Source organism: Nothoprocta perdicaria, unplaced genomic scaffold, assembly GCF_003342845.1.
Source record: "Nothoprocta perdicaria isolate Ctin4 unplaced genomic scaffold, notPer1 scaffold_6, whole genome shotgun sequence".
Classification (NCBI taxonomy): domain Eukaryota; kingdom Metazoa; phylum Chordata; class Aves; order Tinamiformes; family Tinamidae; genus Nothoprocta; species Nothoprocta perdicaria.
The window spans coordinates 7,640,189-7,768,810 of record NW_020455865.1 but is presented as its reverse complement, the minus strand read 5'-3'; the positions used below and the strand labels follow the sequence as shown (position 1 = coordinate 7,768,810).

Here is a 128,622-nt window from a genome sequence, read left to right as displayed (position 1 = left end):
TTATCGTGGCATCCTACTGAAGTGTCAGTCAGCCTCCAACCCAGTGCTGTGCTCATCCTCATCCCTGCCCCTTGAGGAGACAGAGCAGAGATCAACTGGAGACATTTGCACAGCCAAAGTGATGGCGATGGAGGTCGAGAGAGAAAGGTGACGCTTGCAACTCTGCTCTATATCCTTGAACTAGACATTTACTGTCTCTGTACTTGGGTTTTGACCCAGATAAAGTGGAAATCCCCAGGGACTTAGGAGGTTTGATATAGGGCTATTTGATGTGTTTTAGAGATCCCTATAGCAAGTGTTTTCCATGCAAATACTGTATGAGAAAAAAAAATTTATACAAGAAAAAAGGCATGGTAGTAAGTAGCCCTTACCTCATACTCATCTCCATGCCACATAAATACAAGCTACTAGATTGCCCCTTAACAACATCAATATCTGTCTTTTTTTTTTTTTTTTTTTTTTTTTTGCAGTTATTGAAGCAAAAATATATGGATAGTCTTCTTCCATAAATGATCCTCTAAGGAGAAAGCAAGAAGTTTGTGAATTAATGATGTTAGATTATTTATGTTCCAAACCATCCCTCTTCTCCTAACTATAGTACTACACAATTGGTTTTCATTTTCTCCAATGGCCTTGAAAATATCAACACGTGAGGAGCACACTTTTGATCTAAGCTTTGTATACTGCAGTCGACAAAGTTAAGATGGGATTCTTACAGAGAAAGGCACTTCCGTGTATTTTTTTTCAGATATATATCTTTTTTGATTCATGGCTAAGTATTAAAACACCATGACATCTTTTACTTCTTAGAACATAWAAAGCAGCTCTTGAAAGGAGAAACATGAAAAATAATTCTGTGACTTTTACCAGGACTATTTATCCTTCAACTTGATAAATTAGAAACAACACTAAGGTTGTTTGTTGCTATAYGCCCAGGTAGAACCACTATAAGCAGTAAAATAAGATTTGTCAGATTATCAGAATTATGAGATCTGGAAAATATCTCTAGGTTTCTTGTTTTTAGAAGTCCGTCTTAATCAGCTTTGCTTTTAGGTACTGAATAATGCCAATGCTACTGGAAGTGGAAAGGCCGAAGCTGCAGCTGTGTGTCTCTAAAGGAAGGAAATCTATGAACCTCTCCCATCGGCCACCCAGCAATGAAGGCCCAAAGGGTGCAGGGAACTTCACACTGTGGTCACATTGGCAAACATATGAGGTTTTTTTTCTGTATAGGCTTAAGTATGTCAACTTTTCCACATCCAGCTTGCTGTAAGCTATGACTCCAACAGGAAAATTTAAGAGGGTGATGCCAAGGCTATGTAGTCATGGATGTCTGCAAAAGCACATAGTTCAAGGGATGTCTGTAGTGACTCCAGAAAAATATGCTGGAGAGTTGTGGTACGTTTTGGCCAGGAATTCTTATTCTTGGGACAATCCACCTGGCAGGTCACACAAAGGGAAGCAGAGAGAGCAAGGTGGCACTTGCGTTAGAGCTGGAGGGAATTAATTTTGAAGTGTGTTTGCTTTCTGTGATGGTTTTTTTTTTCTTTTTTTCTTTTTTTTTTTTTTTTTTTTGATGTTTTTTTTTCCAGGAAGAGATAGCTGAATCTCAGAACTGATGCACTCCAAAATCTTAAATGCTGGCACTGCTTATTAGGTGCTTGCTCAGTGGAGAATATTCTTCCTTATATAGCCCTTTTCAGAAACTAGGTCAGAAGATTTATGTGAGTATGGGTTGCTAAAATCCTCTTTGACAGCCTGCCTGCCTTTATTACTTTCTCGCCTTGCACATTACATGAGCCAAGGTACTAGCTTCTGTGCTGATTTCTCCTGGGCTGAGCTGGAGGACGACAGCAGATACCACCCTCTCCTGCCAGTCCAGCCAGCGCTCATCCTTGTGGCCTGTTCAGCAAATGTGACTTTCAAGAGCAGTTGCCCTCCCAGAAAAGAGACACTGTTTTTCAAAGACATGTGTAGTGCCACAACAACCTAGGTGTTCCGCTGATTTACCAACAGACAAGCATCTAAATGCTAAAGGCTGATGTACTCTGGATACAGTGCTTTTGCAGCAAGTTCTGTGTTGAGAAGAGGGGTAATGTCCAGCCAGGATGTTACGTGCTTGTTCAGTGTACCCTCTTGACTCCATCACCTGAGGGGAGCTCCTAGGAAATAGTGTGTGGCAAATAATAGCAATAATAACAGCAGAATCCTGCTATGAAATGTTTGTACTAAAATATAAAACCACACATGAGCGTCTTGCTTTTAGACACTCCTGTGAACTCAGAATGCACGAAGGATCATTATTGCTGATGGGATATTTCTTGCTGTGTTATTTGCAGGAGATGGTGTCTTTCTGTGATACATCTATATCTCTACATATCTATACACAGATGTGGATCACCAATAAATCTAAGTTTTAAAAAACAAACCCACTTGCCTGAAATAAAGCAGGTTTCCAAGCAGTAATTGCACAGACTATTATCAAATATTCGCTTTATGAACATGTTTAATCTCATTCCACATATGTTTGAGCATACATATTAACCTCAAGATGAAAACTGATATTTAATGAAACTCTCAATGAAGATTTTTAAATTTTTTGATGGTGACTTAAAAAGGTGCTTTTGATTCCAGAAATTTTAAGTGTTCAACAGCTCCCCAAATCATGATATGCCTCCAGCACTTGGGAAATCTCATGATTGAGGTAAGTGTGAAAGTGCTCACAACAGGTTCACACTTCATTGGTGAGCGCATGGATGCCATGGACGGTTTTGCAGCTGCGATTTCTTTGGCSAGCTTGCTATGGTCGAAAAAAGTCTAAATCCCATAGTTTGATAGTAAGAATCAGAGTTACTTCCCTGTTGTGCTTAACCTTTCTGTTGTTTTGCTCCAGCTCCACAAGATGTAAAACCAAATTATCCATTTTGAATTTGATCATCAGAGAACAGCAGGGAGCTGAACATACCTGTGTTTTGATTTCTTGATACATGCTTGTGCCAGACAGGCCATTTGCTGGAGCAGCCTTTGGCTTTGTTGCCTTTGAGCTGCAGCTGTTGAGAGATCCTCAATTTTAAATCCTCTCACCAAAATGAAAATTTCTCTTTCCTCAGATACACCAGGTGTCTCAATTCTTCCAGTACTATGAAAATCCCTGGATATTCATCTATGGAACATTATCAGGTCATGTTTATTCAGTGAACATTATCAGGTCATGTTTATTCAGTGGTTGACTGGCATGGAAAAGAAGAGTCTTTTCTAGAATTGTGTTGCAAAACCTCCCAAATCATTGCTTCAAAGCTGATGAGAATTGTCAAATGATAGCAAAGTCTGATGGAAAGGAAAAGCTTATGAGAATTGTCAAATGATAGGAAGGAGACATCTCTAAAAGTACGGGCTGTGATATCCTTCCCTGGGAGAAGCAAAACTTTCCATCTAGGAATATTTAACAAGTACATCATTACTGGTTCTTTGGCTTGATTCATGTTCCTCACCTGCTCAGACATAAGGCATTTAAAGCAAGCTCTGCTCTCAGACAAATCGGTCAGAGACAGAGRCACCTGTTTGCTTTTCCTCCCCTCCCCTCCCCTTCTTCTGTACTTTAAAGCATATACATTACTGTGAGTGAACAGATTKCTAAAGAAATCAGAGAAGCCATGCTCATAGATGCTATATAATAAAAGCTATGACATGATAACTGTGTGCTCTCACCACMCACTATCAGAGGAGCAGAAGGGGAGATCCATCAAAACATGACTGTTTTAAAACATTGGTGATTTCTTCTTGAAGTTGTGAAGGCTGAGACTCAACAGCCACAAGCAACTGGTGGCAGCTCGCTAGGGCTGGTGCTGAGCTGCAGTATCAGGGCRTTAGAGCTCAGTTGTTTCTGCAAGACAAAAATCCTGAAGTTTTTGCTAATATGGCAGAACTTTGTGGTCTTTCTATCAGCAATGCTCAACTAAATGCCTCCTGGCATTGCAATACTGACAAATACACACAGTCATGTGCATGCTGGCTTGTGGAACAAATACATGCTGATATAGAGGTGCTATTTTGGACAAATACATATACAGTCACAGATAATTTCTATATATGCTCTATCTAGCAGGATGTTCCCTGGCCTGGGAAGCAGGCAAGGTACAACTGTCCCCGGGCAAGGCATCGCCCATAGCTGACAACAGTCCACACGAGTGAGTAAGCATCAGACAGGAAAGAAAACAAGGTTAAGGTGCCCACACTCACCAGCACTGGGACTCTGCAGTGACCAGAGATGTGTTGCCTAAAGTAACTGTCACCATCTCCAGCACCAGGGGTTTTACCGTGGGAGTTTCCCATCTGCATTGCTGCAGTAGTCCGGTGGTGTGACGATATAATACTAAAAGACATGAGTGTATACACACACACAAGGTTCACTCGTATGTGTGCATGTTGCARTCTTCACATGCAGCAACTCTGATATCTCTCACTGTCAGACTCTCCTTAGTCTGGGTGCAGGCCCATATTAAAAAGCCGCTGCTCAGTTGCACAGACTTGGGGATTTTTTTGGAAAGACACAGAGTCTAGAAATAAGATTTTGTTCAGCGGCTCCCACAATCTAGAAGCTCTGACCCTGTTTCAGTGAGATGAGGCCCCAGTGCCAGCTGTTGCTGTGACCTCTTGGAAAGCAAAAGGTTCAAGTTGCCCAGGTGCAATCATAAATGTGAAATCAGGATACTCCCTCAGTATAGCCTTACTTCACATTATATATTATATATATGTACATATACACATGCATAAATCCAAATTTAAAACTTTTATATGCATGYGTGTATATATGCATATATATATACTAATACCTTTAACATGCACCCCATCACACACATATATATCTAGCATCTCCAATGAAATATTCACACACAGGTGTCAGACTACTGGCTTCTGAGCAGCCTGGAGCCTCCCCTTGCCCACACCTGCCTCCTGCATCATTTGTTCTGATCAACTTTCTATTAAAAAAAAAGAAAAGCCTCAGCAACTTAATCTGATGCTGCTGTGCCRACACCGCATACAGGTGCCTGATTGTTAGGCAGTCTGAATGTTTTGAGGCAGAGCAGGTCAAACTTGAAGTATATATTAAAATTGAACACTTAAGAATCTGAGCTCATATTTAAAAAATATTTCCTTGGAAAATTCAAGTGATTTGGTGTGTACATATATCAAAATATGATTATTTTTCCTCTACCCAGGTTTATTTCAGTCAGTCACACTTCTTGGCTCTATGGGGCTAGAAACAACTCAGAGGAAATAACTTTTTTTTTTAGCTAAGTACCTTTTTAAAAATATGCATTACTTTTGTAAGTAGGAAAAAAAAAAAAAAAAAAAAAAAAAAGATTTTATTAATAAAAACATCTCAGCCCCACCTTGCAAGACACGGCCAGGCAGGTGTCTTCATCCTGGGCAAGAACCAGCCCTTTTCACCTCATTCCTGCTCTCCTTGCTGGGTGCTAAAGTGGAGGACCAGGCAGTGGGTAAAGATAAAGGAAAGTGGCAGGGGAAGGGTGGGGAGGAAATCAGCACTTTCAGTCTTGAAAGTAGTTTCGTAGTAAGTAGCCACCAGAGCTTCAGCTTGGTGGCTGTTTTTTAACCCTTTCAAACAGCCGGAAAGGAGGATGATACTTTGAACAGAGTCACAGAAGTGCTGTCAAAGGGAAGCATCAGCTATATTGAAACCATCCTTGTGCTTTTGCTTTCCCTGATCCATCTGTCAATCTTGCTCACTTTGTCAGTCTTGCTCACTTTCTCTCTTTCCTCTTTGCAGCTTATAATTTACAGTAAAAACACAGGAAGCTGAACAATCTCATTCAAGGAAAGTACCTGATGCAGAGGTGAAACAGTGGTACTGGTAAGTAAATTCAGCAGCCCAATTGACTTCATTGCTCCTGCCATATTCGCCTGGTGTCAGGCTAAGATGTGATGTCGTGAGGCCCTTACTGTGGACATGACAGTGAGCAKCAGGGACAGGAGGCGACATTTTTCCCTGTAGCTGCTGTTTTTACCTGGTCCCCACAATTGCCCTCCGAGAAGCTGAGTGAAGGAACCAAAACCTCATCTGCAAACAAAGCAGCCTCAGCAGCCTATGTTACAAGGCCACTTTGAAGCCCTTCACCCCAAGCATTACAATTCTAGAAGTCCTGAAGGGAGACTTCCACCCTGAAAAAAAAAAACAACCAAAAAAAACCTCTATCCAAAGTGCCACCTAACAGAGTGCAAGTGAGTAACTCTTCAGATAGTATCTCAGCAGGACCATGAGTTCCCCACACTTTGATAGTGACTAAAACTGAGGTGGGGTTTTGAGTGTGCATGTATCTAAACGTAGGAGTGGAAGGGATGAAAGATAAAGAAAAACAGAGATTGCAGACTTTGGTAGAATATCAACTTCTTTACTTAACTACAGTGCAATAATTTCCCCTTTCTATCTTTCTTCTCAAACTCCCACTGCCTCCACAAAACCATCCTTTTGCTAGATGTGTTATGATGCTTTCAAGTGATTAGGTTTTCCTACTCCATCCTCCACCAGGGATGCCATTTCCACGGCAAAACTGAATAGGTCTGATTCCGATTGCAAAGGAACATGAGTTGATACAAGTCCAGCTGGAGAATCCTCCTCAACACCAGGGACATTGCCTCCGGGTGCCTTTTCTTTCAATAGTAAGACAGGCAGGGCATCTGCCCGTGGGTCATTACAGGAAGCAATCTCTTTCTCCTGTGCTGCCTTATAGCATCATTTTGTGGGTTAGGTGCAACTATGAGCCCATCTCCAGCACCTGTGTTTGGATCTGCCAAAGCTATACCGCAGCCAGATGCAGACACCTTAGTGATGTTACTATAAACAAGGAAATAATTTTATAAATGTCACTGCTTTCTCTGAATATCTGCAAACCAATGGTAAGGACATTCAAGCACCCTGTTATACAGAATTATTTAGTCTCATTTCCTAATACCCTGAAAAATATCTTAAGAAAGTGTCATGATTCTTCACTGCTCCTGCACTGAAAAGCTTTTCTCTTTTTTATAGTGCCCATCATTTGCTCTGATGAACACCAGAGAAGGACTATTAATCACAGAGCATGAGTTTAAATGCAGTGCTGCAACTCAGACTCCTGCCAGGGCTMAAGAGGGATAAAAGACACTCCTATTCCTGAGCAAACCAAACAATATTCACTGATGTAACTTCCATTTGGGTTAAAAGAAGAAAGAAATTAAAAGGCTGTGAAATAACATTCACAGAGAAAGTAAACAGGAGTTCCTCTTTGTCGAGTATTTTTGGTGTGACGCAGCTTCTGCAAGCCAGGACTCTTACCAKGATGAGGAAAAAGCCTTTTATCACAAGGAGCAAAATTGCTGTCTGTGGTCACAGGGCTTTACTTTACACAATGAGCTCTCCTAACGAAGAACACAGTGCAGAGACAGCAGGGACAGCCACAAACTCTGAGTGCCACCAAATCAGGAGATAGCAAGGAATAGTAGTGCAGGATAGTCCGCAAGGATAGCACTGCAAGGATAGCAGTGCCTGGACCAATGCTTGATAACTTGCACGATTCCCAAGAGTTGCCAAGCAGAGCCTGGGTGCTGCCCAAGGCAAACTCCATGTGCCATCTGCTGGCCATTGGGCCACAGATGTGTCTTTTGAGCTGCAGAAGAGAGAATTCAAAGAGACACGTTACAGGTATCTGCAACAGAATCCCACTTCACATAATCATAGAATCATTATGGCTGGAAAAGACCTTTAAGGTCATCAAGTAAACCCATCACCATACTGAATGTTTCTGAACTGACTTGCTGAAACTGATTTTATTGCCAGTCCGTTGCTGAGACTGACTTTTTTTGGTGCCTTACTGCCACACACCGTAAACCAACAATATCCAACCTTACCTAATAGCTACCACTTATGTCCCACTCACAGAGCTGGTCACATTCTCTCCTAAATCCTCTCCTTGCCCAACCAGAATGTAATGATGGCCAAGGAGGGAGCAGAAACATTTGCTCTTTTTGCAAAGTGCAATCTTGAAGTAGTGTAGAGAGACTAGATTAAAACAAAAGATCTTTTATTATCTTCAGCTGAAATATAACACAGAGGAACTACATATAAATTTCAATTATATATATATATATATATATATATATAAAAAGAAAGCCCTTTATTTACACATATGTTCAGAGCTATCGTTGGTACCCAGCGTCAGCTCTGCATTTTCCTTGTTTTGTTGTGTTAGTTATTCCTGCCTAGAGGGAGCAAATGTTGGACAGTGACACTGTGAAATACAGCTAAGAAGATTTGGGGCAGAAAGTAAAATAAATATGTTCTAAAGGAAATCAAATACTATGGGTCTTTCACTGTAAGAAATTCTCCAGAATACTCACAACTGATTTTTAACAAAAGGAACCATTTTCTGTACGTGCTTAGAAGCCTGATTATTCTCAACCTTTCATTAACTTCCCCTTGTAAGTAAATATACCCTGGATATGCACAAACTTGACATGAAAAAAGGTAAAGTTTATTTAAAATTAATTGTGCTTTTATTTTTTTTTAAAAACCTTACAATCAGACACTGTCCTGCTGTGTTTTAGAAAGCATAATTCTCTTAAAAATGAAAAAAACCCTTAGCTTATTATTATTATTATTACTTTGACATTATATTAATAATATTAATTTTATGCTTAAGTTTAAAAATGTACTGCTTTTCCTTTCCCTCTCTATCTTCTCTGGTACTTGAAATATATATATATATATATACACACACACATATACATATATATATATATATATGACTTTCCAATGACCAAAGGATTTCAATTATAACTAATAATAGTAATGATAATTAATCTACACATTTCTGTGTATAAAGTATGGCTGGTTCTAAAAGACACTACCAATGTACAAGCTGTTCTCCCTCCCATACCCTGGGTCACCCTAGAGATAGTCAGACTGTGCAAGAACTTCATACAAGAGCCTTTTTGAGAAAATAAAAATTAATAAAACAACATACAACCCTTGAGATCATAGTCTTTGGTGTAAAGGACATTAGCTGTGGGCAGCTAGAGCTGCTCTGCCAAAAATGCAGTGGCTTCATAAGGCTCGTTGTTGGGACTGCTGCAGAAGCCTCTGTCAGGTCAAGTCAAGGGTCACTGATGCTTTGGTAAGGTTACCAGCTTCTCACACCCTACCACCCTGTGATGTCAGAGGATTCCCCCTCACCCCCACTCTCTCCCTCCCCCCCATTGCCCTGCCTGTAGCCCCTTTATCACTCTGGGGCTCTACGCTCGCTTTCGTCTTCCTTCCAGATTTCGGAAGCTGGAGGGTCTCAGCTTCATCTCTGCAAACTGGATGGAGTACTCATGGCCCTTCCAGTGGAACCAGTTAACACCCTGCAAAGGCAAAGATGAAGCATGAGAGGTTGCATATTCCCCTGCTCTTTGTTTTCAGCCTTTACTACTCTCATTTCAGGTTGCTGGTTCAGTTTTCTACGGCAGGGAACAGAAGCACAACAAATTTAAAGGCCTTTGGAAAGAACAAATCAGGACTCTAGTTCACACAGCCCATATTGGACAGACCACATTTGTCCCCCAGAGTTGCCACACTTTGCCTGGCCTTCATGGCAGAAAGAATGTTTTGTTTCATGCCTGGAAACCTATGGTTAAATGGTTGGTTGTTCTCTGCACAGTTGGGATATTCCCATGCTATATGCGAAAAAATCATCAATATTTGCTCAGCTGACATGAAATTATTGATTTAGTGAGGAACTGCCCATGTGTTTCCCTACTATCCTTTGGCCTATACAGTGGGTTTTATTAGTGCTCTCATGTCTGGTTACCTGAGCCACCTGAATGAATGAAAAATAGATTCACTATTGCAATTCAGACTCTTATATTGCATTATGGAAGCCTTCAAACACCAAGCTCACCTGACTGTGGCTGTTGTCACCATATCTGCCCATCAAATTGACTCTGTGACAATTCTTGTACCAAAATGCACCCTTGTATGACAAAGCACAGTTGGTGATGGCAGAATCATTGTCTTTGTCAAAGGTGGAGAAGGACCTTCCATTATGGTAGGTCATGGAGTCACCTGGATGAGAGGACAAAAAGGAAGGGCAAAGTCATGGTTTAGATTATATAAAAGGAACCATTCTGCACAAAATATTTGGACTGTGTCACACTCCAGCAGTAAAGTCTGGCTGTGCGCCTAAGATTTTCAAAATGGACTTGTTTTACTTCAGAAAGAAGTGCTTAGTCTTTGTTATTGGAAGACACTCAAAACATTCTTCCAGGTCATTTGTAATCCAAAAGTTATTAAAAGGTCATTCATGCAGCTCTATTTCTGCAATTCTTACTGAAAACTGGACTTTGACCTTCTGTACAGGAGGCAGTATAAACAATGCAGCATCATATAGTGAGTTGAGCCCACAGGAATCTCCATACTTTGCTGGTCCATGCAATTAAGCTACTTGTCTTCATTAGCTAGTAACACAGAGTACAGATATCTGCCTACTGTTGACCTCCCAAGCCCAAAGACTGGGTGCCCATTTATAGTTGCATGTAATGGAGAAGCTAGAGTTGAATTCATRTTTGATACCTTAGGATCTCCTTTAACTTAGCACTAAACACTCAAGTAATAAAGAAGTAATCAAGTGAGATCTTACTGGCAGTAGCAGCCCCCAGATTAATTCCTGTAATAGATATACATCCTGAAACTTTCTAGAAAAAAACTCTGTCTGCACCCCTAGTAGCTGTACAGAAATTTCATGTGATGATCAGAGGGGAGACTCCAGAAATGGCTCTTTCCGGGCTCTGTTTCATACACCTTGCAGTATGAAAGTATTTCCCTTTAAGATGTCCTGCAGAGCTGGATTTATGTCCTACTCCTCTGAAGCCCCAAAGAGAACTCAGTAAGAGCTGCAGGGTCTGCCCTGGGATAATTACAACAGGCAGATGATTTGTTCAGTGAAATCACAATTCTTGTTATAGCAGGAATATAGCATAAMCAACTGACAAAGATGAGACTGTACTGAGCTATATTATTAGCTGCATAAATGACAGCCAAACATTGCTCAAATGAGGTATGTGTCTGTTAATACTCTGGTTTATATTCTGCCATAAGCATGCCCTAAAAAGTGGTACCTGAATGAATGGAGGGTTTAGAATAGGAGTATAAAAGATATTGATATGTTCATATTTTCAAATGCCTAACATACAAGAGGTACCTGCTCTGGGGATGATCTGCCATATTTACACATTGTAACTGTGAGCCGAATTGGAGAAAATTGTAAATCAGAAGAAAAAAAGAATATCAGCTCACCTGCTGTGCCACTGTATCCATCTACTCTCAGCCGGTACCGGCTTTTAGCATCTCCAACACTGAACCTGTCGTAGACGGCGTAGGCTGTCTCATCTGTGTCCCGCAGATCYACACGCAGCTCATACTGGCCCTGAGAAGTGATTTTGTGGAGGTTCTCCAGACCTGTAGAAATATATGAATGATCCATTTATTTCCCCATGTTTATTTTCTATTATGTTATTCCATAAAAGGGCTGTAACTGGCCTGCACAGATACAACARGGCATAAGCCTTGGTGAGGAAAGCGAGCTTTTTGAGCTGTAGGGTAATGTAAATACAAAAATGGGCCAGCAGAGACTTTAAGAGATTCACATGGACTTTCTCAACCTTTCTAATCACAGCAGCATCTAAGTCTTTGGGAAAAACAATCAAATGTGCGATGCATGATCACCAAAGAAATGTTGACCAAGCTTTAACAACTTTCTATTTGCTTCTGTTCATCTTACTTTGTTTTCTAGGGCCATTTTCTTATGTTTGGGGTGTCCTAGCAGTACAGTAGGAAGGTTTGCACTTGCTTCTTAARTAATTATATGTTTTCTTACTGAAAACCAGGGAACACTGACTTAGTACATTCMCTGACCCACAAGATAATATTTATGAACTACAATTTCAGGGGCCTGGATTGGATCCAACAATCAATATATTCCTCAGAGTATACTTTTTCTAGTTTCCTTAGCCCAATCTTTTTGCCACAAGAGGTTTTAAAAATTACTTTTGCCAACTAAATCTAACTGAAGGCTGCTAAATGGTTAAAATTGGGATTTATTTATTTATTTGTTTGTTTTAAGATTAATTCTTGCCACTTACCAATCCAGAATTCATCCTTAGGRTCTCCAAAACCAGCTACATAATTCCTCCAATTCTTGTAGAAATCTTCCTTYCCATTTTGGCGCCTCAGGAACACCTACAAACATGGCATGTTCAGATCACTTCCATCTCACCGAAACTGCTAGAATTTGATAAATGAATTTCCATTCCCTATAGATATCTCCCCCTCCTCTGTCTACCAGGAGAGCTGGCAATCAATTTTCTAGGCATGGAACTGTTCTACAAATCACAAAATTCCCAAAATTTATAGACAAGGCAGCCCTACACTGCCTCTACTTATTACTCACAATCCATCCGCCCCCATCCTCGCCCATGTCACAGAAGACTTGCAGAGGCTGTGCCTTGTCCCCGTTCAAGTAAATTGTGTAGAGCCCAGAGGCAGTTTCTCCATTCAGGAGAGCCTGGGAGCAATCTTTAGGATAAGGATAGAGAAGACCATCTGCAAACAAAAGAAAACAAGGAGAAGTCCTTAAGAAATCAGCAGTTACAATGAACATGTGAAAATCAGGTGACTCACGTAAAAATCTATATTGGGTCAACGGCATAGCCTGGCACAGTGCCTAGAAGTTCAAGCCACAGTTGTTAGCTTTCATACAAAGGATTTACAAGTTTAATACTGAATATGTTATAAAACTAGGCTTTTTAAAAATAATACAAAGCAAAAGACAATTGAAACTATACGGAAATGTTGCTATGCRCTTCTTTCTGACAAGAAGCTAATACCATCGTCACAGTTAGTACAATTTCTAACCATGAAAGAGTTCAAGCATTTGTCCGAATCCCCCATGCACACTGTGTTTGCATAGGGGAAGTTATCAAGTTCAGTTCCTGCTCATGTACAGTTTAATGAATATTGCTTTAATATAGCCRGATTCAACTCTTATCTTATTGTTGGTAGACAATTATCTCCCRTTGGTGGAATTCCCCTTGTTTTCAGAAAAACAAATAAACAAACAAAAACTAACTGTGAGCTTTCTGACTTTGGTTGGCATTTCTGTGAGCTGAAGTTAGTGCAAGTGCTGGGAGGAAGCATGCACAAATGTGACGATCTTACTGGGTCTGAAATGCTGGAAACAGTGAAAAGGGAGACAAACGACAGGCAGCATTTCACAGCTAATGCTAAGCAACATTTTATTTTCCTTTCCTTCATTTCAAAAATGTGTCAGAGAGATTAATGACGGCCAGCTATGTCAACTGTAAGGTGACCTTCAGCAAACTCAAATTATTGTTGCATTCAGCTTGCTGGAGAGTCTTTACTGCTAGAGCTGGAATGAACATGCCAGCGTGGCAATGTGAAAACTGATCTCAAAGAGGAGGGAAAAAAAAAGAGGAATTCTGAATTCTGCTCTGAGGACTGCTGAACTGATTTTTTTTTTTTTTTGTACATGTGATTTTCTTCCTTTTAAATTAAAATGCTGATTTGTTTTAACAGCGTGCTATATGTCAACACATAAATAAATCATAATATCTGTCTAAATTTTAAAAGACAACTTTCCTTTCAACATTTTGCATAGGAAAGGCAGAATGTTTCAGCAGGAGGATGACTATGGTGGTGAACACAGATGGATAGGAAGAAATGAATTTCATTCTGCCGATCTGGGAGAAGTACATGGAACTACAGCTTAGTAGTATGAATGCCCATGAATGAAGTGCTTACTGACAATTGTATTAAAAAACTTCTGTGAAATCTGAATCTGCTTATTACAGAGCTCAGAGATGTCCTGAGGGAAGTAACTTAAATGTTATTCATCTGCTTACACACTTTAAGGTCCTTACTTGTAGTGAAAATAGTGTGGATCACTTTGCTCTTCAGGGATCTGTTCAGTGCCTGAAGTTTCACCATATATTGAGTAGAAGGGTTCAGCTCTGTCAGACTATAGGAAGTTGTCTCAGGACCTAGGATGACTTCCTTTAGGGAGAATAAATAATACAGAGAAATCTCAGCAGGGAAATCATAAAAACTGGAACTGCTACATATTTTTACATTTGYAGATTAATTTTATGTAAATTATTTATGGTATTTTACCATTTAAATTATTAGCAATACATTTTTATTCCCTGAAGATTTTTATAATGTTAAGTTTCATTAGAAGTATGAGGAAAAGCTGCCTGGAAATGAATGTTTAATGTCATAATACTTAAGATATGTGACATAAAGGCAAGTTAGCATAAATGTTTACATGCCTTGAACATACACCTTTTCTGTATTGAGGGAGAGGACTGCCAAAGTTCAGGCTGCAACTAAGCTTCTTCTTCAGAATATCATTTGGGAAAGTATAAAGCAGGTTTTAAATTCTTTCATGTTCAAGTACTTCATATTTTACCATGTTCAGATTCCAGTTCGTGTTTATGTCCTATGGCCAGACACTACTGAGCAACCCGTATGCTCAATTTTAAGGCGCAGCCTCTCTGGTTTGGATACAAGTGCCATACCTTGACTTTGCCATCAATGGACTCATAGATCAGGAGATAGTCAGTGACAGGAGCACGTGGAGGCCCCCACGTTATCACAGCTGTTTCTGACTGAACCTCAGTGGCACTTAAATCTCTCGGAGCATCCAGTTCTGAAGGAGAAAATAACCAGTTACAATCACTTCAAGACGGAACTAAGTATAGAGATTTTTTTATCGGCAAAATACCAAAACAGTCCAGGAAAGCAAACTTTTGCTCTACAGAGAAATGAGACTAAAAACAAAACAATTAATTTACCCATTATATTAATTTTGTGTTTTAAAAATAGAATCATAGAATGCTTAAGGTTGGAAGGGACCTCAGAGGTCATCGAGTCCAACCCCCCTGCACATGCAGGGTCACCTAGAGCACGTGGCACAGGGCTGCATCCAAGCGGGTTTTAAAGATCTCCAGAGAAGGAGACTCCACAACCTCTCTGGGCAGCCTGTTCCAGGGCTCTGTCACCCTCACTGCCAAGAAATGTTTCTTTAAGTTCCTGTGGAACTTAATTTTATTACTAGTAATTTTAAACTGCATGTATTTATCTAACTTAAAATATCAGCCTGTTTTAGGTGCTTCAGTTTATAAGCAGTTGCATTGAAATGTCGTTTGAAGCAAAGCTATGGCTTTTACTATTTCACACAAAAAGATAGATCATATTTTCAGGAAACTGAGATTTTTTGTTTYTTAAGAATTCTGTTCTGTATAGAAAACCTGTTCATATAATACAGTTTTTCCAGTTACAGTGTCTATTCATCATCATACTTATAGCAATAAATTTACCTGGTTCTGTTCCTTACTCTTTAGTAAACATTCTTGAATGAGGCAAGTACTATTCATAAATGAGCAGTGTATGCTCAGTAAAATGAGAATGGACCATCATTTCACTGATATTCAGAGGAAGCTGTCAGGATGGAAATAGCTCCCAAACAAGTGCTCCTGCTCTTACCTCACATGAGAAATGCTGTAGAACTGGTGACAAAACACTGCCTTCTGGGCCAGACATATGGCCTTCTATCAGGGAAAATATGATGCAAAGACTATCAAAATTCAAATTTCTGGGCCAAAAATGTACAATATTTTGGATAGCTGCATGGTACTGGAAAAATATAAACCTGGTGGGATTACAAAAGATGACACTTCACCACCCAGTGAGGTGTGAAACAGCACCTGTAGTGAACTTGGTGGAAAGGGTTTCACTCCTCTGCATGTCCTTCAGTGCGTGGACCTTCAGTGTATACTCAGTTGCAGGTTGAAGGCCATTCAGGTCATATTCCACAGTGTTTCCTGACACCACCTGATTAACTTCTGGCTCTAAGAAGCAAACATACAAGAAAAAGACAAATGCTGTCTGCTCTTCAGCAGGACAGACATGTCACAATGTGCTCAGCTCCATTCTTTGTGATCATTTTTATACCAGGTGGGAGCAAGCATGAAATAGCAGTGAAATCACAGGCCTCATTTCTCTGTTGACACCTACACTGAATGTAGATTAACAGCAGTCTTTTATCTAAACGTACTAGCACTCCTAGCATTCATATGAATTATAACACTGCTTTCTTTTCTCAAATATCAGGTATGAATTATGAACTGAATTATGAATATCATAAAAACAGTGACAACATTAAAACAACTAAAACAATGATATTTCAAAATGCTTTCAACAAGAAATCTCATTCAAATAACATCTGTCCCCCCACACCCTATCCTCCTGGAATCACCCTGCTATACTCATTCCTGAGGATCCTTCTTAAAAGCTGCAATGTTGACAACTCACTGACCCATCACTAACTGTCCTTACCAGTCTCAGAAACATAGGAGACAACATAATTATCCACAGCGGCGATTGCTGGCTGCCAGGTTGCCAATGCCTCAGAGTCTGTGATATTCATCACTACCAGACCTGACGGACTGTCCAGAACTGAAAGAGAATAACAGATTGAAGGAGTTAGACAGTCTCAGCTGCTTTGCTTTAATGATATGATACAAAATCTGCATACTTTTTTGCTTGATGCAGCTTTTATGATGCTCCTTTGGAATGGTGGAGTTCTCTGGAAAAGATGTCAGCGCCTATAAAACCTCAACTGACTTGGCTGAAAAGGGAGGTCAATGCATGAAAAGATTAAATGCTGGGAACAGACATAACTAGCTCTGTTCTCAGATCTATTCTTGATACATTTCCCCTTAATGGCTCTGCCAGAGCTGACACATTTCTCTCAAAACTCTAAAGTCATGACTACTTTTTGGAGTGAACTCAGGAGATAGAGCTTGAGAAAAAGAACTAATGTGACTGCAACCAATAGCCCCTTTGACCTTCAGTTTGCCCAGTAAGTTTAAAAATAAACTAACTGAACATCCAGCTAATCATCCAAAATTTGACATGTTCTCATGGTACTCTATCTTACACTTCATTTGATGTTTTCCCTAAACCGGGACAGATATATGCCTCCTCTACAGCTAGAATGAGCTATAAACTTGACCTCTTCTTCTTCCTTCCCTCTCTGAACACTTGCTGGTCCCCAAGAAAGAATGGTTATATTAGAAGGTAAGATTAACAGTTGTAGATTGGAACTCATTTTCTTTTAGGATATTGAAAGCTACGTTAAAGAAAGTATGAGAGAGGATGTTTTTGTGTTAAGGATATTGGTCTGGCATTTGAGAGATCTGGGGTTTGAGTTCACACCAGAAAGTGAGAAGAACTAAACTGAGCTGGTTCTCAAAAGGGGACAGAATGGGAGAGTAAGGGCAAACACAGAAAGGAAAAGTGGGCAAAAAAAGTCTTACAGTTTGTGGTGACAGGCAAAGCGATATCTCACTGGGTCTTCAGCTTCAGTTCCTGAGTCATTTATATGGCATGAACAGTACATTTGAAAGTAGTTATTTCTTCTGTATGTATTACCTGTTTTCAGTGTTCCAGAGATGGGTTCACTTTCTTCCAAGCCTTTCACAGAGATGATACTAACAGTGTAGTCTACACCTGGGATTAATTTCACCAGCTTGGTCCTTGTCTTGCTTCCATCAACTGTAACAATACTGGGAGTACCTAAGATGAAGCCAAATGCCAAGGGATTAATAATGTAATGTTCCAGTAAATGCTTTAAGGACGTGTTTCATCTGAAAGCTATTGTGACCACAACRGATGAACTTGTGCAAAAGTGGCTGAATTTTTCCCAACTACAATCACTAATGTTGAGGGCCAACCGCTGCCATGAAACCTAAATCCAAGATACTGATTTCCATATTTTTCCTAGTGATATCAATGTCCAAAGTAAGAAATAAATGMGCATTTCTGTTCACAAACATTCCCGAAGCTCACAAATGAGATAGCTGAAAACACGGGTCTCTCAATATGCAACCTCATAAACATAAAAAGACAAGCTAGTTCACTAGATTCTTTGTTCCTTACAGAGGTTGGAGAAAGATAAGCTAAATATGAGGAGTTTCTCCCTTATCCATCTCATCTTAAATAYAGATGGAGTTTTCCAAGAGGTCCCTGCATATGTAGATGAGAGCATGTATTCATTTTGAATTCTAGGTTTATTCTAGAAAAGATTTAAACAAATTCTTTTCTTTGTGATTTTGGCTTTCTCCTTTTCTTCTGTGTGACTACTAATGTGCTTAAAGTCGCTTGTGCGCTTACATTCTGTGTTGTCTGGAGGCCTTTATCTTGACAGTTTTTCTTAAAAAAACACTTCTGTGCTCCTGATGTTTTTAGTATCTGTTGTTTATGTGATTTTAGCTGTTTACATTCAGAGATGTTTCTAAATTATGTCAAAAAMCGGCTATCGGAAGATTTTTTAAGTTGAACACTAAAGCGAGATATAATGCATGGAATGAAACAACATTGGGGAGTACAAACTGAAATCACTGCCTTGGAAAACTTTTATAGCCAYAGATCATGATTACTGTTTCTGAGGGCTATCTTTTCAAATATGCTTAGCTCATAAAATGCATGTAAAAGAACGAGGCAGTTTGAAAATGTACCCTTACTGAGGAGACTCGGTGGAAACTGACCTTTCTGTGAATGCAGCCCRATTGAGCATACAGTGATACAAGCATTTATCTCTGAGCTCCCTTGCAAATGTTGTCCATGGGATATGGGACATTATATTTATACAGAGGTTGGCCATGGGGACCATGTACGCTCACCAATATTCCTGGCTAACAGTTGGAAGACACAAGAGATGATCTACATAAGACTGCTACACACTGACATGAGCACAGCTCACATTTTCTGCTGGTCCCCTCTACCCATCTCCCTCCCTCTCCTTTGCTTTGCTTACTCACCTCCTGTGACAGGGATGTAGGAAATCCGGAAATTTTCCACACGGGAACGTGGCGGTGTCCAACTGACTGTAGCTGAGTTTTCCGTAATGTCCGTGAATGAAATTCCCTTGGGAGATCCGACAACTGCCAGTGAAGAACAGAGGACAAAGACAACACGTAGAAAGAAAAAGGTAAATCATTTATCAATTCTTCTTGCTGGAAGAGTGATTTCTCTTAGTCTTCTGTACCAAGAGWTGATGCTGTCAATATTTTGTCCAATGCAACGATGCAGGGAAAAACRCACAGGTATGATCCTGTTTTGCCTTGCTGTCTAAGCCCAGGTTAGCTGGATTTCCTGCTGATTTCAGAGCAACATGATGCTGTTAGAATGGGCAGAGAATGCAGTTCTTTCTACACTACTGGTATGATTTGGATGATTTATAAAGGAGTTTAGGTTACTGGATTTTTTGAAAAAGCGAATGCATACAGCCTTAAACACTTCAACTCTTCCAAGAAAGGCAGGGTGCCGCAGCTGCACTGGTTTGAACYAGATGTTGCTCCCTTTCAACAACTGCCTTGGACACCTGGATAGAAAACAGAGAGCCTGCTTCTCAAAACAACCTAAACTGAAGACGCAAACCAACATTTCCTACAGTCAGAATAATTTTCAGTCAAAGGTTTAATTAAGATACATAAAAATGTGCATGGAAATGGCTTCTGGAAGGACATGGTAAAGAGACTTGCCACTTGCAAGTTTATATTTAGCATCTCACTTCCAATTTGCCTTTTTGACTGTAAGCAAAACAACCCTGACATGCATTAAAAGCAAAATAAGCAGCTCAAACATAGAAGGCCATTAGCACAAAGGTGACACATCCCAAACACTAGCCACATTAAGAGAGGTGAAACAGGAGGTGGACAGGAAAAGGGAAAGAGAAGAAAAGAAGTGTCTGCACTTGAAATACCTTGGAAAGAATGTGTCTGCAGGAAAGGGGTCTAAGAGGGCTGTTTGTTCCATGTGCCTCTCAAAGCTCTAGCAGCAATGCAGTAAATTGGCTGGAAAACAGGGAAAGAAAAATAGCCAAGCTCTCAAGAGAAATATAAATTATTTCTCTGGWGCTCACCAGACATATTGGCTCTGTGGGATTTGCTTATAAAGAAAAGTCAAAGAAAGAAAGAAATTTAAAAAAGAGAAGGAAGAAAGCAAGGTGATCTTAGTGAAACTAGACAGTACCCAGAGCTGCTACTGATTCAGTTACCGTCTGGGGGAAGTAGGGGAGAATACAAAATATCAAGTRAAAAAGCGGAATGAAAAGGGCACTGATTTCGTATTACCACACAGATGTCCTTAGCCAAAAAAGGCTGGTGGTAGCTCCCTCAGGGATTTCCCAGACTTGCACAGAAACTAAAGTCCCCAGTTCTCCCTGCTCAGACACTGTGATATCCAGGTCCGTGGGCACATGCTTTCAGCTCGTGTTCTGCTGCAGGGGAACTGCTGAGAAGCAGACTMTGGCTGCAGGAGCCTCGATGTGTGCTGGCAAATAGAGTCACCCTCCTGTACTCAGAGGCAGGAAAAAGCAAGCTCCACATTCCCAACTGTCTCAACCATGGCTACRTTTCTAAGAGCAAACAGCACAAAGGACCATCACAGCAAGTATCAGGCATCAAAAAAATGATGGAGATGTAACACAGCTATTCCCTTTAGCACAGGAAAACAAAAAGGAGCAACTGGAACATTCTTCTTTAAAAAAAAAAAAAAAAAAAGGAGAAATTACATGCAGCAGATAAAGACGATTTATGTTATTTTCTGGCATTATCCCCAAGAAGTTGTGGGAGCAATGGAAGATATTCCTAGACTGTGAGATTGTTAAAACCTGATCCATTGTACCTGAGGAGCTGCTATTCCTCTTTTGGGCTAAAACATTATTCTTTCATCACAAATAAACTACAAGACTATATACATTGGCTCTTTTTCCCTGAGTAATTTGAAGCAGCAGGCTTCATTTATCATATATGAATAGCATGCAAAGTGTTTTGGGATCCTCTCAGATGAAAAATACCAGCACAGTACAGCACAGTAAAACACATTCAGAAGAAAACAGTAGAAGCATGTTTATTCCCTAGGATATAAAGCAGCACACAGCGGTGTTGTGGTCCTCCGCTCAGGGCTGAATTGCACCCTGGCAAACATCACAGACACAGATTTCCAGGAGATGTCAAATGTTCCCATGAGAGTAGCAGGTTCCTTGCTAGAACACTGCAGCTCTAACCATTGTGATTTTACAGCTGATGTTTTCTCTCGCAGCAGATTTTTGAGGGGCAAAAGGCCAAACTACAGAGAGCAGGGAGTCAAACACTTCAGTCGATGTTTCTTTGCAATCAAAATGGAAAAGCTATAGGTATATATAKAGAGAGAAAAAGTACATAAATGGATATGTTTGTCTAATAACTCCTAAATCAGGGTCCAGTTAGATGTCTTAGTGGCCTCAGCAATACGTAGCAACCTGTGGTTTGAGTGATTTAGCTGAGGTTTGTGAATGCACCTATCACTTATCCATAGCTTGCTTACAGCTGACCACCTTTTAGGCTACAGGCTTCAGTACGGCATGCTCCTAAATCTCTCTGAAAGAGCTAAACAAAAATGTAGTCATGAGGAAAATGCTTACCATAAATAATTTGGGAGTAGATAAAATGGAGACACACTACTAACAAGTGCAGCTGACTTCAAGCTTCCCTCTCCATTATGAACCAACCCTCACGAGCGTGGAGAAAGGTGGCTTGTGACAGATATATGTTCTGGTTCATGTAAAAGTCTTGTTGAGTGTATATATTCCCTCCCTGTTTATTCAAGGGAGGTAATGGCAGTCAGAAATGTGCCTTTCCATGCTAACAACTGGCACAACAAACTCTGAGACCACTAATGAGGCTCTTACACACTGAACTTAKGCTGCTTCTGCTCTTTTCCCTCCTCCCTAACTTAGGTTGATTTCAAATTGTTAGGCTTTGATAAAAGCAAACTTGAAATTTTGATAAGTTGGGTCAAAGCACATGGGTTCATTTCCTTTATATAAAAATATTTAGTTTCACAGATGCTTTAAAAATAATATCTTTAGAGATTTTAAATAAGTTTCAAAAGGCAACTATGAAAAAGTAGAAAGGCTTCACTCAAAAGTGACAAACTGAAATACTTCAAATTATGAATCTTTTTTTTTCTTTTGATTAATCTAAGGAAATCAACTTGAGTCTCAAGAGTTGTTTTACTTGATTAGTTCATAGGAAAACAATAGAAGAAAGAGCATACATCCAGCTACAACCAGCAAACCAATTTCTCCTTCTCACTGAGACTGTGCAAATGAGGCTTTGTTGTGGTGGAGATTTTTCAGAAACATATGAAATTTTAGGCTAAGTTTAGACCCCAGACATTTGCATTTCCATTTAGAAGTTTTCTTTGCCAGTGTGAGACAAAAGGCAAGAGCTTCAGCTTAGTAGAATCAGTATACTGTAACTGAGGATCAAGACTTTGGTGTCTTTAAACAAAACAGCAGTAATTGGTACTTGCACCTACTTCTTTTCTTCTAGAGATTTTATATGGATAATTCACTAAGCTAATTCACTTCAGGATACTTGACATAAATGAATGTATAAATATAGTGACTTGTGGAAGATTCCAAAGCCCTTTGCAGGCACCAGGGCTTTAATTTTGCAAGAAATTAAAGTTCACTTGAATTGCTGAAGAGCTGTTACTCCTAGAAAAACTAATCTGAGTTAAAGATGCTCAGTCCTACCGCTGATCAAACCATAAACAAACTTGTGAATACCTTTTGTAAATTCATTTCATTATCCTGCTTTTCCAGGGAAGTAAATTGATGTGAAGTGGGGATATGCAATTAGTCCCAGGAAATCGCTGATAAAATCTAATATGGACACAAGATATTTCTTGGCTCCCAAACCAAATGCTTTAGTTTCTAGATTATGCTGCCTACTTGCATATGATGGGAGTAAAGAAATAAACCATATTAAATAGATAATGATGAAGCTAAGAAAAGAGAGATTGTTGATTATAAAGCTGGACACTGCACAGAATAGAAACTTGGATGAAGGCCATGGAGAAGACAATCTGAACACGTCAGTAACAACTCAAACCATCTACAAAAAGCAAAACTGTTAAAAGAAACATGGATGAACAGTTCTGCTTTTGTTACTGTGAAGACAATACCTGTGGTTGCTATTGCATTTATGGGTTGGGAACGTCGTCCACTGCTAACTCCATGTAGCTCAATTTCATACTCAGTACCCTCTTTCAGMCCCGATATATCGTGGGTACGCTCATGGCCTGGTACTATTACTTCCAGTGGTTCAGATCTCCTTTTGGTATCCCTGATTTTTAGAACAAAACTGTTGAAAACCCCATCATCTGCAGTCCACGACAGACGGAAGCTCTCTGGGGTAGCATCTGAAACCAGAAGGTTGTCGACCTCTGGTTCTGCTTCTAAAAAAGAAGAAAGCAATAGGGGAAAAAAAAAAAAAGAAAAAAGAAGACTTTTTTAACCTTTATTGGCCATCCTGAGGTCTGGATAGAGTACCCTGCTAGAATCCAAGCACAGTTCAAAGGAAGGGAAAGAATCTGCCTGTTATTAAAAAAATAAATAAATAAATTAAAAATGTATATTAGCATTACAAACATTCTGAAGACGAAATATGTGAGTGTGTGTGGGCCCACTCAAATTTTTCATTACTTCATAGCAAACATCATTTGCCCCTGCCATGCAAAATTAAACATGCTCATAGTAAGTTTGATGTGCATTTGTCGCTTGCTTTCACTGAGTTACCCAACATACGTGAAACTTCCACATGTAATAAGAACAAGCTCTTGTTATGAATCTGCAGCCATGCCTTTAATTTTGTCACATTTCCCTCTGTTAGGAGTACAACACACAAGCCACTGGAAGGAGTCTTTTCTTTCATGCGAAACCCATTTTCCATGCAGTTCTGGACTCTATAATGTTTCTGATCAGATAAATCCTTCACTTCTATAATAAATAAGTGCTGAAGCAACAACAGGGTGTCATGAAAATCCATATCCCTTAAACTGCACAATTAAATACAAAATGAAAGTCCTACTGTTGCTAGTGAAAGAAGCCACTTGAGGATCCCAAGAGTTCTAGGATATTAAGCAACTCTGAAATTTAAGTTAGTATGGTCAAGCATCATACCGACAGACGTGTTACTGGAGTGGGGTTTTTTTGTTTGTTTGTTTGTTTGTTTTCTTTTTTCTTTTTTTTTTCTCATTTACTTTTACTTTCTCATTTACATTTACTACCCTTATCTTTACTGGTGCATAGACTGGTGCATATGCAGATGAGCCTGGATGGGTACAGGGCTATGGAATCCGTCTGCAAAGATTTTCCAAGAAAGCTCAAATGCAGCTGGAAAATGACAGCTAAGATGAGTTTGAGAACATGTGTCAACCTTATGGGTGGCAATGATCACACTTGATGGTCTGCAGGTGGAACCCACACAGAGAATGAAAGAGAGTAGACCATTAGCAGGAAAGCCAGTATGACTTTTCTCTTGAATGACCCAGATGCATGGCAAGTTGGAGACTACTGAGGTGCTCAACAGCTTTTAATAAGGKAAGCTCTTGCTTGCAGCCATTTTTTTTTTTTTTGTTAAAGATTCCAGTTAGAATTACCTGCATGACCAAAGCAAAAACTTTCATCACTCAACCTACCTCTGTCATGCTTCTCTACCAGCTTCTTCTCAGAGTCAAAAGTGAAATGCCAAGTAAAAAGGAATGGAATTTCATTGGTGAACCTATCAATCATGAGGAGTTATGTGTAGCCACAATGCAAAAAAGGATGCAAAAGTCAAGGTTTGTTTTGCAAATGGATTTCAGGAAACATATTCCAAGAGGTGAGAGGAAAAGCAAGAGAGAAAGGGTGGAAGAAAACAATTTGTTTGCATTAAAATACCTGTAACAGCGATAGTGCTTAGGGGCCTTGTTTGRTGCCCCTTGACAAAACCATAAAGCATAACCTCATAGCCAATGCCAGTAATAAGGCCTTTGAGCTTCAGTTGCCGCTGGGCTCCTGTAAGGAGGAACTCCTGTGGGTCCAGCAGCTTGCCAGAATCCACCACGACTACTAGAAAGTTGTCAAAGGCATTCTCCGATGCCATCCACGACACTGTGAACCCATAAGGGTTAATATCAGAGACAGACAGGTTTTCCAATGGGGGCATGGCCTCTAAAAGAAGGGAAGGTGCAAAAACACACAAAAAACAGATGTGAAAAACATTGCAAATTAGAAAGTATCACAAATTCCAACAAACATCAATCACATTTTTTCCCTGAAAATATGGATTTAATAGAAATGCATAGCTAGGACTAGAAGATACAATTTTCAATAGGGCCTGCAGAAGTTGGCTGCTTATTTCTTCATATTCATCAAGGGTATCTCAGCACCTCATTTCACAGGCTCCTTTGAAATTCCTTCAAAGATCACCATGTAAGCACACTTCTTCTGTTACACATGCACTATAAAAAAGCACTATATATACACACATATAAAGCCAGTTGTAATTGAAACTGTTTTAGAGATGTTATGCTCTATGCAGTCATTTCCTTCCACTTGTCTCCACCGTTGGTGCTTAAGGGACAGGCTTCAACTTTATCATTCACAATTCTTGTATTTTGCCTTCTTTACTTCACATGAGTATCTCCAGCTTTTCCTTTCAGTGGTGGAGGGTCACTGATGCCAGTAGGAGAGCCAGAAGCAGAGTACTAATCATGCAGGCTCATAGCCAGTGCAAGTGCTAAATATTTTCAGCATTGATTTAAGGAGATTGGAGAGAAGCAAGAGTTTACACTGGCTAATGACAGGGGCTAATGACTGAAGAAAAGATAAATCATCTGCCCCAAAAGCTTCACAGACAGCTGCTGATGTGACATGTTGACAACTTAAAGAAATTGCAGGAAAGTTTTTCCTTTTTTTTTTTTTTAAAAAAAACCCTGATATGTGTCAAGGCTGAGGGGCTAAGCACTAGACTCTCAAAACTTTCTCACTATGGCCCTGAAAATGAGGCCATTTTTCTCAGTATTTTATGTTCTTTCAAATTTGGACAGAACAAATATGGAGATCAGCTGGCTCTGTTAAACCCCAAGTCCCGGACACTGCCAGTACTTCTCTCTTTTTGACAAGTCTGGCCTTCTAGTCCCACATCTGGCAATTACTCAAATTCCACTCACTTAAGAAAGTACCACTTGGCTAATTCCAGTACTTCAGCTGGGGGAAAGTTTTGAGTTTGGTTTCGACGATTCATAATTGCTGAAATTAATGTTTTATTACAATTTGGCATAAAAAAATGCCTCCTGAAGTTTATAAGTCTTTACATTTTGTGAATTTTTGCATTGGGAATGCTGTTAGAATTTTATTAATTTGGAGTCACTTACACAACTCRCTTACTTGCTTCTAATGAAGCATTTCCAAACATCCATGTTTCAGTCTGGTATCTATGGGGGTGGATAAACAAATAATGAGTCCCAAATTCTGAAACTACTTTGTAGGATAGGTGCTGAGTGACACCAACACTCTAAACCATTGAGTTTATACAAACTATTTCATATCTTATTTCTGTGTAGYGAGTACTACATTTTTCCCTAACAGTGAGAAGTTTTCTTTTAAAATACCTATTTCCATGTTGCAGTTTTCAAAAGAAAGCATCAATGCTCTGATAGGGAAAAAGAACAGCAGTTGAGAGAAAACACTGTGTCACTTGTAACTACAAGTGATGAGGGAGGCAAATGCAAAATGCAACCAGCTTCTTTAAGGGAAACAGGAGTTTTWAAAAAAATTATTACATGTAGGAAAAAGACTCAGGAGGGCTCTTGAGTCACCTGAAACTAGTGCTCATCCTGGACAATTCTTTAAGGGTCAACATGACTGTGTAAACCATCCTTACAGGAAAGTAGTAAATGAAATCACTGTTGCTGAAAGATACTCAGTGCTGTAGACGGACTTTCATCCATTCTGGAATATATATTTTTGTAAACCAATAAACAGAATGAACACTTTTAAGTAGGCACCTGTCATGACAAAAGCAATTTGGGGCTCTGTGTSAACACCTGCATTGGTGGTGCCCTTAATGTTAATGTCATAGCCAGTGTAATCTAGCAGACCTGAGATGTGAGTGCTGTGAGCACCTCCCGACACYGTAAGCTCCTGAGGCTCACGTGCTGCATAAGAATCTCTAATATGTGCAACAAACTTGGCAAAAGGCCCATCTCTTGTGGTCTACGAGAAGTTGAGGTTGTTGGGAGTAACCTRTAACCTGGCCAAAACCTCCCTGGGCTCTGTAAATAAGATGTTCCTCATCCTCTGATTAGACACCAATAGACATTATCTAGAGGACAGAGTGAAAAACCCAACACAGCAGTTTTCCTTTCCATGCAAAAAGAAATTGCTGCTGGTCTCCTTCTGTCTGACAGTTCAATGGCCAGGGCCCTCCTTCAGGAAGCAAAGACTTTCCTATTCTGCTGGAGAATATTTAAAACCATATCTCTCCACTGTCAGGAGGGAATCCTGKCTTTCCAGATATAGCAGGTAGAGAGCTCTTCATCCTTCCTGGTTGAAAGACATTCCATTTAGCATTAGAAATTCACTAGAGCAGAAAGACAGCCTGAATGTGACCTTGCCATCAGGTGGTCACAGAACCCTGTGTCTGCCTCCAAGACTGATGCTCTATTTTTCCTCTTGGCAGTTGGATATAAACCAGAACATCTGTGGAAATGCAGCCAGCAAGATACAGGAAAGTAATTACATATGCAATTCATGCTGGGAGAAAAGATACATCTCATTGACCAAGACAGAAATGAAAGATTGAAAACTTCTTCATAACTGCTGCAAAATATTCTATTTTTTGCTCCCCATCCCTCATTACAAGATCTTTAAGAAATATTTCACCTCTTTCTCCAGAAAAATCTAGGAACAAGCGCTTCCAAGTGGCCCCAGTTAAGGACACRTGCTAGATCTGTTGTCCTGCTGTGAACATTGCTGTCAACCAGCAATGCCACCATGGCAGACAGGGAAGATAACATCATTTAGACATGATACTTCTGAAGAGAGGGTAGGAGGTCAGAAAATACTCATAATGCAAACAAGCACAGGTGAAGAACCCAGTGAAACTCAGCATGGAGCCATCAGCCYGGCATGCAGGTCAAAGACAACTGGAATTTTCCAATCTGATCCTGATGTCCACATCAGCAATGGCCACTTTCCTTTACATGCCACTTGCATCCACTCAAGCAGGTTCACATCATGGTATCCTAATTGTAGAGAATTCCACATGCAACAGAAGTTGAAATCATGTCTTCAGGCAAGTCAAAGTGAGCTCCTGTTATCCCAGAATCATTATCACAATGGGAAAAGCTCCAGCATCCAACAAAACCAGACAAGCCATTCTCCTTTTGTACTCAAAAGTCTCAATGCAAGTGACAGAGCAGTGGGCCAGACATGAAGAAAAGGTGGACTTCTTTTTCTGAGCCCAGTTCTTTCATGGAAATGAAAAAAAAAAAAAAAAAAAAATGCCAGCCAGGGAAGGATGTTGGAACAATACCAGGTAGCTGGACCACTCCATGCAATTTTGGTTGGATATGTAACATGCTGCCTGAAACTCCCATGAGGGAGTCAAATGTTTTGGAAGCTATTTTACCTTTTCAAACAAAGAAACAAAATGGCATGCAAGTGCCAGTCTGATCAGACAAAGACATGAAAGCCCTCCCACCAAGAACAAAGCAAGTGAGGATGGGATGAACAAGAAGATTATTCTAGATCAAATACAAAGATAATCTCCAACAAAACAACAACCAACGGAGCAAGCCAATTATATATACACAGAACTTGCAGATGAGTGTATATATAAAGGAAACCAATCATGGTTTACCACTGGCTCCCTTAAYGCTGGGGTCACTTTTTCAGCTTTTTCCACTGTCTCACATTTTTCTTTTTCCATTTCTTCTAAGACTCAGTTTATTTCAGTCTTCCCTCATAGCAACCTTCCTACTATTTACCAAATGAATGACGAGTTGGGGACACATTTTAGAGCAGTTCGGTGGACATCAAAGGAAATAAGTGGAAAAAAAAAATAAAATCTTGAAGGTGAAACAGTGAAATACCTGTAGTTGCCAGTGCTGTCAAAGTCTGACCACCTTGCCCGTCAATTACACCATGGAGATGAACAGTATAATTAGTGGCACCTCTGAGGTTGGTGATTACATAGCTCCGGAAGGCCCCTGGCACTGTATGAAGCAGGGGGTCCAAAGAGAAGTCAGAGTTTCTAACTTCTAGAATAAAATGATCAAAGGCATTGTCCTGTGCTTCCCATGTGAGCGATATGCTCTCTGAAGTAGCATTTGATACTGTGAGTTTGCTAAGAAGAGGTTCCTCTACTATGGGAAGAAAAACAAATGGAAATGTGCTGCAATTATTAAAGCCCAAAGCAATAAAATAAAAGTTTGAATTTTACATGAGGCATAGGTCACAAAGAATATCTAGCCTTGAATTTCTCAATGTTTTTTATGCCAGGACCCCTATAGTCACCCTGCCCGTGTTACCTGTAATTCAGTGAGGATATTCCCAACCTGCTGACACTAGAAATGTAACTGGGTATTACTGATCTGATCAGTGCTATATGATATTATGCTTAATATCACTGACCTTAGAAAGTTCAAGAGCAATTTGTGGGTCACAGTTCTTCCCTTTTTAAGCTTACATTAATAAAACTAGGTATATTCCTTGTTGTCCTTAAAAAGACAGAATTTGTATTAATTRTGCAGTCTATTGCCAGACTAATCTATTACAATGATAAATTGCTACRGCAGCTTTTCCTAAGATCATGTCAATAGGCAAAATTCGATAGAGATACTAAATTATCACAACATGAGCTAGTGTCTAGCAGCTGCTTCTGTAAACTAGTCCTCTCATACACTGTATTTCATTACACTGTAATTAGCTGGCATACATCAGACATGTGACTTCTCTTTCTTCAAGAAAAAACTGCCAGTCATAAAACCTCAGGATGTKCAATGTGCCAGCAATTAAATGCCTACTTATTTCATTTACCTTCTTCAAATCAAATGCACTCTTTCAATCTCTCATCCACTGTAAACTGAATTCTGCAGTCAAATTAAAGCAGTGCATTGGCCTTATCGGCATCTACTGTCACAGACTAAAATGTGCCTGAAAGCTATAAGACAAAATTAAAATGGTATCTAGAAATCTGCTTATTTGAGAGATATGGTGCTTCCTTTATACAGAGTAACAGATGGAAACATATGCGGCAAGGCTAATGGAATACATGATCTCCTGCGTGATTCTTGGGATATTTACTGTGTTTCTCATTTGTGTCACAGGTTGCCCCCTATCCTGATGTTTTTGAGTAAAGAGTATTGCTATGTAAATGAAGTTGCATCATACTGTGACTGACTGATTACTGGATAGGATGGTGGGTTAACATTCACAGGTCCAAATGTCTCCAGCARGTCTTCCTTGGGAGTTGTCAAGAAATAAGGTAGAGGATTTGGGAATGGGTAGATTGATGGGGTAGCAGAGGGCAGGGAAAGGGGCACAACCTGTAAGGAAGAGTTAGAAGAAAGGAGAGTTAGCACTGAGGTAGGTTTATATACCTGTGGTAGCTGCAGCACTTATAGCCTGAGTGCGGAAATCACGAGTGATCCCATAGAGGTAGATAATAAAATCAGTGCTGGGAGAGAGCCCTGAGATATGAGCAGTTCTTGAGTTGCCCGAAATGTTGAATTCCATGGGCTCCAGCAACCTGTTGGAATCAATAATTTCAATAGTAAAGATGTCGAAGTCCCCACTGGTGGTTGTCCAGGAAAGGTTGAAGCTTTCAGGAGTAATGTTGGAAACGGTTAGCTCACCAACTTCCGGGTGCTCTCCTGAAGAGGAAAATAACATTGGTCAGAATGAGACAGCCCTGTACTTTCTTCTGCTCAGAAATGCTGAGCTTTACTCATGCTGACAGTTCTCTAAGCTGCCCTTGGAGAAAACGGTCTGAGTAAAAGCTCTCTACAGCCACACAGGCACTAAGTGAAAGAAATGAAATGAAGACACCTCAGAATTATATATAAGGGTGAAATAAAAAGAAGAAGAAGAAAAAAAGCTCTAAAGTTATGGCTTTTCAGAACGGCCATGCATTTTTGAGGTCCGAGTAAGACAGCAGATGCAAGAGACATTTTCAAAACCAACGGTTCAAAAGTCAACTTTTGCTTTGAGTGGAAGCTAAACTAGTGCCACTGCTCTACCCAGAGGGAGAGGTTATGTTTTGCTTTAGCTCTTCTACTTTCCCTTTCAGCTTAAGACTATGAAAGCTGGCATCTAATTTAGGAGCAGGTGCCAAAATTCAAAGCAGTGATAGATGCCTTAGGGTTTCTTTCTCTTTGTAGACATCCCTGACACTCTACAGGAAGACTCAGAAAACTCTGACAATTGGAAGTCCCCCGGAATAAAAAAATTTGAAAAGAGGGGTGCTGAGTGTGACCCACAAAGAGAAGGGAAAACCTCAGCAGGGTATCTTCTGTTGTTTTCATTAAGTTAATAAAAAGAGAGCACATTGTGAATTTAGATAGGACACCCATGAAGGAAGTCTGTTTTCCTCTTTGTGCCCCTACACCCTAGTTTCTCTAGCTGCSTTTGTCTATTTTCAATGGGCAATCTGCTACCAACTCGCATTCAGGACTCTCAAAGTGCAGGACTTCCAGCCTGCAGGAGGAAATAGCCAAAGGCAAGCATCTTGTGTTACACACATTTCTACCCAAGCCAAACTGCTTAAAGCATTATTGCAACCAACAAGCTGAACTGTGCCCACTTTTTCACCTCTGTTTACATCTCATATGTACTTTTATCCCCTTCCATGCTGGGAAACACGTACTCAGAGAAAGCATGGTTCAGCCCCTTCACAGTTGCAGTGGGTTGCAAAAGGCTAAAAGGAAGCCTAGAGCTGGCAGATTTATAAGAAATCACCTCAGGGATGAGCCAGTGCTGCCCCTGTATTGCCAATCAATTCACATCCTGTACATAACCAGTGATCAGAGTACCTGGCAGTGAACCATATAGAAAACATAACTGTATTTTCTACATCTCATAGCAGGAATCATGAAAGGTCTCACTTTTCTAAATTGCAGCTTTTCACAAGGTCAGTCAGAAAACTATTTTCATGACTTTTGGTTAGTGTCATGCAACTTTCTGATGAGTTTAGGCTTAACTGTCTTGTTTCAGGTCAGTTTTAAACAAACACAATTCTGTTGATTTGGATCTTCTTGCATTATATCTTTTCAGGGCAATCAGACTGTTTAACAACTTTATACAGCTCAATGTATGATACTGCTCTTGGTAGACATCCACTGCTTTCCCATAAAAGAACTTATACAAGGTGGCTGTCCTTAAACTTTAGTCAGCTACATATGGTATATTCCTGAGACCACACTTATTCAGAAAGCACTGAATTAATTCAGAAATAACTTCTGAAGGATAAAACCCAGAACACTCTTGGCTTTGATTATCTGGGCTATAAAGAAGAGGTATTCATAATTTTAACAAGACAGTTTGGGCTTTCCTGACTGTGTGGTGTCAGCCAGCAGAGAAGTGAATAAAAGGGAAGAAAATAAACCATTCTGAGAGGGGGGAAATAAAAGAGCATTTCTGAAAGCAAATGGCTCTATGAGGGCACTGAGACTCTTATTGGAAAGTCTGATTATGAGACATTTCCATGCCAAAGATGTTCAGCCAAGCTTTAATGAGCGCAAAGCACCCATCCAAAACAGCCCAAGTGAGCAAGCTTTCACTAGCAGCTGAAATATGTCTGGCTCATATCCCCATCTACAAAGTAAGGGAGGCATGACACTGAGTGAATGACTTGTGAAGATACCTGTTGTGGTTTCAACAGAAAGGGGTTTGGTCCTGTAGTCTTGAATCACACCTTGAACTGTGATGTTATAAGGTGTGTTGGCCTTCAGGCCTGTAACATTTGTAAAATATAGTCCACCTGGGACTGTGATAGTCCTGGGTTCTTCTGGTTTGTCAGACTCCTGCACTTGAATGATAAAGTTCTCATAGGCCCCGTTGGTTGCTGTCCAGGTGATTTGGAGACCATCCCAATTAACCTCTGACACTGATAACTTCCCGAGCTCAGGTTCCTCCTCTGAAGAAGGACAGAGAGTCAATCAGTTACTCAGATTACGAACTAACTGAAATGAGTTGACCTAACGACTTTTCACATTAGTGAATTTCATTTGCAATCAGTGGCATGGAGATGCACACCCTGGCACATTTCCATTCTCAACTGCCTCAGAAAACTCATAAAGTTTCTTCAGAGACTTAGCAATACAAAACAGTAAGAAAAGAACTGTAATAGTAGTCATATCAATGATTAAGCAATGCTCACAGAAGACAGTTTATAGACTGTCTTACAGCTGCAAGTGTTTTGCCAACATTAATTACAACTCCCTATGAGACTAGTAAATATTACTATAACCACTTTACTGCAGCTATTAACAACTCAGTATTTGTCATTATGAAGTGACTGTGAATACTACAAAAATATCGTGTGTAAGAGTAGGAAGGTACCATGAGCTTACAGTACCATAGTGTCTAGATGTTTATGCTTTTATCTATGTCCACATGAAAGATACTACTTATTCTTTTAAGGAAAATCTAATCCAAACCAGTAAGATATGAAAATTTTCCTGTTTGCATGATTTCAGCTTAATAGATTTGTCTCCATTACGCTAAATTATTCCATTCCCAAATCTTCCTGGAGGAGTGTTGTGTGGCACAATATAAATAGGTGGGGGCTGGCACCCATGGATCACAGTCAGTTATCACTGATGTGATTTGCTCATGTGCAGTCACTGCACCTACACATAGTAACTTGCTACCACTCGGGTACATGGTCTTGTCATCCTGTTAGAAAGGAAAAATATGTTTACAGAATAACACAGTGATGCTTAACTAAGAAAATGTATGAATCCTGAGCTGTGTTGTTTTATCATGAGCAGGAATGAGACACTCCTTGAGGTAAAATACAACTCCTGTTAAAATAACATCATTTAGCTGGAAAAGAAAAAGCAAGATAGAAAAGGAACAGGCTGTATCAGAAATGAATGATCTTTCAGCGGCAACAGAAACAAAAGATGACATTTCCTTTAAATGAAAACTCAGCTAAACCAAAAGTAATCTTTCAAAAGCAATTTTTTTCAAGTAAAAGTATGATTATAAATGAGTAATGCAGGAMTCATCACATTTCAAAAGAAAGTTAGATTTTTCTGAAGAGTGCTCAATTTCATTCTCCTTCAAGATGCAGAGCCCTTTTTCCTCCCATTTATTCGTCATGCATGTCTGAAATGGAAGTACATACACCCGATCATGCTCTGTACAAACCAAGAGCTTCTCATACGAAAACATGCACCAACTTGGAATCTGTAGAGCTCAAAAAGCCCCATTCATAAAACATCCAACATATATGATAAAACAATGACAACATATAGTAAACAATACCAAGAGATGATGTTTCTTAACAAAAAAAAAAAAAAAAAAAANAAAAAAAAAAAAAAAAAAAAAAAGACAGAAAAACCATTGAGAGATAAGTCTGCTTCAACTATACGTAGTAAGTGTGCAATAATTTGTATGTTTTTGCAAAAATACTTTATCTCACATACACAATATAGTTTGGGGTGATGGACTGGTATGGTCAGTAGTCTCCAGCTAGGTTCTCCGGTCATGAATTTAAACACTTGTACTTTGGACATTACTGAACTGAGCTCCGTGGCTCTAAGTCTGTTTTCTCATGAAAATCATATATTAAGTGGAAGTTTTCAGAAGAGCATACTCCCAATGTGTTACAATCTTTTTTTTTTCCCCTCAAACATCACCACTTCCATGCCAATGCTGCCAACCAAACCTTTTGCAATCTCTCTTGTGCTTGAGCCATAATCCAGATAAATCCCTGTAACATCTTGCTATTTTCATGTGCCTTGGAAATAGCAGATGCATCACTGCCTCTCTTTGCATGCAGTTTGAAAAGAGAGAATTGATGCTATAACACGTTAAAAACTGCATGGGGCATTGTCCATGCTGTACAACTCAAGACCCTCATTCCATAGCAGTATGCGATTTATTCCATGCATTCCATGCACTAAAAAAAGATATATCACAAGAAAGGCACCGCTCCCAAATCTTTGCATTTCTGCAATGGAACAACAGTATGAAAATGAAGCTCTGCATTTCAAAGCAGGAAAAAAATATATGGCTAATGAATTCAGAGAAAATACCTGTAGTAGCTAGGGCTTCCAGGGACCAAGAGAGCTGACCTTGAATGCTTCCATGAAGGTTAATCTGGTACTGTGTGCCAGCTGTGAGATTGGTAATTTCAGTTTCTCGTTGGTTTCCCGGCAAATAGATTTCCTGTGTTCTGTTTAAACTGGACAGGTCTTTMAGAGTGACAAAGAACTGATCAAATACCTCATCTTGTGCTGCCCAAGACAGGGTGAAACTAGTGAAAGTCCTGTGTATGACATTAAGGTCATGAAGAGCATCAGTGGCTTCTGAGATGGGAAGGTCAGTGGGCACCAAAAGCAGAGAATAAGAATCAGGGCTGAGGTTTGTTAAATAACTTAGCTCAGTAGGTGCAGGACTGGTAAGATTAAATGATGTTTCATTGTTTGATTCTCCAGGTGTTGTGGCTAGGTTTGCTAGACAGAGGTAATTTACAAGTTAAAATTTCCTAATCATAAATTCCAAAAGATACCAAATGATGTCTAACATCTGCTACAAAACAGTTTCTGTGTTTTGCATTAGAGATCGCTAAGAACAAATAAAACATACAGGTAATTCTTATTTTGAAGACTGAATCCAAGTCATAAACGAAGGCAGCATCACCCAGCACAATGTGGTCCTCACACAGAACCAAACTAACTAGCAGATCCATAACAACAACCATTATAGCAGTCCATTGACACTGGCTTTCAATAGAGATATGGGCACATCCTCAGGTGATGTAAATCAGTACACTTTGGCTAGCTCCAAGGAACTTATTTACATCGGCTAGGATTTGAACCCTAAATCTCTTGTTTTTTTTTTTTAAAAAAAACATGATAAAAAACATGCTTTTTATCTTTACTACAGTATGTCAGTTATTGCTATTGATACAAACCAGAAGTGGAATGCATGCCAAATACTGCAAACATAGCCAAATTCAAACTGATAAGTCAGCCATCAAAGAAACATGCTAAATCTTTTCCTATCCAAGAAAAAATGGCTTGGAGTAGTTGTCCATCTGGATACATGCAGCATAAAACAAAACAAAACAAAACAAAATAAAAATGGAAGGGATCCCTAACTAAAAGCCAATGAGAATTTGAGTGGAGGGTCCTTCTTTAAAGATATACAAAAGGACAGAAGGGAAAAAAATCAGTCTTTAACATRCTGAACAAGACTATGCACATGCCCTGTAGCACATTCAGATTGCTGAAAATCTGAGAGCTGTGGAAATGACAGAAAATGTCTATTTTATGATTGCTGCAAAGCAAGAGACAAGTAATTTTTCTGAGACTTTAATTAGCCATGCAGAAATTTCTCCTCATTAGTGGAATAATCATACCATTTCATACCCCAGTGATTGCCTTGCTTTCATGCCCCACTGGCATTCAATTAAGAGAGAGCAAGTCACCTATTATCATCAGTCAGAACAGCACAAATATGTACTCGGGATTCAGCATCTGTCTCCAAACTGACCCACGTAACAGAAAAAATATTTCCAGAGGACAAAGATCAATTTAAAATGTTTAAATGCAGAAATATTATCTCAAAAAATATACTCCCAGGATCAATACACATGTAAAAGCATTCTTTTCAGCTCACCTCCAAGAAGGCGGGTATTTTCATTTATCAACAATATCTTTGATTTAGTTAAGGGTTTTCCTAATTTACAKTCCAGCATGTGGTTCAAACGAGACTCTACACATGATACAATCTGAAGACAACAATGTTGTCATCATACTAGCAAACAAGCATATAGTTGCTAGGTTAATTTCCTGTTTTTTTTTTTTGTAAGTACACTGTTAGAAATATTACCTGACCACTTCTGGCTCACTGAGTTAATTCATTGGCCCCACAAACAAAGCAGAAAGACATGCAGCAAACCATCATTAGCCTTCCGTGACTCCATCAGTCTCAAATGCACAAACAAAAGCCAAACTGCTCTTTCCTGTTCTGAGAACAGGCAAAAACTACAGCATCAAACAAATGAGCTGGTAGTTAGTCTTAACGCTRCCTACTTAGCATGCCTACTAGTAGCTGGGCTTTACCGTGTGGTATTTCTGCAGGAGACAGGCATGAACGCAGTGTTCGGAGCAGTGGAGAGGAAAGAGTTGAGGTATGTCACACAGATAGAACTCCATGCTTCAGATAGGCCTGTCAGGGAACTGTCATGCACTCCTTGTGTTGGAAACCCACAAAGGAAAGTCAAAAAGAACAAGGAAAAAGAAAAGAATCAGACTGGCCTTAAGCTTCYGCTTTATTGGGGTTCCTTGAGTAAATCCTGAGAAGCCAATTTTGAGTAACATTTCATATTTTACCCAAAATATCTCTTTATCATTTTTACTTAAACATTCGTAGTGACATTTACCCCAGGTATTTGGTAGTTACTGTATGAGCACTTTGATTTCTCCAGGCTGAATGGGAAACAGAGCTAAGACTCTATATCATCAACCAAAAATGAAGAGCCAACACCCTAATTGACATTTTAATTCAGTGATTTACCATTACTAGTGGCTTAAACACCCTGTGCCAACTTGGATGACTTAATGAGGGATTGCCATGTACAAACTGTGCTGTGAAGTATGTGTACTTCCATGTAGTTACATTATCTCTGATTTTTTTTCCTCTCTCTTTTAGATCTAACTATGAATATTTCTTTGGAATTTAATACTAACTCAACAAATGAATTTGTGGATATAAAAGAGTGATCTAGCTATCTAGGTCACGCACACACAGCTAAATACAGATACCCTATATTGAGTGAATATATAATAGAGGAATGTGAGGTTTTGTGTACAAACATAGAGCAGACTGAAAAAAAGAAAATGATATGGGTTATGGAAAATGCCCTAATACCATAGGCAGTGTGCGTCATTGTTCAACGTTTATCAGATAGAATATAAGCTAGAGAATGAATAAGTCAAAATTTGAGGAGCAGTCAATTAACTGTTAGGTAACAACACCAAAGACCTGAGTAAGCAGCTAGGGGAATAGATTTGAGAAAGAGAAAGAGATCTAGGAACACTAGGTGGGTGAATGAGAGCAAGATATGATGAGAGCAACATCTCATAGTAGTGAGATAAATGAATAACTGATGCCAAAGAGCTGAAAGACATATAGATGGGAACTGGATAGCCAACAAATGTACACTCTTTTTCAACTGCAATAATTCTGCAATAATTCTTCATAGCATTATCTCAGTAAAATTTTCAGTCTGAATACAGCCTAATTATGTCTCTGTTGCTGGCCTCTAGAGAAATTCCTTTTTAATGCTTCTTTGGCATTTTTTACTAAGAAGAATGTTAATGTCATGCCAGGACATTTCCCCGGTTACTTGGGATGGAGCAATGAGCATTCTGTATTATTTCTTCCTTCCGTCTCTTGGACTTTGCATTATTTTCAAGAAAGGCTACCAGTCAGTTTCACTGTGGAGTCTCTCATCATTTGAAACAAACTGTAGGAAACAAATTGTAAGACTTCATCTCCAGAAAAGAAAGTTGTAGAGCCATGGTCTACTGTAATGTGTGTACTCTTTTCAGATTCCTTCACCTAAATTTCTCCCTCTCTTGACCACGGGATTGAATCAGGCTTATAGTGCCTTTGCAGCTCTGAGCTCCATAAAGCAAAATACTGGAATATATCCCAAGCCTACCACAAGAATATATCCCAAGCTTATATTGGGAAGATACCCCAAACCTACTACAGAACCTACCACTAAAAACTTTCTAACTAATACCTGTTATTCCAGCTACATTTAGCAGAAGAGTTTGCTGAAGAAGCTGTTAAAATCATTTTTGCTGTGGTAAGCTCTGTAGTTTCTCATCAAACTGTCTCACCTAATCACTCTTTCTAATGTTCCTTTGAACTTGTATAAGAAAGGGTGGCACTACCCAAGACTAGCAGAAGCCAGGAGAGGAAGAGAGACTGATGCACAATGCAGACAAGGGTTTTTGATAAATAGCATAAATCTTAACAACATTCAAAAGAGTGGAAAGTTTGCTTCTCCAAGCCATGCTTCTGCTCAGTTCTTTATGCACAACTCATTTACAGAGGCAAGGCAGCATCATATCCATGATTCATCAGCAGTTGCTGCACAATCTGGGTCCCGCAGCTGAGGAATGCTAGGTTGGCACTTGGTTACTCTAAGGTCCACTCATTTATCTCTACAGGCTTCTCATGCCTGATGTATTACCATCCCTCCCTTGAGGGCCACATTGTGCTTTGCAGGCAGTGCTCCAGGAACAGAGCAAGGAGGAACAAAGCTGCAGTCTGACTGTTCAGCCTCCTCAGTCCTGAGTTACGTGCTTGCCCTACAGATTATTGTCAATCTCACATAACATTCTCCAGACATGCCACCAGAAAGGTCCTAACAGCTTACAAAATTTTTTGTTTTCTTCTCATTCTGAAGTTCACCTAAATCAAAAATGCAACATGATGCTGAGCGTGACATGTAACAGGTAATGGTACCTGCTTCATGATACCTTAGTTAATAACAGAAAAAAGGTACCTGTTATAGCCAGAGTTTCCAGAGGAGAGGAGCGCTGTTCTCCAGCCAGTCCATACACCTTGATTTTATAGGAAGTATTAGCTTGGAGGCCTTCAATCACAGCACCTAAGGATTCTCTGGACAGGAAGATTTCTGCAGGGGGCACAGCTGCCAGTGACACTTCCTGGTACTCCACCACAAAACTACTGTAGACTCTTGYGTTCGCATACCATGAGACACTAAAGCTGTGGTCTGTTATTCGGGAGACCACAAGGTCCCTCAGTGCATCCTGCTGCAGCCCTGAGGCCTCTGGAGCAGCAAAGCTCCCAGAGCCAGAAGGCTCCTCTGCGTCAGGAGTCATTGCCTGCATTAGGGTTAGACTATGTGGAACTACAAAGAAATAAACAAGCAAACAGCAGTATGAAATAGTCAATCTTTCCTTTTCARCAACACAAAACAACATTTAGCAAACTGAGCACATTACAGTTGTTACCATCCCCTGAATTCATGGACATTAGAACAAAAAAAGCTTTGTCGCTTGAGCTATACTTCTTCCATATGAAAAGACAGAAGCAATAGAAGGCTGCCATCTTGCAGAAGGGAAGATATCAGCACATGTTCTTTGCTAGAGGTTAATGAGCTCTGAAAGTTTTGACCATCTGCGAGTGGAGAGTTGACTTATCTTTTTCTTAACAAGGAGAATGCGAGGAGAGTGAGAAGGCACCAACAGAACATATTCAGTTCTGAGGCTGGAAGAAACCCTATTCTCAGTGATAGAAAATTCACTGTGCAGACAAATAAAAACAATAATGTATGAGAAACAAAAGTGCTGGCTCTCCTGGATATTTGCAGACAGAGAAGCCTGCCTGAACCATCAAGACAGAGGGAAGAACACAAGACGAAATCCTGGGACTGTGCAGAAGCAAAAGAAACTGTGAAGGAATTACTCTCATCCCTCCTGGAGTACTTAGTTCTTTTGTTCAGCACTCCTCCCTGCACTCACCAAGATCTGCAGTAGTCCTAGCTAAGCTAAAAATCGCCACAGCAGTGAATTGGACCCAGGATCCCCTACAGTTCTGCAAGAGAGGCTAAACAACAAGCTTGCTTGGCTTCACCTGAGCACTTGAGGACCTCCCAAGTACTGGGAACATGCATGAGATGGATTGAGGAAAAGGTAAACTGAAGCAACCTCTTTTCTTACACTTCATGGGTTTACAGGCCACTTCTGCCTCCTGTTGCTCCGGTGTTTCAATATGCCTATTCCTGCCGAGGAGGAAGGTCACAGAGGCAGATTATGTCAGCTCTTGCTGTTGACTCTAAGGAACCTCTGCAGCAAATTTTTTGTTTACTGATTGCTCTGAGTGAAGACTTAAAACAAATACACCGGCCAGAGGAATGTACTTTTTAAAAGAATATTACAATTGGGAAAGAAGGCACCTTGTGAGACTTTGGAAGCTGGTGCTAGAAAGATCAGACTGAAATTCCATGGCATGCTCTTTATGCTGTTTCATCTCTTTTACATGTAGTTCTTTTGAGACTACTTAGTCTTCAAACAAGGGGGAAAGAACACCCTTTGAAAAATTAAAGCCTGCTCACTTCCACCACCATATGGTTTACAGCATACCACATAACTCTCATCTGAACTAAATTACCTGACTATAAAACACATTCTCAGGCACTGACGCCATAAACTCTATTACGGAGTATGAAACTGTCTTTGACCAGTTGTATATAAATATTAATTTGAAAAATCCACAACTTCTGGCATGTGTTTACCTCATAGGTGGTCTCGGAGGGAAAAGGCTATAGAAAGTGTATACTATACAATGCAATAAATCATAAATTCTAACCCCATTGATTCTGAATTCTCTGGCTATGCTGAGTAACAGCAGCTCTGACTTTGCCTCAGTATTTAGCCTAAAGGCATCTGAAGATCCCTAGCTCACTTATACTCTATATGAAGATATTAACTATGTGCAAAAAAAAATTGTGAAAAATAAAATCTTATTCAACAAGTAACTCATTAATTCCACTCATGTAARCAACAGTTTGTGCAAATAGAGATGGCTAATAGAAAAATGGAACAATCATAGAACTGAATCCAAAGGGAACAATGACTGCAACCAGATTTGTGATGCTAGCGTTCATCTGCTTTTGAAAGAAAAAAATGAAAAAAGAAAAAGATCAGAGCCCTCTGGACTCTGCTGAAGCTGATGGATGGAAGCATACTGTGAAGAGAAGTCATAAGGCAGAAATAAACCATATATATAACCAGAATATATTCTGGTTGTTCTTTCTCTTTGTTTTTGGCTGTAGAAAACAAAATAAGTTATAATGCACAAAAAAMCAGTCCCTTTTAAAACAAAGGATGAGAACTCCATTTCTTGCAGACAAACAGCTGTGTTGTTTTCAAGTCTTCTCAGATGACAGCAAAAAATCCCTGACAACATGGAGTTAAATATAGTAGTCAGGGAAATACATAGTTTCCCCTCAATAAGCCTACCACAATGCCTGCTCTGCAGGCAGCTGATGTCTTCGAGCTGTTCCCCAGACTTACAGAATCAGTGAAGTTGTGCTTGAGCTAGTCATTTCCCAATGGTCTAGTGCATGGCACCTACCAAAAGCCCTTACTCACCAGTTGAACCCTTCACAGATGTCGGTTTGCTTTTGTGTCTGCCTTTCTCTGCCACCAGAGTGATGTTGTACTCTGTCCCTGCCTCCAACCCTCGCAGGATAAAAGAGGTGCTGTCCACAGGGACCTCCACTTCATTCTTCCTTCCAGAAGGGCTAACATAAATGAGGCGGTAACGATCAAACTTAGCCACTGGTCTTCTCCAGCGAAGGGATAAGGTTGTTTCAGTGGGGTCACTGACTTCCAAGTCCTTGGGGTTATCAAGATCTACAGATTAAAAATGCAAAGTTATTACGTTAAACAGAGTCTCTGACCTGCTCTGCAACCTGCAGACTGAGAAGCATTTATACTATGTGTCTAGGGACAGCTCAGAGACTCATCTGGCGTTCTGTGCCTCTGAAGACCCATTGCATGACCTAAGCAGAAGTAGTAGTAGTTCCCTTCATTAGGAAAACCACACTCGATTCAAATTTCCCCCATTTACATTCATTTTAACAAATATTGCATGGAGGAGACATAGAATTTAGTTCTTCWGAGCATTCACCTGGGAACAGGGGATGTTGGTAAAGAACTCCTGAATTTGAAGGGCAGTCAGAACTACTGTAAGCATTGAAGCTGAGCTCTTTGTCAGATTAAACATTATGTTTAGTCACCTTCTTGCCCCCAATACTCAGAAATAGAGGACAGCAAGAATTATCATTGGAAGTGTAAATACCGCAAAGSAGCTCAATCGAAGGTGATTCTCAAAATGAGATGCTTGTACCAGAAAAGGTACAAGGTCTTCAGAAGCTAGGATGTTTAGRAAATATTTTCTCTTTTCCTTCAGTGAAGATGTTCTATTTGCATCAAGATGAAATGAAGAATCTCCTAAAATACCTCTTACAGCATTACTTAAAAAGGAAAGAAACACCAGAGTGGTTCAGGCTGACTTGCTGCTTTTTCCAGAGCACAAAACTACTCACCAGTCCCAGCATTAATGGTAGCAGGAGCACTTTCCCTGTCCTGTCTCACTGCTGTTACTCCAATGCCATATTCAGTTCCAGGCCTCAAGCCTAAGGGATAAGGAGAAGTATGAGCCCCTATCTATGGGAGATGTTGAATGGCATTTATTTAAATAAGAAAGCCTGAAAATATTTTGAARTATGAAATCACACATATTATTTCCTATGTAAGTGGAGAATCAAGGTTTCATTTACCCGCCAGCTGATCTGAAGTGAATGCATCTTTTCCTGTGGACATAACCAGATGATAAGGATTATGGCTGACTAAGGCTGCATCAGAGATAGATTCCCCTTGCAAGAGCTTATGTAGTAGGTACTTTAACTCAGGAAAAGAATAAAAAGTAGAAAGCAAAATGGTTAGACACCTTCTGCTGTCTAGTCATCCATCTGCAGGGGTGCAAATATATATTACCTGTATTTTAATTTAACTGTTTTTATTCAAAATATGCAACCTCTGCTTGCAAACTTTTATATATGATGACCAAAGGGGCATTTTTTTTTCCACTATAGCTCTGTATGCTAGGGATAGAACAGGAACAATCAGGACTTAAATATTAATAATCTCTCAATCCTCCTACCTGTGAGGGTAGCTCTGGTTGTTGCCCGATTGCCCTGTGGCACCGTGATCTCAGCATGGTCTCCACCAGAGATGGGAGCAAACTTAATTCTGTAATTATCRATGTTTGCATGACTGTTCTTCCACTCCAAGGTAATGCTATTGTCTGTCTGTGATATCCGCTTCAGGTTCTTTGGAGCATCCAAGTCTGTAAAAGGAAAAAAGAATCATTCTCTTATGTTGGTAGTTTCTACAAAGTGAGAATGATCCAAAAASCTGACATTAAGTTTGCTCAGTATATAATACCTCTGTGTTCCAGACTTTAACTAGATCAAGCAAATTTCTTTTGGCATAATGTGGGGAAAAATTAAGTGAAAGTAGTTCAACTTTTACCTCCTTTAAAAAAAAAAAAAGTAGCATTTTTAACTTCAATATTTTTTCCTTTRTAAATACCTCATTTTTCCAATGTAAAGTGCAAAGAAGAAACAAATAAGCAATCAAAAATCCTCAAAGAAAAAAAGAATTGATCAACTCCAGGATTTGTGTTCAGTAAAGACCTTGCAGTTATACCTGAAGAGATCTCCAAGTTTCAAATWAAAGGTGAATATTACATACAAGTCCCATGGGATTTCACTGTTCACTCCTATAAGAGTCTTAAAYCCTGCTCTGAAGGAACAACTACACTTTGGGTGAAAAGAGAGGCAATTCTCCACGTTCTATTTATGCAGGTACATTAATGCATCCAAACTTTGACAACGTGCTAAAGGACCCACYCCCTCATAAAACTCTTCTAAGACCACCAAGTGGAAAAACAAAATTAAATTTAGAAAAAAAGAGAGCAAAAAATGCCAGAACAGAGGAAGGAGAAAGAATAAAGTTCTCTGCTAATCTGTTTTGGATTTTGGTGGCGGGGGCGGGGGAAAGTTACTGCTCAGAATTTAGATATTAGAGCAGTAGGAATCATGGAAGACATTTAGCTCAGCAAATAGGCAATAACCTGGAAAAACTTTGTTTCCTGGAATAGAGAATTAGCATAAGATGACCAAAAGCTCCCAAGTGACCTAATAGCACAATTTCCATTTTCAAAACATATTTAGAGACTTGAGAGTCTAATTATTTTGGAGCGAGACTCTTAACAAAATGGGGGTCTCACTCTTAAAATCACAAAGACACACAGAAAAGCGACCTCCACTTCCATATATCCCTGTAACAGAGGTGGTTCCGTGTCAATGCTGAAGCTTATGTCATCTGCTGCAAATAGTCAAGGAACACTGGTGGCAATGGCGTTAACCTCGCAGAATTTTGAATTGATATCCAAGCCTCTTACCTGTGACAAAGACCTCTTTCATGGGATCGCTTTCCATGTCCCCTCTCCGAGAGATGAGCATCACTTCATACTCTGTGTGTGGCTTCAGGTTTCCAAGGGAATATTGGTTTTCATCCTCAGAGAGGTCAATGGTTGTCCTGTCCCCTGGAATGTCCTTGGGGCCATAGGTGAGTTCTATGCCTTCGATTTCAGCCAAGGGTTTGGACCACGTGATCAGAGCTGTGGTATCTGTGACATCTTTTGCCTCAATCTGGCTAGGGGCATCAAGCTCTGCCACAAAGAGAGAAAAATGTGATTTTTTTTTTAAAGGGCAAAAGTGAGTGGTTTCTACCAGATGAAGCTTATCTTCAWTTACTTTCTTCCTTTACTTCCTACAACAATATAAGAAAAAGTGCCAAATGGAGCCAATTCATCAGATGTTAATTCATCAAAATTAATTAACATCAGTCTTGCCAAAACAAAGGTGAGTGGAAATCCTAAGAGGTTCTCCACCTATGCAACAAAACCTCTTTCTCCTAAATATTTGTTTATACAGTCACTTCCAGGRTCACTGGAATCCTCATTCCCATTGATACATCTTTAAAATAAGAACGAAATCCATCCTGCTAGCTAACATCTAGATAAAAAACAAATTTCCTCCTTACACCTTTTTATTAGCAGTTTCAGTACTTCCTTTCCCCTCCCCCCTCCTCAGGAGATACAGTATATATCTTGGCTTTTTTTCCTGTTTAAAAATTTCACAGACTACACCAAATAGCAGTGGCTTCATTGGCTGTGCTACATCAAATAWCAGGCTGTGCTTACTTGTGGTTATCACCCTTGATAGTCCTGGTCCTCTGGTATTGTTTTTCACTATATGAAGGGTTACATTGTACTGTTGTCCAGGGGCCAAACCTGGCTGCATGAATGATGTTTCTGGCTTTTTCAAGCTGCTGGTTATATCTCCATTATCCTCCTTTTTCTGTAACATAGAACAATCGGTTAACATAAATGCAAGAAAAACAGGCCCTTTCGCTTGCATATGGCCTCTGGCAAGAAAGACTGCTTCCTTACCATATTACGGAAGATCAGCTCCCATCCATCAAATGAAATGTTTAGAGGATCCCACTCTACCTGGACAGATGTTTCTCTGACTGATTTGAATTTCAGACCTTCTGGAGCAGGCAGGTCTGTGAGAGAGAAAACAAGGAGATAACTACATGAACAATTATTTCTGACTAATGAGGGCACTTGCACTAGGAAATCTTTCCACAACTATAAATATCCACAGTSTAGTGACCTATATCTGAGATGTTCAGACTCTCTTCACAACCAGTTACTTGGCCTTTGAAGTGATGTTTTTCTGACCTATTTTGGATGCCACCTTAGAGTAAAATGAGTTGTGCCCTAGAAATGTCTGTTTTTGCCTCTATCTGTAAAGAAGCTTTGTGCGGACATGCTGAATTAGATGATTCGGCATGTCAATTTAAATTGACTGCAATGACAATTTATATCTTTTCAGGATGAGATGTTTAGATAGAATTATGATGAGCACAGTTTTAAAAGAAGATGAGCAATCAGATAGACAGGCCAGGAAAAGCAAGATGTTGTAAGACACAGTGAAGCAAAACATAAATATAAATGTTTAGTTAGAATATTTTGAGTGTAAAAGTCTTATTTTTTTTTAAGGCTAAGAGAATTAAACCTGTTCAGCCTGAGGAAGAGAAGGCTGAGGGAGGACCTGATCAGTGTGTATAAATACCTAAAGGGAGGCAGTGAAGAGGAGGGAGCCGGCCTCTTTTCAGTGGTGGCCAGCGAYAGGACTGGAGGAAATGGCTATAAAGTGAAGCAYTGGAAGTTCCACAGGAACTTAAGGAAACATTTCTTGACTGTGARGGTGACAAAGCACTGGAACAGGCTGCCCAGAGAGGTTGTGGAGTCTCCTTCTTTGGAGGTCTTTAAAACCCATTTGGATGTAGCCCTTTGCCACATGCTCTAGGTGACCCTGCGTGGGCAGGGGGATTGGACTAGATGACCTCTGAGGTCCCTTCTAACCTTAAGCATTCTATGATTCTAGGAAAAGTTTGTATATTGCTTTCATCACATGTTATCTTTTTATATTATTTTAGGAAGCATTACCAAAGTTTAAAAATACACCTTATTACAAAAAAAATAAAATAAAACCTGAAGGTCTTATTTTACAAGGACYTTATAATATTCATTGGGAGGTACTGCACTGAAGAGCTAGAGAACTGTTGTTTGAAGTGGTCTTTAGTATTAGAATAGTATAGAAAATGAAAATGAAGATGACTGTCTTGTTCCTGAAGAGAAGATAAATTGAAAACAAAAAGTACGATAGAAAGAAAATTCCAAGAAAAGGACACAAATAAATATACACTACAAACACAGATGAATGAATACAGTGAACATTAAACTCACATGTTGCTACCCTGGCACTGACTGGAATACTCTTCTTGTTTTTAAGGATTGCAAATACACGGATGAAGTATTCCACACCCGGCTCCAGTTCATGAATAGTGGCAGATGTCTGGTTTCCTGGCACAGTGAACTGCAGATCTAAGCCACCACTGCCGGTAGGGACGTAGGTAACAAGATACTCATTGACTAGATTCTCATGCTTCCACTCCAGATTTACGGTCTTATCTGTTACATTTGTCACAGTCAGCTCAGTTGGAGGAGACACTGGGAACGGGAAAACAAAACAAACTTTAAAAGAGCTTTTCAATGTTCTGAACGGAATTACTTGCCCACTTTCACATTTTGCAAGGAGAATTTTATCAGCTAACCAATAGGGAATAGAGAAGCTATGTCACACAAATTAGTCTTTGAAGAACGCAACTGAAGAAAGCAATGAAGACTACAGACATTTCCAAAAGCCACTGGCCAATTTCTGCTCTCACACTCACACACAACCTATCGCTCATTGTGTTCTAGCTCCTCCTCTGGTGACTGACACATAGGACTGCTGCTGTAGCAGGATTCTAAAGGATTTGGTTGTTTAAGTCAACTGCCAGCAACATATGATTTTATAGCTGAAAGTCCTGGGCTTTGCRTATACAGAACTGCAAGAATTTTCCAAAGTGGAATAAAACGTGTTTATTTTTCTAAATACTTCCAGTGAATTATTTCATGTTTGCACACACRGAGCACAAAATATAGCTTGGGAATCTTCCAGGAGGAGGAGATAAAATATGGRAATTGCTTTTCAAGGGTATTCATTATCTTCTATAATGTTCCCACCCTCAAAGTACTCCTTGATTACTCTATAAAGACTTTATTTCCCAAATTGCTCCTCAGGGATCTCCTAAAGAAAACTACACAATAAAATGTAATGTCTGTCATTATCTAGCTGCCAAAATTTTGCATCAGCTTCCATAGAGTTAGCAGTCCTGGCAAACTAAGCAAGTGTCTTTATAGCTACATTTCCACTCCAGCTGATTCTGTAATTGTACTCCAAACTGTCAAATCCAACAGCATGAGTAAAAAAAATTTACAAAATACATAATCAAATTTTGCTTTAATTATAAAAATCCATCTAAGCAGCTAAGAGATAGCCAAGACCTCAGTAAACCCGAAAGCTTGCAATAGAATGTTTGAAACRCCTGGCTATCCTGTTGTACAGCAGCCTAGTGCCCATAAGTCAGATAGGACAAGGTTATTTYATGAGTTTGCCTTGCCTCCCTTACAACCTCCTGATTCCACTGGGGTTCTAACTCAGCAAGATCCATCTTAGAAGCCCACTAAGCCCTTTCAACCTGTTAATGAATATTGTCAGTGACATATGTTTCTTTTTCTGGTCTTAGAATAGTGATAGTACCTCAAATGCAAATCCATTTTGTATCAGTCCAGCACTGAGATGGAAACCAGAATCTGGCTGCCAGAAACGTTTGCTACGCAGGCTATTTCATAGAATCACAGAATCCTTAAGGTTGGAAGAGACCTCTAGAGATCTTCTAGTCCAATCTCCTTGCACATGCAGGGTCACCTAGAGCACATGGAACAGGACTGCGTCCAAGAAGGTTTTGAAGAYCTCYAGAAAAACAGACTCCACAATCTTTCTTGGCAACCTGTTCCAGTGCTCTGTCACCCTCACTGTTAAGAAATTTTTCCTTAAGTTCCTGTGGAAGTTTTGGTGCTTCMGTTTGTGGCTGTTTCCTTTRGTCCTAYCAGTGGACTATCAGTGGTCCTATCGGTCACAGAAAAGAGGCCAGCCTCATCCTCTTCACTCCCTCCCTTGAGGTATTGATATACAGTTACCAGATCCCCCYCTCAGCATTCTCTTCTCCAGGYTGAACAGGCCCAGCTCTCTCAGCCTTTCCTCACAGCTCAGATATTCCAGGCCACTGATCATCCTCGTAGCCCTGYGCTGGACTCTCTCCAGTARCTCCACATCCCTCTTGTACTGGGGAGTCCATAACTGGACACAGTCTCCAGATGTGGCCTCAYCAGGGCTGAGTAGAGGGGGGACAATCACTCTCCTGACCTGCTGGAGACACTCTTGTAAATGCACCCCAGGATCCCATTGGCCTTTTTGGCCACCAGGGCACACTGCTACCTCATGGTCAACTTCTTGTCCACCAGGACACCCAGGTCCTCTACAGAGCACAGCCTTCTGGAGTATCAGCTGCTTCTCGCAGTTTGGTATCATCAGCAAACTTGTTGAGGGGGCACTCCATTCCTTCATCCAGGTCATTGAYGAATAAATAAAGAGGAAAGTTGCTGAGGACTGACCTCTGGGGGACACTGCTAACTACAGGTTTCCAACTAGACTAAGTGCCACTGATCACCACCCTCTGAGCTCTGCCATGCAGGCAGCTATTTATTCCCCATAGCTCATTTTTCACATCACTTCATTCCTGCAGAACCTTATTTTTCAATGCAAATTCTCTCTGCATTCTTTTGATTAATACTGCTGAAAACCCAGTAAGAAGACTGCATTCATATCTTCCTTCTCCCTAGTCAAAGCTTTTTGAGAGGGATGAATCTTCCTAGCATAAAGAGGCATTAGGAGAAAATGAAAGGTAACAGCAAAAAATGTCCAGCCAGCGCTAGCTACTGCTCTTATTACATTCTGGTGTGAGCACGTTTGGAGATAACAAACTGATCGATTACAACAGAGCACTGGAACAGGCTGCCCACGGAGATTGTGGAGTCTCCTTCTATGGAGGTSTTCAAAATCYGCCTGGACACCACCCTGTGYCACATGCTCTAGGTGTCCCTGCTTGAGCAGGAAGGTTGGACTAGATGATCTCCAGAGGTCCCTCCCAACCTTGAACATTCTGTGATTCTCTGACTGAACTATCATTATCAGTTTGCTACCCACTAAAACACATCAGCAAGGCCTACCTGATATAGTCCTGACAAGTAAGGGAGGCTAAGGCTAAGGACAAAACCTTTTGTTGAGTACTGTAACTACACTGATTCAGTTATTTGGACTATGATAAAGTAGTCCTAAAGTAGTAGGCCCAGTTACACAGAAAGGTTCATAGAACCTCCTGCACTGTTGGATGAACACAGAAATTACCCAAGGGAAGTGAGTTTAAACAGACATTATAACCTACCATCAGAACAGTCGTTCCCTATGTAACCATCCTCACAGATACACTGTCCCTCGATACAGCGTCCCATGTTGTTGCAGTTGTTGGGGCAGGAGCGTTCACGGCAGTCATCCCCGACAAAGCCTTCCTGACACATGCACCGTCCATCAACACAGAGGCCCCGAGCATGGCAGTCATTGGGGCAACGCTGTTGACCACAGTCTTCTCCTGTGAATTCTTCCTCACACACGCATTGCCCATTGATGCAACGCCCATGTTGGTTGCAGTTGTTGGGGCAGGCCAGGTCCCCACAATCGTCCCCAGTGAAGCCATTGTCGCACACGCACTTCCCTTCTATACACTGGCCTCGGCTGTGGCAGTCTTCAGGGCACCGCAGCTCCCCACAGTCTTCTCCTGTGTATCCCTCATCACATACGCACTGCCCATTGACACAGCGCCCACGGTTCTTGCAATCATTGGGGCACCGCAGCTCACCACATTCTTCCCCAGTGAATCCCTCATCACACACACATTGCCCATTGACACAATGCCCACGGTTGTGGCAGTCATTGGGGCAGGCCTGTTGACCACAGTCTTCCCCGATGAATCCCTCATTGCACACACACTGACCATTGATACAGCGCCCACGGTTGTGGCAGTCGTTGGGACATCGGAGCTCTCCGCAATCTTCTCCCAGGTAGCCCTCGTCGCACACACAGTGCCCATTGACACAGCGCCCACGGTTGTTGCAGTCTTTTGGGCACCTCTTTTCACTGCAGTCGTCCCCCACAAAGCTTTCGTGACACACACACAGCCCATTCTCACAGCGTCCGTTGTTGTTGCAGTTGTTGGGACAAGTCAGCTCTCCACAGTCCTCCCCCGTGTAGCCCTCCTCGCAGAAGCAGGTCCCATTGATGCAGCGCCCACGGTCAAAGCAATCGTTGGGGCAGATGAGCTCACCGCAGTCTTCACCAGTGTAGCCTTCATCACAGACACACTCATTGTCCACGCAGCGCCCGCGGTTGTTGCAGTTGTTGGGGCAGAGAGGCTCGCTGCARTCCTTGCCAACAAAGCCCTCATTGCACATGCACTGCCCGCTCACACACTTACCATGCATGCTGCACCCCTCAGGGCAGAACTCTTCGCTGCAGTCTGTGCCCGTGTACCCCTCAAAGCACACACAAACCCCATTGACGCACTTGCCTTGGTCGTTACAATCCGACGGGCACATGGCCTGGCCACAGTCCTCACCAGTGAAGCCTTCATCACAGATGCACTTGCCATGGACACAGCGGCCCCTGTTCAAGCAATTGTGCGGGCAGTTGGGTTCAGAGCAGTTGGGGCCTTTCCAGCCAGGCTCACAAACGCAGCCACAGATCTCTGTGCTGTAGTTTCCATGTCCACTGCAATAYGGTGTTGTATCCAGACGACCTGTACCAATGAATCAGAAAACCTGTTACTCCCATTGGCTCCGGGTAATGTCCGACCAGCGTAACAGACTGCTCCATCCCCACCATGCCTCATGGCGCAGAGTTACATGGATTCATGCCTTTGTGCTGAACAGCAAGGACACCACAGATTGTGATGCCTGATCTTACATGTTCCGCCTGAAAAATGAAAATGATCATGGTGACAGAAATATGTCCATGACAACAGGATACAATGTCCATTTCAGTCCAGGRGGCTTGGATGTGTATCCAAAAAGTTTTACAAAGATTTACAAATCTGTTGCTGCCCCCGGTGTTCAGAAAATATCTTCTTGCACTTCATCTCCCTGCTCCCACTATCAGAACCAAACAAGTCCAACAATAGTCTGAGAAACTCTACAGTGAGAAACTATATCAAACAGGATAACATCTCTAGASTGACTGGAAGATATTCAGCCTTTGGGTCCCTTATTGGAGTTACCTAAAAGGGGTCTGATTTTCCCAGGTTCCTGCAGGATGCATCTCTTTAGACATTTGCCAAAGCTTTTGAAGCAAAATACCTCCTCCTTTTTCCTATGAGATTTAATTTACCAGGAACACTTTAATTCACCCTACTGACAGGGAAGAGTCCCTGCCAAATACTTCGCAAATTAGCTTGTTGAATTTGTCTGCCTTTCTCAAAAMCCTTTTCTGACAGAACAGATTTGCTGACAGCTTCATGACAGAATGCACCATGAAGCATTATTCACCAATTCACTCCAAAATAAAAAAAGCCAGGCAGTATGTTGGATCATTGGCACTGAGACTGGTTCTGTGCTCAGGACTACTACTCAGATTACTACTGAGAAGATTTCTGTTCTCTCTCTTGCAGGACCAGTCTCTTACCTCAGTTTAAAAAAACAGTAGGGAAGATACTATATTTTTCTCTCTCAAATCATTTGTTCTCATTAGTAAATGACAAATGTAGAGTCAAGAGGTACTGCACTGGGACTGTGTGAGTTTAATCTTAGATGCTGACTATTACCTTGYCCAGCACTATACTTTCTCATAGCTGCAGGCAGAGTGTGGCTAACTGGTGCTCCGGCAGAGCTCTGACCCATAGATACATTAAACTGCAAAATTATGAATGAACACATCTTGCAAGCTGGCTGAACACATTTCCAATTTTGATTATATTTCAAATTTAACAGGTTGACTTTTGCTCATTCTTGAAACAGATTCTATCATATATTGTAAACAAGGGCTGCAGCCAACATGAGAGCTTCTCAGAGAGCAGCTCTCCTGGCTGCCTTACCTTCTGCTGTTTGGGCACTGGGACAGCATCCAGTGCCGCTGGCACACTGCTCTCGTAGGGAAGATACCAGCCCCTCCAGCTCTTCTAGTCTGCTCAGCAGATCCTTAATGTCTGGAGCAGCGGCACAGCCACAAGCCCGGCGGGGAATGTTGATCCGGTGTGTGAAGACAATCTGGTTCTCTTCATTCACTGTGTGCTCCTCRTAGTGCTTGACTGGCTCAATTTCTGCCTTCAGATCTGCATCGCCGCTAGCTGAATCGAGGTCCACAGAGCAAAGGGAGCCAACAGGTAATTTAATGTTGTAGACATGGTTGAAAACCACAGGTTGATTATCTTCTGGCAAGGTCACATTTAGCCCAGTCTCCCGCTTATGACGGATAATTCTCTTGATGAGTCCMCCATTGGCAGGCTGGTGTAACAAAGCTAAGATCACACAAGCCAGCACCTGGGTGGGGAGCCCCATTGTGGCGTTGAGTTCTTTCTGAAAGCTGATGGAGTGTAATTTCTGTTTGGTCTTTGTAGTTTGGGCCGAAACTGGAGAGCCGGTTCAAACCAAATTGGATTTCCTTTCCTTTCCTGGTAYAGTTGTTCCCTAAAACAACAAGGCAACATGTAAGAGTAGAACAGCAGCTGCACCACCCAACAAAATATCCACAATAGCACATGTGCCCATGTCTTGAAACAACTTGGCTGAGATGCTACTCAACATACAAACTCATTTGATCCAAACTTATTAAATTTGCCGTTAAACAACAACACTATAGTACCTTACCTTCCAGGAACTTAGCATGCATTTGAACAAAAGCTCAGAAAAAAACAATTTTGAAAGAAATTATTATTATTTATATTTAGAACAAATACAACAGAGTAAGAAATGTTTAAATGTCTCAAACTGAAGAATAGGGTAGTGGCATATGACAAAAAATACATAAAACCAAAATATATGTTCTTTTATCACATTAATATTGTTAGGAGTCTGCATTCCCATCTCCCATTACTCCACTGCTTGCAGCCAAGTAAAAGTTAGATCATCTGAGAAATCTGAGGCACTATCAAAAGGCATATCAGCACCACAAAACCCACTGCAGCCCTTTCCAAATGCTTTAATTTAATTTGCTTGGAAACCTCAACAACAGAACTTCCAGATAGCAATAGGTTCACAGTAAAGATAATTTGCCCAAAGCAGGAAGATAATGGAGCTTTCTGCAGAACACTACAGGCTCAGTGTTCTGGAGTCAGTGCCCACATCAGATCTAGCAATGCTTTAGCATAAGACACAGGAGATTACCCCGGATGAGGCTCCAACATRGAAGAAAATATAAATCCAAATACAGGAAATTGGTTCAAACATAGTATGCTATAGCAAACCTTCAGGATAAGAGAGCAGGCAGGTGGGCAGGAAGGCAAATATTATCAGAATTAATTATAAAAACAATAATAAGAATAAAGAGGAGAGAGAGGAAAGCAAAAGAAATCCTTTGATCACTTAAGTCCTTCAAGAGGAAGAAAAAGCTTTACATTGATACAGTTGTCAAAAAGTCTTTTTAGCAACCTATTATCACTTTCATTAGGCAACAGTTCCCAGCTTCAGATATTTCATAAGCTATAACACAATAACCCTCTTATGGTCGCAAGCACCTGGCTCGACTGTAATAGTTCTTTCTGAAAGTTGCTCTTGTTTAAYAGCTTCAATATTTCCTCTTCCTCCTCAATCCATACCTCTTCATTTCAAATGATATGACTCAGGGGAGCACAGAATAAGGATGAAAGACATCTATTGACTTCCATGAAGAATCAGTCCTTCAGAATGCAGAATGAGAACCAAAGGCAGCTAAAGGACAGACTAAATAAGGACACTCAATAAATGTCATCTTAATGTTTGTTTTTCTTTCTACTCCCAGAAAAGCTTGGTTAAACAGTTAGGTCAGTGACTGCACTTTCACTGGTTACAAAATCTCTCTCTCCCTTTTAAATTTTTTTTTTCTTTTGTTCCAATAATGAGAAAACAACTTTTTTTTTTTCCTTTAACACCACACTTTTGATGATAACCCATTTGTCAGATGGTAAGCTAGTATCCTGTATCCTCCTGCTGCTCATAAAGAGTAAGGATCATTTTTTTCCATGTTATCTCAGCTGCTTTTGTGGAAGAGTGACAGCGCTACAGGCACTTTACAGAAGTTAATTTTCTGTGTGTAACATAGAGCTCACAAAGATGAACTTCATCTCCTTTYTACAGGGGAATAAATCAGAAGTAAACAAGCAGCAGTAGATGCTTTTCTCCTTGTCAYGGAAAAGCATTCAGCTCTTTGTCATTTCTAGCCCTTATCCTGTTTCTTCAAACACATCTGCAATCCCCGTGTGTACCAAAAGAGATCACAGGGAACCTAATAAAGAGTAACAGAAAAGGACAGCCTGCAGGTCTTGTCTGTGGCTCAGTTCAATTCCCACTTAATTTTAGTTAAATTGAGTACCACTTCCCTTATGACTTTTGTAAATCCCACACTATAAGAATATGGGCTTGATCCACACCAAGAAAGTTTGCTGGTAGTTTTTCCACTGACCACTGTGAGTTTACATATCATTTTATGACTGTACAAATTACAATTCTGGACTATGCACGGAAAATGAAAAGTCTGCTCCTGATAAGAGCCACTGTCACTGCTACCTTCACTACTGATGAAAGCCATATGAACACCATTAGTTTTACTGGATATTTATCATGTTAGCCAAAGCACTCAGCCTTACACTCAACACTCACAGATGATACTAGAAGACTTAATGTATCATGGCTAACATCCTTTTGAAGTGTATGAAGAGTGGTCTGGAAGAAGCATTCCCCAGTGTCTGATTCGTAACCTATGTGTTTGCGTAATGAGTGGGCTAATTCAGATCAAGTGTTTCTTATGAGACCTGCCAAGGACTACACTTGATAAGCTGAGCTCCAGTGCTAGAACTGAGATCTATAGAACAGGACACCTACATACAATTATTTATATATTAACTATATTTTTGGCTGAACTACAAAGATGACATCCTTTTCTTCAACTCCCATCCCTCAGACACATCTATATAACAGCTCAGGACATGGAAGGACCACCCAGGAACAGACCGCTGTAGAGAGAGATGGAAGCCACAGCAATTGTCAAACTTTGTTGTTCCTCCACTTTACCTCATCCTTTTCTCTTCAGAATGCACTCCATTAGATTGCATTCAAAAGCAGTCAACATACTGCTTATTGGAGACATCCTCTCTGTGTTTTCTTTGCAGACATCAGCTGCTGGATTGTTTTTAATTACAGGCGTCTAAAAGCCTGCAGCAAGTGTTGGCCAAAGAAGATGACCTTTCTCATCACGAGCTTGGCCTTGCTGTGGTGTACACAAAAGGACTTGGGTGATGGTTGGGGCATGTCTTTTAGACATGCTGAGGGCTTTATATGCCCAGGAATATGTCCATTTTTAACAAGCAATTTGTYTAATATGAAGTATATCCCTCCTGGCAAATCTTGCCTCTTATATCTTCCTACCATCCTTGCTGCATCAAAATCTGCATCAAAAACCTTGTCAGTAGTTATAGGTCGTCTGCAAAAATCTTCTGCCTATAATACAGAACAAAAAAGTCTGACTGTTTCTGTTCTCCTTTCTGATCATTAGCATCTTCCTATTGTCAGTACCCTCTTGGATGACTGGACAAGGATTATCTCCTAGGTATTCCTCTGCACAACATTTCACAGGGAGCTTATGCTTTTTCCCTTATGCACAAGCATTACACAAATAATAACAAAAGATAATGCATTCTTTCACATCCATCTTMATTTTCCTGGGTCAGGAGCATTCAGCTTTCTGCCAGACTGAATTTTGCAGTAATGTCATTCACTGAGCTGCCTGTTGGTGCTGGTTAAAAAAACAAATTCCTTTGGGTATCTATAAGAGTGCACACCTTTACTTCCAAGAACCGTTTGGAAGTTTTACCCAGCTGAGTAAAGAGTACAGCTTGTGAAGGTACAGGTGGTACAAAGAAGCCCTTATTGCTACGAGACAACACCAGTTATCATCATAAGAGCTTTTTTTATTTATTTTTAATTGTATAAGCTCTCCTCTGAAGCACATAAACTCAAGAATTGGTATGTCTGAAAACTTGCTGTAGATGTCTGGSTTAAAGATGTCAATGTCTGAGAAAAGAGCTCTCATACCTAAAGGAGCTGAGAAGAATGTGTTTGGCAGGACCACAGGCACTGGAGCAGTAGCAGTGTAGAAAGCTTTAAATTCTGCAAGCAGAATAAATTTTTAGTGAAGGCATAAGATACAGGCTCATCTAGATTTTTAGTGAAGACCTGAGATACAGGCTCATCTAGATGTGCAGTGTGTGCCACTGTCTCGCCATCACAATGTTATAACATCAGACAAATGCTTGAGGAATAAAATAAACTACACTCAGGGATATTTTTCTATAGAGCAGAAAATAGGACCTGGGTCTGTTTTTTAATGCAACTCATGTCAGCTGTGAGGCAGCAATGCTGCGAGGACCCAGCATTTTGCTCTGGTGGAGGCTTTAGAAATGCCCATCAGCTCCAGTCACAAGAGATATAATGCACATTTTTTTCATCCCAGCTGTGGCCTAAACTTGCTGTCTCCACTCCTATATCTTGGTTGGCTCTGGACATGTTAATATTGACTTTAGAGTTTCTTTGGCCTTTGTTTAAAAAAAATAAAGAGGATAATCATGGCATCTCCACRGTACTGCTTGAACCAGAAAGATTTTTAGGAGAAAATATGTCCTTATCTTACATAAACAATAGTTGTAAGTGTTATGTTATCCATATGGAAAAAAATAAACCGGTCCCAGAGAAACAGTTCTTAAAACTTGATCATTAGCAAGTGACACTCAAGGCTAGATTCTAACAGTGAGGAAGACTCAGCTAGCACACAGTCAGAAAACACAAAATGGAGCTTTTTAGGTTTGTTAATTGCTAACTCCAAACAGCTTTCTGTGATTGGTTAATGCAAAAACTATGTTGTACATTTTCTACAAGCAATACAAGCAGTGCCGTTACATGGAATTAATCAATGGAAGCTGGCTGCCAGTATGGATTTTTACAAGGAAGGGCTTTAAATATGTAACCTTTTAAAGAAAAAAAAAGTGCTAATAATAAAGCTTTGCCAAGACCATGCAAGGTCTAGAGCCTCAAGGCTCTAGACTTCTTCTCAAGCAGATGGGCTAAGTCTGAAGTATACTGAACTACTTTCAAAGAAAGATTGAGGGGACTGAAGGTTTTGACACAGCAGCACAAAATATGAGGAGTTGTGACTTCATCATGTTTCATTGCTATTTCCATACATTCATACCTATAAAAAATCATTGTCTTTCCATTTTGAAATCCAACAGGCCAGAGGAAGCAGCAGAGAAATTCAGTGTAGGTCAAACTGCATTAAATCATACTGGAGTGCTAAAATTCATAATAGCCCTAAACTGTCCACACTGAATCTTTCCAGCAGCTTAAAGAAAAGATCAAAACCAAATCAGAGCATCTTTTTCTTTATTTACTTTGCAGTCACTCTAAGGGGGATAATTTTTTAGGAGACCATTTCAAAGTAATTCAGAAAATCCATGTTTTGTTCTGCAGCTTACAGATTCAAGAGTAAGSATATGTATGAAAAGAAATTTTGCAATTGGTTCAACACTCATTACACTACACACGTATGAATATAATCTGGGAACATGAATGTCCATGGGGAAAAAAAAACCTCTGAATCCTAGAATTTTTCTTCAAAGTTGTAAATCAACTGCATGAAGAAGAGAAAACAGGATCATAAATATCAGGGAAGGAAAGAAGAAGGCGGTTCCCCAAATCACATAAAATACAGTGCAACAAGCTATAATCCATCCAGTTTCTGAACTACACAGAGAAGACTTCTAATTTTTATCTAAACAATATCACTTTTATCCCCACAGTCAGCTCATGCAGTAAACTGTCCTGCARGGATCCTGGGGAACTCTAAAACATAGAACCAGAGTCATGGAATCCTTAATGTTGGAAGGGACCTCTAGAGATCRTCTAGTCCAATCAATCCCCCTGCACCCGCAGGGRCACCTAGAGCATGTGGCACAGGGTTGTGTCCAAGTGGGTTTTGAAGATCTTCAGAGAAGGAGACTCCACAATCTTTCTTGGCAACCTGTTCCAGTGCTCTGTCACCCTCACTGTTAAGAAATTTTTCCGTAAGATCCTGTGGAAGTTTTTGGTGCTTCAGTTTGTGGCCRTTTCCTCTAGTCCTATCAGTGGACTATCAGTGGTCCTATCGGTCACCACAGAAAAGAGGCCAGCCCCATCCTCTYCACTCCCTCCCTTGGGATATTGATATACACTTATCAGATCCCCGCTCAGCGTTCTCTTCTTCAGGCTGAACAGGCTCAGCTCTCTCAGCCTTTGAAAGCACTGCAACTAGTGTTTTATATTTAGAGTAATCTCTAAATATAATCATACCTAAGCAGAATACCATCTACAAAAGGATTTGAAGTAAATGCTTTTCTAAATTCCGAATCTTTTATGATATTCTTTGTCTATAAATCTGAAAGTAATCAATTCAGGCACACTTGATACACTTCTAAAGAGATGATAATATGTCCTGGATTTTGTAGGTGTCTCTATGCAAAACATCTCTATTATTCTCTAGGGAGGTACTTACCCATTTTTTTTTTTCTGAAATGAAATGAAATCACATATCTGGAAAACTCCAAAACAAGCTAYGAATGCAGAACCACTGACTGCCCTCTTTAATAAACGCCAAATGAAACAGCCCAGATTTGAATGCCTTTTCCACCTACATCCAGAYCTGCACATTGAACTAATTCCTGAAAGTTAAAAAGATAGAAAAGCAGTTTCTGAAAGAATCTTGTYGTCTATGGATGTCCAACAACAGTGAGAGAGAGAAAAACACCCTCTGGAACAATTGCTGGRAGAAACAGGCAGATGGCAAACACCAGGCAAGGAAGCTTTGAAAAGTGCTCATTTAACTACAGAAACAAAGATCTAAAGCTGCAAGGTATAGGTATCAACATCCACTCTCCCTTACAGAAATGATTCAGTTATTTGCAATTCCATAAAGAGGGCCTCGGGACTTCTATGCACTGTCACAGCAAGTAAGTTAGACCTTATTCGTCTATATTAAGTAGAAAAAAGTGAGGCCCAGACGGGCCAAGCTTGAGAGACCTAAGCTCCTTAAAGCCTCTGGATTTGGGACAAGTATTTTACCTAGTGCAAAACTGAAGAAGCTAGAAGTAGGACCCAGGTCACTGGAGTCCCTTCMGTTCTTCAACCACACACCCAGGCTTTTTCTCAGCACCTCCAAGCACCAAGCCTCAGTATCATTTTTTCCTTTCCTTATTTGTGCCTTTACAAATTAAAACTGTTATTATTTAAGGGAAAACTGGCGGTTTGTGTGTGATGTGGGTAAGTTTCCACAATTTAGGGCTCTGGATACATCCTGAAGCCATCTGTGTTTCATCTAGTTCTGGCACTGCATATTTAAAAGGAGCCTCCTTCACAGGACTGAGAGCACTTATAAATATGGCCATTTTGCATGCAGAGACAGTAGCCAACCTGCACAGTTAATTCATGATTGATTTCTGAGTGAAATCACTTATTAGATTTTAATGTGCATAATGCATGCATCGTTGATTTTGATGGTGTAGCTCAAGAACACAGCACTTTCAAAATGGCATTTTGAGGGCCTCATCCATGCCACAGTACTTACTAATRTAAACAGAACAAATTGCAGAGTAGTATAAAAGAATCCTGCAGTTTGTTCTATGATCATGTGAATTGCATTCAGATTTATACTTCAGACTGTAACAAAGAGTAGCAGTAAAAACAGATGCAGACWTTTTTTGCCCCATCCAGCCCCTTAGATCCTGCATTAAATTTCATTCAGCTAATTCTGAACTCTTCACTCCACTTAATTTTTCATCTTTGACTTCAGTTCTTAATGATATTTCTACTTTGGAGAAGCTGTACTCTTTCTGGTTCACAGATCCTACTGTACGTCATCCTTAAATGAAACCATTTGGATTCATTTTAGTCTCCTCCCATTCTACTTTGGCTGAAAAGCAGCATATCGTCAGTATTTCGCCAAGGTTGTTTTGGAAGGAATTTTAATTAATCGCTTCGTGTACGATTTCAAATTTTGCAAAGACTCATAKTTCAAAGGCATCAGCATGACAGTACCACAAAGGGGGAGAAAAATAACCTACTGAAGCCAACATCCATAAAAAATGTGAAAGAGCTACGGTAAATTTTGAATGATAAACAGAAAAGGATTCCCATAAGAGACCAAATCTTTTGTTGTACAGTGACTATTTTGAATTAAATTAGCATGATTATTGCATTATAAACTACTTTGCTTGAAGAGCTGCATATTCTTAGCCATAGAAACTCTCTCTAGACCCTATCCTTGTTCAATATCTCAGAGAAAGGATATATKTTTCCAAATCAAACAACTGGTTTGAATGTTTTTCAAACCAGAGCAGAAGTTCAGAGGTGGTCTCCTTCCAGCATCAGTAACAGCTTTGATCAATAAAATATTAGATATAACAAGCAACAGACATAAGAAGTGAAATATGAAGTCAATTGGCAGAGATAAAGTTGATAGAAAAATGACTGATGAAAACTTGCAATAACTAAACAGAAATGAAAAAAAGAAATTATGTGAGGAGTGGCCTGCAATAATGAAATACTGAACTCAGTGAGCAAGAAGTGCCTTTCACTTTCAGAGTCCTAAAAGCCTTTTTGATTTATTTTTCTTAGAATTCCATGGGTGATGATGACAAATGTAAAGAAATCCTGTCTGAACCTACTGTTGCTGCAACTAAGGAGCAGCAATTCAGAGGAAAGCCAGGAGTGTGGAAATGGCACTGCACTGGCACTTGGGAGACCTGAAATTGCTCCTAATTTCTGGAATAATCTTAGTCAMATCAGTTAAGATCTTAATTGCTTAGACATCTATGGGAAATCTGCATCCTATACAAGCTATAAAAAAACAAAATTGCTTTGAAATTTCCAACCAGACCTCTAGAGAGAGATCCTCAGTTCACTCACTCTGGAAAAGGCCCTCTTCCCTCATATTCTCTGCTTAAATTTTAAGGTCTTTGTGTCAGAGGTTGTCTTTTAACGCCCACACCAGCTCAAACACTGAAGACGTGGCTTCCTACAATACAAACAGGAATTACCAAGTGGCTACATTTTTTACCATGGAGATTAATCATAGCCACCTTCTAAAYAGGCTACAAATAGTGCACAAGATTGATGTTGAAAAGGGCAAGTGTGATGCTTTTGGAAATTGTATATTCTGGTTATAAAAGAGCTGCTCTGAAAAAACTGCAATGCTGTTCAGGGTTGCCAGGTATGAGATGCTCTTGTTAAGATTATGCCTATGTAATTATTTATAGAGTAAACTCAATGCTTCCTTTGGAGCCATTCCAGAGGCCAGCCACTGATGGAGGAAATTGAATAACCAACCTACGTTTAACATTATTAAAAGATTAGCCTCATGGCAACTCTCTGTGTTACTACAAAAAGACTTCTATTCTACACCTTAGCATATCCCAAAAATGAGACTTTAGAGGAGTAAGTTTCCTCCACTGCTGAAGACATTCTTCCTTAGCATCATTAGCCCTACTGGGAGTACTTCACAGCCAGCCKTTCAGAGGACAGCATCCACCACTACTCACCTCCTGGCTGATAGGACTGGGCTTCTGAAGAGTGAGCAGGCCAGGCAGTGACCCATATTGACTGCAGCTGGTCACAAATGGAAGAAGAGCTCAGCCCACTTCATGGCAGGATATCAGCACCACCCCTGCACTACCTACCTGGTTTTCTCCTTCCAGGACCTTGTTTGGGATAAGTTAAACACCACTGGCCTAAACTTGTGCACAAAAAAAGAAAGCTCCTAAGCACAGTCTGAATTGGAAGCAATCTGGGAATGCTCCTTCTGCAGGCAATGGGAGCTGGTGGAGAGAGTGCATGGGGGCTTGGAGGCCCAAGTCCCCATGTGCACAGCCAGCAGCACAGTGCCATGGATGCTGCAGAAGCTGCACGTTCACCACTCTGCTAATTGCCCAAGCATAGCTCTGCAGGATGTGCAGTGGGTCATTACCATTCAACACTGTTCCCTGCAAATGAACATTGAAGTCTTACATTGATGCTGGCATGCTCAGAAGCCTGCTGTCCCTTATAAATATGCAAAGGCACAGCTTGGATTAYAGCCAGCTGCATTCATAATGGCTTGGGTCCAAACTTACACAAAATCATAGAATCATAGAATCCTTAAAGTTGGAAGGGACCTCTAGAGATCATCTACCTGCACATGCAGGGTCACCTAGAGCATGTGGCACAGRGCTGCGTCCAAGCGAGTTTCGAAGATCTCCAGAGAAGGAGACTCCACAACCTCTCTTGGCAACCTGTTCCAGCGCTCTGTCACCCTCACTGTTAAGAAATTTTTTCTTTAAGTTCCTATGGAACTTTTGGTGCTTCAGATCACTATGTTCACAAATACTGGAAAATCTCAAGAATAAGGATACTTAACATCTCTTACCCCACCAACAGGTACGATGAGTGGTATGCAGAATCATCAAAGAAGCCTGTGTACTGGTCATGCCCTCAAGGAGGGAYGTCTGCAGAATGTAAGCTTCTCTTGAACTGTCTGAGCCTTATACGTCTTTAAACACAGTTGCTTTACATTCAATGTTTATATAAGACACTTCCAACGTGGCATTATGTAATAGTTATATATAGCCAGCTAGACTCATACTAAACACAGGAATCAGTAAACTTCTAGGAACTCTTTTTTGATGTCACTGGAATTAAGACAATTATCTGCTTTTGAAATGAATAAAGATAATTGCTGTGYGACTCAGATCCATAAGGCAGAACTATCCACTTCATGCTCATAACTGGGTATTCAATCTCTCAGGTAATGCATCACTATTTGTGCACAATCTGAAACAAATAAATGACACTTTTCAGTTAGAGCTGCAGCCGGGTGTTTTCCAGCAAACACCTGGGCTCCTGGCTATGTATAGTGCGGCTTATACAAAACATGCTTYTAGCATGTGACTTGGCAAGATGTTGCCATTTTAGTTAATTTCTCTTCAACATCTGCAGAAGCCTTTCTTGCCTTTGCTCAGACACCATAAGATCTCTGCTGCTCTTCCCTCGGCCAACACAATCATTTAAGTGTGGGAGGTGGCAGTGCCCTCCACGTCCTATTTATCAGTTATAGGGAAGATGCAAGATATAGCTTTGTACCCAGGAGGACACTGCAAAGTACCCATTTAGGAAACAGGCACAGGCCATCTGGAAAGTGCCTGTAGAAAGCTGAGGATATCAGTAGCGCTGGGAACTCAGAGAGCAGCAGCACAACATAACGGTGCTGCTTCTTACATACCTGAGGTACGCATGTGCTGTCTTCTAGCAAAGGTCCCTCTTGGGACCGCTGTGTGTGACCCTGCAAGCATCTCCAGAATAGCTCCTGGCAGCAGAGGCTCTGAACACCTGACAAAACCAAGACATGCACTGGGAGCTTGACAGAAAACCAGGCTTATTCTGCGTCTGCAAAGCCTTGCGCAAGGTCACAGGTTCCTAGAGGGCAACAGCCCAAAGGCATAGTCTAGAAGAAAGCTTTCAAAGGCAAGGCAGGCTGTTTGTGACCAGGAAAATATGCCTCTTGTATTGAATTTCCATACACGTCTAATCCCAGGGACCGAGAAGGACATTGGCAAGGCATATGCCCTGCCAAAGGGAGACAAATAAAGCATCTTGCTGCAGACGGAGACTAAAATTTATTTTGAGTGTGCAATGGAGTCTGAATTCATGTGATAGAGTAATCCGGTCGATGAGGTCATGTGTCCTGCTGAAGGGTACTCTTTGTGCCTCAGGTTAGTTAGCAGCACTTTTCTGTTACCAAGCATCTGATTAAGCTTACAAAAGCAGGGTCTTTAAAAAACAGTCTCCGGAAGAATAGAAAAGTGAGCATTTTTTTTTTTTTATTTTATCCCAAAGGAAAAGCAGAGAGGTGTAAGTCACTTGGATGAAGCTGTATTGGCCCACAGCTCAGACAATTTTTGTAGTTCCCCTTTTCTGGGTTAGGAACATCAGCTCGGTTCTGATAAATGGGAGCGAGTTACAACTAAATCATCATCAGCTTTTCTTGCAGTCCCTTGATTTCCCTTGCAGACCTCACATCTAGATCTGCTTAGCTCATGAATTCTGAGCTGAGTTGTTTTGCAGTGATTTTCTTGTAAGCACTCAAAGACACCAGTAAACCGCATGATACCTGCTGTTAAATATCCACACTTAACATATGTTAAATATGACATTCCCTGTCAGTTATTTGGTGACATTATTAGTGGCATCTAATGATGATGGCATCATTAGAAACAAGACCACAACTCACTTCCACACACGATGGATTATTTCATTCAGTGTCTCCCTGTTGCCTGTATTGGATATCTGAGCATTCAAGCACACAAACAAAGGCTGGCCAGGTAAAAACAGCTCTGGAAAAAAGCTGGGGCTGAGATATGATGAAAGTAACAGGTACGACTGGTTGAAAAGATTTTCAAACACTTTAGCATTGAAAGCTGCAATTTTCCATTTGGTTCTAAAAGTCAGCAAAAAGAAAATTAAACCATAGTCAGCAGCACTTTAGAGCTTATCCTTCTCAACAAGAAATTCCATCCTAGCTCTGAAAATCTTCCTGAGGAAACCTTGATTGAAACCAGTAATTTCTGCACTTTGATTTGCTTTCATAAAACTGCATATTTTTGAAGAATGACTGCCTCAATCATTTTTTCAAGTTTTCTTTTCTCTTTTTTTCCCTAACAAAGCACAGARCAGCCTGCATTTCAATTACTACAAAAAAAGCCCTAGCAAAGCAAAACTACTCTCTTCATACTCTCCTTTATCCCAAGACAAGAGGAGACAGACCTTATGTCCATTTAAATCCCTAAAAAATACAAATAAAAATCAAAAATGTACCCTTGGCAGGAAAAGGGAGATTGGAATATCATACGTCTGAACTCCAGTAACTAAAAAAAATCAAATGCAAAATCAAAAAAAAAAAAAAAAAAAGAAGATATTTCAGTGCACTTCAAAACACTATTAGACTCTAAGGTAAATTTTCAGGTCCCAAATAATTCCAAAATATTGGTAATTGAGCTATGCAGCTTTCTACTCATATCTACCTCATTGTCTCCTTACCTTCCTGTTTCTTATCAKCTTTGGGGGTCAGTTCTTATGTTTGCAAGGTAAGTTCTGCTTTTTATGCCGTAAACTGTCATAACTATTGATAAATAACASCCACTCCCACCACCAACATTTTGCATGTTTGGCAGGAAACCATCCTCGTTCAAGATATGAAGCAGATCACTTGACGGCACTTTACTGAAAAGGCAAGTAGCAACAGCTGGTGAGTATGAGCTGTGGTGCTCCAGTGATTCACAGCAACTAAAATTATATCTCTGCATTAGTTTTTCTTTAAATACAGTGGTTTTTAAGGTATTTTTGGGGAGGTAAAATTAGGAAAAGTTTTCATATGCATATAYGTATCATAGAATCATAGAATCTTTAAGGCTGGAAGAGACCTTTAGAGATCATCTAGTCCAACCCACCCTGCACACGCAAGGTCACCTAGAGCATGTGGCAGAGGACTGCATCTAAGCAAGTTTTGAATATATAAACATATATAAATATATAAAGGAAAACTTTCCTCCCTCTCTCTCTCTTTATATATACATATATAYGTGTGTGTATATATACACACACACATATATAAATATACATATATATATAGGAAAAGTTTCCTAGATCCTGTAAAAATGATGCTGTAGACTGAATTCAGTGGAATAATGTGAACTGTAATGGGCTGACTGAAGTAATGTCTCACATAGTTTATATTGTTTCCTTTCTGGCTTAGCTGCAAAACCCAGGAAATTAAAGTGCTGCTCTATAAAATGTACAATTTTTTCCCCTTCTTTTTCACAAATTAGGGACTATCCCCTGAATGATGTAGAGAAGTGAAACTCTGTTTGATCTTGGAGCTGAACATACCCCTTTGGAGTAAACTGCGTTTATAYATATATACATATATGTTTATATATATTTATATATTTTTGCTGACATTTRTAACAGTGGTTTGTATGTTAGTGTGATCTGGTTTCCACTACATAGGCAATGTAGGAAAAGCCGAAAGCATTTCCTGCATTTGACCTGCTGGAACACATGAAAGAGGACAGAAGAAAAGGCAATGTGCTGCTCACCTCTGCTCTATGGCAGAGTCCTGGTCTGGGATATTCACATTACAACCTCTTGTCTCTACTCTCAGTTACGGATCCGGAGAATGAAGAGTATCAGATAGACGTATGATGGAGTCTGCTGTGCACTGCTGTGAAAATTAAAATGAAAATGAAACTTGAGAATAGCAAGTGAGCAGGACAGCTAAAGAATATGTTCATTGGAGAATTATAGTTCAATGGCAAGGCACTGCCTTGCAGTGTCACTGCAAAGTGAGAAATGCATGGGTATCACATTGAATGGATTCCCCAGGCCCAGACAAGCTACTTCTCAACAGTAGCTGAGATGTAAGCTTTCCACCCAAGGGTCTGCAATCCAGGAGTCTGCTCAACCGTAACAAGAGAAATGAAGCTAAATAGAGCTGGCTCATTAGGGCTAGATGTTTAGAGCTTCAGACTTTCTGCACTTAAATTATTYCAGAAATCATTTGGTCTGTCTCAGATTATCCGTTTATAAAGGGAACGTATGTCTCAGAGGATCATGTGCACCAAAGACYTCACAGGCATGGCGCTCTTAAATCCTCGTTTCCATAGTTAGAAACTTTCTTGAAGAACACTAAAAAAAAAGTCAGAACAKACATAAGAAAAAAGCACTGCAGTGTGCTCCCCTAAGATATGTAGGGGAGAAAAATAGTCACAGATAGAAAAGYATCTTTTGCACCAGAGAAGAAAGTCTGACCAGAGGCACGCAGAGAATATGCAGATAACTACATGGCTACCTTAAATTCTAGGGTAACAACAGCAAATTGAAGACCAAATCTGAAGCGAAAACATTGTATTTGCCAAAAAAATTACCAGAATAAGATGATGAATCCATGGAAATAAACGGTGACATTAACAAAACCCATGCAGAAATGCAGACGAATTTGAGGGGGGAAAAACCTATAATCAAAACAAAATGCATAGGTCCCACTCATGATCTTAAACCTGCAGAATGCCGTTGCTTCTGTAACAACCTCCAGATGCTTTCGGAACTCAGCACAGGAATCAGTCAGACACACACGTACACCCAGGCGTCCTCTGTGATGAAGTGTATCCAATATTGTGTAGCAACATCTTATGCAGCTACAAAACTGAAGTGATTCATGCTTCCAGACAGGAAGTAAAGAAGAATACTACATCCAGCTGAAACCACAGAAGGAATTTTATACAAGCCACAAGACACAAGCCAGTTATTTTATGGGTAGTTTATCCAAATGTGTTATATATAGATCGAGATAAAAACTCAAAACTAAGAGAAGCAACTATGGGACAACTAACAGCACTTGTCAGACAGAACATTTACTTCCTACCAACAAAGCAGAGGTACARGTTAACAGGAAATTTAGTCTGTGCACAAGGATTTTTTTTTCTTACAAGCTCAGACACTTGAGCATCAGTATCTGGAAATGGGAACTCACAAAAGAAAAACAAAACAAGCAGATCAGCAGGGTGCTTTAGAGCTGCTTTCAGGCTCTCRGCAGGGTGTTCAGCAATCAGCCAAGTAGAGCAATTTGCTACAAACTTGAGAGGGAAAAAATATATATATGACAACGGCATGCATTTATTAAATACCATCTTTTTTTTTTTCTTCCATCTACCAAGCAATCTCTGCTCTTACTGTARCTTTCACAGATGTAAGAAAAGAGCCACTGGCAGATACAGCGTGGACAAAAACTATGGATTAGAAACAGTAGGACACATCATGAGGACACATGTGAATAGCAAGAAAGGCAATGAATTCAGAAAAACTGTCACTGTTCTATAAACAGAAGCAGAATGATAGAAATGGGTCATCTCAGAATGGCTCCACAGAAAGCAGAAGGGATGTGTTCACACCTTCTTTTCCCCTAAAACCTCCTTGTTTGCATTTATAGAACAGAAGTCAGCTTATCTGACACTCTCTGAAGATGCATGTAGTGTTCTGGATTCTTCAGTGTGGAATGGAATCAGATCAATAGCAGAGCTGTCACAGAAAGTGAAGCTTAAATTACTACCTTTTAAAATATAAAAAGCCCTTCACAGTCAAAGCAACTTCTGTGCATAATCATGAAGTAGAAATCACTGTTGCCTCCTAAGTATGTACTGTATCTTTTAATAAAGCTTTTCCTAATYGGAAAAGCATTTGCTTGCTCTCTTGGCTTTTCCCTACTCTTAGCAAAGACATATGCAGAGCTGGAAAAGATCTACAGTTTTCTAAACTTGTCTTTGGAAAGTTTCCTTGCCAAGTTACACTTTTTCAGGAGCTCATTATTTTCTGGGTGGACACCAGAGACTTCACTTTGAATTATTTTGAGGGTTTTGCTGAAGCAGTCTCAAACCATGAGGTTTGTATGCTTTTTTTTTTTTTTTTTGCATGAATCACAGCAAGTTATGTTCATTCCATATACAAAGCTCTGTTTCATTTCTAGACCCTTCTCCAAAGTATCTCTTCCAAAATCACCCAGAGGTTTTCCAGTACCCATTTCATAGAGTTCTAGGTTTTGTTTTGCGACATGACAGGAAGAGCAGCAACTCAGGATTTCTGAATTTTCTTCTATTCTTTTGCTCGCAGACTATGTGATGCTGGTCCACTCTCAGTTCCTCTGCACCAATACCTGAGTTGACTCAAGAATGAGTCTGCACAATTCTGTCCTCATTTACACTTCAGAGCAGCTGCTCCAGATCAACACCAACATGGGCAAGGTCACATTTGCCCCAGCAAGTGGGACCAGAGGACCACTGATCCTCTCCCCATAGAMAGAAAAAAGAGAGACTCGAATTTTGCCAAACTAAGCTTAGCAATGTCTCATTTTTAGGTCTCCTGGCCTTCGTAGAGATGAAGTAAAAAGTCAATGTTCTCTATAGAGCCCAAAGAGAAAGTGAGCGGGGTCCCAGAATGATACTGAGYAAGTTTAAGAGGAAGCCAACAGTCAAATCTGAGGCTAGGAGCCTGTAGAGACTCATTTGTCACCAAAACTCACAACAGAGATCTACATCAATTTTTCTACTAATAAAGATAGGTAGGAGCAAGTCATCTTTATGCTTATGAGTACCAGGAATCATTGACATATTAAACAAATACACACATGATATATAAGACATAGGTTAAGCACAGTGAGACAACATTACCTCGTGGAGTATCTCTGCTCAAGATGTTTTCAAATTGCTCCTGAAGGCCAGAGAGAAGAGATCAGCCAGCTACCCACTCCAAGAAAGAACATCATGTGCTGAAGAAAGTGAAGGGAATTCTTAGCTTTTAATGACTGCACAGTAATGAGGAATACAAATAATTTATGTGTGCATTGGCCTGGAATAACAAAAAKTTCTTAAGAAGTATGAGTTGCTAAGATGACACTGGTCACCAAACAGCAGGAGACTTTCAGAATTCATTGTTATTTGCATGCCATTTACAATTTTAGTTTAGTTTAACCACATACTTATTCAAGCACTGCAACTGGCATCTCTGAACTGTCTCAGAAGGCAGTTATAAGCCTGTACTATTCTTGGGGATGAGAAATGTTATTGATCCTCTTCTGTCATCAGCAGTCTTTAGCTTTCTAGCAAGAACATGGAGGACCACATAGGCAGCCCTCCCCGAAACAAATCTCTGCTCTTCAACAAATTACTAGTTTACTTTTCCCCTCGGTCAGAGGTCCTCTGTCCTTGGTACTAGCATTTTAAATGTGCAGGAAGGTGCACATTTTTCTAACTTGCAAAAGTACTGGAGGAGTTCYTTGAAATCTGACTTCCAGTGATATGCTCCAGGCTAGATATCTGCCTGACCTAGTTCTGTCAGATGTCATGATATCACCAATTTGCCTCTTCAGCAGCCTAAGACTCTTAGCAGAATGAATCCTGTAATAGAGATTTGAAATCTCTAGGGACGCAAAGGAGGCAAGACAAAATAAAATACAAATCAGATCCACAAAAAATGAAGCAAAGTGAGTGTGAGTCACTTGGAAAAAGAGAGGAGACTGTTTCTAAACACTTCAGTCTGAGGATATTTCTCAGTGCTCTGATGTAAAACAGAAGCACTTATTATGTAATGTAATGGAAAATACAGCCATACACACAGTTCTGAGCAAGTGATTAGCTTAAATGGTAACTCAACTCAGACAAAAATCTGCTTCACTGCTTCAAATATCAACAAATTGAGCAATGTTACACTAATGAAGATTTGAGAGACCTCCACTGGCAATGCTCTGACCTCTGTGCACAGTTATTTGAGACCTGTCTGTGGAAAAGTCTCAGCTAACAGCAATTTGAGCCATGGAACAAAAGAAGGGATCTGGAGCTCAATTATCCAACAAAAGATCAAATCAATGCACTTGTGTCACATGGGAAGTTGTCCATCAGTCTCCTAAGTCTGCACAAAAGGAATCATCTCCTCAAAAATGCATGCTGAAAGGAAGTACACAAGGAATACTGCATGCCATATGCTGCACAGTGCAATACATTTACATGCCAGGAAAATGCTCAGTGGAGTCCGGTTTCCTCTCTCTCAAACTGGTCTTACCCCCAAGTACCTTAATGGACAGTACTGACTTGTGTCAGCAGAGATCAGATCAGCCCAAGGCATTCCCTGCCAAGAGAGACTTCTGCACCATATAATTAAGAAAATATTCATATTTAACTSCTCATTCCAAAGTGAAATAGTAACATTTGCTCATGCTAGCTGAACAAGTTCTTTCTGCTTGAAACAGTTTAGGTTAAACTCTTTAAACTTAACATAGGACTTGCACTAAGGCTCACTTTTTTGTCAGTCTAGTAGGGTATATCAAGCAGTTTCATGTTTTTTACTTCAAGTGCAAATTGTAGTCATTCATATGCAAGCACAGTTGTAGGGTTCCTGCATATATTAGGAGCAAAGTAAATCAGTTTTAGTATAAAAAAGAATCAGACTATAAACTTGAAAGCACCGTACTAAGTTTGAGTCAGTTCTCTCTTTACAGATCATTCTTTACCTGTTTGAACAGTGCCACTGGGACCACTAGCGATCTATTCAGTAACCCCAATGCAATCAAAGAAAACAGACTTTATCCAGGCTGACCTTTCTCACTGCATCATATCCCAGAAGCACAGGGCTTTTGCAGATGCAAGTTGTGCATTTCCATTGAGTTTTTGAGTTGCAAGAGCATAGATAGCAGTTCCCATGCCAGGAAAATCATGCAAAAGCACTGATAGTTGGCAGGTAGGAAATTGTATTTTCTTGCTTATGTCAGAGTCTCTGTCAAATCCCAGTGTACTGTTACTAAGGCAGGTAGACAGCATATGCAATAAAGGTCCAAGAGTGACAAGTGTACAGAGTGTCTATTGTCTTTGGGAATGGTGCTTTCTAGGTTTAGCATTCTTTTCATCAGCCCTGGAACTGCAGTACTTCTTTCTGGTCCTAGGTCACCCTCATAAGGGGTGCTTGACATAAGAAATGCCAGCCTTTTTTTCCTGGAAGCTATTTACATTGCCAAAATAATTCAATAAGAAGAATGATCTGAGACCTTTCCCTTAATATGCATCCTGTTCTTATTTGACTTCTGTTCTACAGTGTGCTTATTCATTCTGAGTCAAACTTGAATTACTGCAATCCAAGCAATGCAAAAGGGAAGTACATGCCACAAGAAAAGGAAAAATACACATTGAACTGTGTCACCAAGAGGAGGGGATTGCCTATACATCACAGGCTACCTTTATATCTTTCTTGGCATAGACTTTTGTTGCAAAACACAGAAAAGCTATTTAGGGGACTATTTTCAAAAAAAAAAAAAAAAAAAAAAAAAAAAAAAAAAAAAAAAAAAAAAAAAAAAAAAGAAAAGGAAAAAACAAAGAAGCAGTGAAAAGTTTAAAGACACTGAGCTCCTTTGAAAAGCCTGGCAAACTAACTTCTATCAAAATAATATCATACTCCTTCTGAGAAGGAAGATAATCACTAAGGCCTTGTACTATAGCGCACAACACCATGATCTGAAGCAAAGCGTCAATCCCTTCYGGATCACAACTTTCCATCCCAAAGAGACTCAACACTGCAATCACTATAGCGTTCACCTTGCAGTCACCCTGCTTTTAGGGGATTATTATTGTCATTAATTCCTAACTTCACGAGAAAATTAGCATTTGTAATTTTAGGTTTATGATCTTATGATGTTCTAGTGCATCTTGGGACAGAGAACAGACAAATAGTCAAGGACTTTGTTGAATCTGAACCAGTAAAGTGGAATTTCCTCAGGCATTTGGTTTCAGACTCCTCTGAATATCTTGGCTGATATCTATACGAGTACAGTCAATGCTACAGCTACAGACTGGCATGGGGAAGAGACAAACTACTACAATAGACTTTTGTCATGCTTTTAATTCAAGTATTTGTTTATAAAATCTATATTAAAAAGATTTATGTCCCASTACCCTGTTACTTTCTACTTAATTACTAAAAAGAATATGTTTTCTATGCATGAAACAATATCATTTTTTTGTCAAGGGTTTGGAAACAGAGTACTTATACAAATTGAAGAAAGCTTCCTTTCTCTTCCCTGCACAGTTCTGGTTGCAAGGAAAAAGCTTTCTGTGTGAGTAATCTTCCTAAGTAGGAAGCAGAGCTCCCCTATTGCTAAAGATGAATGGACCTCTAGTAGGCTAATATGTGATGGATGACTGAATGCGAACTTGGCAAAGTTGGTCTCCATTTTCTAAAGAATACAAAATGCCACAGACTATTCGTACACAGGGATTTGCTAGTTGAAAGTTCTGAAAATTTGGCAACATCTTACATTAGCTTAATTGAAACTACAGTGGCAAGGCAATTAAGAAYGTGAGCTTCTTGCAACCAAATCACCTCGGGAGCAATTTGTCTTTGGAGATTGATTTAGGCATAAATCAAACAAGTACAAAATGGAAGAATATTTTCATTGATTCTAAACCCAGAACAGCAAAATCTTGCACTTACTGGCTTCAATCCTCACATATTTACTAGTATTCTTTTAAGTCACTAGAACCATTGCCCGATATATAACAGAAGTTACAGCACCTTTTATGTTTCATCAGCAACATGATATGAAATATGCAGGAGGATTCATACAGAAACACAGTAAACTAACACATTMAGTCCACACCTAGTTGTAATAGCATATAGATCATTACACAGTAATGAGTTTTTTTCTACTAATGAATATCAAAAAAGGACCCCAAGTAAACCCCAACATTGTCCATTCAGCAGAGGAATCCATATTATATTCCTTCTTTCAAYGCCCAAACATTCTCTAGTGGAACAAGAAACACTTCTTGTCAGGCAGGATCASTTACGGATCTCCCTCCCCCGCCTGCCCTCTACATAATGTAGTTACATCATACATTGAGAGACTTCACTAGCTGGAAGCATGCCTGGTTTTAACTTTTCCCACATGTGGAAGGCATTTAACTTCAGCTCAGATGGGACAGAGGTTCGAATGCATGAGTGGACAGTTAGCACTCTGAACTAGGCGAAGTTCCACTTGTGCAAACCCCAAGAGCTCAGTGGAGATGGAGACAGCTCAATGTCATCTCTCAGGGTTGCTCATTTTTCTTCTTTCTGTCACTTTCATTCCTCAGCTAACTGCCTTCTTCCTTCTTTTGTCTTCACCACACAAAGAACTTTTCTGAAATGCTAATGATAGCAATTGTAAGCTTTCTGGGGAGAAGAGCATCACTTACTATGTCWATTCACTTTTTATAATACAATGAGTCCTTAAAATGCTGTAGCAGTAGTAACAACACCATCAAGAMCTCTAATGAAGGCTTACACAAAATCTTCGTAAAGAAAGAATATCAATAAATATCAGTTTAACCAACTAAATTACATCTTAAAAACTCAAATTGATCTGKACAAGTCTCTCTTTTTCAGTCTGGAGCTCAAATTTTTATTTTTTTCTGTCCATAACCCAAAGTTATCAATCCCATAGTTACTTGTACTGGCTCTTCATATTTCTGAGAACGGATAAAGATAAAATATTAGCCTATTGAATTGTATCACTCTAATTAATATTCTATCTTGTTACTTTGGTAAGGATGCTTTTATTCTGCAGTATTATGTCAGCTGGTTCCTTAAAGCTGCTTTAATATACCTTGTAGATRTTACCTTTTGCAGTAGTTCACAGTACGTTTCCTGTCATTTCTAAGCACTGGTTTTGATGACAACCATCAGTCCATGAGAAAGGTGTGCTAAAAATCACACCAGAAATTTAGTCTGAGAAAGTGCAAGTGGTAAAACAGCACAGTTTTAAAGCTCAATAGCTCAACCTACCACRGTTTAAAACAAAAGCTGCTTTATTATTGGAAAGCTGAGATGTCTAACTTTCTTAGTAATATAAACCATGCATTTCTAAGGCTAGGCCTTTATGAAACATTGCACTTTAAAACTGTCAATATCTATTCAGCTTAGCAGCATTGTGATGGCATCTGTCCAAGGTCAAATGTATCAAAYCACAGATTTCAAACTGTAGACTAATTTTCAGTACTCTTAATTTCCCTTGTTTTGCAGTATACCATGTCTGTAAGACAGATAGATGTGCCACTAACAATAAGGCAGAGACCTCCCTCCTCATTTACTTGTATTTCTACATGTAACATTCAATCTAGAGAGATATCAGGGTGTATTAATGAAAASAGCCCACTGAGCGACCACTATTTAGCTCTTACAAATCTGCTAATGAAGGTCATCCCTTTTCAGCAGACAATTCCATCATACAATCTGGCAATCTACATTGCCATTTAGCACCTCTGAACATACCTACATAGTCACATGAACAGATATATGGTTGTTTATACCAGGAAAATGTCAGAAGGCTCTACAAGCAGGTCTATTATTCCATATGGTGGTATGAGAAAGGATGCAAGAGCTACACTTCTGGCTCCAAAGCAACATCACTATTTCAAATCAAACTCTTTGGCTTTGCTTTGCTTTTGGTAAGGATGAAAAAGGAAGAGCTAGTCCTCAGAAGTWCACAACTGGCTACCTAATCTGGTCTTCTGGAAACTATATATTTTTTAGCAGACTAAATAGCTTTTCTACAGCTTCGGAAGCAGTTATGAAGTAATTCTAGAGTTAGAGGATTAAGGACTGGAACTTGGAAAGTATTTTCTCTGGCATGAAAGCAGCCTGAGGACAAAATTAAAGAACAAAAAATATGGCAAAGGAGAGGTAATTTGCCGAGGACAGGGAATGTGAGTGTCTGTGACAGTGGGTGAAAGGGGTCCCCCATACACCATCCCTCTTCAGCCTGTCCTTTTTCAGGTGTTTGTTAACCTCCCTGTTCAGCTGAGGTGTGATCCTTCCTGAGGAGATGGTGCACAAGTGTAACAGCTCAAAGGGGACTTTCTATCAACTCCCTGATAGCACCTAAAGTATTTCCAAAATTCAGTGACATGACGGTCAACTACAGACATACTGATGCCCTCTTTTGGCTAAGAACGTTCATCTGATCATATTTTTGCTCCTGAGTTCCTGTTATGAGCAAGAAGAAAATAAAAGCTCAGCACCCACTTCTGCAAGACTTCCTGGAATTCAAAGCAGTGTGGATACTCCCCACTGGCTATCTCAGTCATTAACCACAGCGCCCTTCAGATTTCATAGCTCTAAAAGACAAATTCAGGACCCTAGCAAAATACATGAACATTAATCAGGGAGCATATAAAATGAATTCCTCTTATTTAATGTGATTTTTAATGAATTCAAAAACCAATCAAATTAAAATAACAGCGCAACAATAGGGCTTCTGCCCAGTTCATACAATTAACATGCCACTCATTCACTTCTGTGTATTTTTTATGAGAGAGAAGTTGGTAAATATTTTTACTGTACTTCTTTCTTTGATGATGCCGCCACCATGCAATAGAACACATCATGGTCCTGTCAATCTGAATACAACAGCATGGTATGATAAAGACTTTTGAAAATTTTAGAACAGCTGCCAAAAACCCAAAACATTTCGTGGGGCCAGAGGGTAAATCAGACAGGGAAAACCCTGTAAGATGATGTAATGTGAAGTTTTGAGTAGAAAAGTTTAATTCCTAAATGAAGCCAGGTGCTATGACCTTCCCCCAGTCAACCTCTCCATTTCAGGCAAGTCTGAGCCTTACTGGTAAATGCAGACAGAGTCATCCTGAAAACCTCAGTGTACGAGGAAGCAAGTAGTTAAGAATAAGACAGACATACCGCCTTACCGCCACACTGTAACGTACATGTTTTGGATGATGATGGCAGAATCTCACCCTCCCCCTGCTCACAGCCYATTCATTTAAGCTCTTAGTAATCAGATACCAGTTGAAACTTCCTTTGTCTTGTGCTGCAGAGTAAGATGTTACTGTACTCAGAATGAAACAGCAGCCTGGGGGATAGCACGGAAARTGACAAAGCCTCCAGTGCAAACAAGCATTCAGGCAGCAAATTAAAAAGAAAAAGGTTCTGACTTTCAAATTGCACACAACAGCACTGGAAAGTTACCTGGTAGGTTTTAGCAGTCCATTTCATCTGGTAAGTAAAGGGAAAAAAAAGGTAATTACTTAAATACTTCGCATTACTTGACTAGTCAAGAGGGAATGCCACACACCACTGATTTTCCAGCCTGTCTATCAGTTAGGCTTTTACCTAGATTTCTATAGATGTCCAGCATCCAAGTAATCCATCCTTCATTCATACATTAATTTAAATTAATAGTAGTGAGACATTTGTAATATTGYTCTTGCACAGGGTAACAAAGACAAAGTAAAGACAGGCATGCTCCTATTTAAAAACATTCTCTAGCAAAAGCCCTGCCTATTCAGGCTGAGTAAAGTCATAGCTGTAAAGGTCACAACAGAACACTGTGTTATTGCAAATTTGGAGTGTGTAASAACTCTGATTTTTTAATTCAGGAAGGAAGCAGACTTACCTTACAGACTCTGACAGAGATTAGATCCTGCTGTGAGCAGCCTCCATGAAATAAATATGATGTTCAAGTTAGATATCAGGCTTCTGACTTGGTTGCTGTCCTGTCAAAAGTCAGAAAAGTTGCGTTGCCTGATGCTGTGTGTATGCATATGTGTGTGAAACACAGAAATGTTTGACAGTAAGGCAAACTGGTCAGATCAGCCAGATTCTGCTGGGTTTATATAGCTGAGCTGCAAATCCTGATCCTTGGCTCATTGCACTGTAATAGGATGCCTGAAGGCATTTTTTTTCAGTTTTGTTTTAAAGGAACAGCCTCTCTGGCTTCGCTTTTGAAAGACACACACACACGCTCATACACAGGCACACACACACAAAAAAGAATTTGCATGCAATTTATGACTAAAGAAGGAAACCCCTGAACCACTGAAAAAGAAAGTCAGCTCAGGGCAAATGACTCAGAAAGCAGAATATTTTCCTTATAGCATCAGCAAAGTACATTATCGGAAGCTTTAATCCCCTCATCCCAGTTATTTTAGCATTTCAAAAAGGTAACAAAATTAAATAAAATCAGCAGATGCGCAAGTGAGATTTAAATCCCAGGAACTCCTAGAAGACATAGTGGGTCAGATAGCCTGCTAACGTAAATCGACCRTACTCCACTGAAGCTGACAAAGAAATCCTGATTTACACAAACTGAGGGTCTGGCAAACTCTTGTAACTTCAGGTTTGTGGTCTCAATGCATGGCTTCTGCCTCAATGCATGGCTTCTGCTTGCTCAACAGCTCTTGGGAAAAGAAGAGAAAGCAAGGAAAAACCTAGTGAGCAGAGTCTCATGCTAACTCTGTAAAGGAGAGAGGAAAGCCCAAAGGCAAGGCATACAGGAGGGGTTCCCTTTTTCACAGATGAGATAAAAAGAGATTATGTGGCTGGGGTGTGCCCACATGTGCACGTGTGTGAAAAAAAAAATAATCCCTCTCCTTTTATGAAGCTTATTTCTTTTAGTCTTTTCATTCTCTCCATTTCTCAGAGCTACCAGGCACACACACACTAATCTCTGGGAACCATTTCATTGGCAATAGTTACCCTTGAACTGCAGGCTTAAGGTAGAGTTAAGATTACATRAGAACATTTCAACACTGATTTTCCTCCTACTTGACACTAAAAATCTGTCTCCTTGTCCTCTATACCCCATCCCACTTGCGGTATTATTTTTTGGGTACACTGGTAGGGCTAATCCTCCAACATTCAAGTCTGTCTTCTTGGATGAAGGATGAAGCTGCTCTTGTGTTTAATGATTAAGGAAGCATAAAAATGCTTATGAAGATAATGAAAATACTATGAACTGATTTCAACAGGCTATGTGATAGGTCCATGGAAAATCAATAGGACTTTTCTCTGGAGTAAGATACGGATGCTCATAAGGATTAGACTTGATTAGTCACTTCTAAATAACTGCAAAAGAGGCGGAGGGCTTTTAAAGGTTTTTACCTTTTTCTTCGCAAAAAAAACCCAGATTCTGTTCCTTAAACCAGTTACAGAATTGCTTAAAAATCACTGAGATGGAAGTTTTCAATAAGAAATAGACATGTATCTCTCTTTGACTTCAATAATTACCCATTTCCAACTCTTATTCTGATTTCTGAACAAGCTATGTCAAAGCAGTGATAGCTAACAGAGGAAGCTTGGATATGGTATTGGAAAAAAAAAATCTATGAAAATTGTTGGTTAATCCCCAGAGTATCAGATCCTCTTTGATTGCTAATTTCTCCACAGTCTTGTTCTGGACATCTTTGCCAATCCCAAATGCAACAGGGACAACATACACTGTCATCAGTAATCCTCCAATTTCTGTGTAACACTGTAAAACTGTGAGATGTTACACAATTTGTCTAATAMAATCCAATGGGGACTCATCAAAGGCAGTTCCCCATATAAGGAGCCATTTGTCACTTCTGGAGTTAATTGACAAATATTTGAAAAGCATGCASTATTTCATCATCACATCTACAAGACTAAACAACATGTTTAAAATTTGAGTGTAAATTGTAAGTTTGTGTGTAAACTATTTGCAGGATTTGTGTTTTTTTCTTCTGTTTTTTTTTTTTCTTAGCACTTAGCACTTAATACCAGYTTTTCTGCTGCTAGCTGTTTAGTCAAAATTTAAACCATTTTTTTTCTCTTAGTCTTTCTCTACCCACTYATCTTCTGACTTCAAACAACATATATTATGAGATAAGGTTCAGGTAAGAGTTCACACCTATTCTTGTTTTATCTTTTCTGGCTCACTCATCCTTTATCATACTCTCCTGTAATCATTGAATTATRCCCTGATTCAGAAGCAAAAGATAACATGAAAGAACAGGAAAATCTATTTTAATCAGAAAGATACCTCTAAGCTGTGATCACCAATAAGCAGGACTAAAGCTGATCTGTCTGCCCTGTTTTATTCTCTATCATTAGATAATTGTGGAGAGCAATTGATCTTTTTTTTTTTAATGAAAAGAGGAGGGAGTAAGCAAAGAATACCCAACTTTACAGCCAGCACTTACAACATCGTATTAGAGATTCAAGAACTATGTGAAGGCTACAAGGGATAGACAAATCTAAGAATATATTGATATTATTGCTCATAAAGATGAGCAATATCTCAATTCATTATTCTGTAAAATACTACAGAACTGCCCAAAACATGCTTATTTTTACCTCAGGACAAAATTGTTGCAACCCATATAATTTGACTAAGTTCTAATTTAATAGCTATATTGGTTCAACAAGGCCTCAAAATAACCTAATTTGTAGAAGAATATTTGACAGTGTGAAAACTGCCCTGAAAGTGAAGAAGTGTGAAAAYAGTGGAAATTAAGATATCACTACTATAGTTGGAGAGATCTTTGGCCAGACACATAATGCAGCACACTTCAGTAGCATGCAGATGGGAATGCAGCAAACCCYTGGAATATAATTCATGGAATATAAAGGCCAGGTGACTGCTTGTGTGCAGGGAATCTGAAAGTGCAAGTTTACAATCACTTCTTAGAACCATAGTTGAAAGAATTTCAACAGAATCAACTGCAAATCGAAAGATAATAAAGTTGAGGGCTGATCATGTTAGCTACTAAAATTACAAAAGAAACGTTGGCATTTTTWAAATACAATCTCCAGAGAAGAAAAGCATATTTCTCTGTTTTTTTCTGTACTTCTTATCATTATTCTGCAGACATTTCCCAAGGGTTACTTTTATCCCCTAAATGAATAAACACAAAGAAGCTGCTTGAAAGCAGAGCTGTGGGGCTTATGCCCTACTTGTACACAGGATGCTAATTATGACTGATGATCTTTTAGCTTTTCCTTAACTATGCTTCTGAGAATGTATGTCTTCACTGCATTTATATGGCTTTAAAAGATTGCAAATTGAATCTGAAAGAGGACATAGTTGAGTAAATGTAGATTCTTAATAAGATTATTTCAAATTGTCTGCTTATATCAGTGAAAAGAAGCTATGTGCTAGCTAAGGGATACATGAGAGTAGAATCTGTGACATAGGTGTTAGTGCAGTGTCTGCCATATTCTGAACAATCACCTTAACCATGTTCATTCCTCTCTGTTTTGAAAAAGAAAACTAAATGCATAGCAACATGCTATAGTATAAACTAGTCAAGAATTTGCTGGTATTGCCAGCAGGTCAAAGGAGGTGATCCTGCCCCTCTGAGCTCTACTCAGCTCTGGTGAGGCTGCACCTGGAGCAGTATGCAGTTCTGGACTTTCCAATAGAAGAGGATTGTGGAACTTCTAGAGAGGGTCCAGCAGAGGGCAACAATCTATCTGGAGCATCTATCTTACAAGGAAAGACTAAATGAGCAGGACCTGTTTAGCCTAGAGAAGACAGAAGAGAGAGGGGATCTGATTAATATGTATAAATATCTGAAGAGTGAATGTAGGGAGGAAGGGACCAAGCTCTTCTCAGCAGTGGTCAATAATAGGACAAGGGGCAATGGGTGTAAGTKGAAACATAGAAGTTCCATCTGCATGTCAGGAAGAACTTCCTGACTGTGATGGTGGCAGAGCCCTGGAACAGGCTGTTCAGGGAGGCTGTGGAGTATCCTTCTCTGGAGGTCTTCAAAATCTGCCTGGATGTGACCGTGTGCCACATGCTCTACGTGTCCCTGCTGGAGTAGGGGGGTTGGACTAGATGGACTCTAGAGGTTCCTTCCAACCTTAATCATTCTGTGATTCTGTGAAACGTTTAGAAAGAATATAGATAGCACTATGCAAATTCACTGAAGAAAATCAAAGCTTCACTGCAAAAAATAACAAGGGAACCAAGAATAACAACTGTGCCAGTGCATAAATATTTTCCATCAAAACTACTGTTGCCAAACTCTGTGACACAGAATCTGCTCTGATCTGCTTAAGTGATCTTCGGCACTTAACATATTTGCAACAGRCTTTATTAGAAACTTATGAGATAAAATGTGGCTTTCACTATGTGTGAAAATACCAAAAGAGAGATGATGAAGAGTATGCCAAGTTGTTGAGGAATGAGGGCAAAACTGAAGTTTAATACGTGGAAAGGAATAAAGCTTCTATCACCACGTTAGTATTACTTGCGAGTATTATAGCTATACACAGCTAYACATAGGCAAATTTCACAACTGATTGCCAGTAAAGCTTTTATACTCTACCATGCCAATTTGTATCCTTTAATGCTTGAGTTCATGAAAATACTTAAGCACATTTCTATTATCCCTAAATACTTACGTGCACTCTCCTTTAATCATGCATTTATTGTTGCCAATATTACAGCCAATTGTGTTAAACACACACTTAAGATTCTAGCTGAACAGGAAGTCTCCACAGTGAAGCTATAAGTAAGAAAAATAGTAAAGCTAAGTCCACAGTGTATATCTTTTTTTTTTTTTTTAATCCGAAATATGTTCAAGTATGATAGTCACTACCAATATATGTCCTAAAACAATATAGGGCAAGATTCCTAATTCTGACAGACTGGAAGGAGGACAGCCACACAGGCCATGCGTATGTGCCCACACGTACATCCCTTGTTAGGAATTGTGATGCACTTTCACCCAACTATCTTCAAAAGAGGTTTGCCTTAAGATGCAGATAGTCTACATTAGCCATAGGATTGGTGCCAGGGATGATGAGCACTCCCTTAAGAAGAGATGAAGAGACCTGATGTCTGTTCTTGAAAAATATAGCTTTTTGCAGACTGTGATAGTAATGTTCCACTGATCTGTACCTCAGTATATCAATTATGGTTAATTTAGCAAGAATATATTTTTATTCTGAAATTTCCTGGAATTTGATGTTGCTTGCTAGAAATGCCCATGTTATGCTATTCTATGCCACCTGCCAGCAAAAGAGCCTTAAGTTACTCCATAATCTTTGATGTTCTCCTCCTAGGCTAAATGATGGCCCTGGAGGGTTCTGCAGTGAAGTACCTGAAAGAAGGACTTCCTTAAGTACAGAAATGCTGCACACAGAAAATAGGCACTAAGATAAATGTCAGCAGGTTACCACAGATGGACCACTCACCTTATGTGAGCATGGAAAAACATTTCTGSAGAAATATACACCTCTGCCAAGGTCATCTCTTCATTCAATATTATTAAATACAGAAATATCCTTTCTGGAGAAAGAAGAACGAAGATTTAACAAGAAGTCCTTATTTCCCTTGCCAGTTCCTTCAGCACACTTGGGTGCATCCCATTCAGGACCAAAATGAGCTCTGCAAAGCATAATCGTACTTTTTGTGGGGAAAACTGCCCCCAAATCAGCCTCGATGGCAGTGTCAGAATGAGAAATAAAGGACTGTGACATGGCTTTCTGACATCCAGCCAGATGTGACAAATTTGATGCTTTCTGGCTTTCCATACCGAAATACACAGCATTCTGATTCTACTTCCTACCTTAGYATAGAGGTCTATTTTTTGAAGAAAACAGGACTGGAAAATTCTTTCCTAGTATGGGAAAAAGATTACAACCCAGTCTAGTCACTCATGCTTCGGCAAATGCTGTCATTTAATCTTAAAACTGTACTTGKCTTGGTTAACTAAATGCTTTTTAACAGTAAGTCCTATGAAGTGTACATATGCAGAAAGATGAACAGAAGAAAACTTTTAAGCATTTTTATCCATAGGATTAAATACGGTGGGTAAGACAGTCACTGGGCAGTGCCCATTTTTTGCTTAGAGATATTATATACCGGCTGTATATGTACCATACCCAGCCCTGAAAGCAGAAAGCTCATCATCAATGCTAGCTTAACACTGAAGTGAATCTTGACAGGAGAAAGTGTAAAGAAATGTGATTGAAGGATCGTGAATCATGACTCCTCTGGAAATTGTTTAGTCACACCATCCATTCTGTTACTGTGGCATTCCTGTGACTGAGKGCAAGCAAGGACATAGACAAACTGCTGTTTAAGATAGATTCTTTAATCCATATTCRATCAACAGCATTCCTAGAAGACCCACATGGAAATGGTATTTGATGGTAGGCAGACACACAAGGTCTGTCTTAAAAAGTCTTTTTTCCATGAGAAGAACCCTAATCCACTAATAAAATTGAAAGGAACAAAATCAATTAGAAACCTCAATAAGAGAGAAATATACCTGTTTGTCTGTCCTTTGAGTTAAAAGAAAAGAAAGGCTTRGAGAATGGCTCTGTCCAAACACTAGAAGTCTCAAGCTGTGCTTAAAGAGATAAGAAAAATCCCATTAAAGGGTCTAAGAAACTTAAGGAGTCTTGAAGAGTTCAAAACCTATCCACAGAAATATTTCATACTTCAACAGCTGTGCATCTATTTTCACCCTATTGGATAATTTTGGCCTTATGTTTTTAACTGGCCTCTACATTAAAASATAGTTGAACATATATGTGATATAAAGAAGAGAATAAAAACAATCACGCAGTAACTCCATTAATGAACAAAAATAATCATCTTTTTCCATTCTTCACCTTTTGCCAACGGTTTAAGAAATGYAGTTTAAGAAATGCAGCTATCTCAATAATGTAATAAAAAGGGGGGGCACTCATAGAAATAATAAAATCATAGTACTTTTCAGATTGCTCCAAATTCCTAGTTTAGGCTCAGTTCATAGAATCATAGAATCATTATGACTGGACAAGAAAAAAAAAGGATTTGAAAAAAMCGGTAAAAATTTCTATTCTGAAGGAGAATAAAACTCCTTTTAAAATTCTGGTCTTAGATACTTACACCTCTAGTATTCAAAGCACATCCTAAAATGTGTTTTAAAATAATAAACCAGCCCCATAAATTAGCAAAATGTTTAGCCTATTTGCCCAGTGGTTGAGGATAAGTGTCAGATGAAATCATTTTAGATAGTCAAGAGTCCGACTGATGGATAACTCACTATTTCCACTGTAATTCTTAGCTTCTGCTATCAGCTAAGGAGATGAAAGGATCAGTCAAGAAACAAGCCAGAGAATGGGACTGTTTGACCTCTGCAGCCTTTGTACAGAGCAGCCAAGTAGTTTAGTGTGAGAATTGGTACTAATATATTCACTTTCAGGGAAGAAGCAAATTCAGATGTTGAACTTTAGGTTCAAGGTTTATATCCTGGGAGCAGAGGAGATGGTGTCCCATAGGTASAAGTATCCTTGAAACATATCACTGACTTCCTAGCAGAAAACAGGGATGTTTTTAGAGCTTGGCTTCCTGCACTGCTGCATTGGTTATTGATAATGTGACAAGAAATAGGGTCAAAGAAAAGCAGAGGTGAGAAAATATGCCCTTGAGTACCCAGATCCTATCTGTCTTGCTATTTTTAAGCAAAAATGTGCTAATTAGCAACTCYCTTTCCTCTGTTGCTTTTTTCTTGGCATTGCCCCCTGACCAGATGGAATATCACGTCCAGGCTGGCAAGCAACCTCATGCTGTGAGATTGAGCCCAYGTCGTTCATGAGAACATTTGGAGGGCTGCTTATGTCCAGCGAGCACCCAGCCACACACAGAGGAACCACGATCCAGCCACAGGAGAGCGAGAGAGGAKGCAGAGCCAGCAGCTGGGCATCACTCTCCTCCCTCGTCCCACCAGGCCCATGGGAAGACAAGCTCCTTCTGCTCCTTTGGTGGGCAATCTGTGCTGCCCTGCATCTCTGYATTAAATTGTTTGCAGTGAGTTTACATCATAAAAGCAGACAAAAAGAGCACAGGGAGGCATTTTCCTTGCCTTTCTCCCAGCATTTCTGGTTAAAGCCCCTACACCTCTCCTCATATCCTGCATTTGGCTTTTGGGACCAAAGGGAAACCTCAAAGCAGATGGAATTTAACTTACTTACATTCTCTATAGCCAACTCAGGTTTCATTAAAGACAGCTGCAATCCCAGACTTCTTTGAATAGGTTAGCTCAGTTCTTTCTTTGTTTTTATATCTCTAGAGATCAGGTTTAGGAATAATTTTGAATGGGAGGAATGGGAGAGTAAGAGTTTGTCATAAGCGTCTAATAGTCATCAATGTAAAAAAAACAGTTAGTAATTGAACTCTGACCAATCTTTTCTTGCTCCCCAGTTATTCACATAGACAGCAGTGTTCACACTAGACCGAGACTGGGGCACATAGGATAACACATCAGTAATCAGAATATATGGTAGAGTAAGATGGAGGGGTGATGCAGAACTGGCTAACCCTTATATCCTTTCACACATTCTACAAAATACTACCCCTTCTTCTCTTTATAAACTTGGGCTCTGTTTAACATTACCAGATGAAGAACAAATTTAGTCTAAATGTTTTTCCCTTGCTCAGATTTTTTTTTCTTACCTCTTAGGATCACCTCTCTTTGAGGGTTAGTAAGGAAGGCAAACCTTCTACAGCAGAACAAGCCAAATCACTCTGTTGAAATGAAGTTSCTTACAACCTGTGTGACATGCCACGATGGGAATCAGGCATGCTGCTTTTATTCTGAATATATTTCTTTTGTCCCCACACTTCTGGGGTGCAAGTTATATGACAGTGTTTTGTAAACATTCCTCCAAAACTTCATTTACAGAATTGAAATTAATTGAATGCACAAATTCAATTCACAAAAGAACTAAAAAGTCTCCTCTTCTGGACTTACAGTATCYATTTAAAATGTTAATAACGCTGTGTTTTCAAAACAACCAAGACAGAGAGGAAAATTCTCATTGCTTGTTGCAGGATAAATTCAGTTTGTCAGTTATTCCAGACAAATGGCAGTCATTGCCTATACTGAGGAATGCACAAAAGCAAATAATTAAGACAAGAATCTAACCAAGAGGACAGAAGAATCCCTGCCATAGATCTCTGTTCTCTCCAAAACAGCCAAGACTTTGTTACAGCAGGTAATTTTCTTGCATCTAAAGTGATTTTTACATCAAGCATCTGTAATATCAAATGTTACAGTTATTTCCACTGTTACYTGATTAAATCACATGTATTTTGGCCAAGTCAGTGCCTATGAGAGGCACTTATGCCCAGAGAACAGAAAGAGAATGCAGAACAATGAAGGAATTCAATTCCAAGTACTTTATTTCCTCTTGAAAAGCTTTTAAAGAACACTATTATGCAATGAGGATTAAAAGTCCTCATGTAACAGCCAGTGCTTTAGCATCCCAAAATGACCATGTCCAAGATTGTTCACTACACTTAGGAAGCGAATCCATTTGCTAAAGCCAACAAGATATATACCACGTCATGAATTCCAGTCAATTATGGCTGAATTCAGCCCACRTCCTCCTGCTGTAGTTTTCCACCACCTCAACAGACTAACAGCCACATAGAAACATTTTCTGTCTCATTACCCATCATTAAACAAAATAAAATTAAAAATGAAGTGTGGTGAGAAACTTAGAATCCAGTACATCAAGCATCTTGGGTTCCAACTTGGCCTTTGGCCAAAGTACAGCAACACTTATGGACATTATACATATTTCTTTCACAGCAGCATGACTCCTTTTCTTTTTTTTCTTTTTTTTCTTTTTTTTCTTTTTTTTCCCCCCTGTTATACTGGTAGTCTCTGTTCCCAATTTGCTGTGTAATGAAGTGACACAGGGTTTAGGAACATCCCTTGGAACAAACTACCGCCTACTGCGCCGGGAGACTCATGGTTGTGACTTCATGGTACCTGGGACTAAAGCTCAGAGCTACTGCTGCAGCTCTGGCAAAAATGCAAAAAAGCAACTGACTCCATACGTCCGCTCCAGAGATGACGGGGGGAAGTGAGTGAGGACAGATTTTCCATTCYATAGCCAGCGGCCCATCTTACGGGAAATTTCAGTCAGTAAAAGCAAAATGTTACTGGAATGCTGCCTTCCCTGAGCTTGCATGGATTTTTTTATTATTATTATTTTTAAATTTGGAGAAACAGGTGTGAAAAATKCATCTCTTTCCCCATGAGGCTTGTTCAGACACAGCAGATCGTGTGGACTCTKGAGTTGCAAAAGCAGTTCTGCCTGGCAGTATTACCTGCAGACGACACCTGGTTCTAATTAACAGTGATTGACCTCCCTGTCCCCCAATACTGTCCACCCCAATGTCCCTGTCCCTCTGTCCACCCCAATACAAGGAATTAGCAGGTCAGGAGGAAAGCRTTTGGCAATAACGGCAATATTGTCTGCTGAAACAAGCTGCCAAACAACTTCCTTTGCACTCAAAACATCCCACGAAGTAGCGGGAGAAGTTAAGCAGGGACATCTTAGTGCTTTGTGAATTCCCCCCTAAAGGTCAAAGATGCTCAGCCTCTCTGAAAGACCACCAGGAAATGACACAAATCCCCTAATAAACCTTTAATCTGCCCTTATTATTTAAGGTGAGGTGGCACAGACAGACTTTGTGGAGCCAGAAAGTGTCTTTGTTGTTTGTGCCACCTTCACAGCTATGTTTCCAGGTCCTCAAGGCAGGATCTCAGTGTGGATTTGAATCCTTACTGCAAAGAACTGCTAAGACCTTGTGCTAAATGTGAGTGCAACATGACTCACTCCAGTATATTCCTTTAAGCAGCTTGTCAGGCATTTCTAACCAGCCAAGACTGTGAGCTGCTGTAAAAGAGCCTGTGTCCTCTTTAAAAGAAGTGTCGCTAGTCTACAGTACTTCATATTGTTATCTTTAATACTGCTCTCTAGACTTTGTCTGGAAATTCTCATTTTCCTACAGAATCTGATGGAGTTGCTCACATATCACATACATTTTTTTTTTCCATTTAACATGAAATTAAATCTCTTACCTCATTAAAGAAAAATCTGATGAAAAGAAATCTACTTCAGGGGAAGCAGAAAGAGTTACTGCAGTGGCATGGGACTGCCAAACCTTCAGACTGCTGTAAATCTAAGCAGAACATGGGAGCTGACAAAAAAGTCAGAGTGTTTTAACCAGGCAGGAAGGGACTGAAGGAAAGAAGAATACTCAGAAGCACATTGTGATCTTAAAGTGGTATAAATCCACGAAAGTTTCCCTGTAGCCGCTGACATTGCTCTGGAGCTTGGTTTGTGTAAAGGAGTATGGAACCTGCCTCCTAAGTGACAAGTGAAGAGTTTGATGYTCTAGACTGGAGAAGGTGAAGCAGTTAATGTAAATAAACAACTGTGTCAATAGATTATACTTCTCTTGGAGGAAGAAAATTTCTAAAGGTAGTTGGATTTGATATCAGAAAGACATAGGTGAGGCCCCCTAGCACAGTATCAGAAAACCCAAGGTGAGACATAATATGTCAATGGAATATTATTTTTCCCTGAGAATACGAATAATGTGATCATTGAAAGTGTGGCTGAGAAAGCTGTGTGACTCGGTGTGGTGCAAATCCCAAACTCCTTCACAGGTTAATAGCTCTATATGGAGAAAACATAAACAAGCCTGGACACAGCTTTCTCCAAATGCCTCCAGGGCAATTCAGCTGGAAATGAGGCTAAGCACAGCGAGAGGCCCAGCCGTCCTCAGGGAACTCCAGGACTTGGTAGGTCTAACTGAACTATTTTTTTTCTGTAGTTAAATGCAATTAGCACAGAAGGTTTTAAGGACTTAAAATTTAAAACTACTATAAATAATATATTTAATATACCAAGATGATCATCAGTGAAAGTTCCTCACCACAGATCTGCCAGTCTGAATCAAACAGAATGACTGGTCAAAGACCTCAATTTCTCTCTGCCAGATAGGGGGATCAAAGGATACAAAATGATACACCACCCGTGTCTTTCCTGCATAAACCACATTAGAAAGGCACTTGGCTCTTACACCTCAAGATTGTTCGAGACTGGAAAGTCGGTTACACATTCACATAAACTAGCTGTCCTTCTGATGAGATCATGACAGGCATTTACCAGAAAGACAAATACAATTACCATCTTTTTAGGGAGAATGYCTGCGTTCAAATTAAGGAGGAAGGTCTTGGAGATAACAGGAATAAGGTTTCTCTCTTCTCAGGGTGTGTGGCAAACTTGGCAATCCCTGCAGTCATGAACCCAGAATGACCCTGTGCACCAAGTGCAACTCACATCAGAGCRCTACCAAAGCCTCTTCCTCATTGAGGAACATCACACCTAGGTGATTTTACACTGGTTGCATACCAAAAATCCTTTCATTCCTCATGTCTTCAGTGGAAATAACTAACAGAGAAACAGGTCCTGTGCCTTTTCCACTAACGAGGCACTGTCAACCATGAACATCATTCACTCTGAATTCAATTTTTAGATTATGGCTTAGAAATAGTTTGTAAAGAGGTTTCCTCCTGCTTTATAAACTATCCCTTCACCACATAGAGCTAATGCAAACAGCTGCAGGCTCTTGAGTCTGTCTCCCTGTAAAAAAACATGCAACCATTTATCTCACACATACTTCCAGGGTAGATAAAGAGGCTTTTCTTTTTTCCTTCAGAACTAAGGTCCTGGTGCTACATGGTAGTTTTTAAGGCCCACTGAACTTCGGAATTGAAGTTTTCACAYGCTTTTATACCTATATTGATCCTAGCATACTCACACAGTGCATCCAACACAGAATTCCCATCCTCCTTTTCAGAAACCTCCTCTCAGTGCTTGGAGTGCTTGGACTTCCCTAAATCTTATCTTTTTCTATAAACAAATCTCTTATGAAGGCTTATGTCTGATTAGTATCACAACTGAGCYATATCCCAGGTCATTCATGCATTTTTTGAAGGAGGCAGGACTACACATGCACTCACATGGGATCCCTCCTGTCTCCAGTTATTTTCTCCCTGAACTAGGTATTCACAGCAAAGTATTTCAAGTAGGGACATACTATCTTCTTCCACAGAAGGTAAACAAAAGCATGAGAAAGAAAACCTGCAGCTGACCCAAGAATCAGAGGCAGCTTTACTGTGTCTCAGTCCCAAAACTTTGAAAGAGAGAAAATAAAACAAGCTTCTTGTAAAATACAAGAAACTCCTAGGAAATGAACTATTTTCAGGAATAACTTTGAGCCTGTGATTTCCCCATCTGCCAGGGATTTGGGCTGCACTTGAGCTTGATATTACAGTGCCCTGTCGGTCTTTTCAGAGAGCAAGGAGAACAGTTTTGCACTGCTTGCACAGCCTTGGCTGAACTTCCTCAGCAAGATGAGCAGGGATTTTCCATTTCCCATGCTCATTCCTGGCTACCTGCAGTGATTTCCCACAAGTTACCAAACACTTTCAAGTACAGGACAAAGGAATTGCACTCCTTATAAAGATATGTGTGTATGTACTTTTAAGCTAGTCACAGATTTGCAAAATCCACCCCCTCTCTACATCAGATAAAAAAAGACTAATATAACAGAGTAGCACAAATCTGCAAGGAAATTTTGCRTTTTTTTTTCTAGTTTTCTACAGCAAAGGTTGGGGAATTCTTTACTTTAGCTACTACCAAGCTCTTTCTTAAAAGCACTTTCTTCATAGATGCTTTAAGGTTAGCCCAAAGGAAAAAAAGAAAAAAAAAAAAAAAAGCTCTTTGGCCTCTTAGCTATGTGAGCTCTGCGGGTAAGGCAACTACTCAGGCATGTGAAACCCTTTTTCACATGGGATGTATATATATAGAAAAACATAGGTGTGACTGCTATATTACTTTCAGCTTGGTGGCACATGAGGCCTACAAAAGCAGATGGCAGTAGGTGGTTTGGTTGGAAGCGAGATTAGCATGAAGTCTACTGGAGATTGTAYGACACAATGTGGCGGCTCTTCAGTACTGAAATCTGTCACATATTCTGAAAGTCCTTCATACTGATGACACCAGTTCGAAGTTTGTTTTGAAGCTGCACACTCTTACATTACAGTTAGCTCTTTTTTTGCTAATAGGTTGTGGATTCCTAGGTTTTGCTGCATAGGTTGTGGATTCCTATGCGGGGTCCTTCCATACCAGTTGGAAGAGTCCCAAAATTATGACATAAACGGCAACCAAGTTGTTCAGGGTCCAACATTCATAAACATTAAGTGTGCATGAAATCATATCACAGATAACAAGGATATCACAATCATTCTGAAGTGTAAATGCTCTCTCTATAACGACCTCTCAAAATCAGTGAAATTCGTATGTACTTAAACATTGCTTTGGCTCCCATCTACACTGTCTGGCCAACATTTACTACCAGCAAGTCTTCTGCAGACTCTTTTGAATCGTCATTAATTCAGGGATCCCTTGTGATAGGAAAGGGAGATGCAAGAACCCTTTTAACAGCTACCTTGTGAGCTACAAAGTAGGAAAAATCCCATAAGTCTATTGCTCAATACCAGAGATCAACAGCAGCAAGCAAAAATGATGTCATCAAAAGCACCAACTCTGTTTCTTGGAGATATTTGGATGAAAAGAAAATGTGGGCGACTGATCTCATTTTGTAAGAATCTCAGCTATAAACAGATTAGCAATTTATTGTGACAGACCGTAAGCCATTCGTGAGAATGTTTACCACTGAATTCCACAGGCCAGAATCTGTCCAACTCCATCATCTTAAAATATAACCAATGAGTAGAGACTTCCAGGAATTACATGCTGCTCAGGAAGGTGCCGGCAAGGCAGGCTGGAAGCTAGAAGATGACTGGAGAAGAGGAAGTGAGGRGTCACTCTTTCCCAACTCTTGTTCCAGTGAGGAGTTTTAAAGGCCAGAGAATAGAAAGCCAGAGAGCTGAACACATCTGGTTGTGTAGAAGTGTTAGCCAGACAAGTCTGACAAATGGATCTGTGCCTACGAAACAGCTCCCTAAGGTGTCAGGCAAGTACTGTGAGTGAAAGATGGTGTTTGGTTTATCTACATTAGAATGTTGTGGCACTTTCTCRCTATAATAATATTTAGGGTGTAAGAGTAGGAAAGTCTCACAAGCATTGGAGGGAAGCACTTTTACAGATATTCTCATACAGGAAAAAGAATAAATATATCTACAATGCATATCAGTGCAGGAATACTAGAAAGGATTGAGTTTAGGTTGATAGGTCTAAGATAGAGACTTGAACTTAAAAAACACTGAATTGTGCTTTAATTCTTCCTCTTTACAGCATCTTCTACCCAAAATCCACACAGCATTTTGTATAATTACAGACAGGAAATAAAGAAAAGGCTGATAACATAGATAAAACACCTTCAGTAGAGCCAGACCAAATCCTGCATCACTTGGCAAACCTGCAATGAAATATGCTATTTCCAAGCAAAGCAGAACTGGAAAGAAACCCTTTCCCAAACTTCTCTCAAGTCAACGAATCATTTTTGCTAAAGACCCCACAACAAGAGTCAGATCCCAGACTTGCAGATACTTACAAATACAGCTCACCACAACCCTCTGGGCAGCTCCGTTATGAAAGTTGGTTGTTTGGTGTGATATTGATTCACTGGGATCCCATGCACAAAGGAGAAGGAAGGAGAAGGAAGCGGCTATTAGAGTCAACKGTTATTAGAAGGAAGGGTTATTAGAGTCAGCAGAGAATAAACATCACTGAATCCAGATTTCTGCTTTTAGTAAGCTAAGTATAGTGTGTATATATATATTCTTATATAAAATATATTAATATCCTTTGGTTTAATATATTCATATAAATACACAAATAATTCCTAGGCTGAAATGGGCATWCTCTGTGCAGCTATTTATCCACCTGTCTAGAGTTTCAGGAAGATATGTAAGAGCCAGAGAGGATCAGATCCTTATATAAGTTTCACTGGCCCCTGGTCTAGCCTCATGAGCTATATGTTTGCCTTGTTAACATGGAGCACTGTGCATTCCCTACCAAGGATGGTTATGTTCATAAATATTTACAATGCCTGACTGAATGAAATCCTACTTTGTTCCACCTGCACTTAAGTGTGCCAAGGAGCCATTACACTGCCAAACACAATGATCTTCATAAAACATAAAGCAGTATCGTTCAACTTTGCTTTAATAGCGTTCACCTAGTTCTGAACTGCAGATCTAGTTTTGTGTAAAGTTTACCTTTAGGACCCAATTGTAACATTTGTTTCCTTGGCGTATTAGATATTTAAACCATCAGTTTCATCTTGTTAGGGTTTGCTTATTAGGGTTTCTGATATGACCTTTTTCATCTTTTAGTTGAGAAGCCTGTCTGGAACTTTAAAAGCTACACAACACTGCTCCCCAAGAGATCTTAACCTGCCTAAGGTTTCAGGGTTTTGTTAATGATGAGCACCAGTGCAGATTATCTGACCTCAAACACCGCAATGGGCATCTGCTCTGTTCTTTCCTGGCCACAATGGTCTTGTGATGTTCTCTTTCAGTTATAACCTGGGGTGGGCTTCTGCTAAATGATAGTTCTGTGCCTGTTATGTTTGTAAGAACTGAATAGATTAGCGCTTTCTCAAAATGCACAGATTGAGTGCAGAACACCCCAAGTTTTGACTGTAGCTTTTCAGTGCAGTTTTTTTGCTATTTTCCACCATTCATTTACAAAGTGAAGGAATCCCTGGGATGGGGAGAGGAATGTCCAATTGATTGCARAAAGGACAACCACCTCCCTTACAGCCAAATGCTGATTCTGCTGCAGTAGCAAGAGGCCAGACTCTGCTCCTTTACAGTATCTATTTAAAGATAAAGTGGCTTTTGCTTCTCAATTTTGTCCTGTATTTCTAATTACTGGTAAGACTAGATTGTCTCTTTGAATACAACTATAAGATGAAAAGATGCATTTCATTTCAACAGCTCTGCAGTGCATTCATTATTTCTAATTGCTGATTCTTTGCATTCCTACACACTGAATGTTTTAATTGCCTTTTAATGAAAGCTTTGGCTTCCTGCATTTAACTTCATTGATCCTGTATACAAATAAAGTCCTGTTAGTTGGATTCTAGTTGCAACGTGACACATTTTAATATTTTATTTCCCAATACTCAGAAAAGAACTGAAAACAAACAAGAAAGAGCCCTAGGCATATTATATCTTCTTAATGATCTTAAAGATTGTACTCCTTTGGGGTTTGCTTTTAGTTTGCTTGATTTTCCTTATTAAGTCAAAAAAGAAAATCATTAAGTAATAGGAAATGCAAATACAACTGAAGTTCAGAAGGATGTGGAAGGACAGCCTTGAGTTAATTATTTTGATTTCCCTCAAGCTGTGGTCAAATCATTTAAAGTATGTTTATCAGAAAAATAGTGATGCCCACATATCCTTTAATTTTTCTGATTTTTCAGGGCAGGAACTATCCTTTCTAAGCACTCTGCAAATAACACAATGGCTTAAAGAAGGGTCTGTACTAAAAYGAATACTGAGTAAAACCAACACAACTAAGGATGTTCAGTACATTGGCTGCCATGCCACATACTATATATAAAGGCTGAGATCAGGATTAGGTTCAGAAACAGGAAGGAGGCATTAATTGTGTAAAACCAGGGTTTCCACAGATCAAATCTGGTGGGATTTAGTCAAATATTCACATATGATACTAAAGACAGAAAACTATTGCCTGCACCTGCAACTCCTGTACAACATCCCTGCAACTGGTATTGAAAAGTTCCTCGAAGCCTAGTTACTGTGAAGTTCGTATAAATGTCTATAAAGCATGCTAGGTTGAGTTTAAAGTGAAAGAAAGAGTAGGGAGCAAACTTAATGGCCTATTGCAGCAACTCCATCACTTTCCTAACCCTATTTGGAGGAAACAGGGGCTTTCCAAATATCTCCATGCAGTTCTATAGGTCTGGGACCTACGTCAGCAGTCTGTGCTCTCATCTGCTGCCCTGCCAGACGCATGTGTTGCCTAGCAGGATCCAAGCTGTCGTCAGACCTGCTGAGTTTGTTATTTGCACTGCGGTGTTCAAAACTGCTGTAAGGAAACCCAGGGGATATTAAGCAGAGCTGTTCCCTCACTGTGAGAATGTGTAAACACAAGCAAATCTAGGGTCCGTATGGAGAACGTCAAAGTCAGGTAACACTCAGCTTAGTGAGAAAGCCTATCAGAGGGATGGGACTGAAGTGTAAAAGGCAACTTCTTTTACAGAGCTGCTCTGAAACAACACACACCTGGGGTTAGGGYAAGTGTTGGCTGCACTTCCAGATCCTAATGCTAAAATCCTCCTTCTGCGTGGAGCCAGATCATTTCAGCCTTTTGCTTGCTTTAAGATGCCCTTCTGTCCTGCTTTTCTTGAAACAACGTATGTCCTACCTGCCAAATGCTGCTAACCTAACACTGTTGACAACGCATATTACCAGCCTCAGAATACCAGCATCACTTCTTTAATGTCTTTAATCACTGTCTTTAATGGCCTGGCAGTGCACACACAACACACAAAGTGGACACCTCATTATTTCAAATTGTGTAAGTGTCTGTACAGAAAAATGTAAAGATTATGCTAAAAAATACGTTAGCATCCAAATACCTCAGCAATACATCTTGTCATGTCYTGATATAGTATTCATGGCAGTATACAAAACGGTGAGGCCAATCTTAATCTTTATTTCTGACAGTAATCGGATTGACAACTCATGCATTAATAGACTGTTTATATGAGTAAGGGCTACAAGTTGCTTGGATTTTACACTTTATAAGGACAGGACATTCTATAGCCCAAGAATGCTGTAGACTTMATTGTATTCTGAGCCAGATCTCTACTCTGATACAGCGAAGTCRTGCTGAGTAACAAGCTGGCCTTCTCTTTTTCAATCATCATTTTGATTTGGCCTAGCTACTTTTTACAAGCCCTGCCTAGGATTGTCCATACAAGATATCATCTGCAGGCTGCCCTTTCCCTGAGGTGACACAGTAACCTTCGGTCACAAAATTTTCTCAAGGGCTTGCCAGAACATTACGTGCCACCCTTGGGTAGCCTTCCCCTCACCCAGCTCAGGTTCAGAACAATTGGGTTCRTGAATCAGTTGTTAAAAGTGTTAACAGAGCATGTGGTTTTGTTATAATAACAGAAAACATGAATGTAYACACATGCTTCCTCCAGATGGAGAGGTTCTCCACACAGTTCTCTCTGAAGTGTTGATTAGCAGTTTCTAAGGGAAGGGAGGAACTGCTCTCCTTGATTCCTCTCTGGAATCAAGTCATATGTCTCATACAGTGGTGCTTAGGTATTGCATCAAACAGGTATATCTGAAAAACAGTAATACTCTTAATTTTCTGCACAAGTCCTGACTTCTTCCAGGATATTCAAGCTCACTGCAAATCCTATGATGGACGTGACAATCACTTTATTTGCAACTTTCTTGCAAGGACTAGCTCTCCTCCCACTTCATCCAGCAACATTAATAGAATAAGCATGTGCCTCTGCTATTGTTGGCTGTTCCAGAAGTGACAAAAGGCCTGCATCTCCTTGCCCTAAGGAAAGCATCCTCACATCTCATGCATCTTCCACTGGGGAAGCGAGGGCAGCAAAATAACCTCAGTGAGCTACAACTGATGATCTGTAATATTGCATGCACAGAGGTCACTTGTGGATTCAGCTTCAGCCATCGCCAATGGCACCCCCTTCTGAGGACATGTACTCCAACAACAATACGTGTCACCAGGCACCACTGCCAAAGGGAGGCGATTCACATGGGAAAACTGTTTTCCCTAAACCAAAGAGCTGTAGAGCACAGGTTGAAGTATTCAGCAGGGCTATCACCCTGGGAGTCCATATCTGCAAAAAAAGTGACAATTTCAGAGGACTCTTTTCTCTGATTGAAATATTTTTCTGTGGGGAAAACATCGGGAATGCCACATTTAGAGTGCAAGTGGGTGGGTACTTTAAAGATACAAAGTTTAGATCAAAGATACAGGAGAAAGAAATAGCATTTTATTCCATATAAGAATAACAGTGGCTTGTTATGCAATATATAGTGCATGCACGGAAACAGGAGGAAGCTTTTGTGAAGCTTTCTGACTCTTTGGACAAACATTTAATTTCCAGATGCATCCTTATCTTTACTGGGTGCTCATCAGAGAAATGCTCAGATTTAAAGTCGCAAACTGCTGCCACAAAATGCATACCCAGATAAAACCCAATCCTCTCAAAAGTCCTAAGAAATGTGCATTGCTACTACAGAGGAGAAAAGCATCCCCCAGTACACCATGGCCCCAATTCACATGATGAAAACAGGTTTTTTTTTACACCAGAATTACAAAAGCAGCTCTCCTGAATAAGGTGATGCTTCTATTTTCTCTTTGTATGCAAGAATAGATTAATAAGTTATATCAGTGAATCTGTTCCCTTGCACAGGAAGGATATTAAAATATCACTTTATAAACTAAAGAGAAAATTCTCACTCAACTAATGCCTGCTTGAGTTATCAGCCCTGGAGGGAGAGTGGAATTTATGTCTTTACTAAGGTGTTTTTATGCCACAAATATGGTATAAACAGGCTTCATTTAAATGAGAATCAAGTTCTATATCTTTACCCAGTATTATACATTATCATCCCAAATCTATATAGCCAAATCACAATTGCACTGTTTACAAAACAAGTTGTTCCCAAAGCAATGGAACAGACTGAATTCCTGTGTGTTTTTGTCCTTTGCCCCCAAATTTACCCTCTCCTGTTCCCTATCCCACTATTTCTATCCCTGTCTCCATCCCTATATCACTGTCTGTATCCCTACCCCACCACACAATAGACATGCTGTTCAGTTCCTACAGCACAGGACATGCATGTGACTGGCAAGCTTACTGATACAAAGATGAGTATGTAATAGGTGAATTCTTCCTRCTTTCCATTAGTGGGAATATAAATTTGGCTTCTCTGCTCTGCATAGCCACTGAGTCCATGAATCTGAACAGATTTACAAACATTAAGATTTGACCCCTCTAAAACATCTGATTAGAGTCAATGTTCAACGTAAAGGCATCCAGAGCACAGGAGAAATGCTAGGCAGACTGGACAGATTGATAGACTCAGAGACACTTAAGTTGTATAAATCTCATTTTCCTATGAAACCACACTAAAAATAAATAAAAAAAGAGAGGAGGAAGTTTGCAATGCTTTATCTTACAGCACAGCTGATGTGTTTCAAAGTTAAACCAAGCAACATTATTTTTAGCCTTTCCCTAATAAAAGGACTTTAAGTTTTGCATCAAATAAGGCATTCCCAAGAAGTCCCCWGGGTAACATGGTGAATAGCTTGAGTGTTTGGTAAACTAGTAACAAATACYTCTAACTCCTCCAAACAGTACCTAACACTGCAAATAAACCCACTGACAAGAATTGCTTAGCTAGGTCTATATGCCCTAYGTCTAACTGGAAGAAAGATCATGTTTATGTTAACACTTGTGCCAAGGAGAGAAGAGACTTCTCAATTACTCCTCTTTGTGAGTGGGTAATACAGGATGGGGAGGAGAAGGGTTTAGACAGAGTTTGGAAGTGAGTTACTACTAATTTAGAGCACAGGAAGAGAAGGGACCTTAGGCCTTTGGAAGGAAATGGTCTGCAGAAGCTACTGTGASCTCTTTAAAATACTTTTATTCTCACATGGTAAATGCTTGAACTAAGGGTATAGCGAAAAATGCAAGCAATTCACATCTACCCCACCTGCAGTCTGTGTTGGCTGGTCATAGGCCAGCAAATTTGTAGCTATGACAGATCAGCACTAAATCTGAGCTGATATATCCCTCTCAGCACRACCAGTAATTTGAATGTCTTTTTAACACAGACATGTAGTTCCTCAATTGCAGTTGCTGCACATCTGGCCATCTTTGAGCTCACACTGTGCAAGTTCATGGTTGTCTGCTCCTGTTGGTCCAGGCTTACCTTGATACTGTTTGGAAWCAGATGAGCTAAAACTACATGAAGGTACTCCAAAGAATGTCTATGGGAGGCATTTGCTGTAAAGAACCAAGAGAATGAATTTACCTGGCTGTAAATATCCTTTACAGGCAAATCTTGAGACAGCTTGCTCTCTGCTCTGCTCCAGCAGCAATAAAATAACAGATTTCCCCTTATTCTGTGCTGGCTCTGCAGCTGTACTCTAAGTCACACTGCAAGACTACTTTTGTTAAATGCTTATGTGAGCATCAAACTCTAGCTACACTAGAGTTTCTTTTTTATTATTCTTTTTTTTTCCATTTTTTTGCTCTACATAGCAAATTCCCCAATCCAAATCCATGATGTAATTCAGTCTCAAAGCAGRGTAGAAACACACAAAGATAAAACCCAATGAACAATCTGGAATTATGGCACTACTTCACATTCAGGACTTAAGTCATTTCATCCTTGATTTATTATTGTTACTCTCTGACAGCTCTCTGCATGTCATTTGTGGTACACTGCAATGACACAGGGCATGATTGCTACAAATGTTGTAGTAACGACTTAAAAGTCCTGTTGAAAAAGATCAAGGCAATACAATGTTTTCAGAGAAGAGGATTAAGTTCATTTTGTGTGATACTCAAGGCTTAGAAACTCTTAACAATTGTTTGGAAGACATWTTTTTTTTCTTCTCACGAACAGATTCTTAAGAGAGCAAATGTGTTATCTCCTTTTACAAAAGCCAGTCATGCAAAAATGTCACTGACATTACAGAATTCACCATGAAGGAGACAGAAACGGGAAGAAGAAAGAAACATCTTACAGTTCAGGAGGCCAATCCAGACCAAAGGACGTGGAAACATCTAGGAAAAAAAAAAAAAAAAACCTGTTAACTTAAATATTTGTTTGCTGGTGGAACTCCTGTAGTCTCCAAGGGTATCTGAAGATGGTTTCAGCAATGTCTGGAACAGTCTGACCAGATTTTGTGGCATGACTGTGTGTCATACTGGGAAACCAACTGAGTTACTGCAACCCTTTAAGAAAGAGATATCTAATGGGAAACAWTAAAGACAAGAAACAGAAAACTACAGTCTAGATACCAAAAATGCAATAAAAGAGAGTCTTTATCAGAACTTGGGCACCTCAAACAGAGTCTGTAATTACTGACACTTATGCCAGTAAAATTCTTTGTAGAGCCTTACGAAATTTGCCTGCTTCTAAATAATATAGATGTATATTTAAAACAGGTCTCTATTTTAATACTAGGAAACATCTTATGAACCTTGCAGAAAAGATCTCTCTCCGAGGAACTTTGTTTTTTTTTTTTTGCCTTGCAAAGCAAAGAGCCTTGTGAGAAAGCACGTCTAAGAGAGCTCTATGCCAGACCACCTACTGACCTGTTTAGCACATGCCAGGAGCTGCATGATGCCAAGTGGGCCAGTGGGTTTCTTTGCCCAGATGACTGTTTGTATCCAGCAAGGGCAATAAGTTCAACCTCAAGACAAAGGAGCATTTCTTTTCTCTTGCTTTCCTGTCCCACTTTTGTGTCTGTCTGTGAGCCTTTGTTGTCAATCAAATGATTAATTGTGCCCTGGGGAGCTGTCAGTATTATTATTTTTTAACCAACGGACTTTGCAGCTCAGATGCTAAGCACTTTTACATATTCCTGTTTTTCTTCAAGTTTTATATTWAAATGCATGCATTCATTTAAAAGCTCTTTACCAAGTAATTTGTACTCAGTGAATCAGACAAGAAGATATTGAACCTTGCAATGTTTTAATAAGGAGGCTAGAGCCGAGACCTACTCCCTAACACCAGTACGATTTAAAATAATTCCTCTTCCTTTCTGTGGAGCAGTGGCAGGACTGGGTACCCCAGCACAAACTAGAGAAATGCCAGTGCTGCTCCACTTTATGCTAGGCAGCTTCACCACCACGAGGCACATTTAGCATCCCAGATTTGGATGGTTCTTTCAGTGCTCTGATACAGCCTCTCATTAGGGGACAGGCAGGGACAGCTCAATTTGCTGTAAGATCTCACGTTATACACATTTTTTGTGTGTGGCTACAAACTACTTGGCACCTAGGAGTGCCATGTTCAGTATCACCACCCCCTGACCAGCATAAGGAGGCTTCAGAGAGGCCAAAGATCTGCATATGTATTGCTGTGGATAAACCTGCACCACATTCTCCTCAAAAGCTGGCTTCCTTCACAAGTGACAAGCTCTTCAGGACAGAAACAGCTGCTTCTCGTACACAGAAGCCATGTTTGTAAGTGACACTAAAATTCATCATCACCCCGGGTAACAGAGCCCTTTCAAATGTCGTTTAGACCCAAAGCCAGGAACAGTAAAGTACAACAAAAAGCAAAGGAGGGAAATTCTCTGCCTACAGAAGTCAATGAGAATTTTTGTCCTTGACTTAAGTGAAGCCAGGCTTTCATTCAGTGTATTTGTACTGTAGGTTTCCCATGGTGAATAAATAAAACTGAAAAGCTGAAGTCCTTGAACCAGAATTATGACTCAGACAATCAAGTATGTGCAGTATGCCTTTCCTCAGAAGAATCAGGCCTTTAGGACATCAGTACTTAGATATATASCCATGTGAAATTGTAAAGCTAGACAATGTGACTTCTTTAGTGAGAGCAACAACCTCCCACATGTTTGCTTTTATAGAGAAGAAGTCAGCAGGGTTATCAGTCTCTGAGMAGTTTTGCTGATGGAGAGTTGCTGCTGGAAGCAAACAGGCTTGCTCAGTATGCCAGGGCAGGAGAGGGCATGGAAAAAAAAAATGGCAAAGCTGGGACATCCCCTGTTAATAGCTGTCATGTAAACAAAACTGTGCATGAAATGGAACATTGTCATTTTATAACCCAAATCCCAAGTGTTTGGTCCTTGAGCATCTTTCCCATAACCTAGCTGCAAAAACGTCCTTTACAGGTATCCCTATCCSACTCTGAAAAAGAGAATACTTTCATATCAATTTTTGCAATTGTTAACAAYCTTAGTTCTTTAAAAATGCATATTTGTCTTATCAAAATTACTGTTTGCAATCATTAACTCTGAGTTGTTTGATCCTATGTTATACTTTTTCATTAGGAATATCTGACTGAAGAAATCAAAGACTAAGTGAGACAATAATAGTAAAAGGTGTCTTCTTTTAAACTTCTATTACAGGTTGCCTTCTGCTACTGGTCTGTACTCTATCTATTAATATACTGGAGAAGTTATAGTGCTCCCATTGTGTACAGACACATCTGATTTTGTTTATAAAGACTGGTAGCATCCTTTTYGCCTACATATACTTGCATATCTGCATTTCAGCAGGTGTATTTTACCTGGGAGAAGCCAGAATACTCATCTTTTGAAAATCTGTTTTCTTCAAGTTATAAGCTTTGAGCATCCAAACCAGAGGTCATTCGGGGGAGGGAGAAAAAAAAAAAAAAAACACCTCACACCTTGGAGTAAGTGAAAAATCATAAACACATTCAGCATCTGTAAAACCAGGAACATTCTTTTACTAATCATTTTTCAGAGCCTAAATCTTCTCATATGCAAAATAACCCATCTGTTTTGAAAGAGGGATGAAAAAGAAACATCATCACAAAAAAGATCATATTTATATGCAATAGTTTTATCAGAGCAAATCCTTAATCACACACTAAAGGCCCATTCTTTGCAAAATTGTGCTTCTGTGGCATACAATCCATTCCCACATACCTTTGGATTTCATCAGTGTCTGAGAGACACTTCTTTAATCAGTGTTTTTCCACTGGCTGCAGCTCCAAAGTTCTTACAGCTCTGCACGCACATACATGTCACCCTGAGCACAGCTGGCAAATTCTGGGGCAAAAGATAGAAAAGGAGGAAGAGCCCTGATCCTATTACCGAAGTGTCAACAGGAGATCCCGTGCACTCTGTATGAAACAACACGTTGTGTTAGCTTTCAGAGTCCTTGGCGAAGATGAGTCAGAAACCCCCGAGTTTTCCTGCCTTAGGTCATCTACCCCCTCCAGCATCTTTTTTCCCTCCTCTTCAGGCAAGTTGGGTCTGTAGCACATAGACTTTCCATGTCTGTGTTTGCTCATATCCCTCTTGTTGTGGTTTCTTTGGAACATTCCTGAACCATGAACTCGTTGATTGTTCCAGATTAGAGCAGGGAAGCTGGTCCAAGTGCCTAGTATTCCCCCCTCAATTGTGRGACAGAGTTCAGCTGGTCTGTGCATGGAGCCTGAGCTCCAGGGAAGGGCTGCAGCTAGAGGTGACTGCTAATRCTATCGCAACAGGATGCGCTCTGCACATTGTCATGTCAAGACATCACTGCTTTCCAATAATGACTCCAAGAATCTGCTTTGAAGCAGATATCTCTGAGTGATGTATATGGATGTCYGTGGCCTTTTCTTTCCCTCAGACCAAGTTGAATATTCATTTAGGACAGTTTACTGCTTTCCCCTTTTATGGAATCACAGAAATGATAATTTCATGCAGCTCATTCAGCTGCAAACATGCTTTTTTTTCTGAGGCACTTGTATATATATATGTGTGCATATATATATATATGTACACATACACACACATAGGAAGATACTCTGTCCAGCCTGCAGGCTGAATAGCACTTAACAACATGGACACCTGAACAACTTGGAAACAGAAAATCCACTGACAGGCCATAACATTCTGCTCTTCATTCAATCTGGATATATCTACACAGTATAATATACACAGGCAGACAGGAGTTTGTTCTATCTGTGTTCAAATACAGATAGCTACAAGTCACTTTTAAACCTAGCATGGCATAGCTGTTGCTAGTATAGTCTCTTGCCCAAGTTAAGGAGCTCCACATAAATGGGGTACGTACCAAGTCAGGTACAGGGTCCTACAGTCAGGCAGATTTTGGTCACTATAGTGTGTGGCAAACAAGCATGCAAAAGACCATGTCGGCGTAACCTTAAATATCCTCCAAGGTCCTCATTTTCCTTTGACTCCCTTGGTAATATTAACACTGCTGTTTGTTTTCTAATTGCTATGGTAATTGCCTAGCAGGTATCTGACTCAGATGATTCCACTTTAAAAGACTAGCCCAAGGCATAGTCAGGGACAAATTCCCATCTAGAATTTGTAAGTGTTAATAAACTGTGCTTATCAAGTTTCCAGGTATGTGGTCACTCCTGCATGCCTGAAGAAGAGCCTTTGCTTCTCGCTGTCCTCCTAGATTCCCAGAGCAGAGCTCCCAGATCCCAGCTGTAAAGGTTAGAGCCAGTGTTTGCTCTTCTGATGGAATTTATGCTTCCACATTACTTCATCCAAGCAAATTCTGGTAGAATGCTAGGAGAGCACAAAAAGATGTATTTTGATAAAAATTGCTCATGGAAAGCAGGTAAGCCTAAATGAATCCATCCAGCTATGAAAGATTTGGAATTTATACTAAATTAGGATGATTCATAGCATCATACAAGACTTAACTTGACTACAGATTTAATGTACAATCCTAATTCAACCTTTTACCTTATTCAGTAAAACACATAAGCACATACATTTGGATTTCAGTAAATTTTAGATGTATTCTTACAGATGAGCACGAAATGATATTTGTTGTTTATATGGGGTAGTGACTTGCTATAAATACATAAAACAATCAAATAGCTTCCATTTTGAACTGAATTCATAAAAGTGCAAAGAAAGAACATCAGTGATTAATCATCTGTCTTGTGAGCCAGGCAGATTCAGAATGGGAGATTTGCAACAGCTAATACCGGTGTGGGCCTTGAATTAGCAAAATACTTAAGCATTTTTTTAAACATCATTATTGAATATCATTTCGTGCTCATCTGTAAGAATACATCTAAAATTTACTGAAATCCAAATGTATGTTTATTAATGGAAAAATCATTYAAAATGGCAAAACAGCATCCACACTGTAGATCCTGCACAAACAGAACATTCAGAGCCAGACCTTCTGTGTTTGAGTCTACTTTTTTTTACAAAGGTCACAGTCATTGGCCAAAAAACATAGACTCCTTGCTCTAATGCAGGACATTAGGACATATAACTACAGACTACAAGTACCTTGCAACATCCCACCCCGAGCTGTGATGAGTAACGCAGCATTCATCTTCCACCCTGAGCAGGCTGTGGCAATGCCAGCCCTCACTCGAGCAGCCAGTGAATCAGCAAACCGAGATGTCTCCAGCTGTAGTACAGGCAGCACATGCTAGTACAAGCTAGACTACTATTTAAGGTCATTCTGGGCTTCTACATGGCCCTAGGCCAAATCATATTTGCAGAGCTACAGCCAATTCTTTTGCCTCTGTGAAACTATCCCATCAGTCACTTCCTCCGCCTGTCCCCGGGGCTCTTCAAGCTGGGATAGCTTCCTCCACCACAGCCACCACCTACACACAGTGCTCCTGACACAACTTGGGACCCCTTTCTCCCAGAAAGGCATCTGGAGCTTAATTTTCTGAGCAGTGAAGTCACGGAAATTGCTCACGAATGGAGCTGGGATTACAGTGGGACCATAAATGAGGAGCTTTGAGTCTTGTCATGAATTTTTATTTGGCATTTAAACAATTGTGTTCATGTGACTATGTATATGGCTAAGAAGTCTGAAGCACATAGTTTTCTGAAGAGCACATTCTCTGGGGCCTCCAAGCTGAGACACATGAAAAATGTAGGATTTGCTTTGCTTAAGCATTCCTTTATTGCTCTTTCCCCAAACATCAGTGGTTATCTTACTCTTGAAATGCAGGTTAGAGATTAAGGTACTAGCTAAAGATTTCATTTCAGCAGACATTTTGTGATCTCAGATGATGCTCAATTCCTCTGTGCCTCTTTCTCACCTAAATGGTAAAATGGCAATCTCAATCCTGCCTTACCGAGGTGCATACAAAGTAAAATGCTCTCAAGATTAACAGAAACAGCATTAAGATTACAATAGCCAGTGGGGCTTATACTTTGATTTTAGAGCAAGAAACTCAAGCAAACTTGTACACAAACTGAAAAACATCACATTAAATTCCACTCCTGCGTCTTGTTGATACTTTTAAAATTCCATTTATGTCAACAGCCCATTGATCTCTAATCTGTTTATACCTCTAGCTGCACTTGAGGTGAGAATATTCACATTTTGTATAAAAGTCTTCAAAGAACAAGTTAATAGGACAGGTTCTTGACTCTAGGCCAAGTCCATTTGGAATTAGTGAGAAATGCAAACACTTCATTAATTATTGCAGAGACAAAGGAGATCCTTTTTTAAAGTATTGCAAGAAGAAACCAGCATGCAGAAGAGTGGATGACTAAATTAGCTACTAAAAAGGCTAGGAGAGAAAAAGAGTTCTTGGAAAATTAAGTGGAAAATAAGTGAAAAATTAACCTTGTGCTAGATGGAAATGCTTGTCTCCTCGAAGCTCTGGACTGTCTCCTAGGGAGGCACCTGCACAGGTGGATCTCTTCTCTTGCAAAAAACCTAAAAGAGCTCCAGTAGAGCTATCCTCTTCAGACCAAAGTCAACAGCCAAAGCCACTTCAGGGGAAATATTTAGGGCCAAATCCCAGCTTTGCCAGATATGGAACAAGAATGGGAACCCTGGAGTCAAAGCTCCCTGAGCAGTTATAATTACTAGCTGGCAATGTCTCAGCTTCTCCTTAGGTATTTGCTCTGCTTCATCTCACTGGCTAAACATGTCTTGGAGCAAGGACAGGAAGCTGTTCCCACAGTTGTATCATATTCCATATCAAGTGGAGCACTTGGAAAAGGAGAGGAGCTCAGTCCAGATCAGCTACTAGAGAAGCATTTATTTGACTCTTTGAACCAGGGCAAAGGGGCATTTATTACAGAACTACTGGGCAGAACAGGAATTCTTTTGCCTATTTTTTTTTCTTTTCTGAGGGGATGAAACACACTCCAATCTACCTGCTGAATCAGATACACACAAGTTAGAGAAATGAACATCCAAGCTGTGAAAATTACTAGAGCTTAGCTGTGAAAGAGCTGCCAGCTTCCTTAGCATTATCAGGGGACAAGAATATATTAGCCTAAATTCAGTCATTGTTGATTTAGCAGAAGAAATTGAAGTTTACAGAGATTAGCCAGGGCAAGCTGGCAGCTRGGGAGAGCAACTGAAGTATTCATGCAGTAGTTACATACTTAGAGGGATAGCAAGTTAACCTAGTCTACTTGGCTAACTTCTAACCCTATGTCTAGAAATGTAAGTCTAAGTTCTCTTGGATATATAAGTCAGGACCATACACCTTTCCCTGTACCCAGGACCAGAACTGGACCCAGTGTTCCAGGTGTCAGCTCACCAGGGCTGAGTCAAGGGGAAAGATCACCTCCTCTGACCTGTTGCAATGTTCTTCATAATGCAGATGAGGAGACCATTGGCATTTTTGGCACATTGCTGGCTCATGTTCATCTTGTAGTCCACTAAGACTTCCAGGTCCTTCTCTGCAGAACTGCTTTCTAGCAGGTCAGGCCCCAAATAGAATAGACTTCCCACCATTAAGCCTCATCTTTTATGTTTTTCCTCATAACTGCAAAAGGATAATGGATTTCTTAAAATTTTATGTAGTCTGGAAGGCCTTCTCAGAAGCAAAGGCAACAATAAATGCTGGTATATCCACATGCTAGCTGTGTTTTTACGAGGTTTATTTCAGAATAAAACATTGGCTTATTTGTAAATAAAGAACATTTGTTTGCTGTGAAAACCCTTTCTACATGACAGAAATATTAAATGCAGCAAGCTAAAGAATGATGGCTTGTTTACCAAGACGAGGAAAGTTTCTTAATTTAGAAGAAAGTTGTTTGGTTTGAGAGGGATTTTTTTGCCCCAGCATACAATAAATATGCCAAGAATAAGCAAACAAAGCATACTTGCATAATTCCAAAAAGCCAAAATCTGCTTTGAATTTAGGACAATAAAGAGGTGATTCTTATTTTCTCTGACCTAGTTCTATACCAAACAAGTTCTATATTCATGAACTCCTATTCAAAATTGRATGGATGTTCCCTTTCACAGTTAGAGGAAAGATGAACAACAACTACATTGGACTCTTTCAGGTATCAGCCACCAATCATTAGCTTATTGGGAAAAATAAAAAAGTATTTGGATTCAAGTAGCAATATTGACTTATTTAGAATCTGCTACTGTTCTTAATCATGCAGTGCTGGCCCTGCTGTTAGAACATGCATAGCTGCCAGACTGAGTTGTGGCAAAACTAGAAAACTGCCCCAAATACAAGCAAGATATACCAAGAAAGTATATATTGAGGTATAAGCAGCTGTCTTTGGCAGCAAGATGCACTATACCAAAAAAAGTATAAGGTAAAATGCTGAAGAACCTACAAATTGCCAAACAGCTCAACAATACTTTTCGAGGATTAGTGAAAACTGTATTTCTTGTAAACTTGTAATACAATTGATTTGAAAGGCTGACAAAGGAAAAAAAATGAGTGTGTCTTGAAAAAACACACGGCAAGTGGCAAAACAAGCCTTGTGGAAGACTTAATGACATGAGAGAGGCAGCTTCTGGGTGGGAAAATGGATAGCATGGCACCTTGCAGCACTTACACCTGCTCATGCTCCGACACTCATTATAATTAGGCAGAATAAGCTACTGGAGSGACTGGAGCAAAGACATGGAGGGGACCTGCATTTCTAGAAAGAGAAAGACAAAGTGGTCCTTAGTACTCATAAATTAAACACAAAGTCTACATGGTATAGCAGTGAGCACATTAAAACAGATCTCTGTTCTCACAAAGTAGGGGCCAAGGGAAGACTTCAGTTAAAAWTTTACTTTAAAAAGGGCTAGCTTTCAGTGTCACTTTTATGAAGACTAAGCAAAGGCTGCCCCTGCTGTGATTTTCAGGGTGACTTCCTGAATGCCTCTGGTCCTCCTGGAGCCAAAGCAATTATTCCACTCAAACTCAAAAAAAAACCCCAGAACTCATCTTTCTCCTATTCTCCTAACGCACAGTCTGCTTATAGTCATTATAAATGTAAGCAACTAGCTTATTTTGATGAACCCCCAAATCCACATCTTATTGGAATAGAGCAGATGACGTTTCTTCTCCCGTCCCCATATTGTCCCCTGTGATTGCTGGTCTTTCTCCACATTTTGGTTTAAYACCAGAAGCAAAGGACAGAGATACTTTGGCATGCTTGAAAATCAGACTCATCTCCTAAGTGGGATATTCTTTGCTTTTAAAATGCTCCCCTACAACAAAGAAGCTAGCCTCAATCATCCACCCTCACTTCCATGGTTAGTCGGCTCAGTATGTGGACATTCCTGTGTGGAAAAGCACACTGGATCTCCATTCTAATTGGATCCATATTCCAGTAGGTTCAAAATTAAACCATTTTGCTCCCCAAACCATGCCTTGGGGCTGATGTTCTTGCAGCTTTTAGAAGTAGTCTGCTCCTTCTGAATATTCCTCTCCTTACAACTTGCTTTTTAGCTGTTTGCTTGTTGTTTTTGAATTTATAAGCCAGGAGTAAAATTCTGAGCAAAAGATTTCAATTTGGTCTGACCTCCTTTCTCTAAGATGTTGGATACATGAGAACTTTTTGCTATTTCATAAGAATTACATTAAATCCAAAGATATTGTTGCAACATTTTAAAAAATATATTCTGTAAAATACYTTCAAGCTTGCAAGTATTTACAGCAAACCAGTCTGGTATTATTCTCTGAAATGTTCTGGTTAAGTCTAGCAACGACAAGCATGGCCTTGGCCCAGTCCTACATGAGACATACAAAAACAATTTGCAGTGGCAAAATACGTCATGGCAAATTTCTTCAACACAGTCCTCCTCAATTCTCAAGTCAGGCCAAGACAAAGATGCTTAACACATTACAGCAGCACGGTTACAAGCCAATGCTGCATCTGCATTAAGGRCAGGCTTCTTTTTACTGTTTGGACATACATCTCACTGACACTTAAACCTTTCTGGGAGCACACTGGGATGCTGAAATGAGAGTAACTGATGTCTACCATCCACTTTCAAATTTTTATATGCAATAAACCTATAATAGAGAAATGAAATATAAGATGTAACTAGATCAGAGTAACTAAATCACAGATTAACATGACAAGGATTGCCACCATAGTCTATGCACTGATTATCACAGAGGCTGTGTTATCAAGATATTGGTTCAGGCAATGGAGCATTAGTCATCAGCATTAYTCATAARCACCATCTCATGCTCTCACATGTAYGCCATTCCATATTCTAGAGCTTGTAGCAATAACAGGTGATTTAAGACCAGCAGCTGTCTGGAAAAGGATTTTTTCCTCATTTTCTCTCAAAGTTAATTTTCAAGAGGATATATTATTTTTCCGTATCTTATCAAGGTGAAATCAAACTATTTTATTCCAAAAAGGGTATAAAAAAATATGCAAGAGCTGAGAGACCCAGTGTGCTCCCATTAATTGTGCTAAAGTAGGTACAAACCACTGCTTAAAGTGTCTGTTCTGAGGTAAACTTTTGAACCAGCAAGACAGTGAGAGTTTGGCCAAGTTCTTTGCATCAACAGCATACCACTTCTTTTACAGAAGTAAATCCAGGTTTCGATGACCTGATCACCCGCCTAAATGGAATTCTGGTTTACTAATATGACCCTCTAAAAAACAGGGAGGATGACTAGAAACCTACTTCTCCAACCATTAGCAGTTGGCTAGCATATGATGCTTCCTTTCCTCTGACTTTTAYGAGATTCCAGTTAGGAAGGGGGAGCTCTTCCAGATAACAGTTTAATCAAAACCATTCCACTTCCAAGAACAGCTTTGGAAACCTACTGTAGCACCAATATTTTCAAAAATTTACAATCATCCGCTCAGCCTTTTATTTATTTATTTATTTTTATTAAAATGACTCTCTGCATCACACTGAGCACATAGCTTGTTAAGAGTGCTGAGTGTTTGCAGCCCAGCTTGGAGCCTGAGCACGGACACTTTCCGAACATCTATCTCCTGCTTTTYTCAGCCTGGAGTTGGACCAGGCAGCAGGTTCTCCAAGTCTGCTMCCAAGGAGCAGGTTTCAGGAAATTTGGTACAACTCCATTTCTACTTCTATCAGAGATAGCAACGCTTGGTCTCCCAAACAGTTAACTCATGTGCTTGATAGATTTTAAAATTAAGCTATACTGAAGCACTTTTGCAAACTCAATTGTTTGTCCACAGCAATACTGCACTTGCTTCCCTCAGGTACCCTGTCACCAGGACACTACCCTCCCAAATTCTTCATATTCTCTCCCTCTCTCCAGAGCCCATTGCCTACTCCTCTAGCAGGGCACTAAACAGCTTGCGCTATGCTTAACCTGAAACCAGCTCTCTCGGCCAGCTGGCTGGCCAGGAGCTACATATGGTTCAAAAAATGGGCCAGCTACCATTTTGCAGTAGCTCCTRTGCAAAGGGGACTTCAGGGCTGCARGCAGGACTATCAAATCCTGATGARATTTTGCTGAAGCCTCTCAACTRGCASAAAAGTTGCTGGAGATGGCAGAATGTAAACTGGCGCCTACTCCCAGTGGTTGCATAAGCCTTATTTTGCTAGAAGTCCAAGACAAAAAGCACAGTTACAAGTGACACACAAGGCCTAGCCCTCAGTCAGGATGTCAAAGTCTCAGCACCCATGTAGGTAGGTATTTATGAACCCAGATTTTGAGACACACTCAGCTTTAGCATCAGTTACATCAAAATACTTATCTCACATATAGGAAGACAAAATATACAACCTATCTGGGATTTACATAGGACAGGTTCCAATAACCACCTGGTAGATTACCCCAGGAGGAATAGTATTAATACAAAGTGGCTAAACCACATCAATCCTGTTTAGTTTCAAAACTAGATCTATTTAGTTCACCTCCCATTGCCAGCCTACTCACATGTGCATTTTTCCCATCTACTGTTTTGAGTATCTAGAGAAGATGCACTAGTTAGAGCTCTTACTACAAAGGTCTTTTGTGTGTATGTGCGTAGGCAGGTGCACAAGGAGGGCAATTGTCACCCTGATGCTTCAGGTCAGACTGTCAGGCAAACCTCACCTCTTTGAAAAACTAATTTCAAGAGGTCAAAAGCAGTTGTTGCCAATTTTATATTGAAAGAGTAAGAAAAGCCCCACTGTATCATTTCTTTTTTTTTTTTATTTTAGAAACTTAGTGTGAACCAAGTCTTGTTTTTCAAGTAGCATTACATAAAATGGATTGCCGTCTTTGCAAAAGGCAGCTTACTACCCCAAATGAAGTAACAAGTAACAAACAAAAAACATTTTTACAGCATCTTGCCCTGAAACTCTAGCACTCTTAATCACCAGTTTATATTGATCGCTTTTCTTGACTGGCAGAGAAGTAAACATCTAGTAAGAGCCTCATCTGTTTATCCAGCCACAAGGTCTAACACAGGACATGATCCTTATTTTTCTGGAACCAAAGTGGCTTGGAACCACACTATTTTTACTCTCTGGACTTAAGCCTCACATCCAAACGTAGTGTGATTTATGCACACAAGGTCAAACTATATTTGCTTGCACTACAGTAGAAGAAATGAATGCTTGAATGTACAGTCATCTGTTGTGAAACAAACTGTTAAAAATACAAATAGATCCATACTCTCCCTCTGGGCTTCACCAGATAAACAACAAGAACAAGCAAACACAGTACAGCTAAGCTTTCTGCCATGAATACCCATGTCAGCAAACATTTGTAGGCAGAGGCTTTATATGAGAAGGTTTATACAGCTTTRGTACCTATCAGAAGAACTGCTAAGCCCTACACCTACATAACACAAGTACGCAATGTATCTTGAAAATTCATTGCTGTCACATACCAAGTTGCAAAATCCCCTGGCAGGCTCACCATGCATTTACTCATCCCAGATCTCACTCATCCCTAGCACTGTTGTTTCTTCTTCAAATCTGCAGTGACAATCAAAAGCACAACTCTGCCTGGCCAACTGTGCCCCACTCTCCTAGATCCTCCCCTGCAAAACTACACGGGGAAAATTGCTGCCTTTCTAAAGGCTTTGCCAATATTTTGTGAAGGGTGACAACAGGTACTTTTTGGTGCAAGGGGATGTGTRGGGAACACAATCCTCACAGAAATTTTTTGTTTCTTTGGTACCATTCACAATCACAAAATGGCAATTAAGTCAAGCATGGAAGGGCAGCCTTTGAAAATGGATGGCTCTTGGCTGCAGTTGCCTTGTCTCTGATTAGAGAGGCAAGAAAATGCAATTTTCCTACTCAAACCAAAAGTCTGTTTATTGCTAAAGAGCAGACTTCAAGAAAACTCGGAGCAGTTAACCATGTGAGGTCTTCTACTCCCAAGTAAGTGATGGTCAAATTGCTTAGCTGGCTGGTTTCCAGTTTGTTCTGCATTTGTGTTTTCTGCAAAGGTCAGGCAGCAGCTCACCATTTGCCAGTTTCAATACAAGYAGGGCAGGCAGGACATGCTCACTACAGTGCAGAGAGACCATTCCTGCCCAGCTGTGAAAAGCTTCTGGGTGGCAGAGGAAAGATGAGCAGCACAGCACTAAGYTTCTGTCCAAGAGGGAACTGCATGCAGAGCACCCCTCAGGGCAAGGCGTGTTTGCCAAGAAACCCAGAAGGATCTGTCTGTGTTCTGGCAGCCCAGCTCGCTGTCAAAGCATGCTCAACTAAAAGTAATACTAGAAGGTAGGATCTTCCTGTCATCACATTTGCCTGTCAGTCTTTTGTTAAACAGTGTCAGTCAGTAAATTTGAGCTTTCTCTATTTAAAAAATTGCTTTATTTCAATTTATTACTGTATGTCCTAATAAAACCTAGCTTTTAAGGTTTTTAAGTGCTTACTTTAAAGGGAAGTGTGACGACTCCTCCTCAATACTATGGCTGACCTAGAACCCTGTGACATTTTGTGATTATTAAAGGAGAAACGTACATATAGTAAATATTGGCCTTTTTCTCCTTTTAGATGAGAAACTTGTCTCCAGTGGTAGCTAACACCAAATGTTTCTCAGAAGGTACAAAGACCCCAGTGACAGGATATCATAGAAACATCTGGCAAATAATAGAATGTTCTTTCCATTGTGAGGATACTGGTGCCCTGAAGACGTTTCACAGAACACTAGAAAACCAATATAGGAAAAATAAGCTAGACACAGAGCTTCTTGCTATATGCAGAGAAGAACATGTTTTCACTTTCTGAAGCAGTAATCTAGCATGCTGTAAGTCAAAAGAAGATGATGTAGAGCATTAACAGCTTGCAAAATTTCTGTCAAGAATCTTGCATTTACGTTTAGATCAAGTTTAACATAGCCCATTGAATAGACTTCATACAAATATAGAACAGCACAARAATATAGCCAGCATTGAATTTGCTTCTTGAATATCTTCTATAAAGAGCATATTAATACAAAACAAACAAAAAGCGTGTAGGAGAGTCCCGAGCAAATATAAAGTGTATATATATATTTAATTCTTAAACTAATGATTTTTTTAAAGCAAGAATAGAGAAATCCTCATAAAAGAGCTTCCCAAAGACACTTGTATTGTGCTAACATTTTGGTAGTAAATATAAATATATTAACAAATCAGATTTTGTCCCACTAAGAGGACAATACAGTTTTAGAATGTAAAACAGATTATGATTTWAAAGTGTCTCAAAAAAGCCAATAAATTTGGTCAGAAACACCAAGAATACAGCAYCACCTGTTTTCCAGGGCAATGGATCGTGACTCAGGAAATGGTGGCCCTTACTTTAGTTTTGCCATGCTGGGGATTTGCCAGTTGTCCTACCCTTGCCGCATGTGGAACACTTCCTTTCCTCTGGAAAATTATACAGGAGTCTCTGAAAGTGCTCAGGATTGCTGGACCCATAATTAATCCCGACACAAAGCATGGCTTCAAGTGTGAAGCTGCTTTTCCAAGGAAATGTGAGGTGTTTGCTTTAACAACACCAGCTCCTGCAAAAGCTATCAACTATCTGCAATGACCCTGCTCCCTCCTGAAATGTTCCTCTGTTAAAGACATTACCATCTCACAGGAATTCATTACCTTCCATGCTTATGTTATCCACATCATACATTTTGGTCACATTGGTGTCAGAAGGGAAATTCAAGGTTTTGCCTAAGCTAGGATGGTCAATACCTATGTGCATAGGCAAAGCCTGTTGCTCAGGACTGACCACACAGAGGCTCACCCCCTTCAAAGCAGGCTGCTAAATGCAGACAAACTTAAACTGCCTTGTTTCTTTTAAAAATAACCTTGAATAAAGAGCACCTTCATTTCAGGCCTATCCAGGAAATAGGAGCTCTCTGTGGACCATTCCTGTGGATTACCTGCTAACATCTCCATTTCAATTTTTCTGCCACCTTGGTTTTTGTGTGGTAGGGAATGAAATTTATTCCTGGCTASAAAGAAGATTATTATAATCAAAAATTAACTAAAATAAGTCACAATGGAAGCACACAAGCACACAGCATGGAGCAATGCACAGCATCGGAGCAGCGTATCTCATTTCCATTCCCTGTAGAGCTAGTCAATCCTGACACAAATTAGCTTCCCTGCAGTCTTTACCTACACAGTTTTTTTTGGCAGGAAAATAGCAGGATAATATTTTTGGAACAAGATACAACTCCAAGTCAATAATAGTATCATAGTTTACAATTGAGTCAATTATGTCTCCTGCACATAACAACTTAGGGAAGATTCTAGAAATCAGCAGATCAATCCAAAAACCTTTCTACAAATTTTCACCTGGATTTCATGACAATAAAGCTGAGAAAAAAAAATAGGCCAATACTGAAGCAACAAAGTCACACTCACAAATGTAATCCACAACACATTGCAACCCATTTGGCCAACAAGTTGCTTGCTCTTTTTACCCCAGCTCCCCGTCCTTTCCCCAGCCCCACTCTTTATTTTGAGGAAACAAGTATTGGCTTTAAAATATCAGTCACCTCCAGCTGGGGCTAACTTTAAACCACAGAGCTGGCAAATAAAAAAAAAGGTTGATTCCCATAATTATGTTAATGAGTTTTAGAAAACTACAATCAGCTTCCTGTTTAATGTGTAAGCACAGGAATAAATGAAATGAAATTGAAGTTACCCTTAGGATTATTTACTGAAAAAGCTTGAATATGATTCCAGCTCATTAGAAATCTCCTGAGTGGCAGAAACCTATTTTGTAATTGGGGCTCCAGGAGAGACATTCCAGACACTTGGTTTTGAAGACAGCAGACTTCCAGTCTTCTATTCTTTCCCCTGTGAAACTCACACCTCTCTGCCAGCTATTRTACAGGCAATGGAAGCTTGTGTACCACTACCTTCCCTATGTCAGCTCCTTCACAAAATCATGTTCACAGAAGCAGCAAGTTCAGGCCACCATGTAGCAGAGGAGGGGTAAGTCCTCATTGACTATATGCCAACTCTATAAATTTCATAAGAAATAAGATGGCAGATAATTGTTTGCTTTCAAACTTTTGTCCAGAATTTTATGAATTTAWTCACAGAAATGTCAATTGCCTATGCATTTGCCAGCTGTTTTCCTTGAAGGTAACCTACATCATAAGCAGGGCAAATGAAGTCTGCCTGCACTATCCTGGTAAACATGTTCTTGGGGCATGCTCCATGCAGCACTCAGAACCAGATGCYGTACTGTTTTAGGCTATGACAAACTCTTACTCCCACGTAAAAGAGAAATATCTCCCATGTAAGGAAGGCAAGACAGATGAGGAAGGGGAAGGAGACTGGGAGGTAGAAAATGGAAAGAAGCAGCGAAGACACCTCCTTTGACAAGAAATAAAATACACAGGGAGACTGACTTTGAGGTTTGATAGATGGCTTTATAAGAGTTTTTTTTATGGTCTGAAGGTGTCACCAGAAAGCTGCTTCTACAGAAATTTTGGACCCTTGCAGCTGGGCTGTGAGGAACCTTCTCAGAAGCCACCTACGCAAGGACTGCAAGGCACTCTGTGTTTAATAAAGACTCACACAGCTTTGCTTGTGAGACAGATAACATTTTCTCTCACTTTAATGAACAGAAGCACACAGCATTTTAAATCTTTCCYGGGGCTTCAGTCAGTCATGTTAAAGCCAGAGGCTGGACTAAGGAGTTCTGAGTTCTTGCTCCCTTTGCTCTAATCAATTAACCACTTTCCCTCTTGAGGGTTTCTTCCTTTCATGAGTCAAATACTGACTAAGGAGGACATTAGGTACTATTTCATGAGGGAGGCTGATTACTCCTCTGCACGTGGTGGTGAGTATAACAAGCTGATGTTAGTAAGATAATCAGTCCATTGTCTCAGTACATTAATTGAGATAAATTATGTAATGAATCACTGTTTAGGTGTCTGCTTCAATGTCTACTCTATGATTTTTGCTCCTGAGATTAATGTGTTCATTCCTAGGAGGTGACTGCTGCTGTTCTCTCTCTGTGAGCACTGCTGCTGGGACATTGTGCATTTGCACTATTTCATTTGCAAAATATTTTGCCTATGCAGATTTGCTATTTTCTTAGTCTTTTTCTAAGCCAAGTGTTTTTGAGGTTAAAAGTAARTGTGAGGAATCAAAAAAATTCTTCTATCATTTGAATTGAAAATGGAAACCTACCATTTATAAGCTTTACCAAGGAGGACAAAGTTTAATATGGTCTTGTCAGCCAAATATTAATCATAGGGGCATTGATCAGGGGCATCTGTGACTGAATGGTCAATATGGGAGCCAGAGTCCTTCAGCTAGGGTCGTAGGCTGAAGAATAGAGCTGAAGGGGTGGTGCTCTTTTTCTTTACAGTACTAAGTATTACCCATGTTCCTGTTTTCATGTTTAAAAGGATTCAGTTCCTCAGAGCCAGATGTTTGCTGGAAAAACACCATAAACACCAAATATTTGAAAAAAMCACCAGCTAAACCATTCCTCCAGAGAGCAAGCCACATCTTCCAGGACAGAAACACACAGGCTCCTAAAGCTTAAGCTGAACACCTAAGCCAAGACTGTGACACCCTAGCACTAATGGATGGCTGTGCTTGAGATTCACTTCTTTAGCTCCCAGTAGGCAGCAGTCAGTACATAGTGAAAGAATTTCCCTTGACCTCTTTCTCTAGGTCTTCAACAGCAATCCAAGTGCTCTCCCTAGGCAAGGGGCAACAGATTGAAGGGAGTCAAAGTGACACTGAGACTCTTAGCACCAGTCCAGGATCAGCCACCATCCTCTCTTCACTTGCTCCTGCTGAAGGATCACCAAAACACTCCCAACAAGAGACTGCACCTCTGCCCACCCTCTGGCTAGACCAGAGCCTACTTGAGGCTAGCAATCACCCTAGCGCTTTTACATGTTTCCAAAGCCTTGAGCTTCGCACCCCATTAACACACTGCTTAGCTACTAGATGCAGGCAACTCATGCATGGTGGCTTAAGCTAGCATATTTATGCTTAAAACTACGGAGTCAGACTTCGCATTTCCACAGACAGACCTGTTTTTCCTCTTTCAAAATTTCACTTGGCAGTGGAAAAAGGGGAAACAGTCCTGGCACTTAGTCCTGCAGTCCTTCCCTTTAGGGGCTGTATAAACCTATGTATCATTTGAAACTATCCAGCAGACACGGCTAAATTCAACATGCGTGCATTTCCCCTCAGATGGCAATCAGTGGCTGGAGGTGCACAGYTAGTCCTATTAAATCAAATGATTACTTAGTGCTAAACAGTAGAAGCTAAACATAGCACAAGATAATTTTAATGCAGAAAAAGGCCCTGAAAGAATGCCACTTTTTCAGCACAAATTAAATCTTCTTTAAGAGATCCACTGCAAATTAAACTGAAGTACGCACAGAAAAAACTTCAGTGTCCAAAAGAGCACCARTGTAATCATGCCTGGTCATATCCAGCATCAGTAATCTACTGAGGTCAGACACAGTCACGTGGTTATTCAGCAAGGGTTGTTTAATGGCTTAACAGGGCACAACTCTGTGTGTAGAGAAAACCCAGAGCAGGGCTGGTAAAGTCATTTCAGTAGAATTTACTACAAGTGGCAGGAGCTTGAACACTGAAAAACTATCTCTTTTGAGGACCGCTCCAGGAGATCACATACCTAATCAGCAATGTCTGTGTTTCTGCCAACTCACCTGTGGCAAGCTTTACATTTCAATCTGTGGATGATTGTTTTTTACACCACTCATCATGAGGGATGCGCGGGAGTCTTATAAGATCTCAAGACACCYGGAACCCTATGCCCCAGAAGTATGGCTTCTGTTCTTCAGCAGAGACCATCTCCCTTCTCCTCCATGTAAAACATGCTGATTTGGGTAAAGTCAGAGGCTGACATATGGGTATCTCCTAGCTGGCTCTGAGCACACTGTTTCAGTTATACCCCTCAAAACTGATCAAATTCCAGGATCATTTGGAATTTGTTTTCACCTAGGAAAACAATACATAGTACAATAGGACCACATTTGAATTAAGTTCTGATGAAATTTGCTTCCTGGCCAGCTGTTAAGAACCAGTAAAGGAAGAGCCCAAAATACTTGACTCAAGGGAAACTCTGAATAGTGAGACATCATGACAATATCTCATTTGCAAAAATATTATTCAGCTGTTTTGTATAGAAGATGAGACTAAATTGCACRTCTGTGTGAATAGTCCAATTTCATATTAATATTTTCAGTTCTGTATGCACAACTTCATACATCTTGCTGTATAAAAGCTGCATTAGGCAAACAGACAAGACTTTCAGAGCCTTAAATCAGCTAAGGAATAGCAAATGTCAGAATGTAGAAGCTTTAGAAGCTTATTATTTATTTATAGTAGTTAAATTCTAGTTAAAAAAGGTTACACCTGCTATTTTGACAACTTGAATTAAATACTTCAGAATCWGCAAAGAAGTTAGGCGCCCTAAATCCTACACTTTCATATACCACGCAAAATAAGCAGARCCTTGCCAGTATGTTCTCAATATTCGGAGTCTCCAATTCCTGACAAAAAGGAGAGACAGCAAATATATCTATCCTAAGTGAACAAGCATGTTGCTTCAAGTCTTTTCAGCTACATTTAGGACTCCCCCTGCCCATTCTCAGCACAGAAACATTTTCTGTTTATTACTGGAAGAATCAAATGAYGTGCTATTTAATTTTTTTCATCTGTTTTTGCTGACCCTGTGTAAAGACTTTAAAAAAAATCATACCAGATAATTCAAAGTGAAGAGATGAAACAGCAGCTGAGCAGATGAAAGAAGGATTTCAAAGTTAAGATCGCTATTGGTTGAGGAGATGCAGGGAAACACTAACTTGTCTTCCCCTACCTGCTGCTCCTGCCCCTACTGCCTAATCCATACCYATTCGTGGCGTCTGGTTATAGCCTTCTAGTTATAGCCTGGTCACTCAACTCCCATCCACCAAGTACACAAAGTATTTTACGCAGTCGAATGACTCCGAGTTTGTTAAGGGATAGTTTCATTCCAGAAAGGATTGAAAAACTATGAAATATAATTCAGTTCAATTAAGTACGTCTTTCATGTGGGCCAAGAATAAACAGGCAAACAATTGTTCAGACAATGCATTGGTTCCTCATCAGACTGCCTTATTTCTTCTTCCAATGCAGTTCTCCACATTCTCACAGTTCTCTCACTATTTCCTCTCCTCCTTTCAGCTTCCTCCCTTGTGAGGTGCGCAAGGTCCCTTCAGCTCTTATTCCCTTTCCTTCAGGGCAGCTTGCTGGCCTTCATGACAGGAAACAGCAGAAGCCTCCCCATTCTACTAAACCGGGCAGCACTTTTACAAGAATTAATGTCAGCTTGAACATATGGCAATTAAAATGATCACATCTGTCCTCCAGGAACAGTGAAAGCTGTTTCCTTTGCTTTGTAATTAGATCTTCAAGTTGGCCTTATCCAAGCACTGTATAAAAGGGCTTTATTGTTCTTAGCTTTAGTCGCTTCACTTGGAGAAAAAAAGCAATCAAATTGCATTAAAAGGTATTTTAAAACCATCTTATGGCACAGACCCAAAACTAAGAAATGGACCATGTGTAATTGAAAAGAGTCCTGCAAGGTTAACACATTGGATGATGAAACAGGCCCATCTTCTGCAACTCTGATTAAAATCTTATCACAAATGAGACACTGGGAATCCAAATGCAGGAGTGGTCTGCATATCCACTTACAGCTGGGGTCAAAAATCATTTAAGCAGCAAGATGCCCCAATTCTTTCCGTTATATCTTGCATGCCATCTATCAAAGGCTGGAAATTCCCTTCACGGTGTTATTTTCTAGATTTCTAGAAGCCTGCTGAGTGACAATGGACAACTCACTGAGCCTGAGGATGTCAGTTTCTCCTATGCAAAGTATGGTTTGATGAGGACTGCCATGTGTAAGCACATTATTACTAACAGGAGATAACATCTTTATAAAGTTTTGTCCCAGGCATAGGAGAGTATGCCTGGTAAAGCACTTCTTAAGGGTTGGCCTGAAAAAGCATTCTAGCCTCAGATTTGCTGTGAAACACACATGAGAAACACTGCRCAGATTCTCCCATTTTGCAAAAATAAATCTCAGTATGAGATCCACATGGACTACGTTTTCCCCCAGGCCTTTCTTTCCTCACTAGGAATTGAAAAAGATTTTTAAGATTCTCCCAGCAGGAAACACTCTGTGATGTCTCTGCTCCAGCAGAGCTCCAAAAACTATAGAGCGATTATACATAATTTTGTTCCAACAAAAAGTTTTATCGTGGGCCATCGTATTTTCATCAGCAGAAGGAAGTCTTTGACAATAGCTCTGCATCCAATTTCTTTAATGGCAAATTCATTTCAAGATTCCTAATCTCCTACCTCAGATTGTTCCTAGTGTCCTGGCATAGCTTAATACACTCAACTACACCCACACAATTCTTTGTACGATTGCACTCTAAACTAGACTTGTGAGSAGCCTTATACACGTATGAGCACATAAATCCTTACTACTTCATAATTCCATACACTCACTCGCATTTTTACTGACTTTAGAAAACCTCCACTCCCTAAAATTAATTTTGAACGAGTGAGGGACTAATATATTTAGCAGGTGACAGAGGTTGGAGTAGGAAACTGCTTTTATCATGAGGTTGCCTAGCACAGGAATTGTAGGGGAGTCATTAATTTGAAGTTAACCAAGAATTCTGAATCAATTTGAAAAGTTTTGCTGAGAGGTAAGATCTCCTAGGTTGTAGACACATAAGAAATAATTTTTGAAGGCACAGAAATAGGAATTTGAGAACTCTTGCCTTGAAAATATAGCGAAAATTTTATGAACAGCAACACAAGTACAAACTGCACAGTTTTCCTTGAACAGTTTTCTGGGAGGTTTCTGCTTTGCTCAGAAAATTCAAAACTTCCATTAAATAGCTGAAAATTTTCAAATAACATTTTTAATTTTGCATTTTATTTCAAAATATCTTCATAAAGAAATGTTTTCAGTGCTATTTTAAATCAAGTTAAAGTTCTGAGTAAGAAAAGAGCCAACTACTAACATTAATTAAACAAAGGACCATTAGGAAATGTCATATCTGCCACCCATAACACTACCTTATAAACAAGGTCTTGGTTCTGCTATCTTTTTGGAGGGGGGTGGAGAGAGGGGGAGGATCTTATTTCCTATGGGAAAATAGAATCACAAGAACTCAAAGGATTATATTCCCTCTACCCTGAACTACTACATCATTAACTTAAGACAAAGCATAGTTTTATCAGAACCATTTTAAATCAAATTAACTGAAGATATGAAGTATCATGCAAAGCACAGCTTAAATCCAGAGAGGATTACAAAAACAGGAGAAACAGGAGCTCTTCAGTTCCCACTTCCTGAAGYATTTTCAGGCTAATTATTTAGCTTAGCATCCTCAGGAGAAGCGGCTGAATTTGCAAACTGATCTTTATAATAGACATCCAATTAAGGATATTTAAAAATCAGTAACTATTACGTGTTTTGCCCTTGGCTTTGCACACACTTCTATATCACAGCCCATACACGAAGGGAACAGAAAGCACTATCTTTTTGTAAAGTGGTCAGATATCTCTGATGCCTTAAGGAGCAGTCAGATGATTTCTCATAATTAAAATACACTAATCATGGAGCTAGACAGTATTTGCAGATCAGTATCTGTACTGACTAGCCACAGGTATGGGAAACTTGAATGGGAAGAGGACTTTTAATGAATGCCCCCTCCAGATAGATTGTTTTGTGACTTTCTCTGCAGTTTCCTGCATCTTCAAACTGTAAAAAACAGTTCAAGTATTCAAGCTGATGTAAATAAGATTACAAGTCCTGGCAAGTCTCATACRAATTATCCTTAGTCAGAACATAATTGCATTTTTTTCCTCATTTCACTTCTCAACAGAAGATACTAATAGAAGTAAAATAAGAAAAGTGTTAAAATATAACACAGAGAGAAAAACAAAAATAAAAGTCAATATACTAAAATCTAATAATGTTTAATTAATACAAGCTGTAGATTAAGCCATGATTTCATACTGCTTTAACAGATCAATCCTTACAGACACTCAATTCTTTGCCAGATACCCAGTAATGTTTTAGGCCAACTGTGTGGATGATGCCTTACGAGACTTCTTGCATCAATGTAATTTATAATTATGCTCTTTCTGTACTAGAATCACTACCAGAGTGGTTAAACAAGATCCATTCTTGACAAAACTTGAGCAAAACTAGCCTCCACTCAGCCTGTGCTCTCTTTCAATGACACTTTTGGCCATTCCCCCTCTATAGAGCCCTTTATATGCCCTAAGTTGTCCTCTTAAACCTCCTTCTCCAGCTTAACTAGCAACTTTCCAGGAAGCACCAAACTAAGAATGAGATTGATGGAAAGGGGAGATGATTTTTATTTAATCCTTTGGTCATTTAACCATTGTTTTTAAATGGCCATTTATAAAAGACGATAGTCAAAATAATGCGCTAGACTATCTTTGTTAGATCCATGTTATGTTAGTATATCTTTAAATCATAATTTTTCAGCTCGTGTATATTTTATTCCATATTTTCAGTGTCTCATTGCCAGTTGGTTCTCACATTGACTTTTATTTCCCCTTTTCTTTAAAGCTTTCTCTTGTTATGCTGCTTGACCTTGAGAACAACTTCTCACTCCTTGTAGACTCTGCCCTTGTGTCAAAGTGACTCTTAAGATGGCTCTACCACTAGCTACATTCTGTAATTCCTTAGAAAATCCCTTTTCTTTCTCTCCTACTTTGTAATGACAGCGATTCCTGATAATTTTAACGTTTTGACCAGGACTGTATTCCCAGACATAGTTAAATTCCCCTGAGGTATTCAGTCATGCGAGTTCACTCTCCACGTGCTTTATCTAGCTGTTCTGTTAAAAAAAATCAGTTCAGACTTACTTTTGCTCCTTCTGTTATATACCAAGTCACTGGGAAAGTGAGACTGGTTGAAAGATTTTCTGCTTAGAAAAGAMAGACCTTTAAGTCCTCCATTCCCAAATTCAAACAATGGAATAAGGAAAGCCCTGTTGCTTCAGCACTGTATAGGCAGTGATTCACAGAGTTACATAAGCAGATGAAGGTCAGAAATGCAGCCAGGCCTCCTCAGCTAGAATTCCCAACACACAGAAACTATTGTCCATCCAAAATCAGTGAAGGGCCATTTTTTGAAAATTTCCCTTTTGAGTAAATAGGGTCAAGTAGGATATCCAAGAAAATCCCCAGGTCATCAAAAACAAGAAGCAATTGTGTTCCTGTAAGCCCAATATGGCCAAAGGAAAAGGGGAGAGMGCTTTTGACCAGGCAAAAATAGAAAATAGTCATAAACATTTGYATTTTATTATGCTACTYCATGACAAATGTATCCTCTGTATTTCTACGAGAAATTTCAATAAATGAATTACAAAAATCTGAGAAGTTAAACAAATTTGGATTCATTTATTAGAAAAAAATCCAAACAAAAAATCTAAAATCAAATTTGSATTCATTAGAAAAAAATTTCAGCATCACTGTAAGTTTTTCTTTCAGAACGCATGCTTTATATTTTAAAATATATTTTAAAGCATCAAAGAAACCCTTTAAAAGATTTTTTTTTAATTAGAACTTTGTCAGCAATTTTACTTTGCCCCATCTGAGCAGATAGGCAAATTCACCACATGAAATTCATCACATATCAAAAGACAACTGTTCTCTCTGAAAACAGGACAGACCTGGAATAAGAARCTAGAATAGTTGGAAAATGCATTTTGCATACCTAGGGAAAAGCAACTTTACTTGAAAACCTAGTGGAAATTCCATGGGTTCAGGGAGCCACAGAATTAATACACTAGTGTTTGGTTGGGGGGCTTCAACATGCTGTTATAAGAACTTGATCTCTGGGAGAAAGAGGACTTTTTTTTTTTTAAACAGAAAACTTAATTTAATCAGTAAAATAAAAAGATCAGATTACAATGCAGTATTAACAAGAATTTCAATAAAATCTTTCTAGCATATTGTCATTTCAAAAAGTTGCACTGTGTTCTTCCCAGGAGGGCTGAAATTTAAATATTTATAGGATCAAATGCTAATGACAGAAGATTTGCTTGACCTTTTCCTTGCTAACAGAGAACACAGCTTTAAACTGTCCTTATTATCATTATAACTGTGCTTACTTTTAAAAGTGGCAGTTATCAGTGMCTGAGACCAGATCCAGAGAACAGCAGCTTCACCACATCATGGACAGAGGCATTTGTATCCATCCCCTTGGTACAGACTCTAAGCAACCTTGTTTACAACACATTCATCTGGCAAAGTGCAGGAGATGTTAAGCTGACAATTCTTCTCTACAAGAAATGCTTTGACTATCACTGCTGTAAAGAAAGAACATCATGAAGAAGTTGTTAAATAATTGTTCTCCATCTGAAGCTGGCACATATTCAACATTGTATAGCAAGTTGGATGAATAGCACCTCATAAAATAAAGCTTTACCTACATCTAACAACTTAAGTGACACTTAAAAAAACCCTGAACCATTGTGTTAACCCTTTCTTACCCCACAGAAAGGGCAGCAAAACAATCATTTCCTGCTGAAGGCAACAAATCTCATGAGGTTTACATGAGTTGAGGCTGGAAGGAAAAACACTAGTTTCACAAACTAGTTTTGACTTTAAACTAGTCTGCTGTACCTGCTTCTGCTATATTCCTATGACATACTAAGACTAGTAAAGAAAATATCAAGTATTTCCAAAAATAAACCATAGTTGACAAATGAACAGATTGGAGCAAAGCAGCTATAAAACATCATATGATTATATGTTCTTTCCCAGCACAGCAGGGACTTCATCTGACTCCATGCTGCATTCTTCATTGATGGTTCCAGCAGCATGATGCTCCAAAGCAACACCAACTACATCTTGAAGCATTTGAGCATCTTTTTTCTCCCCCATTGAAATCCACAGGTTAAGTTCCTTAACTTCTTTAGAGCTGTGGAACCAAGTTCAGAGAGAAGGACTCAAATATGCTAATTCAACTGAGACCACTGTTCCCTCTGCGTTAACTCGAGTCTTTAAGGGTCAAGTCACAACCGCGTAGAGAAAACCTGCACGTTTATTTTGTTCTTGATTGGCAAAAACCTTACAAGGCTCTAAGCAACTTTCTCAGTAGAAATAACATTTGAATTCCTAAGAAGGAAGCAGAGGAGGGAGAAAGTGTTTTCTATTTTATTTCTATTGTAGATTCCATTCAGGTTTTGGTAAACTGATTTCAGTGTTTAAAGCTTTCAGTACTTAAGAGAGTGTTGTACTTTACGTGTCATTTCATTTAATGCCTTCTCAAGGAAATCYACATAGTCCCTACATTCTG

General features: G+C 39.8%; 1 protein-coding gene across 6 annotated transcripts; it reads right to left on the bottom strand.

Annotated features, from left to right (window-relative positions):
* Positions 1-8,807: 8,807 nt before the first annotated feature.
* Positions 8,808-101,689, bottom strand: TNC (tenascin C). 6 transcript variants are annotated; one of them, XM_026049239.1, is made up of 26 exons: positions 101,658-101,689; positions 78,694-78,793; positions 67,808-67,932; positions 53,501-54,092; positions 50,804-52,210; positions 47,661-47,924; positions 46,296-46,411; positions 46,047-46,203; positions 45,243-45,512; positions 43,938-44,123; positions 43,321-43,410; positions 42,362-42,625; positions 32,854-33,126; positions 30,593-30,865; positions 23,129-23,401; positions 18,934-19,056; positions 17,546-17,689; positions 16,448-16,567; positions 15,817-15,960; positions 14,629-14,759; positions 13,972-14,104; positions 12,483-12,634; positions 12,175-12,271; positions 11,330-11,491; positions 9,936-10,099; positions 8,808-9,399 (listed from the first exon to the last, which is right to left on the bottom strand). In XM_026049239.1, the coding sequence occupies exons 4-26, from the start codon at positions 53,961-53,963 to the stop codon at positions 9,289-9,291; spliced, it is 5,517 nt and encodes a 1,838-aa protein (XP_025905024.1). In that variant the 5' UTR covers positions 53,964-54,092; positions 67,808-67,932; positions 78,694-78,793; positions 101,658-101,689; the 3' UTR covers positions 8,808-9,288. The 6 variants fall into 6 exon arrangements, with proteins under 6 accessions (XP_025905024.1, XP_025905023.1, XP_025905028.1 ...); XM_026049238.1 differs by lacking the exon at positions 101,658-101,689 and having other exon boundaries at positions 78,694-78,854; XM_026049243.1 differs by lacking the exon at positions 101,658-101,689 and having other exon boundaries at positions 51,983-52,210; positions 78,694-78,852.
* Positions 101,690-128,622: the final 26,933 nt, after the last annotated feature.